Consider the following 121,896-nt stretch of genomic DNA (forward strand, 5'->3'; position numbering starts at 1 on the left):
CCTCTCTCATAATACTAGAACTCATGGACATTCAAAGAAGCTGAATGTTGGAAGATTCAGGACAGACAAAAGGAAGTACTTCTTTACTCAGCGCATAGTTAAACTATGGAATTTGCTCCCACAAGACGCAGTAATGGCCACCAGCTTGGATGGCTTTAAAAGAAGATTAGACAAATTCATGGAGGACAGGGCTATCAATGGCTACTAGCCATGATGGCTGTGCTCTGCCACCCTAGTCAGAGGCAGGATGCTTCTGAAAACCAGTTGCCAGAAGCCTCAGGAGGGGAGAGTGTTCTTGCACTCAGGTCCTGCTTGCGGGCTTCCCCCAGGCACCTGGTTGGCCACTGTGAGAACAGGATGCTGGACTAGATGGGCCACTGGCCTGATCCAGCAGGCGCTTCTTGTGTTCTTATGTTCTTATACATTCATACTCAGCAGCACCAGATAGTCAATCCCCACTCCCTGCAATGTGCTGCTGGGGTCCCTGGCATCTATGAATTCAACTCCACAGGGCCAGATAGTCAGTTCCTGTCCCCATCACCACCACCAATACCACTGCACTCCCTGACATCATGCACTCATGGATACTGAAGCATATGTGAAGAGTTCTTCCATGCAAGGAAGGAGCCTAATACATCAGTATGTGAGTAGAGCTCCTTCTGACATCATGTGCATGTGTGGATGTCAAGGGAGTGCTGTGGCACGAGTGGGGCTTGCCCATGCAACCCCTTGGCCCCCTCCACACCTTCTTTCAGCACATGGAGAGGGTCATGTGAACACCCTAAGAATACTCTGGGATTCTTTGGTGCTGTTTTGACTCTCTAGGCATATTTTTAGGTATTTACTTCCTTATATTTACTTCCTGCCTTTTCCAAGTATAGAGCGCATAGGAACATAGGAGTACATAGGAACATAGTCACCCTACACTCATATAGGAACAGATCACATTCAGACCTGCTAAGATTCAGCAAGGCAATGATCCCATGTGCCTTCAGACCATAATACCCTGAGCCCAAGATGGCCCAAGGACATCCTACAGTTTCCATTCAGTTTGGAGGACGCTGGATTGATTTTAATCACCTTGAAAAAATACCATCCCATGTGGTTCTTCATGCATTTCCTGAACAAGGCTGAATGTGTATCCTAACTGGTTGCTATAGCAATTGAAACAAATGGGTTTGCACCTAAACAAAGCCTTTAGAGTAGCATGATTTACAGTGCTGGTCATGCAAGCTATGTGTCTTTTCACAAGATACTTCAGGTGTCAAATATGTTTCCCATGGCTGTTTCTTTTACATAGCAAAGGAGGCCTAAATCCCATATCTTTTCTATAAATTCCACTTTTAGAGACAAATATAATGTAGAATTCAACCCTTGTATTCAATTTTTTAAAAGTCTTTTTTTAGAAGATGAAACTTAGGTCATGAAGAAATGCTTGATTTCCCCCCCTCCCATCAGGTGAACCTGCCTTCTACAGATGACGAATATATAGGCCATCATTTCACCTTTGATTTAGTTTTGCCCTTCTGTCTGCCTTCCTGAATTGCTGAATGCACTACTTGATTAATAATGCTAGTTAGTTAAATATACAGTTAATCTGTACTAGAGGAAAAGATACCCCATTCTGCATATTTGTGCCAATCTTACCTCTGTGTGGACATTGCCATGCTCACAGACATGAGATTATCCTAGTGGTCAAAGTGAACTACAAGGGGTTCAGTGTGGAGCCCACAATTGTGCCATGGGCTTGTCGGATTTGGGTGCACTGAAGAAGACCACCCAAGACATGTCCCAAGGATTTTCCAGTGGTGGACAACGTGATGGCTTATTGGCAAATCACAAAATGGAAGACACTATTCTTGTCCTCCATTTAGGCCTGGAACACCAGGGATCAGGTGCATAGCTTCTGAGTGTCAAAACAAAATTTGTTTTTCCATCCTTCTTGGGGTTGGCTTCCTACTGTATTTATCATTCAGCAGTGGGCATGTTGCTCTGTTTCCTCTACTAATGTTTACAGCACACCTGTCTTAATCCTGCCAGCAGTTGTCAGCTGCCTTTTATATGAAGTTCTCATTGGACAGATATCCATTCATGGGGAGAAGGCGAGCTCTGCAATGCCTGCATGTCAGCAAACTCCTGCAAACCATCTATCTCAATCCATCATGCTTTGCAGGGGTAAGCTATGGCTGCTGCCAGCTCAACATCCCATTAACTTTTCTACCCTTTATTTCACACAGGCCCATGTGTAATCTTAATCCCTCTTTTCTTGGCAAGTGATTATCTCTCCACATTGCTGGTGGCCTGATGCCTGTTAAGCCCAAGAAGAGTTTGGAAGAAGTACAAGCGATAAAGGGTTTAGCTAATGGATTCAAGTACCCCCCATGTGGGCCAGAGAATAGAGCGTTCTACTTAGGGGGCTATACACACACACAGACATTAATTTTATATTGACTGCTTGAGAGCTGTGTAATTCCTTCCCATACCATTTAGGCTTGAAACAAGTGGGAGGAGCCCATGCGAGAACTCTTCTGCATGCCAGCATCACCCTGCCTACCCATAAACTGAAGCTTGGTCTACACTTTATTCATTTATTTCAGCTTGTATCCAATGCAGCATTAAGCAAGCAGTTCTGTCAGGATCTATGTTTGCACCATGGAGCCTTCCGGCTTCCCCCTTCCCATGCACTCCCTAAATCTTACCCCAACCTCTAGAGCAAATTTGGGGAGGGTGCAGGGTGGACATGGGGGGGAGGAGAGCGGGTAGCATAAATCCTTGCACTAACAGAACGAGTGCATGGCATACCGCCCTTCATGAATGGATAACTTCCTATGGAGCATCTTGAAGTGATTTCACATTACAGTACGAACATATATAAAACAATTGCATATATAAAAACAGTTCAGACCATGACATATATGAAGACAGATTTCAAAGCTAATACGGATACCAACTGGGAAGAAAAAAATCTCCACATAGAAGTCTGGTAGAAAGAGGAAAGTGTTCAACAGTAGAGATGGCACCTATCTGATATGTAACAGGGTGAAGTTCCAAAGGGTAGGTGCTGCCACACTAAAGGCCCGATTCTGACACTATGCAGAACAAACCTCCTGATAAGGTGATATCTGTAGGATGTTTTGTCATGCAGAGCACATTGATCAATTGGGGCTATAAGTGATGTACTAATGGATTGCCTTCAAGTCGATCCCAACTTATGGCGACCCTATGAATATGGTTTTCATGATAAGCAGTATTCAGAGGTGGTTTACCATTGCCTTCCTCTGAGGCTGGGAGGCAGTGACTGGCCCAAGGTCACCTGGTGTGCTTCATGGCTGTGTGGGGATTCGAACCCTGGTCTCCTAGGTTGTAGTCCAACACTCTAACCACTACATCACACTGGTCTTTTAGGTCTTTTAGATATTTTAGGCATCCCGGTTCCAAGCTGCATCGGGCTTTGTACACCAGTACTAGCACCTTGAACTTAGCCCGGTAGCTAATTGGCATCCAATGCAATTCTTGCAACAGTGGCATAATATTGGCAATTAGGGTTGTGGTCCACTTTCCAGTCCTGATCCAGTTGCATTCCAACAAACTGGAATGCAGTCCCTTCTCGTCTTTCTTTGTTTCTGCTAAATTCTGTTTTCATTCCGTTCGATTTAAGGGCATTTAAAGAAATTAAAAGGGAAGTCTAGAGAGTCTCACCCTCTTTAATCTCTATATTAACTCTTTAAATGATGTACTTCTATCCCTCTTCTCCTGTAACCAGTTGGATGGCATTACATTCAATGGAGTTTACCCCATGTGTGTGCATGTCTTAATGCCCTCCTCTCTTCTTCGGTGTCAATGAGGAGAATGAAAAAGAAGTAGAGGAGGTTCAGCTGCCCATGCCCCTTCTTCACACTTCCCCACTACCCCCAAATTCCCCTGCTTCACTCTTCAATGGCTTCTTCCCATTACCATGGTGATGGACTGGCAGAAGCATGATTTTGCCCATATGCCAGGAGGGAAAAGGCTTACAAGAGGCTGGGAGAGAAGTCCTTTAGCCCCATCTCATAGCAATTACATTGGACACAGCAGCAGCGCTGCTGCCCTCCCCTAGCTCCAGAGATAAAGTAGGAAAGGAGAGTTAGAGCAATATCTCACTGACGCTTTCCAAGTTCACTACAGCGAAAAATCCCATGTCTGGAAAAGCCACGGAAACTCAAACCCTTCAAGATTGGACCACAAAGAGAGTGGACATGTTCAGTTCAAAGTCCAATTTTGGCAAAATTCTCGCCCATCCGTAATGGCAATATCCTGCTGCAGTGAGCAGTCAAGCTGCTACTGTGTGGTAACTCAAGGAGCGAGGGTTCCACTTTTACTGACAGGCATCATCAGGAAGCTCTAGAAGAAGGACCATGTAGCTCAGCAGCCCTGCTGTGCACCTGAACAGTGCATACTCAGCTCTCAGCTGTCTCCCAGTGACCCTGCAAGTAAACTCACAGGCCAAATTAGACCCATGGGCTGGAGGTTCCCACCCCTGCAGTAAAGCCATGGGGATCCTCTCCCTCTTGGTTCCTGCTCAGCAGCAGCATATCCCACAAACAATATATTCTAAGGTTGTGAACACCCAACTCAGATCTAGTGACATTTCCTTGCACGGCGTTTCAGTTAATTAAAAACTGTCCCTTCCATTTGACCACACCTTTCATTTTATTGTTACTGTTGTAGTAAGGAGAAAATAAAAGAAAGAACAACCATATTAACATGAATGTCCCCCAGTTCGTTCCTCCTTTATTTATCTCTATCAGCCACGAGTGATACATGCCCTGGTCTCCTCTCGATTAGACTACTGTAATGCGCTCTACGTGGGGTTACCCTTGAAGACGGTCCGGAAACTGCAGCTGGTACAGAATGCGGCGGCACGCTTAATAAAGCAGAGCCGTCGCCGGGACCATGTCACCCCAGTGTTGATGGAGCTACACTGGTTGCCAGTTGTATACCGGGCCCAATTCAAGGTGTTGGTATTAACCTTTAAAACCCTATACGGTTTCGGCCCAGCTTTTCTGAAGGAACGCCTCCAGTATCACCAAATATGCCGCCAAACAAGATCAGCCTCACAAGACCTTCTCTCGGTCCCACCGGTAAAAACAGCCAGGCTGGTGCGGACCAGAGAGAGGGCTTTTTCGATCGTGGCCCCCACCCTCTGGAACTTGCTTCCTTTTGACCTTCGACATGCCTCCTCTCTGATGGCTTTTCGCCGAGCCTTAAAGACCTGGCTATTCAGGCAGGCCTATGGGATTTCTGGGGTGGGTTAGGTTATTATACTGTATTATGAAGGATGGTTTAGATGAATTGATGTTAATATTATGATTGTGGTATGTATATGTTTTATATTGTATTTTATATTGTGTACGTCGCCCAGAGTGTCCGTTAAGTCAGACAGATGGGCGACTAACAAATAAAATTTTATTATTATTATTATTATTACTACTTGGTCCTTCACTCCCAGGTGACCTGTTGAGTGAGCAACGTTTGCAGGGAGGTTAGATGACATTAGCTATTTATTGAGCATTCATTCTACTTTGTGGGGAGGTTAGACAATGTTCCATCAAGCAACGGTCATCCCACACTTTCCAGTACACTTTTCTGATTGCAAAAAGTCCGGGGGGGGGACACGCTTGTTGCACAAGAGCTCCAAATGCACTTGAATCGCTCAACTTGAATTTGCTGGTATGTGACTGAATCCCACATGAAAATGGCAACAGTCTAGAAGCGCCCTCCACGCCAAGAAGTAGGCTTGCTTGGTGAATTTCGTCTTTGTGGATGAACTAACCCGATCTATACCTCCCGGACTAATGTGCAGATGAGAATGTAGCTGTCCTTTAGATTTCGCCCTTCTCCAACATTTGCATTGCAGGCCTCAGCTCAAAAAAGTACATGCATTTACAAATGTGTTATTTTGAGAGAAAATAAATTGAGAAATGTGTGTTGTATCAGAATATACATTTGGTGCATGTTTTCAAATTGCAGATGAATGTGGAAGCAGGACACAATGGATGAATGCATGCAAAATTGACATAGACCATAAACAGAATGATCCATCCATCCCTACCAAGAAGAGTAAGAACAACAGAGACATTCCACGGCAATGTATCTAAACCTCTTCCTGCTGTTTGTGCTGATATTTTCATCTATATAAATAAACAACCAACAGCTTTCAAATCCCAAGCTTCACATGCTCACCGACCTGGAGATCCTCTATCCTTGGTGGAGCCTTGGGACCATATGCACACCTCCCACAAGCCACCTGGTCCGTTGTGAGATGTGGGTGGTGTGTATACAGATTTCATCTGCGCAAGCTTTTCCCGGTAATGTGGGGAGAAAAAGATGGCACAGATTGGATCTACATGTACATGCATTGCCTGCATCTTGTGTTGTATGATGGGGGACGATGTACACACAACCCCCGTGTTACTTTCTTAAAAAGAGGAAGTAACTTAAGAACAAATACTTTATTAAACTAAAGACCAGGTGGAGAAAAAAAATATATGAACTTTCAGAAAGGGATGGAGGAGAAATTTGATTCACTTTGCATTTAAAGCTGAATCTACCAAAGTTGCCCTTTCCGAAATAATATGAGATCCGAAACACATCCATCATTCAAAATTTGCACTTATCTGAATTTTACGATGCAGTTCTCCAACCAAAAAATGTTTACTAAAGTGCATATATTAGGGGAAAGGGGGCATAAAACTGAATATATTAGTGAAAATAACATACAAAATGCATTATATTTAGAAATTGCTTGCAAACATGTGTATGGTAGTCAAAAGTGCATACAAAAAGAATTTATTAGGGACTTCCGGGAAGGGTGACTTAGCCTGTGCCTGCTTTTGAGACGGGCTCCTGCCTCAAAAGAAGCTTATTCAGATATATCAGTCAGTTTTTTCTCTTTTTTTTGACTGATTAAACTTCTCCCGGGTAGGGAGAAACGAAGAGATTAACCTCAAAGCCTATTTTTGTTGGGACGACCAGATCTCATTAATTTATGGGACGAGGTCCAGCCGACGAAGGTGGGACGGATTTTTAACAGCAAGCTCTATCTGTTAAAGCGAACGTTCATCTTATCTTCTAAGAGAGAACGCACTAACAGGCAAGCACCCTTCTTTCTATATTTTTCTTTTACTTGACTTAAATTGTTGCTGTTTAAAAGAGATTTGCCAGATTGATCGGTTTTTGACATCTCACTGGGGAGCCGTAACTTCTCTCTGCTACGCACTAATTAATAGCTTATCTCTGTTTTTGTTGCAAAAAGCTGTCCTGGATTTGCATTCTAAAGATACACACAGAAGAGGGATTTCTATTCCAGATTTTTATTTTGAAAAATATTATACTGTTTTGAGACTACTCTCTTTTTGGTCTATTTTATTTTGACGAATCTGTTTCTTGACGATTGCCATTAATTGTTTCGATCCTGGGAACTGCATTTTGTTTACTTAACTATTGGAGAGATAAGGCTGTCTGCTCTGTTTATACTGTGATGTCACCAAGTTTGGAGTATTAACCCAATTGTTGCTGAAATAAGAAGTGGTTTTCCTATATTTTTCTTTTAAAATGGCAATTAAGAAAGTGGCTGAGAATCTGGAAATAACTATGTTTCAGAAAATAATGGATGAGATTGAGATAACGAAAATTGAATTGAGTAAAATGAAACAGGAGATTAAAGATATAAGGGTCCCTGTGAGAGAGGTGACCCTGGAAGGGGTCCCTGTGAGAGAGGAGACCCCGGAGATTGGAACAGGGGTCCCTGTGAGAGAGGAGACCCTGGAGACTGGAATAGGGGTCCCTGTGAGAGAGGAGATCCCGGAGATTGGAACAAACGTGGAACAGGAACAAGATTTGGAGTCTATGGACTTTAGAAATAAAATCTATTGTTTGGAACTCAATGTTATCTCTGAAGAAATTAATGAAGATTCTAGAGATAAAGCTATCAATGGCATGGATTATCTTCTGGACTGGAATGATGTGATGGAGCCCAATATAGAGAAAATCTATGGAATTAACTGCAGCCATGTGACAATGGAAAAACTTTTAAGAGATGACCCAGTGTATTTTGAAAAAAAGAACAGAGATATGATTTTACAGCAGTATTTCAGCAACCTATTCAGAATGGATGGCAAGAAAATATTTGGGATAGAGGTAATTCCCATCAGACTCTTACTATATGACTATGGCTTTGACAGCAAGATTATTATGGAATACTGATAATGGAAGATTGGATATTGAAATTACTGGACTTAACAAGACTACTGAAGATGGAAGATGGAAAATGGAACTAATAGAGATAATAGAACAATGGCTACTGAAATTACTGAACCTAACAGATTCTGATGTGATGGATTAATTGAAATGTTTATTTTGACTATGGTTATGACAATAAGATTATCATAATTAGTAATGAGATGGATTAATTGATATGCTTATCTGGAAAAAAAAAATTGATAGATATATTTCTTAAAGAATTGAAACCTCTCTTTGACTTTTTGTGGAAAGAATAAAGTAATGTTTATGAGATTTGATGATTAAGTAAGATAACTACTGGAGGAAAGTGATTTTATAATATGATTTAAGAGACAGGATTGCTATATATTATAGACTTATAACTGATTTGATCTTTGACAAATGGGAAGTCAATATTTTACTCTTTATTTTTTATTTTTGTTTTTTTTTCTTTTTTTCTTTTTGTTTAACTATTTTTGATTTTGTTTTTTGTCTTTGAATGTTTTATGATTTTGTCTTGTATGTTTTATGAAAATCTAAAAAAAAAAAAAAAAAAAAAAAAAGAATTTATTAGAAGAAATCCACGCTAAAATGCTGAAAACTTTTCATGAGGATTTTTTTTAAAAAAATGCAAATCACTGCAGAAATGTGGAGACTGATTTTAAGATGGAAAAAAATGAGAATCTGAGAGAACTGAAATTGACAGATACTTCAATCCCAATTCCCTTCTTTCAGACTTGGGTCTTAATGGACCTTGCTTTGTACCATCTAGAGATTGACTATTACCCTCCTGTTTGTCCCAAAAGAGGTTGAGGATTTGCATGCATTCCGACTGGATACTGGTACAGCCTGGAGAAGGGGGATTCTCTTTGGTGGGAATAGTGCATAATTGATTTTCCATCTGAAATTCTTGCGGACTTCCAGACTGTTGCTATTTTCCAGTGAGATTCAATCACATAGCAGCAAATTCAGGCTGCACAATTATAGCTGACTGGGAAGTTTGGGGCAATACTTCCCCCAAGATCAGACTTTTTGCAATAAGAAAAGTGATGGGAAAATGGATTGGAAATTATGGGATAATAATTTGATGCAACATTATTTAATCTCCCCAAAAAAACACATCAAAATGAATGCAGTGTCCTCTAATCTCCCTGCAAACAAGTCTGGATGCACGCTTAATGAACAGGTTATCTGGAAGTGCTCTGGGACTTGTGATCCCATTCCCCAGTGGGAAAAGACACTCCTACCAGAGTCTGGACGTGTTCACAGAAGCCACTGCTACCTCTCCCTTCTCCTGCACCATGACTTGCCTTGGGTTTAAGGCTTCGGGGGGGGGCAGCTTGCAGGATCAAAGCAACCACCACCCTGCTCACGGCAGAGTGTGCTAGCCTGGCAGTGCTCAGTCTTAACCCGCTTGCAAGCCAATAAGTATGAAAGGGGAATGTGTTGGTCACTGAGAAGAGTCTTTAACATGCTTCCTTGTCCTTTTCTGGTGATTATTTGTTTGTTTGTTTGATTGATTGATTTCTATCCCGCCCTTCCTCCCAGCAGGAGCCCAGGGCGACAAACAAAAACACTAAAAACACTTTAAAGCACCATTAAAATACATTAAAACAAAACAACGTTAAAAACATTTTTTTAAAAAAGGCTTTGAAGATACTTTTTTAAAAAAAAGGTTAAAAAACATTGTTTTAAAAAAAAAGGTTTAAAAGCATATTAAAGAGCCATTCCAACACAGAAGCAGACTGATTGGAACCGATCAGCGTGAAAGGAGGTGAGTCAGCCACTGAGAAGACTCTTTTCAGTAGCTAACACTCCCCCCTTTCATGCTGATTGGCACCTAGGGACGTCTGCTGTTGTGGGAGAAGGCTACAAGTCAGTAGCCAAAAAGGGTGTGTGTGGCCGTGACTATCATGAAGGGACCCTGCACTTCTAATTTTGCTACTACACTACTGTCTTTCCCTCACTAAAACCTGGTGTTGTTGTTTTTTCAAGAATCAGCAGCAGTGGTGGCTGATGCCCATTGGGACTGGGAGGGTAAAAGGCACAAAGACCAACTGTAGGAGGAGCCAGCACCAAAGAGAGGCGGAGCCAGATAATTCCACTTTTGGCCCCATCCTCCTCCCTCTCTCTTTTACAAGGGCAACACTGAGACTAAGATGGAGGGAAATGACATGCCATTGTAAGCAAAAAGGCAGGCAGGTGCAGGCTGGTAACTAAGGTTGGTGGGGCAGTGCCCTTTGTGCTCTAATGGACGAGCCTCCACTGGTCAGCAGCCCTAGTTGCTCCATCTTGGCTACCTTGTGCAGGGACTAACTCTATGGTGCACCTTCCCTGTCCTCAAATCAAAGTATAAACAGTGACTTTGCTGATGTATTTGTTTTTGCTAGTGTAACCCCTATGAATTATTGGTTTGTCCTAGTGGGGGGGAGAACCTTACGAAAGGGGCCTGACATGTGAGTTTTAGATCAGAAAGAGCAAATGCTGGAGAGGAAAGGAGCTGTGAATACCATGGAGCAAGAATTAGACCCTGGTCACCTTGAATTAGGTAATGGGATTTTAATTTATGTGTGTAGGAAGGAATGGAAGAGTAAATTCCTTTTAGTGACTTTATTATTTGTATCCATCTTGTATTTTATTTAGGGCTTCGAGGTTTTTGTTTATGGGAACCCCTGATCTTTCTGTCTTGGATTTTTTGCAAGCACTCCTACACTGGTGCCTTCCTGGATATATGGAACTGGAATTATTATATTCTGAAGATATATGCCATATTCAGTTGGGTTATGTTGTATTTTTGTTGCTAGTTTTGCTACCTGATTTAAACTTCCAATTTTTTACAAAACTGTAATTGTGTTTGCATTATTCATCTATAAAGTAGCCTCACAGAACCCAAGAGATTGGCATACTAGCATACTACTGTTAATCTTTAGGGGGCACTTCAGTAATCTTCCCTATTTATTGGCCAGCCCTAACATTAGGCAAAGTGAGGCAACCATCTCAGGCAGCAGATGCAGGGAGCAGCAGTGGCAGCCCCTGGCCTGTTCCTTCTAACCCAACCACCACCACTCCTCTGTTGGGGGACAGGGCTGTGCTGCTACATGGCCTTTCCTGGGCCCACTAAAGCAGCCTGCTGCAGTGGATGGTGCTATCTCGTTCCCAGTGTTGAAATAAAGATTCAACTGTCACTCTGTATTAGGGAGGGGTGAGAATTTCGCTAAAATCAAACTTGGCACTGGTCTTCCTGATAGTCCACAGGTTCGCTATATTTGCCACTGACCCTGAATGTTGCACGTTTCTTTTTTAAAAAACCATGCATTGAATATTGCTTTGCTGATGTGAAACTGACATGTCTGTATCTTTGCTTTGCAGCCTATGTCTTTGCTTTGCTCAGCTTGCAGTTTGCTTTGCAGCTTGTGTGTTTGCTTAAACTGACAAGCCTGTGCCTTGGCTTTCCTAAGGTGAAACTGACCAGCCAATGTGTTTGCTTTGGGAACCATAAACTGACATGCCTGTGCCTTTGCTTAGCTAAGGCGAAACTGACGAGCTTGTGTGTTTGGTTTGCATTAAAGAGATCTCTTGCTTTCTCCCAGGGCTGAGGGTCTAATACTATTCGGGAAGAGGAGGAAAAGGAGGGGGGGTTGGTTGGGCATAAGGAAAGCTGCTTTCCATTCCTTTTGAAAATGAAAACATTGTTAACAATATCGTTATTTGTGGGGAGAGGGGAAACAGAATGATAAAAGCAAAGGATAGCGGGAAAATAACTTACCTGAAATAGAACTGCCTGCCCATTTGATCATGCACCAACAGGCAGATCCTATCCTTACTCTGTATATGACATGGAAGGGGCACCATCTTGTCCTTCATCTAAGACAGCAAATTGTCTTGGCTGTCTTGGCCATGAGCTATCTTGTAGACTGGGGGTAAGGCATGTTAGGCCTTGTGGTCAAATGAGGTCCTCCAGGCCTCCATGCTTCACCCTTGCAACTCTCCCTAGCCCAAAACCCCTCCCAGCCACACCATCTCTCCCCAGGCCATACCCTTCACAAGCCTTGCTTCACACTCAATTTATTGAGTGTTTTTGCCTGGCTGGATTGTGTCCTTGGACCCTGAGAATGCTCTCGCTTACCTGGATGGAGGAGAGAGAGAGAGCGCACTGTATGTAGAAACTGGCCTACTGTGCAAAGGTGAAATTTACATTAATTGCTCCACCCACTTTTATCTCTGGCCCTGCCCACCATTGGCATATGGCCCCTGGAAGGTTTTCCAGAACGGAATGGGGCAGTTGGGCTGAAAAAGGTTCCCTACCCCACTTGTAGACCTTGCCTGACATGATGATGCAAAATTGGCTCCAAGTAGACTTTCCAAGTGCATTTTAGTCCTGCTGCCTTCTGGAGCAAAATGTCTGTGATAGAATCTAAATGCCCTCCTATACAGAGCATCCTCAGATTCATAATGTGCAATCCGGTCTCGTTTTCTCATAGAGGTGCAGTCTTTTGTACCCTCTGCAAGCCACGCTTGCTTCTGATTTTGTTCTGCAATACGAACGCTTCTTTCCTGAAAAACAACAACAGAGAATTGACAAAAATTAACATCAACTTCCGGCAAGCAGTTCTGTGCTACACAGTCTCCCTCCCACTTCTCCTTGAAGTATTTATTTATTCCAAGAAGAGGGATGGTAAAAACTGGCCCCTAGAATACACAATTGAACTAACTGCAAAAGTGGAGGGAGGGAGAACTTAAAGCTCTTTTATTTTTTAAAAAAAGAAGGATTAAAGACTTTCCTAAATCGTACATTTCCCATTGGCTAGCTGTATTGATAAATTAGCTCGATGCATTTTCAAGTCAAAAGCAAGCCTCTCCAAAGCCACTTCTTCAGAAGCTCGCAATCTGAAAGCTATTGATTTATTTATCCAGATAAATGCCATACAGGGTTATCAAAACAGGCACAGAGAGAAGATTAGGCAAACATAATAAACAATAGTAACAAAGATTCTCCTCCCCCCAATGGAAATGGAGGACTTTTTAATGAATTGAAATGCCAGCTCCAACAATGGTTGTTTATGTGCATCTTCTATGCCCTGCTTTTCTTGAAGCAGTTCTAAGCAACTGTACATACTGTTGCATGCCACCCCAATCTCTGAGCGGTGAGAGATCTCCAGGAATCCCTGCGCTTGCCTAGGGTTTGGTTTCCTTGGAAAGAAGGTTAGCAGAGTCTAGGATGTCTTTATGAAATATGGTTTATTTACACATACGGTCACAGCCAGAGCATAAGATGGAGGGGTTCAAAGCATCAGAAGTCCAATAGATCTTGCTTTTCCATCAGGCTTATAGGAGGCATCCTGAAGCCATTGTGCAGGGAGCAGGCTTCTCTGTGTGTGTCCAGTTCCCAGCTTTCCTCAGACTAGCTAAAAACACAAGCCTTTCTTGGCCCCAGGAGGGGGGGGGGCTCTCTTGAAGAGTTTCAATAACAATAGGATCTCCCTGGCCCATTCGCCAGTTAATGGGCACTTGACAGACTCATTAGCTCACCTGGCCACTCTAGTAGATTAACAAAGGAGACTCATCTGACCAGTGGAAGAGGTTTCTCAGCTGCAGAGCCCATCTCCAAGTGTAAGGTTCCAAATCAGAGGCTAGAAGGGGTCTCATAGAAATCATCTATCTTAACCCCAAACCCATAATGATACAAAACACTTTAGTGATTCAGTTACAACACAGAGGAGAGAAAAAGAGGCAATGGTCATCCAGTTTCAAAGAGGTAGGCCCGAAAGGGAGGGAACATGGAGGAAAGGCACAAAACTAAACCAAAAGCATTGCAGTGTTTCATATTCCCCACCTTTTTTGAGAGAAAGGAAGTTCCGGGGGCATTTTGCACAGTCAGACCACATCCACACCATACATTTAAACACTTTAAACAGTCATGGCTTCCCCCAAAGAATCCTGGGAACTGTAGTCAGTTAAGGGTGCCGGGAGTTATTAGGAGACCCCTATTCCCCTCACAGAGCTGCTGTTCCCAGAGGGATTAACAGTCAATCCCTCTTCCCAAGAAACTCTGGGAATTAGCTGATCAGGATTTCAAAGTGTCACATAGAGCAGTGGTGATAGCTGAGCTCTCAGTGGTCAGTAAGTAACCACAACTAATCACCAGGTAATCAGGCTGAAACACAGGATTATCCTTTTATGTTAAGCACATTAAGGACATTGGACTGGTTTTGTTTTCTAAACAGTTTATTAGAGAGTTGTTCGTTTTAAAACTTTTGTTGTCATGATCAGTATGGCAGTAGATTTTATTAAGCTTTCCCAAGTGGGAACCCTTAGCCAAGCTTCATGTAGTTAAATGATTGGCTTGCAATTTTTTATACAATTTAGAAGTATTTATGGTGCTAGGGAACATTTCCATCCCACCCGACCATGTCTATAAATAACAGCAATCTGCCATAATTAGAAAGCATGAACAAGCTAAACCCTTCATTAATTCTTTACTGCATCCCTCTAAAAGCTGTTGAGATGGTTATTAATATTCTTCTATACTCCATTCATCAGTAGATGATGCCAACACCCAACAGCACAGCCTTAGTTACATAAAAACAGAGAGATCTGTGGGTGTCTCTGTGCTGTAACAATGTGCACATGAGAATCCCCAATGTGTGAATAACCCACTAGGAACCCGAACCCCCCCCCCCAAGAGCATAGCAGGACGTTTTGCTGGAATTAAACCCTGCACATTGCTTTTCTGTATGTATTCCCAACCTTACCATACCCAAGAAAGCACACAAAAATTAAAATAAAGATTGGTTTATTGAAAGAGGAAACAGGAAAAATATAGCATTTACTTAGAATAATAGTGTCTATTATAGGGATGGTGTAGAATATTTACAAAATCAGATCTGGTATTGAATTCTGGGATAATCCATAAATTCATCTCATTGTCGAACAGGCTCCTGCTCTTTGCCTGCATTCATGGCTGTTGGTAACACTGTGATTTCTTTAGAAAGATCCACAGTGAGAATTACATAATTATTTCGCTATTATTTTTGTTATCTGCTGCTACTGTATACATCATATAAAAATAGAGCAGCATAAGGAATAATGGAGAAAATTACATAATTTTTCAGAAAAAATAATTTTAAAACGGAGAACTGGGAATTGTGATAACTAGCAGAACACAATTTATAGTGAGTAGGAACTGGCAGCCCATTTGACGAATTGAAAAACGGAATGGAATCAGATAGCAAACCCCATCCCTAGCGCCAAACACAATCATTTATTCCTTAGAACTAAGAAAGCATAGAGAAAGACCTTAACCTTAATACACACCCAGATTTCAAGTGCGCAGAAAGTAACAAGCAGACATACCTTTAATGGAGAGAATTAGGGCACAAGGCCAGTCTAAGAATCATATGCTTGATGAGAGCCATGCTGTCCTAGACATTGCCAAATGGCCAAGCATAGCATCCTTACCCTCTCTTTGCCCAGTGTCCCAAGCTGCATGTTTAGATAATCTTAGAGTGTGATGTAATGCCAAGACATTCATTAGAACAGTGTGTGTGTGCTGCTTGATTGTGCAAAATCTTTATTTATTTATTATTTAATTTGTATCCCACCCTTCCTCCTAGCAGGAGCCCAGGGCGGCAACAAAGTGCTAAAAATACTGTAAAACATCACAAAAACAGATCTTAAAATACAATGAAACAAAACAGCATTAAAAACATTTTTTAAAAAAACAACTTTTAAAAAGGGTTAAAAACATTATTAAAAGCATATTAACTTTAAATGTATTTTGGAATTACATTGAGGAACATGTAAACTGAGAGAGGGAGTGCTGACATGACAAAAGGAGAACAAAGAATGTTTTTGAAATTTAGGGTTTGGATCTTGTTCTGCCAGTTATATTCTACTAACAAAATTGTTGTCTCCTGTTAAATATTTAGTGTAAATTCCTGTTTGGGGGTGATGGATTTCTTATCCCTTAGAGGTCAAACAATGTCATAAACCTTGTCCAGATGGCACAATTTTTCATCATCATCATCATTAGATTTATTAGTCACTTGATACCCAAAGGTCCCCAAGCGACTTACACAATGTTAAAAGAAAAACAGATAACAATATCACCCTCCAGCACCTCTGGCGATGTTGAACTTTAGGAATTTGGTTTATTACCTCATGAGTCAGGAATTATTTTCTGACTCCTGCAAGCCACAAACAACTTCACAGTTCACAGAAAGGGCTGTTTCCCAGGGTCCATTTTTATTCAAGCACCCATGTCAAGATCCATTGCCATGAACCAAGCTATGAGAACCCCAAAAATATAGGTACCCTCGTAACAATGCATGCTAGTATGTGTGTACACAGACACAATGTACTTTCACCCTTTCCCTCTCACTAGTGCTTACAAAGTGGTTTTATTTCAATAGGGTGGCAGTGGCAGTGTAAAAAAGGCACAGAGAACCGTTTACCACTTGACCTGAGGGCCACATCCCCTTTTAGGCCATTTTTCAGGGGCCATGGGTCAGTGGTGGGCAGAACCAGAGGCAAAAGGGGACAGAGGAATAGATGTGACTCTAACCTTTACAAATGTCATTATGCAAATCTGTGATGCGGCTGCATTTGGAATACTGTGTGCAATTCTGGCTGCCTCACATCAGAAAGGATATGGTAGAGTTGGAAAAGGTTCAGAATAGGATAACCAGAAAGGACAGGGGGATGGAGCAACACCCCTATGATGAAAGGTTCCAATATTTGGGGGGGGTTGTTTAGAGAAAAGGCGAGTCAGAGGCAACACGATAAAAGTGTATAAAATTATGCATGGCATGGAAAAAGTGGGTAGAGAAAAGTTTTTCTCCCTCTCTCATAACACGAGCTCTTCTGCATCTCCAGTGAAGTTGAATGTTAGAAGATTCAGGAAAGGCCAAAAAAAGTTCTTCTTCACACAGCAGATAGTTAAACTATGGGATTCGCTCCCACAAAAGGCAGTGATGGCCACCAACTCAGATGGCTTTAAAAGAGGATTAGACAGATTCATGGAGGCTATCAATGGCTACCAACCACAATGGCTATGTTCTACCTCCACTGTCAGAGGCAGTATGCTTCTGAGGACCATTTGCTGGAAACTACATGAGGGAAACATAGGAAACTGCCTTGAAATGAGTCAGACTCAATGGTCCATCTAGCTCAGCATTGTCTACACTGACTGGCAGCAGCTGTCCAGGGTTTCCGACAGGAAGTCACTCCCAGCCCTACCTGGAGATGCCGGGGATTGAACCTGGGACCTTCTGCATGCAAAGCAGGTGCTCTGCCATGGAGCTACGGCCCTTCCCCTAGAGAGGGTGCTGTTGCACTCAGACCTTGCTTAGAAGAAAGCACACATATCTTCTAAGTGGTGGTATCAATAAATATATTTAAAATCTCTAGTGGGGTGGGAAACCTCCTGTCCAAGGATCAAAATGCAGCTCTCGATGTGCCCCTAGCTGGTCCTTGGGACTCTACCTAGCCACACCCCTTCCACAGCCACACCCCTTCCTGGCCTTGCTTTGCTTTTGCCTGGCTGGGATGCATCTTCCAGCTCTGATAAAGCTCAGAGCTTTTTGCTTGCCTGTATGGAGGACAGAGAGGGGTGGGAGCATATGTGTAGCAACTAGCCTACTGTGGAAGAGCTGCTCTGCCCATTTTTGCCTCTGGCCCCCAGCACCACTAGCATGCAGCCCACAGATCATAGAATCATAGAATAATAGAGTTGGAAGGGGCCTATAAGGCCATCGAGTCCAACCCCCTGCTCAATGCATGAATCCAGATCAAAGCATTCCCGACAGATGGCTGCCCAGCTGCCTCTTGAATGCCTCCAGTATCAGCGAGCCCACTACCTCTCTAGGTAATTGGTTCCAGATGTTTGTCGAGAAGGCAATGTGGCCCTTGGGCTGAAAAAGATTCCCCACCCATTCTCACATAGACTGTGTGGTTGTTTGTCTTTGTGAGCATCAGTCAATCTGCGCAGGAGCTGAGCTCAAATCAAAGTTAGAGGCAGTGGAGGCAGCGGCTCCTTGTCAGTGGGGGAGTGGAATCCACTCTGAGTTTTAGTCCAAACTTTCAAGGAGCTGTCCACTGAAACCCAGAGCGGATTGCACTGCCCTACTGACATGGAGTCACCAGCTGCCATTGGTTAGAGGCATTTAAAGCTAATTGTTTTCAAGATTCATTAAGAGATATGGCATACCCTACAAAAGTGTTTTGATCACACTCACTATATCCCTGCAATGTGCTATTGTTGTCATGTTTGTCCTTCTTTAGCACATCCATATATACAGCACTTTTACAGGGTAATGTAAGTGAAGACAGGATCCTGCCCCAGCATTTGCTTCCTGAGCTGCCTTCCCAGCTCTCTTTTTATTAGCTGGCCCTGTCATGTGTCCCTGCCAATTGGAGGAGGCCACACAATTTGGGAGTATCTTGGGAAGCTTTCCTGCTCAATGATTGACCTGGTTGGAGGATGCCAGACTCCATTAGCATGACTTACTGCCTCCAATTTTTCTCCATTTGGAGACAGACCACACCACTTAGGCCCTGCAAATATGTCTTAAATGGGAGATAAAACACATATCTGCCGTTATTGCAGAGGGATAAATTGGACCCACAGTGACTAAGGCAGAGTCAAGCTTTCACCATCAGGGCAATTACTGAGTTCCCACACTAACATTTTTGCCTCTTCAAGCACATTTCCAGCCAACATGCACTGAACAGGCCTGTCATGTAGTTTTTTGCTATTTTAATCTGTGGGGAATCCAGATAATTGGAGAACCATTGCCTTTTCTCCCTCCCTCCAAATGCTATTAAAATATCACTCGTGACTCAATGGGATGAACATGCTCTTTTGCCAAAGAGATAAATAACACAAACTTCAAACCTTTTGCTATGTTTATTCCTCCTAAGGGAGCGCTAGGCAGGGCCATAAAAACCCCGTTAAGAGAGACTCGTCTGTTCTGCCCAGGAGCGGCTTGTTGGGTAACTCCGAATCCTGCTTTTACTTTGTCCCCACTGCTGGGTGCCAGTACACTCAGGGCTGGCTCCAGATATGCCAGGGCCCTTGGGCACCAGCTTGCCCTGGGCCCCGGTGCATGCACTCATACACACGCACGTGCATGCATGCACACACGCCTGTCACTCGCAGGGAGGAACCTTCTTTCGCCCACCCATTCACTAGCTCTGTCTCTCCTGTCTTTCACGGCTGTGTGGGCTGCTACATGCATGCATCACTGCCATCAATCAAGATGGCGCTGGAGGCTTCAGCCCCTGAGGGAAACCTTGGCCACCATCTTGGTTAATGGCTATCCTGCACACGCAGCCTCAAAAGATAGGAGAGACAGGTGGGCAAAAGAAGCTCCCTTTCTGCGATCCGTGGCAGCTACTCTGCCACAGATTGTGGAAAAGGAGCCCCACTCCTCCCCCATCCTATTGAGAGGCCCCTCAGGGGCCTCTGTGGCTCCAGGGGCCCTCGGACAGAGCCCAACCTGGCCGCCCTTTAGGACCAGCCCTGAGTACACTTATTAAAAGCCCTGACATGGCTTCAACAAGTCTAGGAATGATGGCAATGCTTTCAAAAGGTCTTTCAAAGAAATACACACAAGCTTGCCCTCAGGAGGGTTTCATCGATGGCTACTAGCCACAATGGCACTATTCTACCTCCACTGGCTACTAGCCACTAAGGCTATGTTCTACCTCCACTGTCAGAGGCAGTATACTCCTGAATACCAGCTTCTAGCAATCATAAGTGGGTAGAGTGTTTTTGCAAGCAGATCTTGCTTGCGGGCTTCCCACTGGGACATCTGGTTGGGCGCTGTGAGAACAGGATGCTCAGCTAAATGGGCCTTTGGTCAGATCCAGCAGGGCTCATCTTATATTCTTAATCCTAGAATCTTTCTTTAGGGGAAACGCTCCAGCAGGCAGCACGTGTTGTAAAGACAGAGCGCTGTGGATCATGCAAAGAGTGTTTCCCTCTCAAAAAATAATCATCCATACATCTAGGACAGATTGGCCATGTGTCCTGCTTTATAGAAGACAGTTGTTTTTTTAAAAGGTTGTGAGAATAGTATATTTGAAGGACTTGGATCAAAGAGGCAGAACCCTAAGAAGGAAGAACAGGAGTCACCTTGACGTTGCCTATCACCAGTTAGCAACTAGACTGCAGGCGCATAGCTTACCGGGTCATAGTCTTTCCAATCTGGATCCAAAAATCTGGTTTCCTCTTAAACATTTCCACAGTGAAGCCAACTAGTTCCACCAAGCTCTAAGTGTTAGTTGGAAGTCAAGCACCAAGGCCTGTGACAGGTAACCTGAACCAAGGCGGGGGGGGGAGGCAATAGACAAAAGACAACCTATTCTTCCATTGCTGACTCTTTCCTTAATAACTACTTGTTGGTATGTAGATTGTTTTTCTCAGGCTTCACTTCCTTCTTCCTACTTCTTAGATACAGTTAGTGTTGTTAATGTGAACCTCATGACTTTATAATGGCCACATATATGTCTGGCTTCATTTCCCAGGAGTAATAACCTTTAAAAAAAATATTCCTTCAACCACCAGTCTTATCAGACTATTCATTTCAGCACTCCACTTCTATATATACCAAACTCCAACATTAGTAATATCTGAAAAACAGGTTGGGAGGTCTTTGGTCCTCCCAGTTGTTTGGAGAGAAGAAAATGGCATTTATTTATTTATTTATTTATTTATTTTATTTGTATCCCGCCCTTCCTCCCAGCAGGAGCCCAGGGTGGCAAACAAAGCACTAAAACACTTTAAAACATCATAAAAACAGAACTTAAAATACATTAAAACAAAACAGCATTAAAGACATTAAAAAAAAAAAACCTTAAAAAGGGTTAAAAACATTATTAAAAAACATATTAAACAATTCTGACACAGATGCAGACTGGGATAGGTCTCAACTTAAAAGGCTTGTTGAAAGAGGAAAGTCTTCAAAAGGTGCCGAAAAGATAGCAGAGATTTAAAATCACATCCACCACCAGGCTCCCCATTCTCTCCTGTGATTATGATTGTGCTCCAGCAAAAGTGTCCTTGAAAACCCAAGGGCAATCATCATCATCATCATCCATGAATGGAGCATGGAGAAGCATCTGTGGAGACGTTTTGATCCCTTGGGACTAAAAGAGGAGTTTCTAACCAATGTTTAACTGGGGAAAGACTCTTTTCCAATTCCCCAGCTGTTATCCTGCGTGGGGAAATTTCATAGGCGCCCTGCTGTAATTTGTAAAGCAAATAAATTCTCTCTCTCTCTCTCTCTCTCTCTCTCTCTCTCTGCATTAACGATGAGGCTAGAAACAACATCCAGCCTGCATCATGATTCAATTCACACCTCAGCACTCCCTGTAGCGCTACAAAAACTCTCATAGCATTTTGGCAACAGCAACAATCCATCTCTCCAATCCTATCCCGCTTTGCATACAAGTCACACTAGAGTCCAAAGGTGTGCAAATGCCTTGACAGACCATTGAGGAATTGACTGCTTCGTCCAATATTCATCAATAAAAACTGTCAGGTTTTAGCAGGGGTGGCCCTGGAGTATGTGGGCTACAGCTCAGATCTGCCCTGCCCTGTCCTGGTCTGCTTCTATTGGCAGGGCCGGCACCAGGCATGACTGGGCCCTTGGGCACCAGCCTGCCCCAGGCCTATGGCACCCACCTACATGTACCACCTACCTCTCCTGCTGAGGTAAATGCCGGCTGCACTGCGCACACATGCGTGCCATCAACCAAGATGGCAGCGGAGGCATCAGCCCCTTAGGGAAGCCTCAGTCACCATTTTGGGTGATGGTAGGCATGCGCGCGCAGCGTGGGCAACATTCACCACAATGGGAAAGGCAGGTGGGGCGAGCACGCGGGCATTGCAGACCTGCACAGTTGTAGGGGGGTGCCTGGGAGCTCCCTCTCTGCAATTCTATGATTCTAACTCAAGTTCCCCTATCCTGTGTGCTAACCCAAATTCCATGGCCACTGTTTCTTTTCCCTCTAAATTCCACTGCTGCATTCTATGCTCCAATGGGATTTAAGCATCCTCAGTGCAAGACTTGCCAACAAGATTACAGAAGAACACCATCAGGACCCTGCTGGATTTAGACCTATCTAGTCCAGCATCCTGTTCTAACAGTGGCCACTGGGAAGCCCACAAGCAGGGCCTGAGTGCAAAAGCACTCTCTGCACTTATGATTCCCAACATCTCACGAAGGCCAGTTTTTATTTATTTATTTATTTATTAAATTTATTAGTCGCCCATCTGGCTGGTTGTCCAGCCACTCTGGGCGACGTACAAGATAAAAAACAATACATTAAAACGTTAAAATTTAAAACCATAACAGTAAAAACCTAACCCACCCCAAAAGCCTGCCTGAAGAGCCAGGTCTTCAAGGCCTGGCGGAAGCTCATCATAGAAGGGGCATGGCGGAGATCATTTGGGAGAGAGTTCCACAGGGTGGGGGCCACTATTGAAAAAGCCCTCTCTCTAGTCCTCACCAGTCTAGCTGTTTTAACCGGTGGGATCGAGAGAAGGTCTTCTGAGGCTGATCTTGTTGAGCGGCATCCCTGACGATGCTGGAGGCGCTCCTTCAGATAGACTGGGCTAAAACCATATAGGGTTTTAAAGGTCAAAACTAACACCTTGAATTGGGCCCGGTAAACAACCGGTAGCCAGTGCAACTCCTTCAGCACTGGAGTGATGTGATCTTGCCGGCGGCTGCCTTTAATCAGACGAGCCGCCGCATTCTGTACCAGTTGCAGCTTCCGGACCGTTTTCAAGGGTAACCCCACGTAGAGCGCATTACAGTAGTCTAGGCGAGAGGTGACCAGGGCATGTACCACCGGTGGGAGCAGATGGTTGGGAAGGTAGGGGCATAGCCTCCGTATCAGATGGAGTTGATGCAGCGTCGCCCGGCTCACAGCCGAGACTTGAGCCTCCATGGACAGCTGGGAGTCAAGAATGACCCCCAGGCTGCGGACCTGGTCTTTCAGGGGCAATCGTACCCCATTGAGCACCAGGTCCACATCCCCCAGCCTTCCCTTGTCTCCCACAAACAGTACCTCGGTTTTGTCAGGGTTCAGCTTCAGCTTATTCCTTCCCATCCAGCCACTCACCGATTCCAGGCACTTGGACAGGGTTTCTACAGCCAACCTCGGTGAAGATTTAAATGAGAGATAGAGCTGCGTGTCATCCGCATACTGATGACACTGCAGCCCAAATCTCCTGATGATTGCCCCCAGCGGCTTTATATAGATGTTGAACAGCATCGGGGAGAGGATGGAACCCTGTGGCACCCCACAAGTGAGAGGCCAAGGATCCGAGACCTCATCCTCCAATGCCACTCTTTGGTACCTACCAGAGAGGAAGGAATGGAACCACTGCAATACAGTGCCCCCCATGCCTAACCTCTTCAGGAGGTCCAGTTCTCAAGGTTGCCAAGACGTATCTATAAATAGAGCTTTGCCAAGCAAAATGACTGGGTTAGGCTAAGGGGGGGGGCATGGCTCAGTGATGAAGCAGACACTTTGTGTCCAGAAGGTTCTGATTCCGTCCGTACTGGGGATGGACAAGAAATTCAATTCAATTTGCATTTCAAGATGAATCTATCAAATTCTCACTTTCTGAAACAATATGATAACTGAAACACAGTTGCCCTTCGTAATTCACACTAATCCAAGTTTTGCAATAATAGTTTGCTAACCAACCAATGTTTGCGAAAATGCATTTGTTAAGGAAAAGTGTGCATTAAAATGACAATTGTATGACAAGAAATTGCTTGCAACATGTGTACATTAGTCAAAACTGTCTACATATATGTGTTTATTAGGAGAAACTTGCACCAAAATGCTGGAGAATTTTCATGAGGATTTTTTAAAACACACACACACACAAATTGCTGCAGAAATGTGGAGGATTGAATTTAAGACTGGAAAAATAAGAACGTGCGAGAGCCGAAACTGACAGATCTTTCCATCTGCACTTAAAAACATCTCAGGTAGAAGGACTGGGTAGAGCCTGCTGCCTGAGACCCTGGAATTTTGCCATCCAGTAATAGATCGGGCAATCATAACATAGACCATCTAAAGTAGACAATATTGGGCTTGATGGGCCAATGGCCTGACAAGCTAGCCAAAAAGGAACAGCCAAATTCAAGATGGGTGAGAAATGGTTCTGGTCAATTTAGTACAGCCCCTTGCCAAGTTTCCTGTCTGAGCATTGCTAGATGCCAAGCACCATGGCATGTAGAACGTATTTCTAAAGGACAAACTACACGTTACAAAATAAGAGTACTTTTAAAAGAGCATTGTTGTTGTTTGTTTTGAAGAATAAGCAGCTGCAGTGCCTTAATCTGGCATATGGATGAGAGCCTTCTGGCCTCCAAAATTGCCTCCTCCCATTGCTTTTTTCTTCCCTTCAAAACAAAAGTGGCCACCTTGAGCACACTTTTTAAAAAGTGTGTATGTCATAATGTCTCGTTAGGTTGTCTAGAACAAGCATGGGGGTTGGCATGGAATGTGAAACACCCATGAGGTTCAAATGCCTGCTTTGTCCATGCAGCTCACTGGGTCTCCTTGGGGTAGCCAACTTTTCTCCACCGAGTGCAGCTTTCCCCATCCTGGTGCCCTCCAGATGTTGGCAGGGGCTGATGGGAGTTGTAGCTCAAAACATTTGGAGAACACCAGGTTGGGAAAGACTAGTCTCATGTACCACACAAGGCTTCTAACTTACCCTATTCCCACAGGAAAAGACATTCGAAATTCATTACAATGTATTGTTTTAAAAAGGAAGCCTTGGGATGAAAAGTTAAGGAAGATGTGTGTGTGTTGAAGGGGAGAGGGATCTGATCCAATGTGACGTTTCTCATAAGAGAGAAATGGGGGGGGGTTTCCATGGGGAGGATTTCCTCCACAGTTTTCCTTATGAAATATTTATGGAGGAACCACACTTTACAAAGGCCAAAAGGCAGCTCTGTGTCAAGATGCCCCCTTTGGAACAGAGGAACTGGTTGCCCAATGCGGAATACGTCCATTCATAATAGATCAGCATCGTCTACTCTGAATGGCAGTGGCTCTCCAAGGTTACAGACAGGGTTTTTTCCCCAGACTCTCCTGGGTTATGCTAGAGATTCAGCCTGGGACTTTCTGCATGCAAAACAGGTGCTCTACCCCTGAGCTATGGCCCTTCATTTCTGTAGTATTTAGTTCCCTATCTTCTAAAATATTTACCCTGAAATAATGACAATGTATTTCCATCACCCCTGAGCCTTGTTGCTGACAAGGAAATGCCCACTGTAATCAGGACACAGAGTGAGCTGAACTAGATACAATGGAAGGGCACATGGGAAATTCAACATAGGGGTGCTGTTTTTGGTGGTATCCCTGTGTCTTCCTTATAATGTTTTGTTTCACCCTGTGATGTAAAAAATATCCTGATCAATCATGGGGGTGCATCCTCTTGCCATTTCCTATTTTCCAGTCTACAAAGCAACAACCCACAAAGGACCCCTACCCTAAGAAAATCTGTAGCAAAGTGTTGACCAGCTCTGTTGTGCTTGTGTGTCATTTTGGCCTTTGCATTTCACACCGTGAAGCTTCCCCTTTTCCCCTCATTTCCATGCAGCTGTGCTTAGTATCTCTTTAAGGTACGTAGATTTGCATTTTGTTCAGTGACAGGTCTCTGATGTCATAGGAACATAGGAAACTGCTGTTGGCCATCTAGATCAGAATTGTCTACACTGACTGGCAGTGGTTGTCCAGGGTTTCAGACCAAGGTGTTTCCCAGCCCTACCTGGAGATGCCAGGGATTGAACCCAAGACCTTTGGCATTCAAGGCAGATGATCTACCACTGAGCTACAACCCTTTGCCTATAAATGATGCTTCAGTCTGTTCCGCCATGGTTTCCCAAGTCTTTGGAGCAACCTCGGGGATTTCCCGCTTAGAAATACTGACTTCCCCTGGACCTGAGTCAAGACTTCGTTTTCAGTGAGATGGCATTGCATCCTGCCAGAAATTCCAAGTACTCTTTTCCTTGCATGACTTTGGTGTGCTCTAAGGCAGTGTTCTTCAACCTTGGATCCCCAGATGTTTTTATTATTTATTTATTAAATTCATATATTGCCCATCCTCCTAAAAGGAGCCCAGGTCAGCAGACAACAAATGATAAGACAGAAAATAAAATACCCTTTTAAAACATCTTTAAAACAAAACATCTTAGAAACAAAACATCAGCAAAATAAAACATCTTTTTTAAAAAAAAAAATCTTAAAAACAATTCCAATACAGATGCAGACTGGGACAAAGGTGTCTACCCAAAAGGGGAAGAGGAAGGTCTTGAGTAGGTGCCAAAAAGACAACAGAGGCGAAAAGACAACAGCGATGTTGTTGGACTACAACTCTCATTATCCCAGCTTAATCAATGGTCAATGATTATGGAGGTTGTAATCCAACAGGATCTGGGATCCTAGGCTGAAGAACATACCTCTAAGGGAAAATAAGTCCTTTATGAATTATAATGGGTACTTAAGGGTTAATGCCTTTCAATTCTTTTTCTTTATAAATTTGGAATTGAAACACATTGCCAAGGAAAGATGTGGATTCTCTAGAAATATTTATTTTTAAGACGCATTTGTGTTTTCTTTATAGGACTTTTTACCTCAGTGCTAAGGCTGGCTTTATCTAGTGAAGCTATGCTACATGACACTAATAATTAAGACTGGGCAAATTCCCTTCCCAGTTTCCTAAAAATATTCTCCCCCTATAAAAACGGGGAGTAGTTTTTGGATGCTTCCTTGGAGGGGGAGACATTTCTCTAAGAATTTTGGGAGGAGGTTGATGCTCACTGCACTGGGTCTCACCAGAAAGTGTAACAGGCAAGACAGCCTCAACACCACTTCCTGCTGGCCACACTTCCCAGAATGCCCTGTGAGCAATGTGATGTGGCATGATGTGGGGTTGCTCCTAATGCATTCCAGGAAATTTGGCCTGTGGGGAGCTTTGCACTCAGTGGCAGCTGGTGGCTCATATCAGTGGGGCAGTGGAATCTGCTCTGGATTTTAGTCTGAACTTTCAAGAAAGCTGTCCAAGATGACCCATGAATGGTTCATTTATGATGGAAACTCCTTCTTCTCTTCAAGCAGAATCTAAGGAGGAATTGTGCAATAAACAAGGCAAGTGCAAAATCCACCACAGGAATTCTATTTTGTGGCTCTGTTTACCAATCTCAGGCAGTGGATATCCATGGAATGTTTGTTTGCCGATCTGAATATCACTTGATTCCAATCTGAATATCACTTGATTCTGGTTGCAGGTCAATTCATTCAATTATAAACTCATGTAATTATAGACTTCTTGTTGGGGGGCGGAAGTGCATGCATGTTTTGTTTGCAGTCGTAGAGCATCATGGATTTGGTAGTGTTAATGCTGTATAATCAGCCATTTTCATACATTCATGTTTTGGTCACAGGAATGAAAATGTTTTGATACCAAATGGTTGAAACATCATGAATTATGGATGTTTTTATTGTGTGTATGCATTTGTGAAACTTTCACATGCCAGATAAAGATAGCTTGGCATAACAAAGAATATCCAGAGAATGTAGTCTTCTACAACAACAGGAAAATACTGTGAAAATGCACAGAGTTTAGCATGTAAAGGTTGCATCTTTCACAAGGCTATATAATAGATGTCCATGTAGGCATGACTTAGGGTTAGGGTTAGGAGTTGGAGTTTAGAATGGAATCCAGACATTTTAGATCAAGGCTGAATTCAGACAGCAGTTTTCCTGATTTCTTACCTGAAAGTTTCCGTATTTTATTTGATCTTTCATTTAACATAAAACCCACTCCTGGAAATCCAGTGGACTTTTAGTGCTCATTTCCATGTTAATTGCTTCCACCCAAAAAACCTGTTTGCAATCCCCTTAATCCAGAAAATTGTGGGGGTAAAGTGACGAGGTAAAGTGTTGAAGTAAATGGCAAAATTTGGGGCTGTATACTGACATATACTCCTTTCCTGTTGGTTTCATTGGGGATCATGGGGGAACAGAAGAGTGCATGTGCAGAAAAGTGGAGGAGTAGCAACTTGTGCAATTGCAACTTGTTGTGTTACACCTCGCCTACTGGTGTGAATGAAATTTGGCGCAACATGGCAGTCTATTAGTCAAACAGCCACAGTTCCATAATGCAACAGGTACTGCAATGTGGAAGGAATGTTAGAAATCAGGACAAACGCACTACCATTACAATCAGCAAAACTAACACAATTAACCCCATGTCTGAATGCAGCCCAAGTCTCATTTTGGAGGCAAGTCTAGAAAAGGCACAGAGCTCTGCTTTTACAATACATAAAGTTATAATACATCCATTTATATGGTGCCTAGACTGATATGGCAAAAATATTTAACCATGTTTAAGGAGCAATCCTATGCTCCCTGGAAGACTGGCTGAGAAGCCATAGGATGCTGTGGGCAAAGAGGAAGGTCCATAGATGGAAAGGTCTGCAGGTGGGTAGCCTCTCTGTACACCGAGAAACTCCATCAATGGTACTTTACCACTGACAGTGCTCTGAGGGTGGTATGGCCAGAAATAGGGCACTCTAGGAGGGCCTGGAGGAGCACCTATTACCCATCCCTGCCCTGAAGAAAAACAAATGAATTATGGCATAGCCTTTCATAGGCTAGAGTCCTTTATCAGGTGCATGAGGTGTTATCCCCAGTTGACAGCTGTATGTGTGTACAGAGAAAGGGGGAAATGAACAGTGGAGGGACATGGAAATGAAATGCAAAAGCCTGTGATCATTACATCAAAGCTCAAATGTATGCAAATTAAGCACAGGGACCATTCACTCCAGCAGTAACTGACAATAGTACAAAGGTTTTAGCATTGAACTTCATGATGTAATTTAACAGCATCATGCTAGAATCTCTCTTTGAGGTTGTTGCTGCTGCTGTTGTTCATGAATGGCCACTTTAAGGTCAACAACAAAGCATTCTGGGTGGTTGCACTGTTCTCCCACTAGTCACACTGAATGTTCAGATGTCAGATTTGTGTACATGTAGTTATTATTTTGTGCAGAGACCGGCCTGTTTGCGCTGTCTAAAGTGCAGAAGGGCATTGCTGGTGGCTGACAGCATAAACAGGGCTGTATCCAATTGGCCCTCAGCATGATGCACCCAATGGCCCCCCTCTTGGTGCCAACCTTGGCCTCTGCCTGGTACTCCTGCCATGTACACCTCCTGTACTGCCAGTCACTCACCTTGTCCTTGGCCAGACTGACCTGGCCGGGTGGTGGAAACTGCTGCATGCAGTCAGGCATTGTGTTCTGGGGAGTCAATGTGGAGGGAAGCACCAGCTGAGCCCCCATTCAAAAGCACTGCCACTGCATGGTGGGTGAGTGAGGTGAATGGCTGGTGGCAACAGGCCACAACAGTGCCTCACTGTGCTGCAGCTCAATAGTGGCAGGGCATCTGGCATTTCATGACGGTCCTGATGTTTTGGCAAGGTCAGGCCAGTCAAGGCAAGGTCAGCCCTGGGGACTTTAGCAGGCCAACCATGCTGACCCCTGATGCTGGCTTGAGCGTTGGAGAAGGAGTAGATGAGGTAACACTTGGTGCTAATGTTTACATTTAAGTTATTAAGTCATTAGGGCAACTGGGACACTACCCCATCAATCTCATTCTGCCATTGGTTAGCCCCCACCTGCCTACCTTCTTCCTTACAACTAGTCCAGGGTGTAGAACTGCCTGTCAGTGTCTACCTCCCAGAGCCTGGAAGTCATTCATTACAAGTAACGAATTACTTGTAATTCATTACTTTTTTGAGGAACGAGTGGGTAATTCCTTTACATTTTGAATGTAATAGAACTAGGAGTAATTTTATTACTTTTGTGGAGTAATTATAATGTTTCCAGCCTTACTTTTGGGCATTACTTGGGGGGGGGGAAGCAGGGGAAGTCTTCTGCTCCTCGGATTTGTGGGTGAAAATCATGTGCCTCAAACTGGGCTTGTGTGCAGCGTCACTCTTCCCTCATGCTTTGTGGGTGGGTAGGAGGCGATGAGAGAAGAGGTGGAGAGTGAGACAGGGTGGAGTGGAGAAAACAACTGTTTAAAAAATGGATGATGGTGGAGAAGAATGGAGTAGAGCGGAAAAGGAGCCGGAGGGCAAGAACATGGATAAAGGAGGAGAAGGAGGCAGCAGAAGAATGGAGATAAAGAACTGTGGAGGTGAAATATGACAACATGTGTGTGTGTGTGTGTGCATGTGTGAATACTGTGTTTGCACTTGGCACACAAAGTGGCCTCCACCACCCTCTCTGGCTTTGTTGTTGTTATGTGCCTCCAAGTCAGCTACTGTGCTGCATTTGCAGTATTTTAACTTTTTTGCATCTCAGGGGAAAATGTTTGCTTGAGTGAGTGTCCCTTAGTTGGTGGCAGGGCAGGGTCTGGGAGGTGGTTAAGTGAGAGAGATTATGCTTGCTGGCTGAGTGGTGGGGGGTTGCACTTGGTCTGATGTATAAAGATCTGAGCAGTGGCCTCTACCTCCCTCCCCACCTTCCTTACCAGCAGGGTTGCCAGGTCTCCGTTTTTTGGCCGGAGTTTTAGGGAAAAAGGGGCCGTCTCCGGCCTCCGGCAATACTTTGCTTAAACTGGATGATCTCCGGCTTTTCATTGGCCGCCTTCCCGCCCTTTGTCATTGAGGCAGGGAGAGCTGGTGCCCCCGGGGCCGGGCTCTGTCTTCCCAGGCAGCAGCCTGTCTTGGACAGGGGCGGGCGGGAGCGGCAACGAGGGGCTGGCCCTGGGCGCGCAAGGCGGGCGCTGCTTAAAAGGCCAGTCGGGCAAGCGCGGCGCTGTCATTCTCCCTCCTGCTGTGGGTGCCGCTGGGCGGGAGTGGCCGCGATGGAGCTCAGCAGTGGTGGCGGCGGTGGCGGCGGCCGCGTCTCTGGCTGGGGAGCGCATCGCGGCCGCTGCCGCCCAGCGGCGCCCACAGCACGAGGGGTGAAGCGGCCGGGCATCCTCGGGGCTAAGAAGGAGCTGGCCCCGTCCGGCGTCCACTGCTGCTGTGGGTAGCAGGCTGGAGAGAGAGAGAGAAAGAGAGAGAGGCTGGAGAAAGAGAGAGAGGCTGGAGAAAGAGAGAGATGCTGGAGAGAGAGAAAGAGAGAGATGCTGGAGAAAGAGAGAGATGCTGGAGAGAGAGAAAGAAAGAGAGGCTGGAGAAAGAGAGAGATGCTGGAGAAAGAGAGAGAGAGAAAGAGAGAGAGAGAGAGAGATGCTGGAGAGAGAGAGAGAGAGAGAGAGATGCTGGAGAAAGAGAGAGATGCTGGAGAAAGAGAGAGATGCTGGAGAAAGAGAGAGATGCTGAGAGAGAGAGAGAGAGATGCTGGAGAGAGAGATGCTGGAGAGAGAGAAAGAGAGAGAGGCTGGAGAGCGAAAGAGAGAGTTTGGCCCTAATCCTCAGTTTCTTACTATTTCCTCTGGATAATTGCACTGCTGGAAACGGACAGAATCATCATGTAATTGTCTTTTCTTGACAGGATGTGGGAGTGAGATTGAAATGACAACAAATAGGAATGTGTGCCATTGTTCCATTTTTCTGCACATTTCCCATCTCCCCAAAGCAGCCTTCCCCAACCTGGTGCCTTCCAGATATCTTTGGGCATACAGCTGCCACCAGCTAACATCTGGAGGGCACCAAGCTGGGGAAGTCTGCCCTAAATTGTCAGCTGCTTCAGGTCTATCAGATCTAAGCATATGGTCACCCTGTTGTGGGAAAGTTCCCATTAAACTGACTCGTGTTGTCTCATTAAGTCTCTAATGTGGCAATTTAAGTGAACAGACCTGATCTTGTTCTGGGTTTTGGACTTCCAGCAGGGGCTTAGACTAGAAGGACTAAAAGGCCCCTTCTAGCTCTGTGATTCTATGCTACATGTAAGTGTGTGTGTGTGTGTGTGTGTGTGTGTGTGTGTTACACACAAACGCACAGGCACACACACAAGCATACTTTTTTTCTTTGATCAATTTTGCTTAGAAAAAAAGTGTCTTGTTCTTATCAGTTGACTTCCTTTTTTATTCTTTGTATGTACTTAAACAAGCTGGTCTGTTTTAAAAGAAAAGCTTGGTGGTGTTTGTGAGAGCCCACGAAAGAGCAATTTCAGGTAACTGCCACAGCCAAATGGTTAAGAATTGGCCTTATGACATAATGTGTACTGGCTGGTCTCTACAGAATTCCAAACACCATTTCAGACTTAAGGCTGCCATCTATTATCCCAAAGGCAAGCAAAGTAGCATCCTCCAGATATTTGTACTAAAACTCCCAGGAGTCCTATCCTGCTTGGCCAGCAATCACAATAAAGTCCAAAAACTTGACTGCATCTGTTTAATTATATGCATGGAAATGGAAATGGACTGCCTTCAAGTCAATTCCGACTTATGGCTACCCTATGAATAGGGATTTCATGGTAAGCGGTATTCAGAGGCGGTTTACCATCTAAGGCTAGTACTCCCCACCTGGCTCAGGCCTGCTCAGCTTGCCACAGCTGCACAAGCCAGTCCCTTCCTTGTCCGCAACTGCCAGCTGGGGGAAACGGCTCCTTGCGACTATGCACCTTGCCCACAGGTGGCAGGGCACATAATCCCTGAGCCACTCACTGTGGGGGTGATCTTTAACTGGCCCTTGACATCCAGGAGACACGAGCGGGGATTTAAACTCATAGACTCTGGACTCCCAGCCAGGCTCTCCTCCCCACTGTGCTATACCATCTGTTGCATGAGCATACAGTTAACATACAACTGACTTCATAGCACCATGCAGATAACAACTGGCTCATTCTGCATTAGCATAGCTGCTGCAAGCACTCTTAGTTCATTTTTACAAGATAGTTCAACATGCTATCTTGTTCATTAAAAAAATGCATTCATTCCTGACTTTACCTCTTACCACTTCTCCAGGCTGTAAAAAATAAAATAAAACACCTTCCACTTTCCTTTTTTGTATCTTTAATTCAGTTGTTGTTGTTAATGTGCCTTCAAGTCTATTTCAACTTATGGTGACCCTATGAATCAGTGACCCCAATAGCATCTGTCATAAACCACCCTGTTCAGATCTTGCAAGTTCAGGTCTGTGGCTTCCTTTATGGAATCAATCCATCTCTTGTTTGGTCTTCCTCTTTTTCTACTCCCTTCTGTTTTCCCCAATATTATTGTCTTTTCTAATGAATCATGTCTTCTCATTATGTGTCCAAAGTATATGTGTCCAAAGTCAGAGGAAGGCAATGGTAAACCACCTCTGAATACCTCTTACCATGAAAACCCTATTCATAGGGTCACCAAAAGTTGGGATCGACTTGAAGGCATTCCATTTCCATTTTCCATCCATACTCCCTAAGATGGTGAGAAGGAATGACCTTGTCACTTCAGCTGGACCTCTTTTAGGTAAGATTTCTATTTTAATTTCCAATCAGAAATTTTTTTTTGAATGGTATGCTGCACGCAAGCGTGGTTGATACAATGTATCATGCTTCATGACGTCACTAGGGCCCGCCCCATGATGTCACTAGGGCCCGCCCCGTGATGTCACTAGGGCCCACCCCATGACGTCACTAGGGCCCGCCCCATGACATCACTAGGGCCCGCCCCCATTTTCTCAGGTTTTTGGATGGTTCTGACCTGGCAACCCTACTTACCAGTGGAGAGACCACCATTGCTATCATGGATAAAAAGAATTATTCCACTACCTCTGTATGTGTGTGTTTATTTTTAATGTTGTTTTAGGCTACTTAGATGTGCAGCAGCCAAGGCCAGCACCTCTTAGATTTTTTAAAAAAAAGTAACTGAAATGTGATTGTAATGATTACTTTTGAGAAAAAGTAATCAGTTACTTTCAGAGCAATTGTAATTGTAACGGTAGTTACTACTTTTGGGGCCATGTAATTGTAACTGTAATTTATTACTTTTTAAAAGTAATCTTCCAAGCTCTTCTACCTCCTTAGTCTCAGTGTTGTCCTTGTAGAACCTGACAGGGAGGAGGATCAGGAGGAAACTTGCCTGTCATTGGCTCTGGATCCACCTACTGTTGGCCTCCGTGCCTTCTGCCCTACAAGTCCCAAGGGTCAACAGCCACCATTGATTCGGTCCTGTAACAGTGTTGCCTATGTAGATTTGGGGGCAGAGTTGGCAGCTGGGTTTGTTGCAGAGTCTGGTCCCTGCGTCCATGTCTCCATTGAGTGGGCTGTTGTTCCTTTAGACTAGGCAGCTGTCTATAAGAAAGGACAGACCTACAACCCAAAGCCTGTAGAGGGAGCCATAATTGTCCAGAATGGATTTTACCCATGCAGGTTCAGTGAAAAGTTAGGCTTTAGAAACTACAGAAGCGGGACTCATTTATTTTGCTTTCCACTTTTCAAACTTCCAGGCTTTGGATTAAAAAATAGCTGCTTCTTTGCCCATAGAAAGAAAAATGAAATATAGATCCACAGCTAGGAAATACATTTGACCCGAAACATAAACCTGCTGTGAGCACAGGAGCAAAGAGGCTTGCACAAAAGCACTCTGATCATTTAAAAGCTCCAGAAAGTAACATTTGCCAATAGCTGGAATATGTCAATAGCAAACCTCTTCTGATAGCACAGTACAAATAATCTCAAGAACATGTAGCCAGGAAACGGGGGATAGGGGAATAAAAGAGAAGGGCAAGAGTGTTGGTTTGTGTTTTTCATTCCCTTGTACCTCTGGTGCTCACAAAGCGCCTTACATGAAAATGTAAACATCTGGCAGAGACATCTAAATGGAGAAGCAATGAAATGCTAGCAGGGATGGCCTGTTGGGCTAGAGCTCCCATTGTGGAGCTGAATGAGGAAATTGCATCTATTTAGCAAAATGCTCAGTCTTGATTTCACTGGCGTCATTATGAAATGATAGCATTCAGGGCCATTGTTTAGAAAAGTGCTTTTTCGCCCCTGACATGACAATATTATGTTTTCACTAGTTTCTAAAATCAATCCTATTGTTCAGTGTTAACCTGGAACAGAATAAAAAAATGTCTGTCCTCCCACACTGGCTGTGCAAAGAATAGTTGTCGAAAGGAACCATAGCAAGCCTCATAAAAGTGTAAGTAGAACCTGCTGGATCACGCCATTGACCTATCTAATTGTATCCTGATCTCACAGCGGCAAACCGTTTGCGTCTGAGAAGCCTGAAAGCAGGACCAACAGCAGCACTCTTCCTACCTGAGATTCCCAGCAACTGGTATTCAGATAATTTTATACACCTCTATCATGTCTCCTCTTACTTGCCTTTTCTCTAAACTAAAAAGCTCCAAATGTTGTAAATCTTCATCATAGGGGAGTTGCTACGTAAGCGACTCTTCAACTGCAGACTTAGGTTACAGATATTCTAAGGCACAAACTCACAAATGCAAATCAAGAAAGAAACATACAGCCATTTGGGTACTGCAGCTATTTTGCAAGGTAGAACAAACTGCCCGGGAACTTTCCAGAGAATCCACATGAGATTATGTGCTGATGCCAGCACATTATAGAGTAACGGGATGGCAGCCCATCACAATTGCTACGTTGGAGCAATGGTATCATGAGTTCTTCTAACCCAGTGATGAAGGGAAAGGATTATGTTTCATAAGACAGTGTGCCAACTGAGGCTGTTTCACAGAATGAGGAAGAAAATGCTTGGTCTACTGACCAATTGCAAGTCAGCATTTTGGATAGGGAACCAACAAGTCAGCACTTTGAATAAGGAACTAGTTTCTGGATTGGACCACCACAGACTGCAGGGGTGTGTGACTCCCATGGCTGAATTCTCCTCCACACAACAAAATTCTCTATCTATAGAAAATGAGATGTCAGAGAGAAGGGTTCTAGTCTCATCTTATCTTGACAGTTTTCTACCTAGAGGGCTTTTTAATGGAGAAGCATTCCATTATTTGACTAACACCACCCCGACTGCGGTCTATAATGGTGCAGCCCAGGAACAGGTTTGTCTCCTCCTCATCAGCCTTTTTATGAGACCTAGGTCTATAAATAAGCCATGGGAAGCTAGTCAGCACTTTGGTGATCCTTAAAGCCGCCAGCTTAGGGAAAAGGCATTTGAGGCACCTGGTTGGCCACTGTGAGAACAGGATGCTGGACTAGATGGGCCACTGGCCTGATCCAGCAGGCTCTTCTTATGTTCTTATGAGGGAGTCTTTGCAAGGCAAAGGAAAGATAAACTGAGATGAAATCCTGACTGTGCTATTTTCAAGGGTGCTCTACAGTCATTTGAGGATAGAGCTGCTTGTGAAGTGTGAAATTCAGCTTCAGTGTATGGTTCAGCATGGTGCAAGGAGGAGGAAGCAAGAGTTGAACGGAGGGATATCTTTGCAGTAAGAAGCCACACACCACGTTAATCTCGGTGGAGGTGGAGATCACTCTGAGGGTTGCTGCTGGAATAATGCAACCTGTCATGTTAATTGAAACCAATGGGCAGTACTAGGCAGAGAAAATACAAGTTAGTGAGCCATTGGTGTAAAATGCCTATTCATGGGACTAAAGAAACACATAACACTGGCTATGTACGCTCCATACCATGATGGTTAAGCACAGTCAGAGGCAACATGCTTCTGAATACCAGTTGCTGGAAACTGCAACAGGGGAGAGTGCTCTTGTGCTCAGGTCCTGCTTGCGAGTTTCCCACGGGCAACTGGTTGGTGACTGTGAGAACTGGATGCTGGACTAGATGGGCCATTGACCTGATCCAGCAGGCTCCTCTTATGTTCTTATAACTTGAAACCACATTCAAGCACCTTCCCCTCACCAAAAGCATTCTGGGAACTGTAGTTTATTCCTCACAGAGCTACAATTTCCAGCAACCTTAAACTACAATTCCCATGATTATTTGGGGGGGTGCTTTGAATGTGCTTTAAAGATATGGTGTGTATGCAACTGCTGTATATCAAGCTTTCCTTCAGTGCCAGAGCTTCGAAGCCTGACGGAAGGTGCTGTTTCTCAACTTTAAAATCCTTGCTGTCAAGTTAATGTCATCCTCAACCATCAGCAGTGGTGGAGGAGTCCCAGTGGGTAGTGTGGTGGCGATCAGAGCTGGCCCAAGATGTTTCTGCTGCCTGAGACAAAGTATAAGGTGCCCTCCCATTCCATGTACAGAAGACAGCTGGACTGACTGTTGAATCTTACTTCAACACTGGTGACAGGATTGTGTCCTGTCCTGTACCTGAGGCAGAAGGTTAGCTTGGGAGGGGGTGGAGGGAGAGCCAGGCTATGTAGCATATACAAGTCTGCCCTCCAAGAAAGGGGGAAAGACCAGGGAACTTATGATGGACAGCCAGGAGGCTGCAGCTTCTGCACAAACACATCCAGCATCGCTGCCTAAGGTGGTTGCCTCAATTTGCCTAGTGCTAGGGCCGGCCTGGTAGCAATACTCTAGTCCTCTGGTGCAGCAAGGACTTTCATCTGAGTGGTGGGAGACTTCATCTGAGTGATGGGTGCCAGCCCATACCTTGCATTTGGTCCATAGTTCTTCTGATTGTTAAGTGAAAATGAATGCAGGATTTGCATCAGGCCAAATGCGGCCCGTTATGGGAACACATGAAGTTACCTAGTTTAGTGCATTTATTTTTCCATCTAGGTCAGCACTGTCTGCTCCGACTATCCAGTTTCTCAGGCAGAGAAGACTTCCCCAACATCTGTTCCCTGATCCTTTTTGTAAACTAGAGATGCCAGTGATTCAACCTGGGACCTGCTATGTGCAAAGCATGTGATTTACCACTGAGTTATGTTCCCTCCATCAGCCATGGACGGTGGGTTGTAAGGGATTCAGTCAAGGTCCTCTTTTTGCTGCGTAGCTGGGACTGCAAAAATGGGGAGGGGAGTCAGGTATCCATCAGGCCACACTATATGCCTGGAGAGCTGTGCTGGGCTCAGTGCTTCACAGCCTCTGTTGGCCTAATTTGCATGACGACATTTCCCCCTAAACAAATGGATGGCAAGAGACTGATCTTGCACCTGAAAGGACAATCATAATTTAAAAAAAGCCTTCTTGCAAGTTTCAAAACAAGCTTAGTTCTGGTGACGTGGGGGTTGTCATTTCCAGCATCGTATTCAGCAGCTTGAGAAGCTGTACTTGTGCCTTGATCCTGACGGGTTCGTGTCACTCGGCAATTGTCGGGTGGCAGCTGGCCTACATGACGTTTTAGGCACAGTGCGTGAGCTGTTCGGATCGCTTGTCTTGCAGCTCTGGAGTGCTCACTGCAGCGTAACCAGCACAAATGCAGAGGAAGATGCAGTGTCTTGAATGCCCAGGAATGTCAAGGCAGGGGCTGGGGGCTGAAGGACTTATTCTACAGCCCTCCAAGCAAACCCACTCTCCAGCATAAGCTGTTCAATCCTTAAACTTATAATAAAGTCCAAGTGAACCTGAAGCTCATCAAAACTCAGTGAGGTATAGAGTAGCTATCTGACGGGAAAGTGCTATCTTAAGATCAGCAGCGAGAAAATTCATTTTATTTTGCATTTCCTGTTACCCTAAGGCGAGGGGGTGTCACTGTGGCATCCAGGGATGCCATGGTGCCCTTGAGGTCTTTTCCTGGTGCCCACAAAGCCTCTGAGCCCCACCCCATCCTTGGCTATGAGGTCATGAGAGTGCCTGTCTTTTTCTCCCTTGAAAAGTACAGAGACTGCTGAAGGAGGTAGTTGGGAAAAGGACAGTCTTTCCCATTTCCTCTTGCAGCTCTATGTGCTTTTCAGGATGCATATTAATTCTACTGGATCTGACTTTTCCAGAACCCTTGGAAAGGTAAAGTGAATGTGTGTGCACATGTGTGCACACACACACACACACACACACACTTGCTTGCTTGCTTTCAGTCAGGGGGGCTAATTTAGAGGAGGGGGAGAAAAGTGACCAGAGAGGGTGGTCCCGTTGGCACTAGCTGAAAAACCAAATGTGCCAATAGGCCTAAAATGGTGAGCAACCTCTGCCATAAGAGATGGATTGTTCCAGAGTAGCTATAGAGCAGACATATTATTAGGGGTAGCCCCGAAGGCCTGAGTCCAAGCACAAGTTTTCCTGCCCTTTCTCCCCTTTTAATGTTTTTTTAAAATACTTTGCTTTGCAAAGTGCAGGGTCAATCAGGCCCCAGCCACCCATCATCTTAATCTGTCCATAGGCACTTGATACATTTATGAAGATTTGTGTTGTGAGCCTATGCCCTGAGTAGGGTTGCCAGGTTCCTGGCCTGAGACTGATCCTGTATCTTTAGGAGAAGAGAAAGTCAGCCAAGTGCAGGTGTTCTTGCAACACCGTGATGAGAAAAACCACCAGGTGGAATTCTCCCTTCCCTCTGCACAACTTTTAAAGATACAGAAGACCTCTTGGTTGCCAGGCCCAGCCTCCAGGAGGTCTTCTGTAGGGAGGCAGAATTCCACCTTGTGGTTTTTCTCATTACAGTGTTGCAAGAACACCTGCACTTGGCTGACTTTCTCTTCTCCTAAAGATACGGGATCAGTCTCAGACCAGCAACCCTAGCCCTGAGTCCTTTACATACCTAGCATCTTCTTTGCTTTACAGGGCCAGTTTCCATTGGATGAGAGAGTCCTGGAGACTTGGGGTACTTACTGTTTTTTTAAAAGTGCGTGCACACATTTTCAATATGGTTAACACATTGTCCATGGTTATGCTGGAAAGTGCAGGAGGGGAGGGTCCTCTTGCACTCAAGTCCTCCTTAGAGGCTTCCCAATGGCATCTGGATGGCCACTGTGAGACCAGGATGTTGGACTAGATGGGTTTTTAGCATAATCCAGCAAGACCCTTCTTATGTTCTTAACTCTTATGTTCATAGACTAATTCATGGAGGAGAAGGCTATCAATGGCTACTAGCCATGATGGCTGTGCTCTGCCTCCATATTTGGAAGCAGTAGTCTTCTGATTGTGACTTGCTTTAGCTGAATTTAATATTGCATTTTTACATTTTTGTGTAAGCCACGCTGGGACCTTATGGTGAAGGGTAAATAAGAAATAGTTAAGACTGACACTAATATTGGTGGGCTTGTGGATTTCATGCAGGGCTTCATACCTTTGGTCCTCCCCTCATACCCTCATCAACTGAAGCCTGAGTTAGGGTTGTAGGACAGGGCTACCCCACTCAAAAAAGGGTTTAATTCATCTTCCACTAAATAAAATATACTTGAAAAGCATATTATGACTTAGGGGTCTCAAGCAAGTGCTACTCAGCTATTAGAACAAGAATTCAAAAAGAAATAGCAGCAATATTTTTATTGGGCCATCATCAGCTAGTGTAGATGTACACAAGCAATCAAAGCTACATCAGAGCTGGCCATGAAGCAGAATAACTACATCACCTTCATACCCCAATGTTCCAGCCATCACTCGAAGCTCAAGGTAACAGTGGCCTCTCCTACTGATTTGTATCTATTTCAGTGTGCATCAGTCACCACCAGTATAGAAGAAGCTGCCTGGGGTATATGAGTGGAGCAGGACTTATGCCCAGCCAAGAGAAACTGGATCTTTTACTCGCTGTAGTTGTCACTATCTTTCTTTAGAAAGGCATCCTGCCAAATACCGTAGAATCCACGGTTGTTCAGACCATGTTCAATATTCTGTGGCCACATCCACATGATGCATTTAAAGCAGTATTGCATAACTTTAAACAGACATGGCTTCCCCCAAAGCATCCTGGGAACTGTAGTTTGTTAAGGTGTTGAGAGTTGTTAGGAGACCCCTATTCTCTTCACAGAGCTACAGTTCCCAGATTTGCCTGGGAAGAGGGCTTGATTGTTAAATCAGCATGGGCAGTGTTCAGGTATGATGGAAGTTGCAGTTCAGCAACATCTATAAGCCATCGTGTTGGCTACCTCTGCTCCAGAGGCTTAGGAGCTCTTGAAAAGTAGGGGGTGGGTCATACATAGCTACAATACGAGAGAGGGGAAGATTATCTTATCCCTTCTGTTCCCAGTCAATCACTGGGCTCTGCAGGTGAGGACCTCCTGCAGATACCAGCTTATCAGGAGGTCCGTTCCGCACAACATAGGGTGCAGATCTTTTGTGTGGAGGCACTGACCCTTTGGACTTCCCTCCCCTTAAATATTGGACAGGCACCATCTCTGTTATCTTTTGGTGCCTATTGAAGACCTTCCTCTTTCAACAAGCATTTTTTTTAATGCTTGCAAATTTAGCTTGCAAACATATCTGCAGCTTTAATTTTTTTAAAAAAAATAATATAGAAAGCTTACTGGAACATGCAAGGAAGGGGCAAGACTGATGGTTGAACCAACCAGACTTTTCCCAGCCAGGCCACACCCCTTTCCCAGCCACACCTTCACTAGCCCTGCTTCACATCCTCCTTGAGTGCCTGGCCGGAATGCACCCTTGAACTCTGGTAATGCCTCTTGCTTCTCCAGCTGGAGGAGAAAGGTGTCTGTGTGTGTAGAAACTAGCCTACTCGACAAAAGTAAACTTTGCATACATTGCCTTGTCCACTTTTGTGTCTGGCCCTGCTCATCACTGAGATGTGGCCCTCAGAAAGTTGCCTAGAAGGGAATGTGGCCCTTAGGCTGAAAACGATCACCCATTCCCCTGAATTACATCATGTTGGGGAAGAGCAGACAACAGACCCAGGGGTGGAAAAGGCGGGAGGCGTTACGCGTGACTTATCACTCACTATATCAGGGGAGTTCAAGGTATACACCTGTTTTGCAGCTATGAAACCTATATATTTATTGGCTTAACTTTTCAGCCTGAAATATGGTAAGTCGGGCATGGCTTTTCCATCCCCAGGTCTGCTTCCACCCTTCCCCATCATAAATCTGTTTTTCTTGGTTTTGCAATGGTTAGGTGTAATTTTAAATGAACTAGAGCCGGCCCTGTCATTAGGCAGAATGTGGCAGCTGCCTCAAGTGGCAGGTGTTAAGGGGAGTGCCTGCAAGGTTCCAGAGTAGCCCTGCATCTCCTAAGCTAGCCTGTCACTCTCAAGTGTGATGGAGGATGCTCTCCTGAAACCTGTGTTGGAGGAAGAGTAAGCTTCTGTATGTGACTGTCACTGTTTGGTGGGAGAAATTCAAGCACATGCCAGAAAATTAGGCTTGCACAATTAAGTAGACTAAAGTGCTCTGTTGCCTTATCTCAACAAATCCACTTTCTGTGGCCAGGAAAGTGATGGGAACATGCACTGAGCAGTGGGGGTCAATGAATGATTAACGGAAAGACACCCCACAACCTTTCATGATAAATGCTCATCGGTGTACAAATGTCAGAATGAATGCTCAACAAAGACCAGACATAGTCTAGCCTCCACTTAGGAGTGGGGGATAACTTTGACCCAGTTCACATTATTTATTTATTTATTTATTTATTGCTTGCATTTATATGCCACTTTTCCATACAAATATGCTCAAAGTGGCTTACAAAAATGCAAATGACGACATCAATAGCAATCAATTCAAAAACATAACAGTCATTTCAAATCATTTCAAAACATAACAATCCAAACCAATTTAAAGCAGAATCTATCAAATCTTCACTTTCTGAAATAATATGAGAACTGAAACACCGCCAGCCTTCTGAACTGACACTTATTTGAATTTTACAACACAGGTCTCCAACCAAACAATGTTTGCAAAAATGGATCTATTAGGGGAAAGTGTGCTATAAATTAATATATTAATGAAAAAATATACAAAAATGCATTATCTTGGAGAAAATAGCTTGTAAAAATGTACATTAGTCAAATCTCCATACAAAAATGTGTTTATTAGGAGACATTTACACTAAATGCTGAAGAATTTTCATGAGGATTTTTAAAAAATGCAAATTGCTGCAGAATTGTGGAGAACCAAATTTAAAATTGGAAAAATGGGAAGCTGAGAGAGCCAAAACTGACAGACCCTACTGTCCCTACCTCCGCATAAGCTTTATCATGCAAGTAAATCCAGATGAATGCTCAATGAACAGATCATCTGAAGGAGCCCCCTGGCAGCCCTTATAGAACTAGCATACTGGACAAATATCCCTCTTGCCCAACATGTGAGTCAGGCCACGAAAAGCAAAGACATTCAGAAAGCCACAGACACGGATCCTGTCACCTACTTTCTTGACTTTTCATCTTCTCTTCTTTCTCCTTCTTCCCATTTCTCCTACTTGAAAATCCAAATTGAATAGGGGGGGAAGAAATCTTGGGGAACTCACCAACCAGCAATTTACTAAACGGTGAAGTGCTCATTGAGCAAAATGTAACCAAACAACAATCACAATTAGATGATAAAAGAAGCAGGCTTGAGGCAACATGCAATGTTTTCTCATTTCTGCCACTCTGTCTCCATTTTTTAAAAAAAATTCATCTTTTGTAGCATCCACAATAAACAGGTGCAGCAATAGCACATTTATATCTCAGTGTATCCACCATGGGTGGTGGCTGTTTTCCATTCATAAACTTCACGTCAGAGTCATAATTGCCAAAATGCTCATCCCCAGGTCTCCCTAAAGCTGATCTGAGGGTTGGTTTAGAAAATCAAGTCATTCCAGACAAATCAAGTCCCCGTTGTCAATCAGCTCTGCCCATGCTTTGCCAAAGCTTGTTGTTTTTTGTGACTGAGAGGCAACCTTAAAAAGGCAGTTTGCATATGAAGTAGAATGAAATTTTTAATTGAAGCAGAATGAGGTGGCAGAGTCCTGAGAGGACAGAACAGACTGTACCAGTTTAGACTGCAGACCACATTCTATTTTATCATCATCATCATCATTAAATTAAAAACTCCCTGCAAGTAGAAAATTAGAACAGAAGAATCTTTCTCCCTCATGAACTATTTTTCTACATATATGGATGGGTTGTTTCCCTCCTATTTATTTTATTTTGTTTATTTAAATACTTATAAACTGCACTTTTATAACAATACAACAAGCTGGTGTATATCATACAAAATCACAGTAAAAGCAATAAAAGTGTCAGTTTAAAAAATGGGGATAGTTGCAAGAAGTTATCCCCCACTTGCAATTTAAAGTGGTATGGTCCATTCTATCACCTCAGGACTCTACCACATCATTCTGCTGCATGAGTTTCTGCTTCTCAGGCAGAACATAGCATATTTTATAAAAAGATGATGGGGGGACCATCTATTTCTCCCTTATATGGCCCTCTTGTTTGTTCTCTTTCTCCATGTATTTATTTATTTATTCATTATCAATTAGATTTATATCCCACCCTTCCTCCCAGTAGGAGCGCAGGGCAGAAGTATTGTTTCTTGATGAGAAAAGACATTTATATAATGTTACCCAGAAAAACACCATCAAGGTAATTGGGTTCAACAGCCTGTATCTTCAGGGATTCCACCTTATGAAGATGCACGCAACACCTTAAGTGACATCCTGATGAAGTATTTTATAAGGGACAAGAAGCAAGTAACTTCTGCAATATTTGCTCTGTGGTGTTGATTATTAGTGATACCACTGGGGGATTCCTTCTGTCAAAGCTGATGCCAGCTTCAAAGAACAGATTTTCCTCAGGACCTGCAAGGAAGGAAAGGGTTACATGTCCCCCTCTGCTCCTGCCGCAAACCCTATAATTGTTATTGACTATTCCAGCTGATGCTGTTTGCATTTTTTAAAACTGGCACGTTAAATTCAAAGACACATTTAAAATATGTACAGCAATATATATCACTGTATAAAAATACATATGCATTAATATAACATTATGCTGAAGGAATATAGTACAGCGTGGAGTTTGACTCAGCATACATACTATCTAGATTTTTTCCATAGAATTTTGCATAGAATTAGTTGTTGTTTTTTAAAAAACAACTGCTAATGTACAAGTAGCTCAGACATAAACAAGCACTCAATACAAGAGGCAATCCAATAAGAGCAAAACCAAATTCCATGTATAAATTGGTTTAAAACGGATACCTCCTCCGTCCCTAGGCCCTTGACACATGAATATAAAGATATACATACATGAGGTCCCTTCACACCAATGCCTAACACCCTATAGCTACCAGTGGCCATGGCCCATCAGCACACTGGCATTGGGGGCAAGTGGGGGCCACCCTACTCACCCTCATACATTCAATGTGAACACCCCTAATATAATCCTCTTTGAGCTTTGATGGAAAGGTCAAATACAACAAACAGGGATAGACAGACAGAAAGATGACCAAGGATATTCAAAAAAGCTTATGAAAAGCCATTTGTGGATTGTAAAAACTCTTGAGATCAGATCCTAACGTTGTCTTATCCTTTGAATTTGTTGGAGACATTTGACTTCTGTGGATGAAGGACAACAGAAAAGTGGCCCATTTTTACATCTGGCCCTGACCTTTTAGAGCACCCTGAGCATCTGAGATGATAAATATAGCATTGAACATGTCACGTTCTATATCAATACAAACTTGTTTCTGACAAGGTACAAAGAACTTTGTTTATAAAAACACTGTTTGCTGTGAGGAGACAGGAAGAAGTGTCAATTATTTATTTATTTATTTTATTATTTGATTTATATTCCGCCCTTCCTCCCAGCAGGAGCCCAATTATTACTGGCTGTTTTGAGGGAAACAGATTCCAGTTGAGTGTAAGCTAGGTATGGGGGAGAAATTCAATTCAGTTTTCATTTAAAGGCAAATCTATCTAATTTGCACTTTCCAAAACAATACACAAACCGAAATGCCGACAAACTGAAATGCTGACAACCTTCTAAATTCACACTTTTCTAAATTTTGCAATGCAGTTCTCTAGCCAAGTAATGTATACAAACATGCATATACTAACGCAAAGTGTGCATAAAAGGCATATATTGTGAAAATAACAAACGCATTATATTGGGGGAAATATGTTTTGCAAAAATGTGCCTATAAGGCAGAATTTCATATAAAAATGTGTACATTTGGGGAAATACCCACTAAAATGTTGATGAATTTTCATGAGGTCTTTAAAAAAAACCCTGTAAACCAACATGGAAATGTGGAGGACCAATCTTAAGACTGGGAAAATGAGAAATGGAAAAAAACCCAGAATTGACCAATTCACCTGTCCCTAATGCTAGAAAGCCAAACAAAGTGGCCTCTGTCATGTGCTGCAGGTGCAAAATTCATTGTGGCCAAACAATAATGGTGCAAAGAATATGAGCGTACTGTTGGAAGAAAAGGATTGCCAGATCAAGGCAGATAGAAGACTATTGCTGGCTGGGAAGTGGATGCTAGCCTTTTCTGCTGCACCTGTCTAATTCAATATGTAGTTCTTCCAAGTTACACAGGGAGTGGATTGGACTATGAAAGACCAACCCAAATTGTGTTTGCATTTTGACAAATTGTAGGGCAGTACAATATCTCATTATAGCTGCCCAATTTCCCTGCTTTTTAAAATTTGATAGAAATATCTGTTGGCTATAGGTACGTTCTTAAACTGCAAGGGTTTTTCGCCTGTAGTGAATTTATTTCTAAGAGCAGAGCTAGATGTTAAAGAAGACAGGAGTCTGCTGCTAACAATGGCATCCCTACATCAATTTCTACTGCACAATGCACAGGTGTACCCGTTTACTTAGCCGAAGGGGCCATATTCCCTCATGGGCATAAGAACATAAGAACATAAGAAGAGCCTGCTGGATCAGGCCAGTGGCCCATCTAGTCCAGCATCCTATTCTCACAGTGGCCAACCAGGTGCCTGGGGGAAGCCCGCAAGCAGGACCCGAGTGCAAGAACACTCTCCCCTCCTGAGGCTTCCGGCAACTGGTTTTCAGAAGCATGCTGCCTCTGACTAGGGTGGCAGAGCACAGCCATCATGACTAGTAGCCATTGATAGCCCTGTCCTCCATGAATTTGTCTAATCTTCTTTTAAAGCCATCCAAGCTGGGGGCCATTACTGCATCTTGTGGGAGCAAATTCCATAGTTTAACTATGCGCTGAGTAAAGAAGTACTTCCTTTTGTCTGTCCTGAATCTTCCAACATTCAGCTTCTTTGAATGTCCACGAGTTCTAGCATTATGAGAGAGGGAGAAGAAATTTTCTCTATCCACTTTCTCAATGCCATGCATAATTTTATACACTTCTATCATGTCTCCTCTGACCCGGCTTTTTTCTCTAAACTAAAAAGCCCCAAATGCTGCAGCCTTTCCTCGTAAGGGAGTCGCTCCATCCCCTTGATCATTCTGGTTGCCCTCTTCTGAACCTTTTCCAACTCTAGAATATCCTTTTTGAGATGAGGCGACCAGAACTGTACACAGTATTCCAAATGCGGCCACACCATAGATTTATACAACGGCATTATGATATCGGCTGTTTTATTTTCAATACCTTTCCTAATTATTGCTAGCATGGAATTTGCCTTTTTCACAGCTGCCGCACACTGGGTCAACATTTTCATCGTGCTGTCCACTACAACCCCGAGGTCTCTCTTCTGGTCGGTCACCGCCAGTTCAGACCCCATGAGCGTATATGTGAAATTAAGATTTTTTGCTCCAATATGCATAATTTTACACTTGTTTATATTGAATTGCATTTGCCATTTTTCCGCCCATTCACTCAGTTTGGAGAGGTCTTTTTGGAGCTCTTCGCAATCCCTTTTTGTTTTAACAACCCTGAACAATTTAGTGTCGTCAGCAAACTTGGCCACTTCACTGCTCACTCCTAATTCTAGGTCATTAATGAACAAGTTGAAAAGTACAGGTCCCAATACCGATCCTTGAGGGACTCCACTTTCTACAGCCCTCCATTGGGAGAACTGTCTGTTTATTCCTACTCTCTGCTTTCTGCTTCTTAACCAATTCCTTATCCACAAGAGGACCTCTCCTCTTATTCCATGACTGCTAAGCTTCCTCAGAAGCCTTTGGTGAGGTACCTTGTCAAACGCTTTTTGAAAGTCTAAGTACACTATGTCCACTGGATCACCTTTATCTATATGCTTGTTGACACTCTCAAAGAATTCTAATAGGTTACTGAGACAGGACTTTCCCTTGCAGAAGCCATGCTGGCTCTGCTTCAGCAAGGCTTGTTCTTCTATGTGCTTAGTTAATCTAGCTTTAATAATACTTTCTACCAGTTTTCCAGGGACAGAAGTTAAGCTAACTGGCCTGTAATTTCCGGGATCCCCTCTGGATCCCTTTTTGAATATTGGCGTTACATTTGCCACTTTCCAGTCCTCAGGCACGGAGGAGGACCCAAGGGACAAGTTACATATTTTAGTTAGCAGATCAGCAATTTCACATTTGAGTTCTTTAAGAACTCTCGGGTGGATGCCATCCGGGCCCGGTGATTTGTCAGTTTTTATATTGTCCATTAAGCTTAGAACTTCCTCTCTCGTTACCACTATTTGTCTCAGTTCCTCAGAATCCCTTCCTGCAAATGTTAGTTCAGGTTCAGGGATCTGCCCTATATCTTCCACTGTGAAGACAGATGCAAAGAATTCATTTAGCTTCTCTGCAATCTCCTTATCGTTCTTTAGTACACCTTTGACTGCCTTATCATCCAAGGGTCCAATCGTCTCTCTAGATGGTCTCCTGCTTTGAATGTATTTATAGAATTTTTTGTTGTTGGTTTTTATGTTCTTAGCAATGTGCTCCTCAAATTCTTTTTTAGCATCCCTTATTGTCTTCTTGCATTTCTTTTGCCACAGTTTGTGTTCTTTTTTATTTTCTTCATTCAGACAAGACTTCCATTTTCTGAAGGAAGACTTTTTGCCTCTAAGAGCTTCCTTGACTTAGTTTGTTAACCACGCTGGCATCTTCTTGGCCCTGGTGGTACCTTTTCTGATCTGCGGTATGCACTCCAGTTGAGCTTCTAATATAGTGTTTTTAAACAACTTCCAAGCATTTTCGAGTGATGTAACCCTCTGGACTTTGTTTTTCAGCTTTCTTTTTACCAATCCCCTCATTTTTGTGAAGTTTCCTCTTTTGAAGTCTAATGTGACCGTGTTGGATTTTCTTGGCAATTGGCCAGTTACATGTATGTTTAATTTAATAGCACTGTGGTCACTGCTCCCAATCGGTTCAACAACACTTACATCTCGCACCAGGTCCCGGTCCCCACTGAGGATTAAGTCCAGGGTTGCCGTCCCTCTGGTCGGTTCCATGACCAACTGGTCTAGGGAATAGTCATTTAGAATATCTAGAAACTTTGCTTCTTTGTCATGACTGGAACACATATGCAGCCAGTCTATGTCCGGGTAGTTGAAGTCACCCATTACTACCACATTTCCTAGTTTGGATGCTTCCTCAATTTCATATCTCATCTAAAGGTCTCCCTGAGCATTTTGATCAGGGGGACGATAGATCGTTCCCAGTATTAAGTCCCTCCAGGGGCATGGTATCACCACCCACAATGATTCTGTGGAGGAGTCTGCCTCTTTTGGGGTTTCGAGCTTGCTGGATTCAATGCCTTCTTTCACGTATAGAGCGACTCCGCCACCAATACGTCCTTCCCTGTCCTTCCGATATAGTTTATATCCAGGGATAACCATATCCCACTGGTTTTCTCCATTCCACCAGGTCTCCGTTATGCTCACTATATCAATGCTCTCCTCTAAGACCAAGCACTCCAGTTCTCCCATCTTGGTTCGGAGGCTCCTAGCATTAGCGTACAGGCACTTGTAAGCAGTGTCTCTCTTCAAGTGTCTTTGGCACTTGTGGTTAGGCCTGTGGTAATTTTGCTCTTCTGAATTTATATCCTGTGCTCCTCCCAAGGACTGCACACCAGTGGTGGGTGTGGCCAGAGGCAAAAAATGTATGGAGCAACAGATATGACTCTTGCCATTGTACCATCAGCTACATTTAAGCCATGCACAATTCAGAGGTTTCTACTCACACATATCTCTCCATCCAAGCAAGCAAGAGGGATTGTTACAGTGCATGGTGCATTCCAGCCAAGCAAAAACACTCAGGGAGGAGGCAGAATAAAGCCACTGAGGACTGTTGCCTGGGAAGAGTCCTGAGGGCCATATATAGAGGCCTAGGGGGGCGCATTTGGCTCCCAGGCCTGATGTTGTCCATCCCTGCCATAATGCCCAGTGAAATCCATTGTGTGTCATGACATGATGTCATCATGCTGTACATTTCCTTGCCTCCATCAAAAGCAGCCAATTGATTGCATGTAGAGATTGTAAATTTTATTGTGTTCTATTTTATCCTCCGTTGTTCGCCGCTCTGAGTTTCTGGTTAAAATAGAGCGGGCTAGAAATATTTTAAATAAATAAATAAAAATAAAATGGCATAGGAGCTGGAAGCTTACAGAACAATGATTTGACACAGTGGAGGGTGGTCCATTAGGGCTCCTGGAGTATTGTCCCACCAACCGTAGTCTGCTCTTAGCCAACCCGCACTTGCACACCTGCTTACTCATAACCAGTCCAGGGAATGGCACTGGTTGTCAGCTTCCTCCTGCTTGGTCTCAGTGTTGCCCTTGTAGCAGGGAGGAGAATGGGGAACAAACTAGAATGAGTTGGCTCTGCCTGTCATTGGGTTGTAGCCAACTACTGACCATGATATCATTCTGGAGTGTGTCGGGGAGGTTGAGGGCACCATGCTTCAGTGGTTCTGTGCATACCTCCAGAGCCACTTCCAAAAACTACTTATGGGAAGCTACTGTTCAGCACCATGAGAATTATCCTGTTGTGTTCTGCAGAGTTCCATCTTGTCCCCTATGCTTCATCTATATGAAGTCACCGGCAGTGGTCATCAAGAGATTTGGAGTGAGGTATCATCAATATGCAGATGACACCCAGCTCTAACTCTCTGTTCCATCTGAATCAGAAGAGGCGGCTGAGGAGTTGAAACAGCGCTTGGAGGTAGTGGTGAGCTGAGTGTGGGCCACTAAACTGAGGCTGAATCCTGAAAAGACAGGTGCTATGTGCCCAGAATTTTTGTTCCCATGAGTTGGGGAGACTAGACTGTTCTAGATGAGGTTGCACTCCCCTGGAAGGAGCAGGTACACACCCTGGGGTACTCCTGGATCCAACATTTTCACTGGAGGCTCAGGTGACCTCTGTGGCTAGCAGTGCCTTTATCCAGCTTCGTCTGGTTCACCAGCTTCAGCCCCTTTTAGGCAGAGATGATTAGGCCACAATATCCCATCACTGGTAACTTCCAGATTGGATTATCCCAATGAGCTCTACCCTTGAAGACGACTCAGACACTTCAACTAGTCCAAAATGCAGCAACCAGATTACTAGCTGGGGTTTCCTTAAAACACATATAAAACCCTGTTTTAAAACAGCTGCATTGGTTGCCAGTTCATTTCCAGGCCCAATTCAAGGTGTTCACATTCGTGTTTAAAGCCCTACATGACTTAGGCACCAAATATCTGACAGTCTGCCTCCTTCCCTGCAGACCTTCTTGGGTGTTGAGATCAGCAGAGGGGGCCCTTTTGGTAGTTCTACCATCCTCAGAAGCTCAGGGGGGTGGCCCATGAGAGGGCATTCTGTGTGGCAGCCCTTAAGCTCTGGAACTCCCCACAGACGGGCATCTGGCAACTTCACTGCACAGTTTTCAGTGAATGCTGAAGACACACCTCTTTACCCTGGCCTTTGACACCCTAATTTGTGATATGGTTTTAGGTTGTTTTTAACTGCTTTGAATGATGTGTTTTAACTGTTGTGACCTGCCCTGGGACCTTTGGGAGAAGGGCTGGCAATAAATCTAAATAATAATAATAATAGGCCCTTTGAAATTAAAGACCCTAGAACTTGGCTGGATGCAGCCCATAGGCACTTATTTCACCGATTGTCTGGCTCTTTGCCTTCCGCCCCACCAGTCCCAATGGGCACCAGCCACTACTGACATGACATGATATGCTGATAACTAGACATTGCGAGCCAAGGTAGAAAACTAGACATAGGGGTGCTGTTATATGGAGCCAGAACTGTGTTTCCCATAAAGTCCAGGGCTGCCCTTAGCTGCCCTATCTCAACACTGTAGGAAGCAATGTCAACAAAGCATCCTAGATAAGCAACAAGACAAAATACCAATTAAAGATGAAAATACCAGATTCTAAGGGCCTGCTCTCACATTATAGTTGGCCACTTACATTGACATGAGAGTGCTTTCCAAAAAAAGTGGAAAGTAGTTTACAGTAACAAAAATGCAAGTCAGCTCCCGCAATATTATTTTAATGTAATTCAGGGATAGGGAGCCTGTGGCCCTCCAGATGCCATTGGACTACAATTCCTATAATCTCTGAACTTTGGCCATGCTGTGTGAGACTGATGAGATCTGGGCCCAACCACCTCTGTAGGGCCACAGGTTTCCCATCCATGATGAAGCTTAACAAAAAAAAAATAGGAAAAAAGCAGCAGAAAACTATATTGTCAACCAAAAGCCTGGTGGAAGAGATGAGCTTCCCAGCCTTTTTAAAAAAATAAAAATAAAACAGAGAGGTTGCTTTCTTCACCTCGTCAGGAAGGAGGTTTCATAGAATCATAGAGCTGGAAGGACCATGGAGGACATTAGCCCAAATTTCTGAAAGCAAGAGGCAACTATAGCATCCCTGACAGACGTCCAGCCTCTGCATAAATGTCTCCACAGTAATGATGAGCCCATCACCTCCCAAGGCAGTTTGTTCTGCTGTCAAACAGCTCTTACTACTAGGAAGTTTCTCCTAGCATTTAGCCCAAATCGCTGTCCTGGGGCCTGCCCCATCGTCTGCATGGCAGCCCTTCAGACTTTTCAAGACTGCAATCACAGATGATGTGACCGTTATCATATGGGGCAATTGCTGTAAAGGCCCTGTTTTTAACAACATCATCGACGGAATCTTTTAAAACACTTTTGCTTTTAGCACAGCACATTACAATTGCTAAACAACAGGCAGAGAAGTCATTAAGGCTGCTTTCAGACAGGGGGTTTATTGTGTTAGCTTTACTGATTATAATGGTAGTACTTCTGTTCTGATTTCTAACATTCCTTTCACACTGCAGCACCTGTTGCATCATGGAACTCTGGCTTTTTGACCAATACACTGCCATGTTGCGCAAAATTTTATTCACCCCAGTGGGCGTGGTGTGACACAGCAGTGAACATCATTGGACATGTTGGTATTCCCCCACCCTTTCCACACATGCACACTTCTGTTCCCCCATGAAAACAGCAGGAGAGAACTGTTTGCCAGTATATTGCCCCAAATTTCATCACTTTATTCCTGTGATTTTCTGGGTTAATGGGGTTGCAAACGGTTTTTTTCTGAAAGCAATTAACACAGAAATGAGTGCTAACCTTCCACTATACAGTATTCTGCTAGATTTCCAAAAGTGGCTTTTACATCGTGTGAAAGATCATATAAAATGCAGAAATTATCAGGTAAAGAAACATCAGGGAAATGGAATAAACTGCGATTCACCAAGACGTAAGAACATAAGACCATAAAAGAGCTTGCTGGATCAGGCCTATGGCCCATTTAGTCCAGCATCCTGTTCTCACAGTGGCCAACCAGATGCCTCTGGGAAGCCCCCAAGCAGGACCTGAGTGCAAAGAGCACTCTCCCCTCCTGCAGTTTCCAGCAACTGAAATTTGGTGAAAATTCAGAAACCTGTACAATTTTGCAAAAAAAGAGAAAATCATTGCATTTAGGCAAGGTATAATTTAAGCTTTATTAGACTTTATCTGGCTCTATGCTTTTTTTATAGGTGTTTAATGCACTGAACAGCTGCTGATAGCATTCATTTAAAGCAAAGGGGTTGTTTTTCTGCCAACCAGGGCGTGAAATGCCAAGCAAAGAGAGCTGCCATTATTATAAATCAGCAAAATGCCGCTTATTGTAACAGTTGTCTCAGTTTCTAGTTTCTCCAGTCTTAAATTCAGTTCTCCACATTTCTTCCTCAACTTGCCATTTTTTAAAATCCTCATGAAAATTGTCCTGTATTTTAGTGTCAATTTCTCCTAATAAACAGATTTTTGTATGCAATTTTGACCAATGCACCCCTTTTTGCAAACCATTTCTCCCAATATAATGCATTTTTGTATGCTATTTTCATATGCATTTTCATGTACACTAGATAGAGATGTCCAAATTGACAGCACAAAACCACGGCTGCTTTTACACTGCACTTTATTCTGTTATTCTGAAGATTTCTTACCTGGTAATTTGCGCATTATATTTGATCTTTCACACGACACAGAAGCTAGCTCCAGAATTCTAGTGGAATGTAGTGGAAGTTTAACGCTAATTTCTGTGATAAATGATACCAAAAATAATCCATTAGCAATGCTGGGAACCCGGAAGATCGCAGGAGATTTTCGCTAGCTGCAGCCGTTCACGTGACAGGCATCCCAGCATGCAGTGCATTCCTGCCCTTTAGTTGCGCGGGCTTTTTTTTTTTTTTTTTTGCCTGATGAATGTTGTACCGGTATTCCGGCATTGGCGCAGATAGAAGCAGCATTTCCCACACACGCACCACTCTTGATACAACTAAAACAATTTAAAAAGTCAGAACCTAAAAGGCGAGGACTTGCACAGCAATGGGATGAAATCTTAGACCTCCTACACAGTGGGGAACAGTGCTCATGGGTGAGGGATGAAAACAAGCCGTGTGAAAGACAGTTGCACGAAATGCCGGTATATCGGCTGGAAAAAAAATGCTGTTCCTTAACACAACAGGTACTGCAGTGTGAAAGGGATTTTAGAAATCGGGACAGAAGCGCTACCTTTTTAATCCGTTAAACTAACGCAATCAGCCCCATGTGTGAAAGCAGCCCATATCTAGGGGAACTACGTCTAGGTAAGTATTTTATACATTTCCTAGAACACAGTTTACAAACTAGGAGCTTTGTTCCCTGAAATCTTTTCTGCAGTTATTGCCTGCCTTATCCTTCTTCGGTTGTACTCAGATGTGAAAAAGTGGAGTCCTTTGACAAGCAAATCTAATCTTTTCCATCTAACCTTGGAAGGAGAACACAGTCTCCCTAGAAAGAATGTGGAGTGACTGTCAGACACTAATGCACTAGTGAACTATCTAATAATCTTGAGATCTCTTTCTCCGAGCATACGCTGGAAAGGCATTGATCTCACAGCCATGAAAACAGGAAACCTCTGCAGCTAGAATTTGAGAGGTTAAAGGGGGCTTTAATTGGGGTTTTTTTTCTGTTTAAATTTGTTCAGCAAGATTGTGGGTCTTATGGCTTCATGTCCAGTACCTTGAGTATGTATGTTTATATAGAAAGCATGTTCATTCATTCATTGGCGATCACTCGTGGCCGAGTAAGATTGTCTTCCAAGGTAAGGTCTTTAACGGTGGGTCCGTAAGTGACTGTAGAGGCCAATTCTGGATCCACGCAGCCTCCCACAGTGAGGACATAGGTTTCCAGATGGAAGATGGTCACGATGAGGATTTCCTTGACGTGCCTTCTGCTTAGCTTGTTTGTCCCTTTCGCCCTGTACTCGTGCTTCTTCAAAGTCCATAGCACCTTTGATAATCGCCGACCTCCAATTGGGACGCTCATGGGCCACAGCTTCCCAGTTCTCGATGTTTATGTTACATTTCTTTAGAAAGTATGTGTGTATATGTGATACACACATAGTCCCAGCCATAAGGAAAAACTATACCTCCATGGAAGAGGGCAAGCTTTGAATGAAGAAGGTCCCAGGTGCATTTTTGGTTCCCTCTGTTGCCAGTAGCTGTGTGTGTGTGGTGGAGCAGACCCACAGAGCCAGCCTCCTGACACTGGCATCCCTGCTGCTTCCCTTGGCTGAGCTGAGGCAGGGCAACAGCCAGGTCAGGGGCATGTGACTGCCCCAGCCGGACCACCACCATCAATCGAGTGCTGCTGCTGGTACGTCCACAAAGTCCAGACCTCACAGTCACCCTGCCCTCTAGTCCTCTCCAGGTAAGCAGCAGTGATGTCAGTGTCAGGAAGCAATTCCACTCCACCACATGCACAGCTACCATGCCTCTCTGCATGAGGTAGCAGCACCCCAAAGCTGCTTTTATATTTGATTCATACCCTGCACTGTTTTTCTAAAACCCTTGCATCTAGCACCATCCATAAATGGGAATTTTGGAAATATTAGGAAAATATAGAAAAGAATTTCTGGAGGCAAGCAAATAGAAAAATATACGTTCAAGTTATCCCCCAAATTTTAACTTCATTCTCCTGATTTCTTTGTTTGCAGAAAATCCAACGTTATGTGAGAAGTAGAGGGGGGGTGCATTGCTCGTCTGCCACATGAATTTAAGTGATGGTTCAGTGAGAATATTAACCAGGCTATGAAGTTATGCCAATCATTTCAGGCTATTTCTAAATCTTTCAGGCCAAGACTATGTGAGCAACAATATCCAACACAGGCTTCCTTAAAGACTACAGAGAATGCAAATAACAGTTAGCTGGTCTTATGACTGATATCTCAGATAAAATTGTGGCATACCGATATGAAGTCTATTATAAATCTCCCAGGGGTACGTCAATGGAACTGAATCTATCTTAAATCCAGGCATCTTTCCATAATTGATTTGTGGATCATATAGCTGATGCATAAGCACTGTAAAGTCTAGCAGGAGCAGGAGCACATTTCGGTTTCTGCCATGGATCTGGGTTAAAAGGACATCTCATCAACTAGAGCATTTTCAATACGTCAAGGGCTCTGGGACTTATCCATTACAGGCCAGACAACTTGAACCGATGGGAAGAAAGAAATTTCAGGTGTTTGCAGATCTGTTGCAGTTTGTTGAAAATACATGTTAGGATTATTCTTGTTCTGTACACATTGAATGTCAGTGGAGAAATTGCCAGATACATTTTCCTTGAAGTATATACACGTTGCAAGTTTATGACATCACAACTGGGAGGCAACTACCTGTAGATGCGAAATATTATTTATGTATTTATTATTTGATTTATATCCTGCCCTTCCTCCCAGCAGGAGCCCAGGGCAGCAAACAAAAGCACTAAAAACACACTTTAAAACATCATAAAAACCAACTGTACATAAGAACATAAGAATAGCCTGCTGGATCAGGCCAGTGGCCCATCTAGTCCAGCATCCTGTTCTCACAGTGGCCAACCAGGTGCATGGGGGAAGCCCGCAAACAGGACCTGAGTGCAAGAACACTCTCCCCTTCTGAGGCTTCCGGCAACTGGTTTTCGGAACCATGCTGCCTCTGACTAGGGTCAGAGCACAGCCATCATGGCTAGTAGCCATTGATAGCCCTGTCCTCCATGAATTTGTCTAATCTTCTTTTAAAGCCATCCAAGCTGGTGGCCATTACTGTGTCTTGTGGGAGCAAATTCCATAGTTTAACTATGCGCTGAGTAAAGAAGTATTTCCTTTTGTCTGTCCTGAATCTTCCAACATTCAGCTTCTTTGAATGTCCACGAGTTCTAGTATTATGAGAGAGGGAGAAAAACTTTTCTCTATCCACTTTCTCAATGCCATGCATAATTTTATACACTTCTATCATGTCTCCTCTGACCCGCCTTTTCTCTAAACTAAAAAGCCCCAAATGCTGCAACCTTTCCTCATAAGGGAGTCGCTCCATCCCCTTGATCATTCTGGTTGCCCTCTTCTGAACCTTTTCCAACTCTATAATATCCTTTTTGAGATGAGGCGACCAGAACTGTACACAGTATTCCAAATGCGGCCACACCATAGATTTATACAACGGCATTATGATATCGGCTGTTTTATTTTCAATACCTTTCCTAATTATCGCTAGCATGGAATTTGCCTTTTTCACAGCTGCCGCACACTGGGTCGACATTTTAATTGTGCTGTCCACTACAACCCCGAGGTCTCTCTCCTGCTTCTTAACCAGTTCCTTATCCACAAGAGGACCTCTCCTCTTATTCAATGACTGCTAAGCTTCCTCAGAAGTCTTTGGTGAGGTACCTTGTCAAACGCTTTTTGAAAGTCTAAGTACACTATGTCCACTGGATCACCTTTATCTATATGCTTGTTGACACTCTCAAAGAATTCTAATAGGTTACTGAGACAGGACTTTCCCTTGCAGAAGCCATGCTGGCTCTACTTCAGCAAGGCTTGTTCTTCTATGTGCTTAGATAATCTAGCTTTAATGATACTTTCTACCAGTTTTCCAGGGACAGAAGTTAAGCTAACTGGCCTGTAATTTCCGGGATCCCCCCGGATCCCTTTTTGAAGATTGGCATTACATTTGCCACTTTCCAGTCCTCAGGCATGGAGGAGGACCTGAGGGAAAAGTTACATATTTTAGTTAGCAGATCAGCAATTTCACATTTGAGTTCTTTGAGAACTCTCGAGTGGATGCCATCTGGGCTCAGTGCTTTGTCAGTTTTTATATTGTCGATTAAGCCTAGAACTTCCTCTCTCGTTACCACTATTTGTCTCAGTTCCCCAGAATCCTTTCCTGCAAATGTTAGTTCAGGTTCAGGGATCTGCCCTATATCTTCCACTGTGAAGACAGATGCAAAAAATTCATTTAGTTTCTCTGCAATTTCCTTATTGTTCTTTAGTACACCTTTGATTCCCTTGTCATCCAAGGGTCCAATCGCCTCCCTAGATGGTCTCCTGCTTTGAATGTATTTATAGAATTTTTTGTTGTTGGTTTTTATGTTTTTAGCAATGTGCTCCTCAAATTCTTTTTTAGCATCCCTTATTGTCTTCTTGCATTTCTTTTGCCAGAGTTTGTGTTCCTTTTTATTTTCTTCATTCGGACAGGACTTCCATTTTCTGAAGGAAGACTTTTTGCCTCTAAGAGCTTCCTTGACTTAATTTGTTAACCACGCTGGCATCTTCTTGGCCCTGGCGGTACCTTTTCTGATCTGCGGTGTGCACTCCAGTTGAGCTTCTAATATAGTGTTTTTAAACAACTTCCAAGCATTTTCATCATTTCTTTGGTCTTTATCCCAGGGGGGAGGTTTATTCCGAACTTGACCTTCCTTAGCTCCTGTCAGGTTTCCCCCCTCAGTCAGTTTAAAAGCTGCTCTGCCACCTTTTTAATTTTAAGTGACAGCAGTCTGGTTCCATTCTGGTTCAAGTGGAGCCCGTCCCTTTTGTACAGGCCTGGCTTGTCCCAAAATGTTCCCCAGTGCCTAACGAATCCAAACCCCTCCTCCTGACACCATCGTTTCATCCACGCATTGAGACTACAAAGCTGTGCCTGTCTGGCTGGTCCTGCACGTGGAACCGGTAGCATTTCAGAGAAAGCCACCTTGGAGGTCCTGGCTTTCAGCATCCTACCTAGCAACCTAAATTTTGCTTCCAGGACCTCACGGCTGCATTTCCCCATGTCGTTGGTGCCAACGTGCACCACGACCACTGACTCCTCCCCAGCACTGTCTACCAAACTATCTAAATGACAGGCGATATCCGCAACCTTCGCACCAGGCAGGCAAATCACCTTGCGGTCTACACGCCCATCACACACCCCACTGTCTATATTCCTAATGATCGAATTGCCCACTACAAGGATCCCTCCACCCCCCGGAGATATATCCTCGGCACGAGAGGATAGCTGCTCATCCCCCAAGAAATGGGTCCCTTCTAAGGGATCGTTTCCCTCTTCCTCAGCTGGGTGCTCTCCTTCCCCAAGACCATCGTTCTCCATGATAGCAGGAGAGCTATCATCCTTGGAGTGGGACACAGCTATAGTGTCCCTGAAGGCCTCATCCACACACCTCTCTGCCTCTCTCAGCTTTTCCAGGTCTGCCACCTTGGCCTCAAGAAAATGAAGTCGTTCCCGGAGAGCCAGGAGCTCATTGCACCGAGAGCACACCCACAACTTCTGTCCAACAGGCAGATAGTCATACATGCTGCAGGCAGTGCAAAACACTGGAAAGCCCCCACACCCCTGCTGGCTTCTTACCTACATAGTTTTGTTTAAGGTTTATTACGTTAATGGGTTGGCGGTTAATACATTAAAACAAAACATGTTTAAAACTTTTTTTAAAAAAAGCTTTCAAAACATCTTTTTTTAGAAAAGAAAAGGTTAAAAACATTTTTTAAAAAAGAAGGTTTAAAAACATATTAAAAGGCAATTCCTACAAGATGCAGACTGGGATAAGGTCTCAACTTAAAAGGCTTGTTGAAAGAGGAAGGTTTTCAATAGGCGCTGAAAAGATAACAGAGATGGCGCCAGTCTAATATTTAAATATGTAATTGCTGGTTTTGCCTAATGTTCTCCCCACCCACCCCTAGTGTCCTGCTGCAGCTCTGTCTCCTGTGGATTGCTTGTTTCCTCCCTCCAACAAAATACAGAGACAGGCTAGAGAGTTAATGATGTTAACTCAGAGTGACTGATAAGAAAGAAGTGCTATCCAATCTAGTGGAGGCTGCTTCATTTGCCCGCCAAGCTCACTTTGTCCTTGGGACCCCTTCTGAGCATACCTGGCAAAGTCTATTTCCCAGGGTGGCTTTTTTTTTTTTGTCTGTCTGTCTGTTTGCTTGTTTGTTTGGCCAGTCAGTTGCAGAGAGTTTTTTCTTTCTCTGAGATAGACAAATCTGTAATTTCAGTTTCTCTCAGTTTCTCATTTTTTCAATCTTAAATTTCGTTCTTCATATTTCCATATCCCTTTGTGATTAAAAAAAAGTCCTCCTGAAAATTCATCAGCATTTGAGTGCAAAATTCTCCTAATATACACATATTTATATTTTGTCTACTATACAGATTTTTGCAAAGCAATTTTCCCCTAATAATAATGCATTTTTGTATGTTATTTTCACTAATATGTTCATGTTATGCACAGTTTCCCCTAATATATGCATTTTTGTAAACAGTGCTGAAGAACTGCATCGCAAATTTTGGAGAAGTGCAAATTTCAAAGGATTTCAAAGGATGGCTGTGTTTCCGTTCTCGTATTGTTTATAGTGCAAATTTGATAGGTCCACTTTTCAATGTGAACTAAATCAAATTTCTCCCACATCCCTAGTCTGGCCTCAGTTGGCTCTCACCTGCCTACCTTCTTACATACCACCAGTCCAGGGGTTAGCACTGCCTATCACTTTCTTCCTCCTTAGCCTATTATTGCCCTTGTGAAAGCACCTTGAATGTTTGGGCTAATACCTGGAGTGGATTCCACCACCCCTCTGACATGGAGCCACTAGCCGCCACTAAGTTGAAGTCCAACAACATCTGGAGGTACACAGGTTCTCCATCCCTGACACAGATCGATTCCTCTAGGCCCAGAGAACCATTGACAGAGATAGACCCACAAGCTTGTCCTTTGCCAGCAGAAGAGGGTAGAAAACAAGGTGTGCAATCCTTCACAGCTGCCACCCTTTGGTTGAGGAACCCTGAGAACATAGCAGTGGACAAAACATCGCCATCACTGCTTTAAGCTACTTTTAAAGCTGTCCATCTTCTGCCTTTTAAAGGCCAATAAAAAGATGATTCACTGACAAGGAGAGTTTATGCCATACTGTTCCAGTTAAGGGCTTTTCACTTAGAATGTGACCCTTCAGCTTAAAGAACAGCTGAAGACAAGGTCACATACACCTGACCTTTGGGGGTGGCTGCGGTGATGTCATTAGTGCTGACATTTTACACAAGATTAGGCATGTAATTGTGTGTTAAATGGCGAAGGTTGCTGCAGCTCACCATTCGTAATGAAGCAGGGCACATTAATGATGTTGCAGATGGACAGCTCCAAGGCACTGGCTCTGTGAGACATAATGAAGCCCTTGTCTTTCATAAGGGACTCCCTGAACACCCTACAAAGACATCTTGCTGCAACATCCCATTGCTCTCAGGAGGAGCACAATGAAGTCTCTGATAACTACTGAATACCGTTTCAGGGAGACAACTTGAAGTAGGGTGGGGCTCTAGGAGTCAAGGGAAGTGTTTTCCCTTATGGAAACCCTCTAGTAGTCCCTAATCGTCATCGACTCATCCATTAGGGGAATCTTTTTTCAGCCCAAGGGCCACATTGCCTTCTGGGCAACCTTCCGAGGGCCACATGCCAGTAGTGGGTGGGGCTAGAGGCAAAGGCAGGCAGAGAAGCAAGTGCAAATTTTATCTTTCTACAATAGGCTACTTTCTACACATGCTCACACACCCCTCTCTCCTCCACCTAGAGAGGTAAGAGGCATTATTACAGGTCAAGGACAGATTCCAGCCAGTCAAAAACACTTTGGGTGTGAAGCAAGCAAATGAGAGTTCTGAGGGCCAGATAAAGAGACCTGGAGGGCCACATGTGGTCCCCAGATCTGGCAAGATATAAGCCATGTTGGCACTATCACTTTCCACAGATTGCATAGGGGAGCCACTGGCCCATGGAATTTTCTGCCTGTATTCTCATGTGGTGCAGTTCTGGGAAGGAGTGTACTGCGTGATTTTCCTACACACAAACTTTTCCAATGAAAATTGTATAGGGGCACAGCTCTATTCCCTATAATACCATGTCTCTGCTGTGGTGGACCCTGATGCTTCAAAGGGAAAGGGAAAAACATTTTGACATAGCATCACCGAAAGCATCCTCTTTAGGATACAGGAGGTGACGTTTTGCTAAGCTTTTGTTCCATAATAGCTGTGTAGCCGCCCTGGGCTCCTGCTGGGAGGAAGGGTGGAATATAAATCAATCAATCAATCAATCAATTAAATATCCTTCTCTAATGGGCACTGGTGGCTGGGAGATGCTTGTTTAAATGAGCATTGGTGGCTGGTGATGCTAGCTACTGAGCATACCCCATTTGTTTCAATGGGAGCTGGACAGAAACAATTTGTTAGTGTTGATATGCATCCAGAGTAGCAATGGAGCAGAAGCGTTGTCAGGTGGCATTTTGACCTGGCATTTTGACTTCCCTGGGAACTGAAACACAGGCCTTTTTCAAAACACACCCATCTTCAAATGATGTGATACACTTCTCCAACCAAATAATGTGTACAAAAAAGAATATATTAGGGTTAAATATAAAAAATGCATATATTAGAGAAAAATAGCATTAAAATATCATGGTATTTATTTATTTATTTATTTAATTATACCTGTATACCGCCCCATAGCCGAAGCTCTCTGGGTGGTTTACAGTAACTAAAAACATTAAAACAAATACAGCTTTGGAGGTTGTATATAGAAATTGTTGGTTTGTCGATGGTTGTCCTGCCTGAACTCGAAGGACTCAGACTCAGACACGGCTGTGTTTTTTTCTTTTATTGTAGTACGTTTCAACTCAGTGCTCTTCATCAGTCTATCTATAGTTTACTCAGAACTCAGCATCTCTCTAGGTCTAACTAGGCACTACTTTGCTGCACTAAGACATTGGCTCAGCAACTACTCCTCTCCCCCTCACTCGGCTTAAGTAAGGCTGGACAGGCACCCTACTTGCGTGTGCTAACTGTCACTGTTGGGAGCGCACGTGCAGGTGAAGACTCTGCTTCAACTGTGTCTGTTGAATCTCCCGCCGCATTCGCCTCCTGGCGTGAGGCGAAAGAGAAGTCTGCATCACCATCCCGTCTTCCCACTCAGAGGGAGGAGGGCTGCCCGCAGGCAATGCAGGCACAGGGAGAGGGGAAGCATCAGGCTAGGAAACAACCTTCTGGTCAGGTTGGCTCTCCACAGGGAAATCTGGAGCTGCTGAGGTTGAACTGTCAAAGTCCAGACAGTTCTGAGTCCAAATCCCCACTCGGCCCTTCACTGGCTCGACCATTCCATTCTAACTCCTCCTCCTCCTCCACTTCATTCTCATCAGTCCACCCCCCTCCAGCAGGGCTCATGACAATGGTAGGGCTCACAGACACCTAAGCTTCAGAGGGGGTGGATTTTTACTTGGCAGACATAAAGGGGGAGGTTGTACTAAGCATTGTTGAGGGGGAGATGAAAGGAAGCACAAAGCAGAGAGTTGTGAGAATGTGGAGAGAGACAGTTATGAAAAAGAAGGGGAGTAACAGTAGAATGTAGGTGGCAATTAATTGAAGTCAAGCTCGCGCAGAGGGGGAATGGTCCTTCTGTTTCTAAGATTGTGGTGACTCCTCATACAAAACATAAGAAGGGTGTAGGTGGATCAGACTAAAATGCAACCAGACCAGCTTTTGGACTTTCCCAGGAGCAAAAAACTATAAGGGAAAAGATATACACATTTATGCACGTAGAACAAAGGGTGGAGAACCTGAGACCAGATGATGTTGGACTCCAGCTCCCATCATCCCTCATCATTGGTGATGCTGGCTGGGGCTGATGGGAGTTGGAGCCCAACTGCATCTGGAGGGCCACAGGTTCCCTATCCCTGACCTTAAGGAGCTTTACTGATAAGGCTGGCCCTTACAGTTCAATGAGTGGTCCATCACACAGGAGAGCTACACACATCTGGAGGGCCACAGATTCCCCATCCCTGACGTAGAGTTTTAATCTTCAGCTTTAATAAGAGTATAGCATTGGTGTCAGTTTATTAGGGGGGAGGGGCACACTACAAGACAGGCAGTGTAAATTAGGAGGGTTGCCTCTGCAAAGCACCAATGCTTGTAACAAGTAACCTGAACCAGTGGGAGGCAATAGGCAGAAAGGCAACCTATTCTTCCCTCTCTGATTCCCACTTTAGTAACTTCTTGTTTGTGTTTCCTCTGGCAACTCCTTTGTCTTCCTCTCTTTGTCAGTCAGAGATGCAAGCCTACAATGGCCACATGTATGTTCATAGTCAGAGCGGCTTTATTTCCCAGTAGTAATAAACCTTAAGTTTCTTTTATTTTTTTCAACCAACAGTCCTACCCAATTGCTTGTTTCTGCACTCCACTGCAATACAGTATATACCAAACTCCTGGACCTCTGGAAACCGACAGACTGTTATGACCGTGTTGTGTTGCTGATAGTGTGTTTTGTTGTAATGTTTACTGCTTTCATATGTATTTACTGTTGTAACCTGCCCTGGAGTCTTACAAGGAAGGGCAGGATGCACAGGTTAAAAATAAATTAATAAAATAAAATAAATGAACAGCTGGCAGAGATGTCATAGTGCAGGGTTGTGGAACCTATGGCCCTTCAACTGTTGACTCCAACTCCCACTGACCCCAGCCAGCATGGCCAATAGATGAGGATGATGGGAGTTGTAGTCCAGCAACACCTTAGGTTCCTCACATTGGTCATAATGGAAAGAAGAGCCTTAGGAGCCTCACCAGGGTCAATGCTAAAAAGAAAGAAAGAAAAAATGTGTCACCAAAAAGGAGGACAAAAGAGGACACAAATTTGCATAAAAGGTACATAATTTATGAAATTTTGAAATAATTACTGTAATTTAAACAGAATACAATGCATATCACCATAGTGGAGAAGACTGCGACCACGTGATCTGTGTGCCTGCTCACTCTCCTGTGTAGATGCAAACTGTTGATGGGCAGCTTCAAGGTCCCTCCTGCTCTTTCTTCTTAGGCTTCTTTATCTTTAAACCAAACTTGGACCAGGCAGCCCTTTGAACAGAGGATGCTTTTGAACAGAGAAACTGTGGCCCTCAGGACATTGCTGGATAGGGTTGCCAGGTTCAATCCCTGAGACTGATCCTGTATCTTTAGGAGAAGAGAAAGTCAGCCAAGTGCAGGTGTTCTTGTAACACTGTAATAGGAAAAAGCACAAGGTGGAATTCTCCCTTCCCCCTGCACAACTTTTAAAGATACAGAAGGCCTCCTTGAGGCCGGGCCTGGCAACCGAGAGGTCTTTTGTATCTTTAAAAGTTGTGCAGGGGGAAGGGAGAATCCCACCTTGTGGTTTTTCCTATTACAGGGTTGCAAGAACACCTGCACTTGGCTGACTTTCTTTTCTCCTAAAGATACAGGAGCAGTCTCAGGGATTGAACCTGGCAACCCTTTTGCTGGACTCTCATCAGCCCCGGCCAGTATGGCAAATAATCATGGATGATGGGATGAGCTGTTGTCAAACAACACCTGGAGGGCAGAGCTTGGAAAAGTTACTTTTTTGAACTACAACTCCCATCAGCCCAATCTAGTGGCCATGTTGGCTGGGGCTGATGGGAGTTGTAGTTCAAAAAAGTAACTTTTCCAAGCTCTGCGGAGGGCCACGGGTTCCCCAATCCTGAAATAGAGGATTATCCCCTGTAGGGTAAAGAGGGTAAGAGTGTCCTTAGCGTAAGAACAGGAGAACTACTATGACACAAGAGTTTCTTTATTTTCATCTCTGAAATGTTGGAGTCTGCAGAGATGTGGTTAGGAAGCAACAGAGCACAGGAAGCAAACCGCCTTTAACATTTACGTTGCAGACCTCTGATACAAATTCCCCCTTGGGTAGTCATGAAGCGCCTGGTCAAGTTGCTGTGACCCCTCCTCTGCCAACCCACTGCCAATCAGAAGACCATCATCCAAGGAGATGGACTTTAACCTCAGTCTAAACATAACCACAGCTTTGGTAACAGATCATTACCTTTGGAATACACAGTGTATCCTGCATAATTGTTGTAAATCTTGTGGTTGCTTAGAGCAAATGCACAAACAGAGGCTCCCACCAGGAAGCAACAGGGACAGGCAGCTAGAGAAGTGAAATGTTCAGTTGTATTTAACCGTGACAGGGCCTTACTGTACAAAAATAAAAAGCCCACACTTGAGAAGGCAGCAGAATGAGGTTTTGTTAAGTGTGATAGATGCTGGGGGGAAAACAATCAAGAAGAAAAAGAAGGAAATATCATTATTTAATGTCAATTGAACCTGCTGGATGGAAGGAAAAAGAAAGGTCATCGCTGTTGTTTTGCATCTCACCTGGAATAATCTAAAAGCCTGTCGCCAGGGAGGAGGGCCTACAAAGTGTTTGATGAGTCAATCAGGATTTGGCACTTGCGTTTGAGAGATGTAATGTGGCCCAGCAGGGCTCTAGCACCTGGTGATGATGGCTGTTTGCTTCCTCCTAGGTCCTACCGTCATCCCTCCAGGACCTCCACGGTAAGGAGAGACAGCGGAGACCAATCCTCTAAGATGTTCATTTGGACCAGTGGCCGGAGCTCCACGTCATACAGACATGATGAGAGAAGGTACGTGGCGTCTGCACACTGCTATGAAACATGTGCTTGGCTTTTTTTAGGCCCACTTGCCTCTGAACATGGGTGGAAAGAAAATTATACTGCTTTTTCCCCCCTGTGAAAGTTTCCCCCTATGATTGTGAAAGTTTCATCCTAACGCACCTACTGGCTAGTGCTTGTGACATCACCAGCCAGCAAGCTACACCTTCCCTTCCACTCATGCCTACACCATTTTGAAAAGTTTTTTAAAAGGTCTTTTTAAAAAAAAAACATTTCTGCTTTTTCCATTAAAAAAAAATGTATTTCCACAAACAAATCAACACACAGGCAGAACCTTCCTGCCATATCACTACTGAGGAGAGCATTTTTAAAGAAATCAAACAGATATCTGCTGCAGAGCTTGGCAAAGTTGCTTTTTTGAACTACAACTCCCATCAGCCCAATCCAGTGGCCATGCTGGCTTGGGCTGATGGGAGTTGTAGTTCAAAAAAAGTAACTTTGCCAAGCTCTGAAATTCTGCTGGATATCAGCAAACTTACCCACTGCCATTCAGAATTGCCCCATCAGTTCAGAAATGTTTTCTCCTGGTGGTGGTGAGTTATCTCATTTTGCTTTTATTGGCAAGGGGTTGTTCTACGCTATGATCCCTGATTCTCCAGTACTGTACATCTGTGGCACTATCTGCCGGTAGTACACAATCTGAATGGTGCTGGCATAATTATTTATCAGAGAACTAACTCAAGTTCGGCCTCATCAGAATAACTCAAAGAGACATGGACCCTGCATGAGTGGGTTGCCATGCCAGAAAAGGTCTAAGCTGGCCTGATCCATCCCAGGCAATGTTTTGGGAGGCACCCACTCCTCTGTTTATTATTCCTTTATTTATAATTGTTTTCTGGTACGGTTCCAAAAGAAGCAGTCAGCAAGATGCCAGTGGTAATCATAGACCTCTTTCCAGGGACCCTGTAATGTCCCTCCCCAAGTCTTCTGAGCAGCAAACTTGGAGTGGGAAGAGTGTCTCTAACTTTGTGCAGGAGATAAGAAGCTTCAGGCCTGGGGGTCAAATCCAAATCTCCAGGCCCTTCTATATGTCTTCAGGGCTCTCCCCAGACCACAACGCCTCCCAAGCCACACCCCTCACCATCCCTGCTTTGTATGTTCCTTGAGTGTTTTTTGCCTGGCTGTAATTTCTCCTTGAACTCTGATGGTGATGTTTTCTGGCCTGGATGGAGGGTCGGTCGAGAGGGGTGGGTAGGTGAGTGTGTGTAGAAACTGGCCTATTGATCAAAGCTAAAAGTTGCATGCATTGCTCCACCCACTTTGATGGAGGGGGCATGTGCCCCCCTCAACATTTGGCCAGAAGGGAATGTGACACTGGGGCTGAAAAAGATTCCCTACTCCTACTTTACACACACTCCTCTCTCCCGGGTACTCTGGCACACCAGGAGGACTTGGCAGACAGGTAGAGTCCCTCTTTCATTTCTTACCAGGCTTTGGAGACTCTCTAACACAGTGAGAATCTTTTTCAATGAAGTATGAGACTGAACCCTCTCGTCCCACACAGGGCTGGCACCAGGCCTGCCTTGTCATGCTCCCCAACACCTGAGGCAGGCAGTGCAGGCTTAAATATGGATACCTCCACCGCCATCTTGGGTGATGGCAGGCATGCGCACATAGACACGGCCACACGGGAGGTAGGGGGCGGGCCTATTTAAGCCCGTGCCACCTGTGGGGGGGTGTTGCCTGAGAGGGTGGAGCTTCCGCTGGTGTGGATCACTGGTGCTGGGCCTGGTCCCACAAGTCCTCTGCATGCGTCAGAAGGCTCAGGGCTGTGTTCTTCTGTGCCATTTCAGTAAAAATTCATACCTCTAGCCAGTGTTTCAGCGCCTTCCAATCTGAATTTATGTTCTTGGTTCAGTGATTAAATTGTATGTCTCTGTCCATTTGTGTCCACTGGGTGTACAAAAACTAGGATTGGGTAGCCATTTGGACACACAACTATTACTTAAGAAATGCCTTGAACCCCAGGCTGGGCTTGGTTGGTTGGTCATACAAGAGTGCAACAGAAAGTTGAAAAATGGATTTTGCCTATATTGCATCCTATCTGATGGCCCAGGCAGTTTATAAACTGCAGGCATGTATGGCAATTATCTCAGCTTGCTGCACCCCCCAAAAAATGGAAATGGACTGCCTTCAAGTCGATCATGGTAAATGGTATTCAGAGGTGGTTTACCATTGGCTTCCTCCGAGGCTGAGAGGCAGTGACTGGCCCAAGGTCACCCAGTGAACTTCATGTCTGTGTGGGGATTCAAACCCTGGTCTCCCAGGTTGTAGTCCATCACCTTAACCAATACACCACTGATCATGCTAAAAAGGAAACAGACAAAGCAGGCCGCCTTAGGGGACAAACTCCACAAACAAGGAGCCACCACTGAAAGGGCCCTGCTCCTCCTAATTATTAGCCTATCTTCAGATGGCAGTTGCCCTCAGAACAAGATCTCATCAGATATCACACAAATATATTCCTACTGGAGAAAGCAATACCTCATATGTTTTCTGAGCTTTAGACAGTTTATGTATTTCCTCCCCCACCCTAATCCAAAATCTATTCTGGAAGTATAACTGGAAGATTACTGTAGTTTTTGCATTAGAAAACTTCCTTGGGACCCAGACTTGGCATTCGTCCTTCTGTTCATTCATGCTTTCCTCTCCAATGGAATCAAATAGCTCAATTTACTTTTGTTGTCATTCTTTTTTTTTACGTGCACAGATACCACACACACACAAAAAAAACCACTGCAAGAATGACATGATATAATGCACTAGAAAAAGTCCACTACAATTTTAAATGCTACATTTTAAGGCAAAATTCAATCATGCCTTCATTTTGGGTGACAGATAATGTAAGCTAAGTGAGCCTCAGCAGCCATAGAAGTAATAAGGGTGGAAGGGAGGGTAGGATATAAATTAAATAATTAAATAATAATACTACAATAATCTTGCTTAATTATATTCAATCATTGATTTTATAGGATCACAGCTGGATAAAGTACCAAGCAACATTTGGCATGGCTTGGCTTTCATAAGAATAAATTCGGAGTCATTAGAACATAAAACAACCCTGCTGGATCAGGCCAAATGCCCATCTAGTACCACATCCTGTTCTCAGACCAGAGCTCGAAAAAGTTACTTTTGTTGAACCACAACTCCCATCAGCCCAATCCAGTGGCAATGCTGGCTGGGGCTGATGGGAGTTGTAGTTTTAAAAAGTAACTTTTCCAAGCTATGTCTCAGACCAACCAACCAGATGCCTAAGGGAAGCCTGCAAGTAGAACCTGAGTGCAACAGCACTCCCCCCACTTGCAATTCCCAGAAACTCGTGTTCGGAAGCAAACGGTAGAATATAGCCATCTAGTAGAACTAGTAGCCACTGATAGATTTCTCCTCCATGAATTTGTACAATCCTCTTTTTTAAAGCTTTCCAAGTTGGTGGCCATCACTACGTCTTGTGAAAGTGAATTCCATAGTTTAATTATGTGCTGTGTGAAGTTTTGTCTCGCCTGAATCTTCCAACATTCAGCTTCATTGGATGTCCCCGAGTTCTACTGTTATGAGAGAGGGAGAAAAGCTTCTCTCATTCCACTTTCTCCTCACCATGGTGTAATTTTATACACCTCTGTTATGTCCCTTCTTACTCACCTTTTCCAATAGAACAGAAGAATTTCATTCTACACATGCACCAATGTCCCTGAAGCTCCCTCTTCCTATTGCAGCCCACTCACGCATTAGCAACTGGGAAGTCACGTAATCCTTCAGAGAAGACTCTGGTGCAGAATGTGGGGTGCTGGCAGGAAGAGATGTGTTTGTGCAAGTGTGGCCATAGGATGTGTTGGATCCCAGCCATGGCATCCTTCACACAACCCAAAATTAATTAATGGAATTCACTACTGCAAGATGTCGCGATGGCCACTAAGTTAGGTGCCTCTAAAAGAGACTAGACAAAATTCATAAGAGAGTAAGTGTGTCCATGGCTATTAATCATGATGTCTGTGTTGAACCTCTGTACTGGCTGCAATGGAGCAAAAGCAAAGGAGGGTTACTACCTTTACATCACACTTTTGGACTTCTCAGAAGCTTCTGATTGGTCACTGTGGGGAGTAGGAAGCTGGAATTGATGGACCATTTGCCTGATCCATCAGGGCTCCTCTTACATTCTTATGAAATGGAAGGGCAGAAGAATTCAGGTGGCCTTTGTGGGCCTAGAGAGAGGTCAACAAGCATTTGATTTAGACTGTTAAGCTCAGATAAGATTCTCCTTGCATCGCTAGGCAATCCAGTAATTCCCAAATTGCATGTCACAAGAGAACTGTCACCGCGTTGTGAGAAACTAATTTAATAAAGGTTTCTATGATCATCAACTTTCCATCTTCAGAGAAGGCCATCTCTCAGCATCTCTCCGGGATTCGTTCTTTGCTCTGGCCTTGCCACCTTCCAGTCAGTCTCTTCCAAACTAGCTGCTGTCTTTTTCATTTCATTTTATGTTGTGGTGGCTTGCCAGAATTCCCCTTGAATAGGAAAAGGATGGCAGCTACCAGCTGATGGGAGCTTCAAAAGGAGTTCCTGTGAGTTCTCCCCAACACTGCATGACCCCACCCCTGAATACAGCAGAAATGGGGGGAATCATTATGGCCCAGCCCTACATCCATTCTTTATGATGCACAGCAGGGGGAAGTAGCACCCACTAGTTCCTCTAATCACACCAGGACTATAACCACTGGTTACATAAGAACTCAGTATTAGCTCAGTGTTCCAAAGAGGTCCTCCCGAATGCTCTCTCTCTCTCTCTCTCTCTCTCTCTCTCATTGAACCAATTGTTTATCAAAATGCATAGCTTTCCCAATCCTGGTACTTCCCATGGTAAGTATCAATATATTTCAAGCAGCCAGTGGAGGCCAGTCCATTGGGACAAATGGGGCATTGTCCCACCAGACTCAGTCTGCTTGCAGACAGTCCCCACCTGCCTGCATTCTTACTTACAACCAGCTCAGGGGTGCCACTGGCTGTCAGCTATGTCTTCCTTCAGTTTCAGTGTCGCCTTTCTAGAATTCAGCGAGCAGGTGGATGATGGAGGCAAAACAGGATGAGTTGGCTCTGCCTGTCATTGGCTCTGGCTCCATCTACTGTTGGACTCCCTTCTTTCTGCCCTGCCAACCCCAGAAAGCTGTTACAGCCTAACAACCTCTAGACCCCAGTCCTGTACTTGCTTACTGTACCTCCAGCTGCCAAGGCTTGGAGAATGCCCTAAGGAAGGGAGCTCCATAGTGTGGATGGGGTTGACATCCACCAAAACTGTTTCTCTACAATTCCTGACATGGAACACTGATAATAAGAGGATACTGACATTAGAGCTTCAGCAGGAGACAAACCATTATTTTTAAAAACAGTTATGATTGATGAAGTGACTCAAATTTCGAGGCACTGCACCAAAAATGAACCCTAAAGATTCAGCCTGCGTACACGCTATGCATTTAAAGCACATTTAAAGCACATTGCTGTAACAGCCCTTTTAAAACCCCAGATGAAGGAAACCAGGCCCATTCCCCCAGTTCACCCCTACCCTCACTGCAGCTGTTCCACCGCACTTGCCTTTTGTAACACTTTTGAAATTACTGACAGCCCATGAGGTGACTGCCCTAAAATAGAAACATTAATGTAAATGGTTGAGTGTGTGTCCCAATATGTCTTTGTGTGCATGACCAGTTCTATATGGGTTCCAGTACTATTTGTAGCTTATTGCTCCTCCAGGATTCAGGTGATCCAGACAATGGTGTACAGCAAAAAGAGAAGTTTTATTTTTATACCAAAAAACATTTCTCAGACAAGCATGTATAGCTAGCACAAGTGCCTGACGGTTAAAATGTTACAAATCTTTACCTTTCTCTGAGATCTGTTACTCAATGTTTCTATATTAGCCTGCTCTCAACCAGCAGTAGGGATGTGCTACAAGTCCACCCAATTTGGATTTGGTACCGAATTTTCCATTAATTCGCTTATTCTCAATAGCTGAGGATCAGATTTTAATGTAGTGAATGTCCGCTGCTATTTTCAAAAATGGACTTTAAAAAAAATCTACCTCTAAAAGAACTTGTCAAGGATTATCAATACCTCGGCACAGTCATTAACCAAAATGGAGACAATAGCCAAGAAATCAGAAGAAGGCTGGGACTGGGGGGCGGCAGCTATGAGAGAACTAGAAAAGGTCCTCAAATGCAAAGATCTATCACTGAACACCAAAGTCAGGATCATTCAGACCATGGTATTCCTGATCTCTATGTATGGATGTGAAAGTTGGACAGTGAAAAAAGCGGATAAGAGAAAAATTAATTCAATTGAAATGTGGTGGTGGTGGAGAGCTTTGCGCATACCATGGACTGTAAAAAAAGACAAATAATTGGGTGTTAGATCAAATTAAACCAGAACTGTCACTAGAAGCTAAAATGATGAAACTGAGGTTATCATACTTTGGACACATCATGAGAAGACCTGATTCACTGGAAAAGACCATAGTGCTGGGAAAAACAGAAGGGAGTAAAAAAAGAGGAAAGCCATACAAGAGATGGATTGATTCCATAAAGGAAGCCACAGACCTGAACTTACAAGATCTGAACAGGGTGGTTCATGACAGATGCTGTTGGAGGTTGCTGATTCATAGGGTCGCCATAAGTCGTGATCGACTTGAAGGCACATAACATCAATATTTCCTTTTAAAATATCAATATTTCCTTCAAAAACCAATATTTGTAAAGGAAATGTTGATATTTCCTTTTAAAATATTGATATTAATATCAATATTTTTTCTGAGAAAAAAACAGATCAGTAAAAGCAGTGGCTAGTGGATACAGAACAAACTTGAATCGATGCCAGCCTGTTAGGTCAACGGAATGCTTTCGAACCAGCCAACGGATCCCATTCCTAACCAGCACCAACTATTTGTCTCTCTCTCTCTGTCTCTCCCTCTCTCCTCTAAAACCCCCAACTGAACTGACTCAACTGATAAAAACATCTTCTTACCCTCTCCCACTTCTCAGCATTCCAATTACAAGATTGGCTAATGATGGGACAGGGCGAAACCTAATCCTGCCTGTCACAATTACTTCCCACCAATGAATCCTGGGAACTGTCATTTGTTAAGGGTTCTGGGAATTGTATCTCTGTGAGAGGTAAACTACAGTTCCTGGGATTCTTGGGTAGAAGCCATAGGCTTTAAATGTGCTTTAAATGTATTGTGTGTTCACAGCCTAAGACAACACACATTAAGGAGGCAGGGAAAGCAATGTAAACAAAGGGGGAAGGTGGATCAATCAGGATGAGCCAGGGTGAAAATAGATGTATTTTAAGAAGTAGTTGAATATGAAAACAGAGGAAGAGAGTCAGGTGGAAGGGCCTCCAGTGACAGGGACCTGTGATGGAAAAGGGACACCAGAATGGAACACAGAGATAACAATCTTAGAGTTAACTAGAACATTGGTACTTGGAAAGCAGGGGTAACCAGCATGATGCCTGCAGATGTTGTTGGACTCCAACTCCCATCAGCCCTAGTCAGCATGGCCAGGAATCAGGTATGATGAGAACTGGAATCCAACAATATCTGGAGAGCCAGAGGTTCTATGGCCCTGCTGAAAAGTGAGCAAACCTTGGATACAGCTCACAGTGACTGATGATGAAGATGGGAACTTGACCACAAGTCCCACTTTGGACAACATCCTAAGCCAAAGCTTTGCCTTGTGCAGCACAGCAGTAAAAAGGACCAGGGAGGAGCAATGTGGCTGTGAGCTCTTCTGTGGGCGCCTGCATGTTTTCAGTATCAGTATGCCATAGTCTGACTTACCATGTTGTGCAAACAAGGCCACAGAGAGCGGCAAAAGCATGGAGACATCTAGAAGTAAGTCCAAGCGAAGATAAGAAGAACAGTGGGGAAGCCAGTGAAGAGAATGGTACACAGGAGAAAGATGGCAGAAACAATGGACATAAAATATTAGGCCAGTAGCAGGCAGAGTGGAGAGACTTAAGAATAGCTGTCGGAAGACAAAAAAAAGAATTTGACAATAATCAATAGAGGACATAATTAAAGACTGAAATAATTTTATGTAATTTACTTATGTATATGAGTATTTTTATATCATATTCTCAGGATGGTTTACAGTAACTATAGTGAAAATGGACTTTGCACTTAACATGCATCTTTTGTTTCCACAAATGTGAGCTGCTGGGAGGGACTGATAATTTTCAGGATCAGAACAGGTGGGGAAAGGGGAATTATCTCCCTCCTCGCCTGCTATATTCCTGAAAATTATCAACCCCTCCAGTTGAGGTGTTAAATATAAACTGTTCCATGTGAACTATCCAGAGAACTTTATTTGGCGGTATATAAATACTGTAAATAAAATAAAATTAAAAGAAATGCAAAGAGGAATTTGACATGTCTCATGTGGCTCTTAGCTTAAGAGATAGACACGTGTCTAATGCAAAAGCACCCGAAACTGGGGAAATGAAGAAGAAAGATCGGATGAAAAACACCAATTGACAAGGCCACACAAGGAGAAGGAAGTTGAGAGGAAACAGGGATAAGGTTGAGATGCAATGAAACAGACCATCAGCCAAGATGAGAAGAAGAGCTTGGAAAAGTTACTTTTTTGAACTACAGCTCCCATCAGCCCCAACCAGCACCATGCTGGCTGGGGCTGATGGGAGTTGTAGTTCAAAAAAGTAACTTTTCCAAGCTCTGAAGAACCCACTAAGAAATAGCTGTAGCTCAGTGGCAAAGCATTTGCTTCTCATGCAGAAGGTCTCAGGTCCAATCTCTGACATCTCCAGCTAGAACTGAGAATGTCCCTGTCTGAAATTCTGGAGAATCCCTGCCAGTCAGTGTAGATAATGCTGAGCTGGATAGACCAATGGTCTTACTCAGTAGAAGGCATCTTCCTATGTTCCCAAATAAAGACAGAGACGAAGAGTTAGATGTTAGGAAGGAAACCATCATAGAAAAAAGTAAAAAAAGAGAGAGAAATTGAGTGAGGTTTCACTTCCCATGGTATGCACACATTTCTTTTGTTCCGCTGTTGCCTCTGGGCAAGCAGCTTGTCCAGGTGTTCGAAATAATATAAAAACCTGCAAAACCTCTGTACCAAAAATTAGGATAAATGTGTACACCTCCAATAAGGATTCCTCTTTGAAAGCCCCTTCAGCTCTCTGGGAAAACTATTGACAGGATCCAGATGTAGAGAGTACCATAGGACATAGAGACAGAGACATAGCCTTTTACAGACAACTGGGTCCAGGTGGTTTAGAACTTTAAAGGTGAAATTAGCACCTGAGAGATTATGGATTTCCTGGTCTCCTTGGCTTAGGGTCCAGTCAGTGTAGGCCAACCTTCACAATTTGGTGTTTGATGTGGGATACGAATCCGTACCACCTCATGGGGAACAGGCTTTGCTCCCATACCCATTCCCAGACACAATTAGGATAACCCAGAAACTGATGGTGGCATTCAAATAAGGGAATGGATGAGAGGAGGAAGAGGAGCAACCATGTTGATTGAAGTGGGGGGTGACCATTTCTTTATTTCTCTTACCATTCTTGTAGACCATGAATCCCCTAATAGTTTCACTAATGATCAAACTTGAAGAAGAAGTGGAGGACAGTGGGTTATCATGGCCCCATCTCCCTGAAATCTCATAGTCAAGATCCAAAGCTCCCTCTGTGCCTGCTTCTTGCTCTTCTGCTGACTGGGAGACCAAATTTTAATTTTCAGTCAGGGAGGCAAGCTTGGTCGAGGAGCTGCCAGTTGTTACCCTTATATAGACCCTCAGCACACTGGCTTTGTTTTTAAGATACTTTGTAACCAATAAAAAGGTTTTGCTGTAGAGAGTGGTTGGCTTTCCAGGGCCAAACTAGGCACGATGGCTCTCTTTACGTGTGTGTTTAGCTCTCCCCGACCTTGCTGTGGCAGCTGGTAGCTCCATGTCAGTGGGGCAGTGGAATCCGCTCCATGTTTTAGTCTGAACTTTCAAGGTGCTTTGCACCTTGGACAGCTCCTTGAAAGTTCAGACTAAACCCCAGAGTTGATTCCACTGCCCCACTGACATGGAGCCACCGTCCGCCACTCCCGCCTTGTCAGTGGTTGCTTTCTTCTACCTAGTTCTTCTCCTTCTCTTTATCTTTTCCTTTGTGTGTTTCATAGCTTATAGTCCCTTGCAGAAAGACGCTTGCAACCCTTTTCAATTAGCAATCTTGTTTCTCAGCCATCCCTTCGAATCACGTTTGACATTGTTGACTGATTGCGCTGTGCCTGTTTTATGTCTACAGAATGACACAAGTTGTGCCACGCGATGCGCTAATGTTCCAGAACAGTATGACAATTGCTGACTTTCCTGCCTCCTCTCATTTGGTAATGACGCAAAATTTCCGACAGCAAGCTATCATGGTTAACTGCATTTTGATAAATAGTCCTATCGCCATGCAACGCTTGCCTATTCTTTAACATCACTTCTCCAAAGGAAATGAAGCTTGCCTTATGCAGTCCAGTGTACATTGCACAAAACAAAATTCTTAGGTTGATAGCCAATGAAGTCACCCTCAGAGTGTTGTTGTTATGTGCCTCTAAGTCGACTGCGACTTTTGGCGACCCTATGAATCAGTGACCTCCAAGAGCATGTGTCATGAACCACCCTGTTCAGATCTTGTAAGTTCAGGTTTGTGGCTTCCTTTATGGAGTCAATCCATCTCTTGTTTGGCCTTCCTCTTTTTCTACTCCCTTCTGTTTCTCCCAGCATTATTAGATGCACTGAAATCAATGGACTTGACTCACTGACTTCAGCTGATCTACTCCAATATGAGGAATGTTGGATATCAACCTAAGGTGATGATCTTGAGCAGTCTCCAATGGAGTCATTTCATCAGCGCAAGGATTTACGTTTGCACAATGGAACTTTTCGCCCTCTCTCCCCTCCGCATGCCTCACACCCTCCCCAAATCTGCTCCAGAGGTTTTGGGGAAAACTCAGAACAGATTCAGGAGGGGTGCAGGGGAAGAAGCATGAGGAAAGTTCTGGTGCACAAACATAAATCCTTGCACTAACAGAATGAGTTACTTAGCGCTACATTGGATACAAGTTATTTTGCAACACAACAATTTGGTTTAGATAACAGAAGGGAAAACCCAATGGAAAATTGTTAGCATAAAAACAGAAATCAAATCATAAATATGTTGGTCACAGTCCAGAATCCTAAATCAAACCAAGACTGCAATTCAGTATGAAATTACTTGGAAATAAATCAAAGGGAGCAAATTGAGACTTACTTCCAATTAAAAATACATAGCCCTGGGCTGTGGTGTTACAGTCCTGTGCACATTTACCCATTGAACTTGTCAGAGCTTCCTTTTGAATAAACACAACTCAGGCTATATAATGCAGATGTTATAGCAGACCTTTTGCTTTATGGTTTTCAGACAAAGCACATACACACTGCTCATGGGAAGCCACTTTAAAAAGTTAGGGAAATTTCAAAAATTGTTTTCTGACATGACACACAGAAAAGCAAACTATTCAAAAGTCCACTGGCCAGGCATGCCCACCAAGTACAACTAAAGAAGCGATTCAGGTTTATCTATGGCAGCCTTCCCAACCAGTGTGCCTCCAGATGTTGTTGGACCACAACTCCCATCAGCCTCAGCCTGCATTGCCAATGGCTGAGGCTGATGGGAGCTGTGGTCCAACAACATCTGGAGGCACACTGGTTGGGAAAGGCTTATCTATCGGGATCACAGTGTCATATAACAAAAAAGGAATGCCAATATTACAAATAAATCACAGCAACTGCATGACACTTGTTAATGAGAATGGTGTGATTCATATATGCTTAAAGGACCAATGATTCATATATTCACATTATTATTAACAATTTGTTCAGCTTATCGATCAGTGTTATACTGGCTCCATCAGGAAAACCTATGCTCTGCGTATCAGATCATGAGTACTAGGGTAAAAAAGCATTGTTCCAGATTTTGACAGACTCCACCCTTGCCCTGGCTTGGCAGATTGTCCTCTTAACATGTAAAGTTCTAACATGACTCATCAATGTTTCATTCAAGTTCTGCCCCTGACCTGCCAGAAGGCTCCAGGCTCCACCCCCAGTGCACCAAATTTTTATTTATTTATTTACAGCCTTTTTATACCGCCCATCAACAAGGCCCTTAGGGTGGCTTGCAAAAGCTATGAATCAATAAAATATCTAATCATAGGGTTACTGAGTGTCCCAAGTCTCATTCTGCTTTTATATTCTGGTATTGAAGCTTTGATTGCTTGTTTTTAAGAAATCCACTTTCTTTTCGTTCAATGATCGTAACACAGGGACAAGTCACTGTTACCTAAACATATATTTGTTTTCTTGAGTTCTAGATTTTTTTATGCACCTCTGAATATATGGATCGTTGGCCTTTATGTATAGCTTTATTCTACCCATGTAGATAACAAAAGTCACAAGCAGTTTTACATAGCTTTATCTGCAATATGGGTGCTCCTTTGATCTGCAATATGGATAGGAAAATAGGAAGCTGGCTTATACTGAGTCAGTTCTTTGCTCCATAAAGCTAAGTATTATCTATCCTGACTGGCAGCAGCTCTCCAGGATTTCAGGCAGGGGATATTCCCAGCCATACCTGGAGATACCAGGGACTGAACTTGGGACCTTCAGCATGCAAGGCAGATGCACAAAGCCACAAACGGGAAATTGTTACTTTACATCACCTACTCTCATTTTAAGCTAGTGATTTTAACTATAATAGGAACAACAAAAATATGCCCAAGCCCTTGAGCATCCCTGAAGTTGCCCTCTAGATTGCAATTATCAGGCTTCAAGTCATAAGCCCAGTCCATGCAATTTCCATCCTTCTCAAAATGTTACTTAACGTGAGGTAGGTGCTCCTCAAAGAGGCCCATACAAATCTCCTGTTTGTCCCCCTCCTTTTTTGTGGGGGGAAGAATCATCTCTATCTCAGGCCTTTCTTTATGAAGAAATGCAGCCCCTACGTCACATGTAACATTATGGCAGCCTTTGCTAACCAGCTGTCCTCCAGATGTTTAGGACTACAACTCCTATCAATCCCAGCCAGCCCAGGAGATGTGGGAGAAAAGGGGTGCATTGCTCTCCCACCACAAGGATAGGTGACCTGTGAATTGGGCCAATGAAATATAGGAGAGGCCAGATTTATTCCACTGATATTTCTTAATGAATCTCAACTCACATATGTTGGGGACTTGACTTCAAATTCAAAATATATTTCAAACCTATTAAACACTCCCAAATATTTGAGAATCTCTTATTTTGAGAATGGTGTTTGTTTTGCTTCCTTGTAAAATAAGAAGGAAAAGAAAGATGAGAAAGATTTCTATGTGGCCAACGCATTTTGAGCATAGAGATACCAACAGAGGACAGTCCTCAATTTGATTTTGCAGATAAAGGACCCTAGGAAGGAACAGCAAAGGTTTTGAACTTCCCCATCAACAGTTAGCACCTGGACAGCAGGCATGCAGGGCTTCCCATTTTGGTGAGATGTGTTACATTTCTATTCAAATTACAGTAATTATTTGAATATTTGCACATATATTAACATATGCAAATTTTATGCAAATGTGCGCTCTCTCAGTAACGCATTTCCCTTCTTCGACAATGCATAAGTGGTCTTCCTGCTTGGGCAAAAAACACTGCGTCAGAGGAAGCACTCTTCCTATGAGGGCCAAAATGGGACTTTGCAGAAGCACTGGGCTCCCCCCTCCATAAAATATAGTTCAGCACCCTCGTTTCATGATACCACTATATTTATTCTACCACCATCCTGCTCCACATTATTGGCTGCCAGCTAAATGTGGAGGTCACGAGGTAAGTTGAACTACGCATTATGGAGGGGAAGATGAAACAGAGCTGCCATTTTTCGTGGCATCCCCTTATTTCTGATCAGTGCCATCTGATTCTTGCACAGAGTGGTGCCTCCTCAGCCCCAGGTTCAGTCTTTGGCATCTCCACATTTAAAAGGATCCTCTAGCAAATGACGAGAAAGACCCTCTTCCTGCAAGCCTGGAGAGCAGCTACCAGTCAGAATAGACAATATGGAGCTAAATGGACAAATATCCTCCTGAGCTAAATTGCGGCTTTTCCTCCTTTCCTCTTCCATGGATTTCCTTGACCTTTGGAGCACTTTATTATATTCTTGTCATTTTATTCTTATAATTTATGTCCTATCCTCTTATTTCAATATGCAATCAGCGCAGTTCATAAGGGCTGAACATCAAATAAAATGAATAATCAAGCAAAGCCCAGCAGCAAAACAGAGATTATTTTAAAGCAGCAATCATTTTTAAAAAGCATTAATAGTCAATACTGAATATCTCACTGAAATAAAATTGTTTTCAAAGTTCATCTAAAAGTGGGCAGCCATGAGGCCAGGCAGCCATTCTGTCTTGGGAGACCATTTCCCAATCTGGGTGCCATCACTGAAAAGTCTCTCTTCCTTTTTGGTGGGACACAGAGAAGAGCTTCAGATCTAGAGTGAAGGCTCCTAAGCACATAAGAAGAACCTGCTGGATCAAGTCAATGGCCCCTCCAGTCCAGCATCCAGTTCTCACCGTGGACAACCAGTTACCCATGGGAAGTCTGCAAGCAGGTCCTGACTGCAAGAGCACTCTCCCCTCCTGCAGTTCCCAGCAACGGGTATTCGGAAGCGTACTGCCTCTAACTATGGATGCAGAGCGTAGCCATCACGGTTATGCTAGGATGGTGGCTATGAGAGCATAGCCATCATAGCCATCATCCTAGCAGGTTCATATGGAGACAGGGGGTTCCTAAGATGCTCTGATCCCCAACCACTGGGAGTTGTAGTTCAAAAAAGAAACTTTTCCAAGCTCTAAACCAGCACTTGAATTGAGTCCAGAAATCTAATGGCAACCAGTGAAGTAATGGCAACTAAACCAGTGTAATATGAGCCAATCTGTTGGCACTAGAGAAAACCCTAGTAGCTATATTTTGGACCATTTGAATTTTACATACTGTCTTCAAGGGTAGCCCTATATAAAGAACATTTTAGTAATGCAGCCAGGAAACTACTACAACATGAATAACGGGCCAGTTTTGAGGACTGCTACTTCAATCACAGCACACATTTTACTGGATACTTCCAAAGATTCCTTTAGTGTGAATGATTTAGGCATTGTAACCAAAGGTCCCTTTCAGCTTCTGCAAAACTGCTCCTCTAAAATGTTCCAGGCACAAAGCCCTTTGAGAAAAAACGCAACAATGGAAATCTGTTGTGTATTTTGGATGCCGGTGGGTTTTTTCCCTGCCAGGTCCAAGTAAATTGTTTTGAGAACTTCAGCTATGGAAACCTTAAAGCCCAGCTCTCCTGTGAGACGGGCCCTGGAGGTGGACCTGTCAGTCCTTTTAGAGGGTTTGTTGATTAAGTGTGAACTCCACATAAGAATGTATTGTTTTCAACCTCAGAAATATTTACCAAAAAATCAGGGATCATGATCTACTGGACAAAAGGAAAACAGTCACCGCTCTCAAAGCAGGAGAGGACCGGGCCATACTCCTTGGAGTGACGATGATGGTGTGTTCCATTATGATGTACTTCCTCCTGGGAATCACGCTGCTGAGGTCATACATGCAAAGGTAAATTCTTTCCCTCGCCACCCAATAAAACTATTCTAAATACACTTGAAAACAAATGTAAAGGGAGGGGAACGCACTGGGCCTTTGGTCCTAGAAAAATAGGAGTATACAAGAAATGCTTGTTTGTCTTCTTATTCAATTTGGTTTCATTATTAAGAGCTCCATTCATTTCATTATTTATTTGGTAAATTCAGATTTGTTTCACTCACATTCATTTTCAAAAAATGTTTCTTTGCCCTTTTTCTGGTGACAACAGGGGGCGCCTCCTGGCAGCCAAATTTTTATTTTTCTAGATACAACAGTCTGGAGGCAGGAGGGAATTAGCAGCTGCCACATAACAAGGATGTCTTGTGTGTCTTCCGCCCCCCCAAAAAAATCCTGGTGGCTGCCACGTTTTTCCTAGAATGCCCTGGAAACATGCAGCATCCAAGACATTTTGGGGAAATAAAATGGCAGCTGCCAAAATCAGATACTGCTTCAGAAAAATGTAAGTCCCCGTCCTGAATGTTAGTGATTTACACACACAAATACTTTATTGGGGGAAGACTGGAATTATTATTATTATTATTATTATTTCAGTTTCTTACCCACCCTTCAACACAAGGTCCCAGGATAGATCCATAGAAGTGAGAGTAAGCTATTAAGCTCTGCCTGAATTATAACACAACTGAGTATTTCTTAAAACTGGGGTAACCAATGTAGTGACCTCCAAATGTTGCTGGGCCCCAACTCCCATCAGCCCCAACCAGGCTGACCAATGGCCAGGGTTGCAGTCCAACTTCCTGTCAATGGCACTATGTTGGCTACCCTCTGCCTTAAAACCAAGGAGCAAGAAATGTTTACACAGGAACAAGGCTGAGTGGTGTACAAGGGAATAAGGGGTGTTCTAAGAGGTGACACGGGTTTAAGAAGCTGTATAAGCAAAGTGTGGTGTGTGAGGGCGTATTTAGGTCCCAGGTTGGGAGGAGAAAGCAATTCCATCCCCTCCCCCCAAAAAGTGGTTTCTATATCTTTGACATATTTTGAGTATGACAGTTCAGAGTGTGACAAAGAGACAAAATGTTGGTAAGTGGCAGAGAAAGCTGGGAGGGATTTTGTTGGCACAAATTGTACCTGAGTCTGGCTCCAGCCCATATTCTAGACCTCTGACAACAACATTGGCATGTGGTGAATCTGGAGTGAATGAACATATGAAACACAGTCATAGAAGCTTTTTGAGTTTTGTTGGTGGTGAAGCAGCCACTCCAGCACTGCATGCGTCATCTCCATAACAGTCCTTCAGAGTGCTTAAGCCAGGTCAAGGGATTGTTCTGTAAGGTAACATTATATTGTTGGTTGATTGATTACATTTATATATGTCTTCCTGCCAAGGCACCCAAGGCAGTTTAGAATTTAAAAATATTAAAACAAAAAAAATATGTAAAATGTAACGGGGCAAGGGAAAGAGACAGTCTGACTGATACAGGCCCCGATGTTGTCTTTGCCAGCCTCCTGTGCTCTCTCCTTCTCTTCCACGGGGCAGATTGTGTCCACTGACCATCTATGAGCTTTTAATATTTGCTGTGTTATAGCGTTGGAAGGGTTGCTACTGGATATTGAAACCTACCAAGCAAACAATGCATTTTATTTATTGATACTGTTGTGCAACTAATCTAGAAGAAAAATGGCTGCCATTCTGGGTCCACTACTCTTGCCGTGTTACAATGCGGTCCCCCTCTGCTACGCTAAGCATCACTTTAGTTCCTACCTAGACCAGGCCTGGATGATTTAGGACCCATCTGCTTCTTCACAATATACAGATAGTTTAAAATAAAAAAAGTGGCACAGGACACTCCTCACAATAATGGAGAAGCGGGCAGGGCTTGCTACAGAAATAGTAAGTTCCTAGCGGGGGTGGTGGTTTAGTGTTCAGAGTCTAGCCTCATATATTTGATCTCCTTCATTTGTCACTGTTTAGCCTTGGAATAATCAGTACAGCAGAGAAATGAAAAGGGTTTGCAGCCTTTCCCTCACAGTATGGGGCTTTGACTTATTCTTATCAGCTAATCTATGGCCCACTGAAGTCCATAAAAGTACTGCGCATCTGTCACTACAAAGCACAGCCCTGGCCTAATTCAGAAGGGAGCAGCAGTCATAATCAGCGGCCTAGAGAAACCATAAGCTTTCAAATGGGGGAGGATGGAAGTTTAATTTGTAAAAGGGATCAAGCTATTTTACAGCACTTTGAGGGGCTATTTTTCCTTCTGGTGTAGGGCTAATACCTTCCTCCTCACAAGTGGGAATCCTGCTGATCTCTGTAATAATTTTGCTAGAAGTGAGACACTCGCAATATCCCAGCAATAATTTTGCTAGGCGTGAGATCTCTCATGATTCTTGCAGCTCCTTCTGCTTAATTTTCCCAACATTTCTGGGGCTTTCTTTCTCAGTGAAAGGGCCTGTGGCAGATTCATTCTCTGTGCTCTGGAGCAGTCTTCACACTGAGGCTGGAGGGGTGGAAGGCAGAGAGACCAATAGTAGGTGGAGCCATAGCCAAGGACAGGCAGAGCCAACTAATTTCACCCCCACACTCCTCCCTGTTGGGTTCTATAGTGGGCACACTAAGGAGGATGAAACTGACAGCCAGGGGCACCCTGGACTGGATGTAAGTAAGAAGGCAGACAGGTGGGTGCTGTTTGAGGGCAGAGTGAGGTTGGTGGGGCAGTGCCCCATTTGCCTTAACAGACAAGCCTCCACTGGAGGCTGAGTAGAACAAGGATGAAGTCAAAATCAGATTTGGGGAAGCAGCATCCTTTCCTGAGCTGACCATCCCATACTGAGTCAATCTAGGCGCATGCCCTCCTTTAGGAATGAATGACAAATTCAACCACATGGGGCTATGGTGGCCGCTTACGCATTGCCAAAAAAGAGGAGCAAAGAGGACCGAGTTTTGTGTAAAAATTTGTACATGCTGGTTTTACATATGTAGATGCACATTTTAAAATAATGGCTATAATGTAACTAGACATACAGTCCAGCTCACCATAGTGAGGAAGACTGTGACCAGGTGACCTACGTACCTCCTCTGTCTGCTTTCCGGGTTCTAACTGTTGATGGGCAATGTTAAAGGCTCTGCTGCTTTCCCTTCTTCAGGAGTAGGCCTCTTATGTCCAGTTGCTGGGAATTGCAAGCGGAGAGACTGCTCTTGCACTCAGGTCCTGCTTGTGGGCTTCCCATAGGCATTTGGTCAGCCATGGTGAGAAGAGGATGCTGGACCAGATGGGCCACTGGCCTGACTGAGCAGACCTCTTCTTATGCTCTTGAGTTCTTAGGATTCTTTATCTTTAAAATGGGCTTGGACCAGAGAGCTCTTAAAACAGAGGACTCTTTCAAATAGAGGACTGCCCTCTGATAACTCTTCAAATACAGACCTGTCCTAAAACACATGGCCATCCTATTGATATACCATGAATTTCTTTCACCCCTTTTTAAAGCTCCCTCCCCCCCAAAATATTGCAACATTCTACCTCACTGGAACGTTGTCAGGCCCAATTACTTTGCAGATTGTATGATGCTTTGATATTCACGGATGTGGTATGGAGCATCACATGGGTTAACAACATCACCTGTGATTGCAAAGGAGTAATTTGACCTTAACTGTAATTGGCAGGGATGTGTAATTAAGGCTGCCTGAGAAATGAGCGGTTTTAATAATAATAATAATAATAATAATAATAATAATTTAATTTGTGGGTTGCCTATCTGGCCAATGGCCACTTTTGAAATGTAAATACCACTGGCTTCCTAGTCAGGTTTCTCTCCAAAGGTTTAACTCTTTCTGAGGCAAGGGATAATGCATCCAATGGCTCCTATGGATCATTGCAGAAATAATTAAGGAAATATTGCTCAAATTATGAGACAGAAAGGATGGAGGGGGGAAATCCCACTCCTTGACCTTCAGCCCTGGGCATCGTTGTTAGTAGCCTAGGCCTGCAATTCTGACTTCATAAACATGAGCAGAAGAATACTTGAATCAGCATTAGAAGGAATGCTTTTAAAAAGCCAAACTGCCCTGAGAAAAGTGAGGTAGAAATTAGGTCGATAGATAGGTGGATAGATAGGTACTTGGTCTACACCATACATTTAAAGCACATCCAACGCACATTTAAAGCACATGAGTTTCCTCAAAGAATTCTGAGAACTGTGGTTTGGTTTTCCCCTCACAGAGCTACAAATTCCAAGCATCCTTAACAAACTACAGCTCCCATGATTCCTTGGGGGAAGTCATGTGCTTTAAATGTGCATTGGATGTGCTTTAAATGTATGGTGTGGACCTGCCCTATTAATTCATGGATACTTTGGGAGTCAGGGCCGACCCTATCATTAGGCAGAGTGAGGTGTCTGCCTCAGGTGGCAGATGCTGGAGGGCAGCAGTAGCAGCAGCACCACTGTTATTCTCCTGAGCACCCCCCACCCAGATGTTCCCCTCTGTTGGAGGACAGAACTATGTGTGCCACACAGAGTGCCTTGCTGCCCTGAGGTTAGGGAGGGTATAGAATATTTGCAAAATCAAATTTGGTATCAAATTCTGGGATAATAGTCTTATCATCGAACAGGCTCCCATTCTGTGTGCCTTCACGCCTATTAGTGACACCATAATTTTTTTTTAATCTGCAGTGAGAATTACATAATTGTTTATGTAATTATTTTTGTCATCTGCTGCTGCTGTATACATTATATCAAATATACAGCAGCATAAGGAATAACAGAAAGTTATGTAATTTTTCAGGAAAAAATTATGACAAAAAAGGGAGAACGGAATTGCGATAGCTAGCAGAACACAATGTATAGCGAATAGGAACTGGCAGCCCATTTGACGAATTGAAAAATGGAACGGAATCAGATAGCGAACTCCATCCCTACCTGAAGTGCAGTGGAGGTCACTGTCCCATTGCCAGTATTGAAGTAAGATACAATTACCGGTCCAGCTGGCTTCCATACATGGAATTGAGGTTCTTCAACACAAGCAGCAAAATGCCTTGGGCCATCCCCGTTAGGAATGCACAGCAGTTGTGGAGCACAGAGGATCCAGGTCCGAAGCCTCTGAGGGCTTTAAAGATTAGAACCAGCATTTCGAATTGGGCCCAGAAACAGACCAAGAACCTGCGTGGCTGGTACCCAAACTGTTTTAGCAGTGGTTTTAATGCCTGCTTCTTCCTGATCCTGTTGAAAGGTGCACTCAGGTGTGGGGGAAGGCATGCCTTGCTTCAGGATCATGAAGGGTTTTGCACTGAACCCACAGCTAAAACTGAGAATTTCCATCCATTTTAGCAGGGCTTTCAGTGCAAACCCCTCCATGATCCTGGAGCATGGTGCGCTCTCACAGCTCATCAGCTGTTGGGGGGAGAACGCACTTTGCTCTAGCAAAGGAACAGTCAGGAGCACACTTGTTCGTTTGAAGCCACACGGGTGCTGCTTCACACCTGCCATACATGGTTCTCCTCCCAAACATACATTTTATCTTCACAACACCCCTGTGAGGTACATTAGACTAAGAGACAGTCCAGGGTCACCCAGCGAGCTTCATAGGTGAGTGGGGATTTGAACTCTGGTCTCCCAGGTCCTAGTCTAGCACTCTAACCACTTTGATACACTAGATCTATGATGTCATGTGTGGAGCAGGGGGGTAAGATTTGCCAGGAACATCCTGGCATGCCAAATGGGGACCCCTGCCAGGCCTAAGTTGGCCCCAGGCTGAAGATTCCCCACCTCTCGTGTAGACAGTACTGAGCTAGTTGGGCCAAAAGACTGACTCAGTATAAGCAGTAGTGTAGTGGCAAATCCAGAAGTGCAGTCATGACAGACATGCCATGCCCCCTCAAGGCCACGCCCCACATTCGCTTGCTCTCTGGCATCTTCTCCACGCTCTCCAGTCCTTCCTGCATGTACCCTTCTACCACAGCGACATATGTCAATAGGAGCCAATCAGCATGCAAGGGAAGTATGTTAGCTATTGAGAAGAGTCATCTCAGTGGCTCACTCACCTCCTTTTACTCTGATTGACTTTGATCAGTTGGAAAGGACAAGGAAGCATGTTAGAAGGTTCTTCTGCGTGGCTAACACACTCCCCTTTCATGCTGATTGGCTGGTAGGATCCTGGAGACAAAAGGACCCTACTGGGACCCTGCTCCCAAAAAGGTAAGGGGTCTAAGACCCCCTGAGACCCCAGACGACTACACCCCTGAGTATAAGGCAGCTTCTTACGTTACATTGATTTTGGACCTCTCTGCTAAAAATTCCAGCCTTTTTAGTCCTTTTCTCGGGGTGCTTTTTAAAAAATTCTCTTTCTCTCTTTCATCACCAGTGTTTGGACAGAAGAGACACAGTGCACGCTCCTCAATGCCTCCATCACAGAAACCTTTAACTGCTCATTCAGCTGCGGTCCAGACTGCTGGAAAATCTCTCAGTACCCCTGCTTGCAGGTGTATGTCAATGTATCATCTTCGGGGCAGAAGTGCTTACTTTACCACACAGAGGAGACAATAAAAATTAATTCTGAGGTAAGAAAAAATCCAATTGCAAATCCACTGTCAGTGCAAATGGACTATTTGTTGTGGTGGGAGGGCAGCGTTGGACGGTGCTCTGAACCTCCGGAGAGGGCTCTTCAGATCTGATACCCTGTCACGTAGAATTACCTTTTCTTATGCACATTGGTTTGATTTTCTGAAGGGAGGCTTCTAGCCCTCATGCGTCTGAAAATGCATTGGAAGATGCAGAAAATGGTTGGAAAGGGACTTTAGTGGCCACAAGGATTGGATATCTATCTCTTGCATAGTAAGCTGCTCCTTCCCTATGACCTCCACTAGCACCCCTGTGATTCCTGAATCATTCCTTACCTTCTGGTACCACAACACATTTCCTTGCTAAAATAAATAAATAAAACCTCAGATTCTGAAATGCTCCAGTAACAGATTCAAGAAAAAACAGGCAATTTGTGTAATTTTCCTAAAAGCCTGCACATTTACGTGTATCTCTTTTGTTGAATCTTGAGTTTTCTTTGGGCAAAGCTTAGATTTTCTTGATGCAGACTTTAATTTCCATTGTTTTGGTTTTACCTGCCTCAGAGAATATAAACGTGGTTCACCCATTTTTCCATCTTGTTGGAAGTGGAAAAGGTGGACTTTTTGCAGAGATTGTCTCCTTGTGATGAGAAGGCACTGAAGACTTGTGGCATCTTTACAATAACTCTTTATTTACAAATGTACAAGCAAGTGCGTGTAAGAAGCAAGGAGACTCCTACAACAGGCAGCGCTACTGCTAATACTGCAACAGATTCGAGGATCAACAGAAATCCTGAATCTTCTCTTGCCCTTAAGTCTGCTTTCCAAATCGCTAACTCCATTAAAATCCTAGTTCACGGATTCTCTCTAGGATTATTCGTGTATAAACTGTATGTATGGGAGGAATGGGACTGTGCCCACATATCCAGTTCCCAACCCCCAAATGTCCTCCTTATGCTTGTAAGCTCTTCTTTGCTGTGTTCCACTCAAGGCACAGATGAAGGGCTTGTGGACATTGGGGGGTGGGTAGAGAAATTGCCTGCTGCAATTTTTTATTTATTCTTAGGTCTATACTGTCTTGCCCTGGAGATTCAAGCCAGGCAACCCAATCCAAAAATATACATATAAAATATCCAGTTTGCAATTTAAATATATATATATATAGCGAAAATCAGAAACCAAATCCTGTAACTACTTATCTCCACTTTGTTGAACATTCCTATTGCAAAGCCAAAGAAAATCCAGCAGGGCTGAACTAATTCAAATATGTTTAGGAAGCTGCTTTATATTGAGTCAGATCACTGGTCCACTTAGCTCAGCATTATCTGTGGGCTTCCAAATGTTGCTGGATTACAATGAGCATCATCCCCGGCCTTTGGCTATGCTGGCTTAGGCTGGAGTCCAACAACATCTGGAGTGCCACAGGTTCCCCATCCAGTGGTGGCTGGTGGCTCCATGTCAGTGGGGCAGTGGAATCCGCTCCGGGTTTTAGTCTGAGCTTTCGGCACCTTGGACAGCTCCTTGAAAGCTTGGGCTAAAAACTGGAGCTGATTCCATGGACAGGGACCAACAGCTGCCACTGCCCCCATCTCTGGTCTGTTCTGACTGACAGCAGCTCTCCAGGTTTCCAACTGGAGTCTTTCACAGTCATATCAGGAGTGAGCCTAGGACCTCTGACATACAGAGCATGAGCTCTACCACCAAGCTACAGCCCTGTTGCATTTCATACTGAAAATATGAAATGAAATGGAAATGGACTGCCTTCAAGTCGATCCCGACTTATGGCTACCCTATGCATAGGGTTTTCATGGTAAGCGGTGTTCAGAGGGGGTTTACCATTGCCTCCCTCTGAGGCTAGTCCTCCCCAGCTGGCTAGGGCCTGCTCAGCTTACCACAAATGCACAAGCCAGCCCCTTCCTTGTCCGCAACTGCCAGCTGGGGGGCAACTGGGCTCCTTGGGACTATCAGCTTGCCCACGGCTGCACAGGTGGCAGGGCACGCAACTCCTGAGCCACTCACTGTGGGGGTGGTCTTTAGCTGGCCCTTGACACCCAGGAGACACGAGCGGGGATTTGAACTCACAGACTCTGGACTTCCAGCCAGGCTCTCCTCCCCACTGTGGTATACCAGCTGAAAATATAACAAATGATAAAGTGCAGTGAGAGTCAGTGAGAGAGAGAGAGAGAGAGAGAGAATAATGCTGTCTGCTGGACTGCAAGTGCATCTGTGCCAATGCAACATTACTGTGCGCATCACGGCTATATTCTATAATGTGCAGCTCTTTCTCCAGATGGCTGTTTGTCTATCTTTGTGTAAAGGGGCACAGGAGGTCCCTCGACTCTGCATGGATGATGTTCAGGCAAATGTATCTATTCATTATCTATACTCAGTCTCTCAGAGATACAGCAGTCCTTTTTACATAGGAATTTAATTGCCCGAGATAGGGTGAAATCAGATATTAGAGCCCAGTGATTGCCGGCAGATGTGTAATTGCAAGCGGCAGCATAACAACCGTGTGTGCGTTAACTGCCTCTTTTGAGATGTTCCGCTGGCACAGCAGGAGGTCTACCCCTCTGCCAGCACAGATGAAGGCATTGTGAGGCAAAGGGCCTTTCTAAGCAATTGTCTTGACCCATTTTGCAATAGCTATTCAGCCATCCTAGCAGCTTCAACATCTAGAGCCAGTGAAGCTAACTGGGTAATGTTGGGCCAGTCACTGCCTCTCAGCCTACTTCACAGGATTGTTGTGAGGATAAAATGAGTGAGTGGGGGGAGAACTAAGAATGCTTGGACTCCCCAGACGAAGGATGGGATAACAAATGTAATAAATAAATGACCAAATGTAATAAATAAACATTTGCAGCACATTTTCCCCAGTGCTCAATATTTTGGCATTGGATAAAATGTGACTATTCCCCATGGAGGGAATTCATAGGAGGGAACGCACCCTGGGGCCCATGTTCTGCCAGGAAAGAGCCAAGTATGAGACAGTTCTCTCCAGCGGCAGTTCAACCCACAAGGAGCTGGAGGGTGAAGCCCTGTACTTGGGCAGAGTAGTAAGATGGCAGAGGCTTAAAGGTGTGGATGGTGTGTAGCTCAAGACGCAGCAAATTGGGGACTAGGAACGGACAAATCTGTCCATGTTGGTTTCCCTCGGTCTCACATTTTTCCAGTCTTAAGTTCAGATCTCCCCATTTCCACATCAGTTTGCAGTATTATTTTTTCAGTCCACATGTAACTTGGCACACATTCTTCCAACAAGCCTTTGAAGTTCTTGGTGCAAAATAGATTTTAGGAAGTGTAAGGGCTACTTTTAAAGCATCAGTATTTTACACACACACATCTGGGAGCAATTTTTAGTAGAAAAGCAGCCACTCATGGAACTGTTAAACAACAATTATGTCATCCCTTCTCTGAAACGTATGGCCTCCCAATACAAGGCTACTTTAGGGCTTTTTAATGTTACTCATGGCTGCAATGCAATGTCTGCTTTGGCCCTTAGCTACTATGGTACATTAGCTCTTGAAATCTCAAACAGTTTTAGCCTGTTTCTATTCACACTTAAATCCTCCCAGTTGCTGCTTCCTCTCGATCTAGTGCAGGTAAAGTTAATGCTTACTTGACTCAAGGCTGTTTTACAGGTTATGATTGCCTTTCTAGGGTTTCTTCTGGTTTTTTTCTTCACTCTGACATACCATTGTGCAAACTGAATCCCCAATCAGTTTTATGAATGCAGTGTTCCCTTGATGGTAATTCTTGACTTTATGACTTAGAATGGAGTTAAAGTAGTCTGCCCGAATATTCCAGCAAATCTGGGCAGAGCTGTTCCATACCTATCTCACAGGTGAGACAAGCTCCATATACCCAGAAAGTAGCAGCAACCAGTGTAGAACCATATTGTCATCGACTGCAAATGCTTCTGGGCTCGGCTAGTCAGTCTCCAGGTGTGGAGCCTAGATTGGCCTTGGACAGCTCCCGCTCACCAGCCCCGCTCTGCTGCATGCTCCTTAGGAACATAGAAAGGTGCCTTATACTGATTCAGACTCTTGTCTATAGAGCTTAGTACTGCCTACACTGACTTGAAGCGGCTCTCCATGTTTCAGGCAGGAGTCTCTCCCAGCCTTATCTGGAGATGCCGGGAATTGGACCTGGGACCTTCTGCATGCAAGGCAGATGCTCTCCCACTCAGCTATAATAATAATGATAATAAAATTTTATTTGTTAGTCGCCTATCTGTCCAAATTAACGGACACTCTAGGCGACTTACAGCAGCATGATAAAATACAATACACAATTCAAACACATTCATCAATTAAACTAACATCAAAAACATCAATTAATACAACAGAAACTAATCCACCTCGAAGTTCCTGTAGGCCTGCCTGAATAGCCAGGTCTTTAAAGCTCGGCGAAAACTCATCAGGGAGGAGGCATGTCGGAGATCGTAGGGGAGAGAATTCCAGAGGGTGGGGGCCACAACCGAGAACGCCCTCTCCCTGGTCCGCACCAGCCGAGCTGTTTTGACCAGTGGGACCGAGAGGAGGTCCTGCGTGGCTGATCTTGTAAGGCAGCCTAATTGGTGATACTGGAGGCAGTCCTTCAGATAAACCGGGCCGAAACCGTATAGGGTTTTAAAGGTCAGTACCAACACCTTGAATTGGGCCTGGTAAACCACTGGTAGCCAGTGAAGATCTATCAACACCGGGGTGATATGTTCCTGGCGACGGCTACGCTTAATCAAGCGTGCTGCCGCATTCTGTACCAGCTGGAGTTTCCGGACCGTTTTCAAGGGTAACCCCACATAGAGCGCATTACAATAGTCTAAGCGAGAGGAGACCAGGGCATGTATCACTCGTGGGAGCAGTTGCAAAGGAAGGTAGGGTCGCAGCCTCTGTATCAGATGTAATTGATACCAAGCTGCCCGGCTCACTGCCGAGACCTGAGCCTCCATGGACAGCTGGGAGTCAAAAATGACCCCTAGGCTGCGGACCTGGTCCTTCAGGGGTAATCTCACCCTGTTAAACACCAAGTCGATGTCTCCCAACCTTCTCTTATCACCCACGAGTAACACCTCGGTCTTGTCGGGGTTTAGGTTCAGCCTGTTCTCGCCCATCCATCCACTGACGGACTCCAGGCACTTGGACATGGTCTTCACAGCCAACTCTGGTGAGGACTTAAATGACAGATAGAGCTGGGTGTCATCCGCATATTGGTGACACTGCAGCCCAAAACTCCTGATGATGGCTCCCAGCGGCTTCACATAGATGTTAAATAGCATGGGGGAGAGGATAGAACCCTGTGGCACTCCGCAATTAAGAGGCCAAGGGTCTGAAACCTCATCCCCCAATGCTACCCGTTGGTACCTGCCTGAGAGATAGGAATGGAACCACTGTAAAACAGTGCCCCCTATTCCCAATCCCTCTAGGCGATTTAACAAGATACCGTGGTCAACGGTATCAAAAGCCGCTGAGAGATCCAGGAGGACGAGGAAGGTATATTCTCCCCTATCCAACGCCCTCCTCATATCATCTACCAGGGCGACCAATGCTGTTTCAGTTCCATGTCCAGTCCTGAAGCCCGATTGGAATGGATCTAAATAATCTGCTTCATCCAAGTGTGTCTGTAGTTGTTTAGCCACCACTCGCTCTATCACCTTGCCCAAGAATGGTAAGTTAGAGACTGGGCGAAAGTTATTCAACTCTTGGGGATCCAAGGAGGGCTTTTTCAAGATGGGCTTTATCACTGCCTCCTTGAGGGCTGATGGCATTGCACCCTCTTCCAAGGATGCATTTACCACAGCCTTGATCCCTTCGCCCAGTCTCTCCTTGCAGCTCACAATGAGCCATGAGGGGCAAGGATCGAGCAGACAAGTGGTTGGCTTCACAGTAGAGAACACCTTGTCCACTTCCTCAGCGAGAAGAGGCTGAAACCGATCCCACCAGACCGGAATGCAACTGGCCGACTCTGGTCCACTTCTTGTACCCACGGCATGCGGAATCGTGCACTTCAGGCGCTCGATTTTATCAGCAAAGTGCTTAGCAAATATGTCACAGGAGGCTTTAGAATGTTCCATGGGTTCCTGCGCAACTGGACCGACCAGGCTTTGGACAACTTGGAACAACCTCCTGGGACAACACTCTGCTGACGCAATAGAGGCAGCAAAGAAATCCCTCTTCGCTGCCTTTGTTGCCACCTGGTAGGCCGCTATTGCTACTCTAACCAGTGTCCGATCGTCTTCAGTGCGAGATTTCCGCCACCGGCGCTCTAGTCGTCTCACCTCCTGTCTCAGACCCCGCAACCGAGGTGTGTACCAGGGTGCTGTCTGAGTTCTATTCAGGGGGAGAGGACGTTTCGGAGCCACGCGGTCTACCGCCCTGGTGATCTCCCTATTCCACTCCACCACCAGGGTTTCAACCGAGTGTCCTTCCGTCAGCTCCAAATCTCCCAGCGCATTCAGGAATCCCTTAGATTCCATCAGGCGTCTGGGGCGGACCATCTTAATGGGTCCTCGACCCCTGCGGAGGGTGCGTGGCATTGAGAGGTCTATATTTACCAGATAGTGATCTGACCATGACACGGGGTTAGAAGAAACAGCCCCCATTTTCAGAGCACTCCCTTCCCCTCCCGAGACAAACACAAGGTCAAGAGCATGACCGGCTACATGGGTGGGTCCTGTATTACTACGGTGCAGTTCCCAAGAAGTCATGGTTTCAATGAAATCCCGAGGGGCTCCCATGAGAGCGGTCTCAGCATGCACGTTGAAGTCCCCCAAAACTAATAGGTTGGGGGAAAGCAATCTCACAGCCGAGACCACCTCGAGCTACAACCCTTCTCCTAGCCTTCACTAATCGTGATCTTGGTATAATCATGAGTCTCAGATTGCATCCTTTTAATTGCTAAACCAATAATGGTAAAATAGAACATGAGTACCAAACAGTTATTCTAGCTCCCTACTAACTTACACGGCACTTTCAGGTCTCAGAATGGACATGAGAGATAAAGTAGCAATGATGTGCATTATGTTCATTCATTGCTTTATTTAAAGCATAATTGCTGATTCCCACTCTTTACCTTCCTCCAGAAACCTTTTGTTATCAAATGAAAATGGCCAGAATGGTGATGTTTATTTAGACGCACCGCCAAACAATGGACAAACTCCATCCATCATCAGATTTCTATGAATTATGCATAAAGTTGAGCTGAAAGTTCTTTTACAAGAACTTTCAGCTGAATTTTGGGGACTGAGGGAGTGGATGAGGGTGAAAGGTTTCCAGAAGGCAGGCCCTCTTCTCTGGGTTAGCTAACACCACTGTGTATTTCAAGGTTCTGGTAGTGGCGACACTCTGAGGACTCCTAATGGTTGCCATTTTTTTTCTCCCAAGATTCGCCCTAAGCCATATCTGGGAAACATGTGGCCCTCCAACTCCCATCAGCCACAGTCAGCATAGCCAATGACCAGGGATGATGGGAGCTGTAGTCCAGCAATGCAGGTTCTCCACTGCTGCCATAAGGTGAAGGCTCTCACTCTGATCATCACACAGCATCATTCTGAAACCAATCAGAACAAGAGAGATGCTTCCTGACCTCATTTTATGCAGAAACCTAGGAGAAATAAATGGTTTCCACTATGCTCTGAGAGGTCATCACACCAGCAGTGAGGCCCCAGTACTCATGGCTATCCTGGTGGTTTGTTTGGGATCCACTGCAATGCTGCTCCTTTCCATGCTGCCATGGAATGTAAGAGGCCCTGAGCCACATGGGACTATCCCATGCTGTGCCTCCTCTTAGCACCAACAATAACCCATTTCCTCAAGAGTTAACACTGATGATGAGATGAGTTGAAGCAGGGCCAGTGGGTTCACTAGGGCTACTGGGACACAGCCCTCCCAAGGAGAATGTCAAGCTTTTTTTAAATCCTCACCACCACCAAAAAAAACCTCAAAGCCACACACTCTTTCCTGTCCCACAGACATTTTCTACTTCTGTGGACCTACAAAGACTTGTGGGGCCATTCCTGTCATTCTCCTGATTTCTGGCCAATCAGGTCTGCACCACTCAGCCAATCCTAATTTTCTGTATTAGGGCTGAACATTCCGGTTCCTCCTCCTTCCTGTTGTTATGAGGCCAATTCCAGCCTCAGCATCTGGCTAGTAGGACTCTCTTGAAGTGCCATCTGAGCATGCTCAGAGTTGTTTCCTTGGCCACATCCACGCAGCTTTAACTAGGCTCCAGGACTGTGTTTGTCCTCCCTGATCAGCCTTCCCTGTCTGTCTTGAACATTCCAGCATTCAACTCCATTAGATGTCCACAAGTTCTAGCATTATGAGAGAGGGAGAGAAGCATTTCTTTGTCCAGGGTCAGGGACTTAGAATGTGTCCCCTCGGGTACCAATTGTCACTTTCCTCCCACCTTAAAGCCATATTAGAGCCGGTGATGTTAGTGACACTGCTGGGGAGACAGTGAGTGATTCACATTCCAGAAGGTCAACACAAAACCTGTGCATCCTTTTTGGCTCATTGATCACACTGTCCTCGTGCACCCACACACTGAAGCCTCCAGCTGACTTTTGCCTCTTGCCATCACAGATAAAAGAGAATGCACTTTGCTTTTCAGCAGCAAATGGGCTGTAAGAAGGGTTCTGTGTGTCCTTTTCTTCCATCCTTATGTATATTTCTCTGAGTATGAAGACCCACACTCAGATTCTTGTCAAGACTATAATTCTAGCTGTTGCAACGACCACATTTTGCTCTACTGTTGATTGATAAGGGCTCAGCGAGATGAAAAAATATTGAATTTGTTTTCCTTGCCAATAATCAAGCCAGCTTGTTGGAATATTTACTGCGCAAGTCACAAGTGACTCTGAAGCAGGAAGTGTGAGTCATGCTTCCTGTTTCCACACTTCTTTTGTAATATCTGAAATAGAAGCTTGTAAATCTTCCCTAGGGGAAGAGACATGTGCCTCCGTTCACATCATCCCAAGAGTTTTGCTGAAGCTAAGCAGATGTGGATCTGGTAAAAAATGTGGACCAAGCAGCAGCCTCCCAGCACTAACCAGCCCCTGCTTTTCAGTGTTTTGCAGTATGCACAATTGCAGTGCACCTTCCCACACTGCATTGGCCTGGTTAGCACAACACAGTAAACCAAATTATGGCTTACTGGAACCATGCCAACATGCAGGCTCCTCCGCAAACCACACATTCATGCTGTCCTGGTAAGCCGTAGTTTGGCTTAATGTATCATGCAAACAAGGCCTTTGCGGACCTTATAACATCTCCCCTCCCTGCTAACATCCTGCCATACAGCAGCAACGGCATCTAAAGCCTGGGCAAAGGACATTTTCCATCATTCCTCCCCCCCTTTAGAAATCTCTTACCCAGAGCTTGGAAGATTACTTTTAAAAAGTAATAAATTACAGTTACAGTTACATGCCCCCCCAAAAGTAGTAATTACCATTACAGTTACAATTGCTCTGAAAGTAACTGATTACTTTACTTTTACTCAAAAGTAATTGCTACAATTACATTTTAGCTACTTTTTTAAAAATTGCCTACAAGGTAGCCTTGGCTGCTGCACATCTAAGTAGCCTAAAAACAACATTAAAAATAAGCACACACGCATGCGCGCACGCGCACACACACACACACACACACACACACACACACACAGAGGATAGTAGAATATTTTTTTATCCAGAAGATTAACAGAATGGCATAACAGAAACTCACATCCCCTCACCCCATCCCCAGCAATGATGATACCCCAACACATATTTTTTGTATATATATATTGCCTCCAGCTCTTTTCTCCTTCCACTCATGTCAATTTTCAAACAATTGTTTTCTCCACTCCGTCTCACTTTCCACCTCCTCCCTCGTCACCTCCTAAGCACCCATAGAACATGAAGGAATAACACCGCTGCACAGAAGCCCAATTTGAAGCACATGATTTTTATTCACAAATCAGAGGAGCAGAAGATTTCCCCTGCTCCCCCCCCCCAAGTAATGCACAAAAGTAATGCTGGAAACATTACAATTACTCCTCAAAAGTAATGAAGTTACTGCTCGTTCTATTATCAGCAAAATGTAATGAAGTTACCCACTTGTTACTCAAAAAAGTAATAAATTACAATTCGTTACTTGTAACTAGTTACTTCCAAGCTCTGCTCTTACCTATCCTTCACCACAAAGTCCCAGGGTGGGCTACAGTCGTAGAATCATACAATATTAAAATCCCATACAATAAATTTTAAAGAAACCAAAAGCTGTACATCAGATAATAGAGGCAGCCTCTGGAAAAAAAAAACATGTATTAGAGATTAGACATTGGTTGGATAGGCACGTGTTTGGCATCACTTTTGCAAACACCTGTGAACATTTTGTTCAGCCAGAAATGCATACTATCTTTCTTTTCTCTTTTGTCTTCTCCCTCCCACAACAGTGTTCCTATATACCCAAGTGTGGCAAGAACTTTGAAGAGTCTCTGTCCCTTGTGAATGTCGTCATGGAAAACTTCAAGAAGTACCAGCACTTCTCCTGTTTTTATGACCCTGAAGGCGTTCAAAAGAATGTGTTGCTAACAAAACTTTACAGTTCCAACGTGCTGTTCCACTCCCTCTTTTGGCCAACGTGCATGATGATAGGAGGGCTTGCTATCGTTGCCATGGTCAAGTTGACCCAGTACCTGTCCCTTCTCTGTGAGAGGATCCAAAGGATCAACAGATAGAAGCAGCAACTCGCTTCCGGGATTGACTGACAGCTGAAATACTGTTTTTTTTCATTCTTCACCAAAGAACCTTAAGTTTGTAATGTGTACACCTGTTCTTAGTTCCTTATATTTTTATGAAGTAGAGCAATAATGAAAAAAGGCTGTTCTATATGCAAACGTGATGCTATTATTATGCAGATGATGAGAGAAGGAATCACCGTTTGCGTTGGCCGTCTACATGATCTTGATTTATGCTGCAACTTTAGTACTTCTTTCTCTTTTTTTTTTCTTTTGTTCCTCCTTTTTTTCTACAGCCAAAATAGGGCTCAGTGTGACCCATTTGCCAAGCCTTGTCGTCAATGAATGCATCAACATCTCAGTGCAAATCCATTCTGGAGGGATGTATTACATTGCTATGTGTGTTCACATGAACCATTTAAGTTCCACTTAAGCCGGGGGGGGGGGAGATAGAAGGGGTGAGGAATGGAAGGAAATTTGGAGATAAATAAGTGCATTGATTTGCCTGGCTGAAGTGGAACTAAGATGGAGGCCTTGATCCAGAGATCTCTTGCAGGTGTGGGATCCCCGGCTGCCTCCTCCACCAAGGTCAAAGGGCAAACACACGTGCAAGACATGAGGGTGGACATTGCTGCACATCCAGGCCCCGATCCAGAGAACATTAATCAAACTTAAGGCCCATTGAAATCTATAGGACCTTTTAGCCATGGTTGACTTTATTGGGATGTAAGCGCAACTTACTTTTTTTTTTATCGCAGGGTGGGAGGTTCTCAAAATTCTGGATCAAGGCAATAGTCTTTATGTTGGCCTCATGCTCAGGGTTAAGCTTTCCCTTCGGATGTTTTAGACATTTGTTTGCAATATCTTTGACGCATGGATCATTATCTACCAAAGCTACAGCCAAAAACAAAACAAAAGCAAACAAAACACAAATCCCAACACTCGATGAAATCTGTCCACTTCTTTTCATTTTCTACTCCGACCTGAGCCCTGTTGGCGGAGATGGGACCAGAAAACACTTTCTGTATTTTCCTGTGTGTTTATCTTGCATTTGCTACCATATCACTGTAAAGAAGAACTAAAACAAAATACAACCCACAGTCAGCTATTTTTTCATTTTTTACTTCCAACTATTTTAGATTTTTTTACTGGATATTTAAAAAAAAAAGAATATTAGACAAGACAAAAAACATATATTATAACTAGTGGTGTATTGTAATACGAATATGTTATATTTTATTATTTCTTTTATTAACTGGAAAGTGAAAAGTGCCCTTCTTGTATTTTGTTAATGTCCAAACCTGGATATCTTCGTCACTAAGAAGAGCAATGTCGGGGTGGGGAGAGTCTCAGAGGCCATTAAGGGTAGCATTTCAACTCTGATAAACTTAGGACACACCTGCAGCATAAAATGTGAAACACTCTTCTTCCACTTTAACAGTTGTGGAGAATCCTGGGAACTGTAGTTTGTCAAGGGTGCTGAGGAGTATAGCTCTGTGACTTCAGCACCCTTAACTAACAACAGTTCCTGGAATTCTTTGGGGGAGTTAAAGTGGTACAAGTGTGCTTTAATTGTATGGTGTGGATATGACCTTTCTTGATACTTAGCTTGCAAAATCCTTCCATTTGTGAGTAAAGAGAATGGGTAGAATATAATAATGTCATTCCTATAGAGGGTTTGTTTGTAATCAGTGTAGAAAAACCTTTTTTCCCAAGAGCATACTGGGGAAAACAATTAAATCCCATGAGTCTGTACATAGACTGAAATGCAGTAAACCAGAAGAACCAGGAACATGCATATACATCTTGGTCACTTCCAGACGAGATTATACAACAATGGCTGTTTATTGAGCATTTATTCCGATTTGTTTGCACAAAGGTTAAACAATGTTGTGTCAAGCACTTGTTGTCCCACACTTTCCAGTGCATTTTGCGGTCACTTGCCTTATCGCAACAAGCTGCAGTCTTTTAGGGAAGTGGGCTTCTTGCACAAGACCTCCAAATCAACTTTCATTGCATAACCTGGATTTGCCAGTATGCAACTGAGTCCAGTTCAAAAAAAGTGACAGTCTGGAAGCATGTTCTGTGTGTATGTGTGCATGTGTGCTATGAGGCCTGCATTGCCACAAGAGAACACTAGGTGACTCCCTAGAGAGACACATTGCTGGAAGTGGTTGGTGGTGGGTTTTGTTTTTCTGAGCCCCACTTTGGTGCAGGCACTTGTTGCTGCTGAGGAACAGCAGAGGGCAAAGAAAAGATGGAAAACTTGATGGTACAGAGAGGCAGAGAAGAGCCACACAACAGGCAAAAGATCCAAACAACCATAAGAAGGAAAGAGGGGTAGGTAGAGTGGTCCTGAGTAAAATGTGAATAGATGGTATCCCATCAGATACCAGGGAGGAGGCAGGAGTGCTGGAAAGCGCTGGAAGTGAAAGGGAAGAAAAGGGAATATTGTTGAAGCCCAATATGCCATAGATCTGGAGAGACATAGTTTGCAAACCATTATTCCACCCATTCTCTGCAGAATTACAAATAGTATTTGCAGCTTTCTTGAATTATAACTACAAAGACAATCTTGCCAGTTTCAGATACTGAAATGCCCAAAATGCAGAATGTGGGATATTCACTGATCACCCTCTAGGATTGTCACAGAAAGTTTTTTTAAGGAATTATTTGTAGGTGTATTGAAAGCAAAGGTTACCTTTTTCTTTCTTTGCCAAAAGGAGAAAGCACTTTTGATCTGTTCAGCTCACCCGCTATCCAAGTACGTCTCCCTCCCCCCCCCCATAATGTAACGTTGAAAAAAACTTGATGGTGTTACAAGATTCCATGAACTGTGCAAGTGTCGTCTGAGCTGTACAATTGAAGTCTACGACAGTGAAATTAATCTTTGATCTTGTAATCCATAATGCAGCTTTTTTTCTCAGGCAAATAAATTCCTGGGGCGTGTAATCAGGACTTCAAAACTGTGTGATTTGGTACAAAGATTATTCAATTAAACCTTTGAGATTTCAATATGCTTGGCAATCAGAAATGGCTTCCTTCCTTTCTTTTTTCAAAAACCCATTTGGTACAATCCATGTTCTCAGTAAATCCCAGTAAAATTTAGTCTATGATTAGTCTCTTTTTCTCTCATTCGTATCTCAGTAAATTCAACCCAAAACATTCTGTGTAATTGAGATTGCAATCCTATGTACTCTGTATGTAAGACTCATTGAACACGGTGGATTAACATGCATAGGAATGTACGGTTAGGGATTCCTTTCGTTGCTTTCCAACTTATGGTAGATATCCTGAATGTATACACCTGTATTTCCTGACCCATATTCCAGGGTGCCTTAAGAAATCCTTGTCCTTAAGCACTGCAAGAAGCTGCCTCCTAGCTCAGTATTGTCTGCACCAGCCTTCCCCAACCTGGAGCACTCCAGGTGGCCTACAAGTCCCATCAGCCCCAGCCAGCATGGCCAATGGTCAGGGATTATGGGGATTGTAGTTGAAAGGCAGTAGGTTGAGGAAGGCTGGTCTGCACTGATTGGCAGTGGCTCTCCAGGGTTTCATACAGGAGTCTTGCACTGGAAATGCCAGTGATTGAACCTGGGACCTTCTGCATGCAAAACAGGCTCTCTGCCACTGAGCTATGAGCCCTCCCAATATTCATGTGCTTCGAGAAAACTAAAATTAACTAAATAATGAACAGTCCCTTTGCGTATCTGGCTGTACCCCTACCAATCAACTACAACTAAGAGTGGAGGGCACGGTTGACTCTGTCAAAGCTCTGCATAGACCAGGCGTGGGGAGTCTTTGGCCTTCCAGACGTTGCTGAACTACAGTTCCTATCATCCCTGGTCATTCGCCATACTTTTTGGAGCTGATGGGCATTGTAGTTCAGCAACACTTGGAGGGACAAAGGTTTCCCACGCCTGGCATAAGGAATGAGAGGATTGGGCAGCCAATCGTTCCTGATACGGAGATGAAGCAGAAGGTTCCTGCCTTCGGGGAAAACTGCTTGTTGCATCTCACTATGAGTCACAGCCCTGAGCATGCCTCCTTCTAAGCAGGAGAAATTTGCTTCCACAAAATGCAGTGACAGCTACCAGCTTCCGTGGCTTTAAAAGGGGATAAGACCAGGGTTGAGGAATCTTTGGGCATCCAGATGTTGCTGAATTTCCCATCAGCCCCAGCAAGCATGGCCAAGAGCAAGGGATGATGGGAGCTATAGTTCAGCGACATCAGGGAAGCCAAAGGTGCCTACACCTCGATTAGCCAATTAACTCACGGAAGATAAATCTGCCAGTGTTTGTTAGTCAGGGTAACTGTATGGACCTTCTATGTTCAGAGGCAGTATGAGAAGCTTTGGAGTAGCCTTGGGAAAGATGGCTCTCCCAGTGGGTCCACCGCCTCCTTCCCACCATTGTTGCTTCCCCTGCTCATGGGCCCACTCCATGTGACTGCCAAGAGGGAGCAAGCAGGGGGAGCAGAAGATGCTCACTTACGTAGAGCTGCTTATGGAGCAGACAATGAAAGCAAGAAGGAAGAGCACACTGGACCTCCAGCTGGGGTGTGTGCCTCAGCAGGATGAGTGATGGCATCATACAGTCCTTCTACAGCAGGAAAGTGTTTTGGGGGAGCAGCAATTTAGAGAAGAGCAGTGGCAGGTGGAGGATGGGTAAAACACCCCTCCACCCTGCCTCTTCTCCAGATCACATTGCCCCCTCCTGAAGTTGCCTTTTTTAAAAAAGAAGGATCAGCCTAGGTTGTTAAATGTATTTGCATGTGACATTTAGTTCAGTCCTCTGATACCAGTTTTTTCCAAAAAAATAAGCGCCAGCCTCACAAGCTGTCATGGCCCCTTCGGAGGACTCATCAGACGAGGATGACTCGGGAGTAATAGCAGCAGACCCAGAAGGAGAAACGGAGGAAACTCCTGTGAACCCAGCTCCTTCTCCCGCTCAGCTGCAGAGCACCTCAGATACAGCTGAAGCCCTTCAGCCAGATGCAGACAGTGAACAGGATACTCCCCCCTCACCTGCAGAACGTAGACAACAGAAGGTCAGGCAGAAGAGGGGCAGGCCTGTCCACTTAAGGCCAAAACGCTGATGGCTCACACCTGCTGACAAACCGGCTCCTTAAAAGACAAACCTTGGCTTCAGCTTGTTGCTGACTACAATCTCAGGTGTGGTTTGTGTGTTTCCAGATTCCCTGAACCTTATCTCGGACTGACCCCTTAGCAATTGAACCCGGACCTCTACTGACCTCGCTTCTGGACTTCTGGCTTGGCACGTAAGCTTGGAAAGGGCCTTGCCCTTATCACGCTTCATCCTTGTTAGCCTGGCAGATTTACGACCAAGCTGCCAGCTAAGGACTTTCCCGCCCTGGTAAATAACCAAGAATTTCCAGCCCCGCCTGCACTGCTGTCTCAGTGCAGAGCTGACACAAGCCTTTCTTGGCAAGCAAGGTGCTGCCATCCATTTGGCTGTTTCATTTGCCCTTTCCTGGACCTTCTAGAACAGGGGCAGGGGACCTCAGGGGGTCACTCCAGGCCTCTTCATCTTGTCCTTGGATATGCCCCAGGCAACACCCCTCACTGGCCCTCCTTTGCACCCCAAGTGTTTTTGCCTGGCTGGAATGTGTCTTGAACTCTAATAGTGCCCCTTGCTTGTCTGGACACAGAGAGGGCTGTGTGTAGAAACTAGACTAATACCTTGGACAGCTCCTTGAAAGCTCAGTCTAAAACCTGGAGTGGATTCCACTGCCCCACTGACATGGAGCCTAAAGAGAGTTGCTCTTCAGGTCGCAACAGAGCCACCAGCCCCCACTGAACTAGCCTTCCGTGCAAATGCAAAATTCACATTACTTGCTCTGCCCAGTTTTGCCTCTAGCCCCACTCAATACTGGCATGTGGCCCTCGAAAGGTTGCCCAGAAAGGCATGTGGCCCTTGGGCTGAAAAATCTTCCCTACCCCAGGTCTAGAAAGATCTTGTGAATCACAATTAGGAGGCACGTTAAAGCAATCACACTGCCAGGTCTCCACCTAAGAGAAGCCAGAGTGTGGGAAATAAAGCCAAACATAGTGATATGAATCAACCTCCATTCACTTTCACTAACAGGAGTCAGCCCAGGGCCGGTTCTAAAGACCAGCCAGGTGGGGCACTGGCCCAAGGGCCCCTGGAGCTACAGAGGGCCCTCTGCTCTCCTTCTGCAATCCGCGGAAGCAGGACAGGAGCCGCGGATCGTGGGATAAGAGCTTCCGAACTGCCCGCCATCCCCCCACTTCACTTACCTTTTTCTCCGCTGTTTTTTGTGGTTTGCCATCAATCAAGATGGCGGCTGAGGTTTCCCTAAGGGGCTGAAGCCTCTGCCGCCATCTTGGTTGATGGCACGCATGCGTGCTACACGCGCGCATTGCTGCTATCAACCAAGATGGCAGCAGAGGCTTCAGCCCCTTAGGGAAACCTTGGCCACCATCTTGATGGCAAACCTGCACACACAGTGCGCGCAGCTGCAAAAAAAGCAGAAAGGTAGGTGAAGCGGGGGGGATGGGATGGGACGGGACGGCAGGCAGCTCAGAAGCTCCTGTCCTGAGATCCCTCCCACGGCTGTTTCCGCAGATCGTGGAAGGGGAGTGGAGGGGCCCAGGGCACACTAATGCCCAAGGGCCCCATCATGCCTGGAGCCAGCCTTGACAGTGGAAAGACACAGGAGCACTGTTTAGGGGTTATTTGTTCCATGGGACTATGCTGAGTAGCCCCACACTCCTCCCCTGATATTTGCTTGTACAGTGCACAATATCATTGATTGATTGATTGATTGATTACATTTATATACCGCCCCATAGCCGAAGCTCTCTGGGCGGTTTACAGCAATTAAGATGTTTTACATTGTTTTTAGATATTTTAAACATTCCTGCCTTACGATAGCCCCTCAGGGGCATCTGAGGAGCCAATTTAACAGAAGTATTAAAAGACTGGAGAAAGGATATTTTTTCCTGTGGCATTGTAAAGCCCTTAATTTGTAGTTAGAGCACCAACAGAAACATCCCAAAGGTATGGGAAGAAGGTATTTTACAGGCATGAAGACAGCATATAAATATTTTAAATTTAAAAAGAAGTTACATAGCTGTGGAGAAATGAAAGACCAAAAATCATACCAGTTCAAATGTGCATGCAACCCTTCCGGTATTAATTCACTGCACCTATAGAGATGTTAAGACTGCCATTGGTAGATGTTTGTGCCCTCTAAATATAGAAAAGCCATGATTCTTTGATAAAATATTAAAGTAATTTTATAAAGTATTTTTGTCCCTGTAGTTTGAAACTCCAGAATAAGACCTGTGCAGATAGAGTTGAATGCATAAAAGCTTCATCAGGAAGGGCAGGGGGGTTAACCTTACCTCTCTACAGATGCTAGTGCACACATATGAACATCGGGAAGCATCATGTGACATCAGGGGTGGGACTACTCGGCTCAGTCCCACTCCCATGTTGATGAACACATGAGCAAATAACACTCAAATAGGGCCAGAATGTTCCAGAAAAGTCTGTGTTGAAGCTTGGCTGCTAGATGTGGCCCATTCCCATATTTATTTCCTCTTCCTACTATCTCTGTTTATGAACAATAATGAAACACCCATCATATCTCTGTCATGGGTGACCAGCTTGGAGGACAGAAAAGTTAAGTGAACTGTTCAAGGTCATTGGTTCTGGTGGAGACAGGATCACAGAGCCGCTAACCTCTAATTGCTTTTTCTGGAATGGTGGGGAGCTTTGCTCAAGTAATCTTAGTTTGCCAAGAAGTGAAAAAAAGGGTCAGAAGAGGAGGGAATGGTGGCCAAGACAAAAAACAGCCCAACTGTTTTTCTGAGCAGAAGTGATGTCTGTTCCACAAGGTTGCGAAGCTTCATTAAAACTAAACAGAATTTTAAATGCTAAACCTCCGGTCAGGACTGGTGAGGCTGGTAATTCACTTTAAATAATTGTTTTACCTCACTCAATCCAATTATTTCCAGTTATTTCACTGTCCCACCATGCTCTGTGCTAATGTCAACAAAATGATTACCAGCTGCAATGGTGGCAAGATGTTGCACCCGTAGGAGTGCCGGTAGAAATGTTTATGGCTCGACATATTGAAAACAGCATTTGATGTGTAAACGTCCAGCATAATCAGCTCTCCTGTCACTAACAAACAAAATGCGGGAAATATGCAGCCGCTAAAATGTTATCCGAGGGACTTTAAAAGCTGTGTTTGTATCAGCCGCATAAATCCTTAAGCAAATGGACTGCTGTTTTTGTCAATCATTTCCTGGAGCGTCGTATCTGATGAGAGCTATTTGCCAGTTGTTGCTCTTTCTAAAAGGGTCTCAGAAATTTGAATGAGCCTTTCAGCGCCCAGCTTCCCTCAACCCATGTGCCGGAGCTTCTGAAACGGGGAGGGAGGAGTCTGAGACAGGCAGAGGAAGACCTCCATTGTTCTCAGGACCCAACATGAACACAGACCCCTGTTCTTCGTTGTATATCTAGTAAGGCAGCCTTCATCAACCTGGTGCTCTCTTGATGTTTTGGACTACAATTCCCATAAGCCCTAGCCGTCTGTCAATTTTGGTTTCTCTCCGTTTCTGTTTTTTCCAATCTAGACTAGCAAATTAATGATATTAACAGAGTGATTGACAGGAAAGAAGCACTGTCCGTTCTAGTGGAGGCTGCTCAGCAAGGGCGAATAGAGCATTGCCCCACCAAGTTCAGTCTGCTCAAGGGATGGGCACATTTGTCCATTTCAGGTTCTCTCAGGTTCTCAGTGTTTCATTTCTCTACATTTCCACATTCGTTTGTGAATTTTTTTTTAAAGCCCTACCAAAAAATTCATCAGCATTTTGATGCAAATTTCTCCAATATACACATTTTTGCAAAGCAATTTCACCTCTAATATAATCCATTTCTGTATGTGATTTTCACTAATGTATGCTTTTTATGCACACTAGCATATCGATTTTTGCACACATTACTTGTCTGGAGAACTGCATTGCAAAATTCAGAGACGTATGCATATTAAAAAAAACCTGTGTGTTTACTGAAACAAGCAGAAGCAATTAATATATTTCCACAGCAAGATAAATATCCGCATTAAACTACCACCTCATTCTATGGTGTGCCATAGTTTGGGGCTTAAGACAGCTGTACAGTAGGAGAGGGCTAAGATGAGTATTATTTACATGTCCATATTCAATACCCTATACAAGGAAGGAGGGATGGATGGAAGGAGCTAAAATCAGCCTTAGGGGTGCAATTTCACTGTTTTGACGAGTCTTTGTTTTATTCCACAGTGAAGCATGGGCTGTATGCATATCAAAAGATGACTTTGCTTCAGTTCTTGTATTGTTTCAGAAAGCACAGATTAAGGTGGGTTCACCTCTAAAATGTGAACTGAATCAGATTTAACCCCCGTCACTATATGTAGCCTTCGTTATAGGGTAGATAGTAAAATACCCATCCCAGATGTACCCCAATATGTAGTGGGAAGTGACAGTAAGTTTTCCTTCCTCCCCAACCTGGAAAACTGAATGCAAAGTTGAAATAGAACCTATATGCAATTGACATGGATGTCTGGAGATGCTGAAGGGTGAGAGAAGCTGGAAGACATGCTTTCACTTCACATGGGTATGGAACAGAACTGGGACAGGTATGGTTCTACCTGAACCCCAGTCAGTTTCTGGTGCCTTACAATCATAAACAAAAATAAAAGATAGATCTCTGCCCCAAGGGACTCCAATCTATATATTTCAATGGCGAAGGAGTAGGAAGGAGAGAGAAGAGCATCAAGCAGCAAAGAAAAGCAAAAGATGAGGCAAGGATAACAAAGGATAACTGCAAGCAAATTCACTTTCATGGATTTTTAGGCATAATTTCTATCGGGACAAGGAGTAATGTCTTAAGCCAAAGAATTCATGGAAAAGGCAAGTGTTGTGGTTCAGCTTCATCGGGAGGGCCAAAGGTTCCCCACAACTGATTTAGCACAACCAGTCTAGGGGATGGCACTGGCTGTCAGCCTCCTCCTCCTCTGTCTTTGTTTCTTTTTTGGAACTCAGCAGGGAGGAGGATGGCCAGAATTCGTTGGTTCCACTGGTCACTGGTTCTAGCTCCACCAGCCATTTGCTCTGGCTCCACCAACAGGGCTTTCCTGCCTTCTGCCCTACCACTCCCAATGGGCACCAACCTCCATTAGGTAGCAATGCAGCCAGGATAGTGGGAAGGAAAGAAAGAAGGACTTATTTGGGCTGTTGCACAGATTGTTTGTTTAAGGTATATACTGTATGCAGTATACCAGTTCTCAGTAGGACCTCATGAAGCACTATACATACAATTAGAAAAATAAGCGTGAATTACAGAAATTGGATCTGCAGTCTCTTAAATCTCCCCCTGTTCAGTGAAATGCAATGCAATGTACTCCATTCAATGTAATGGAGTGATCCATGTAATGCTGCCTTTTACTTTCCTCCTTCTGCTCAGGATGGGACCCTCCAGATATTGTTGGACTCCAGTTTCTATCATCCCTGGTTACTGTCCATGCTGGCTCGGGCTGATGGCACAATGCCGCTCCATTACATTGCACAGAGGAAGGTGGAATTTCATCTCTAGCTCAGATTTCATTTTAAGTTCACACAGAATTCAAAGGCTTGTAAAACTTATCCCTCCTTTGGGGCAGGCTTTAACAAGTCCCCAGCGTTCTTTTCTAAACGTCTTGGAAGGACTTTTCCAGCATCTCTATGGATCAACAATAAAAGGATAAACTAACATAAAGATATAAATAGACAAAATAACAAATACAGTTTTTAAAAAATTCTTAAAAGCAAAAAATGACCTGTCAACAGTGGGTGCCGACATCCATGACTCTTCGATTCATAAGAACATAAGAACATAAGAAGAGCCTGCTGGATCAGGCCAGTGGCCCATCTAGTCCAGCATCCTGTTCTCACAGCGGCCAACCAGGTGCCTGGGGGAAGCATGCAAGCAGGACCTGAGTGCAAGAACACTCTACCCTCCTGAGGCTTCCAGCAACTGGTTTTCAGAAGCATGCTGCCTCTGACTAGGGTGGCAGAGCACAGTCATCACAGCTAGTAGCCATTGATAGCCCTGATTCTGTTATTTCCAGTATGAATGATTAATTTCAAAGTTCACTTTTGGCATTTTAACTTTGTGGGAAAGATACACACCGTCTAAGGGGTGGGGTGGGGACAAAACACTAGCTAACAAGGTCCATATATGGCCTTCCTCCTCTCCAGCATGTGGAACAACCCCCTTGTTTTCAAGTGGGTTTGCTGATGTTGTGCATCACTGGCTGTGTGAGCTGAACTTCTCGAGGTTGTTTCGCTACCACATTTCAGTGGTGAGCATGACACTAAGTCTGCAGCTGCGATGAAGCTCAGAGGAAACACTAAAGTGCAAGTAGTTGTCCTCACAGCAACTCTGTTCTTTATTTTCATGGGGGGGGGGAACCAAACTTTTCACTGTGGTTTACAACAATCAAAATAGCAAGAGCATGATGAGAAAATTATTTAGTTATTTATTATTTGATTTATATCCCGCCTCCTCCCAGCAGGACCCAGGGCGGCAACCAAAAGCACTGAAAACATCATGAAAACAGACTTTAAAATACATTAAAACAAAACATCTTTTAAAACATTTTTTAAAATAAAAAAAACAAAGGAATGACAGGGTGGCAACCAATAGAACTGAACAGAGCATGGAAATGGTTAACATAAGAACATAGGAAAGAGCCCTGCTGGACCAGGACAGTGGCCCAACTAGTCCAGCATTCTGTTCCCACAGTGGCCAACCAGACAACTGTGAAAAGCCAACAAACAGGACCTAAGTGCCACAACACTCCCCCCACTGGTGATTTCCAGCAACGGTACACATTTCATTTCATTTCATTTATTGTATTTGTATGCCGCCCCATAGCCAAAGCTCTCTGGGCAGTTTCCAGCAACTAAAAACATCCAAAACAAACATACAAATTTAAAACATATCTTTTAAAAACAATTTAAAACACAATTTAAAACATAATTTAAAAAATTTAAAACAATTTAAAAAACACAGAAGCATGCTGCCTCCAACAGTGAAGGCAGAGCATAGCCATATGGCTAGTAGCCATTGGTAACCTTATCTGTCTAATCCACTGTTAAAGCCGTCCAGGCGGGTGGCCACCACTACTTCTAATGGGAGCAAAGTCCATAGTTTAACTATGTGTGTTGTGTGAAGAAGTAAATCCCCCACATGACGACTGGGGCGGAAACTAACATGAGGAAGGCTGTTTGGCTTCCCTGGAAAGGTAGTTCCACAGTAGTGCAGCTGTGGGAGAAAAAGTCCTGCTCTTGATGGCAAATAATCTAGCTTTCCCATGCAATGGAATCTGGGATAGGGTCTCGGCAGAACGTCTTAAGTGCTGGCTGATATGGGAAGAGGCATTGTTGTGCACACATCAGCAGCAGCACTGGGGGAATGGGCATGCATAAGGGTGCTAAGGATATCATTCCCATGATTAGAGCCTCAGGGCCTGCAAGACTAGTTCCTTTCACTGGATTGGGACAGCATAGACAATGCCAGTTTGTTGCCACTGACAGCACCAATCACCTCTCTGAGTTGGGTGAGGAGATCACTGCCCCTCCCTATTCCCTCCTCTCCCTACAAATAGATTAGCACTATAAAAACAGACAATGCTTCCCCTCCATTACATGAGCACGGGGGATGTACTAGAATTCCGCCCAATTCGGATTTGGTACTGAAATTTTCCATGAATTTTCTTATTCGTTATAGCTGCGGATTAGATTATTATATAGTGATTTTCTGCTGCGATTTTCAGAAATTGATTTTTAAAAAAAACCCTGCACCTAAAACATTAATATTTTAATTGATGTTTCCTTCAAGTTATTGATATTTCCTTTAAAAATATCAACATTTCCTTTAAAAATATTGATATCATTAATACTTTTTCTGAGGGGGGGGAAACATGGATTAGTGAAAGGAGCAGCTTGTGGACAAAGAACCAGCTAGAATTGATACCGGCCTGCAAGGTCAATGGAATGCTTTCAAATTGGCACTGGCCAACAGATCCGCTCCCTAATGAGCATGCATGTCAATGGAAGTCTGACAAAATTCCTGTGGTATATGTGGGAGCTCTCGCTGTGGAGAAGTTCTCGCATCAAATCAAAGAAAAAAATGATTCAATCTATTCAGGAACTGGATTTCCTTCAAAGATGGATGCCATTTCAGGCTTATCCAAAAGCAAAGAAGGCAACTGTTAGCAACCTCCTCCACCCCCAAAAAAGTTTCTGCCGGTATTTATTGAATTGCCACATTTGAAGTCTGCACTGAAGTTAATTCACATCCTTAGCCTACTTATCCTTGAATAAAACTCAGTGTTCTCTCCTTAGACCAGGAGCGGAGAACTGGATCCAGCCAGCAGGCAGGATCCTTATCTTTCATGCACCCAGTGAGCCACCTGTCAGTCACCTGATGTCAGCTGACCTGTTTTCAACTGGGTGTTTTGAAGTTAATTTGTGCAGGTGCAAGCACTCCATGTGTGGCACTTTGATGCCCCAACAATCAGCTGATCACCAAGCCTTCAAAGTGGCATGCAGGGCTCTGTGCACATGTTGACGTTCAGCTGTGAAGCTGGCTGGGGCACCAATCACTGCTCCTCCTGCTCTGCTGCTGGGGGGGGGGGAGGGCTCACTTCGCCAAGCCCTGCTGTTGTGCTGCAGCCAACTCAGAAGGGACAGGAAGGGGGGAGGCATGAGTTTCAGGCACCTCCGCAGCCAGAAGAAGCAGAGTTGGGGATTGTTGTGTCTGAGCAGGATCGTGAGGGAGGGGGGCAGCCTGCTCTCCAGCCAGTTCCCATGAGTAACGCCCTTTCCGAGGAGCCGAGCGCACCGCCCCCAGTTGATGCAGAGGACTTGTGGGGGGAAGCTTCAGAGTCAGTGCCAGCTCCTCCTTTACCAAGCAGTTCCCAGGAGGATTCCAGTGTGGCACCGCCCCCTGACCTCGAGCCCGTTGCTCGGGAGCAGGTGTCTTCTGATGAGCTGTTGGATGCGCGTCCCCTGTCTCCTCGTTCCCGTCGCCACGAGAAACGGACAGGGCAAAGACAGGAATTACGAAGGAGTCAGAGATTAGGTTCAAAAACTTTTCCTATATAAGCCTGCCGCTCCCAGTGGGGGGTCGTTGAGTCAACTTCCTTCACACGCTGCAGAGCATGTCTAGAGTATAGTTAGGGACTCTAGTGAGTTAGCGTAGGGTTTCCTATGAAGCGCAATGCCTTTGATGTATCCATTACTCTAATAAAACGAGATTTACTTGCACACACACTCCAGCCTCATTCTTTCGGCTCTGGACGGGACACCTGCTTAGTCTGTCTACATTGCCTACATCAAGAATGGGGAACCTCTGGCCCTTTAGATGTTGTTGGACTACAACTCCCATCATCCCTTGGGGAAGGGCCATAGCTCAATGGTAGAGCATCTGCTTTGCATGCAGAAGATCCCAGGTTCAATCCCTGTCTAAAATTCTGGAGAACCGTTGCCAGTCAGTGTGGACAATACTGAACTAGATGGACCAATGATGTGACTTGGTATAAGGCAGGCTCCTATGTTCCTTGATCATTAGCCATGCTGGCTAGAGCTGATGGGTGTTGGAATCCAGCAACATTTGGAGGGTCATGGGTTCCCGATCTCTGGTCTACATTGACTGGTGGTGAGGTTTCCAACAAGAGTCTTTCCCAGTTCTACCTGGAGATGCTGAGGATTGAACCTGGGATCTTCTGTAAGCAAAGCAGCCGCTCTGCCACTGAGCTACATCCCTTCCCATTGCAAACTCTCCTTTCCCAGGAGCAAAGGTGTGCGAGCCACCTTCCTTTGGGGTTTAATAAGCATCCCAAAGGGGTTGAGACAGCTGCTCTTTGCTTTGTGTGCCGCTAATGTGCTTGGAGATTTATCTGGGACTCTCCATAATCACCTGAGGTCCCTCACAGTATTCTTCACATTAAACCTAAGGCAGCAGCCTTTGGGTGCCACAGATGCTTTGATCACTGCGATAACAAGCCATTAATTAATCCACTTAATGTCCCAAGTAAGTGAAAAATACTCCAAAGTAAGCACAAAAAGAGAAGGGCCTGCTGGTTAAAATGCAAACAAAGCCAAAACATAAAGCTTTCCCCGTTGGTTTGCTAGCTTCTTAATGTCTTTCCAGCCTCTCTAAACGGCTCTTCAGGCAGGAACTGAGGATGTGAGCATCATTACCACTGCTCAGCTGAAAGGCTTCAAGTGCTTCACACCTCTTCTCTTCCTTTCCCATGAAGTAGAATCCTGTTACTCCCATCTTACAATTATAATTATTATTGTTATATTATTATCTTTATTTATACCCCACCATTATTCCAAAACTGGAACTCATGAGCAGGAAACAGAAACTAAGAGGCATTTTACATGTTCCGAGGAAGTCTCGCTGTTTTGCTGCGCACTTTGGCTGTTGGAAGCATCAGGGGATCTGCCTTTTATAAGCTCAGTGGCTTTGTGAGGAGAGACTACTGGAGACACTTAGGCTGCAATCTCATACACACTTACCTGGGAGTAACTCCCATTGAACCCAGTGGAACTTACTTCTGAGTAGACATGTATTGGATTGCAGGCTTAATGGCATTGTTGTGTTGGTCATTTGCGGACCACTATATAAGTTGAGCACACCTTAATGTGGTGAGGGGGTTAGAGAGCGTTGAAGAAGCTGAGAGCAAGAGGCTAGACTCCTAGAAGGGTCACCCAAGGCGGAATGGTCAAAGCTGAGACACCAGACTAAGATGCATTCAAACTCAGAGGAAGGCAATGGTAAACCACCTCTGAATATCTCTTACCATGAAAGCCCTATGAACAGAGTATCCAAAATGCAACACAACAGAGTGCTGGAAGATGAGACCTCCAGGTTAGAAGGCACTCACTGAGCTACTGGGGAAGAACAAAGGACAAGTATGCTGTGACTAATGATGCAGCTGGGTCAAAGCCGAATGGAAGCCCGGAGGCTGATGCGCACAGATGCGAAAGGAGTGTCCGGAGTTGTATGAGGCACACAATAGGAGCATGGAATGTGAGAAACATGAACCAGGGAAAGTTAGAAATTGTCAAGCAAGAAATGGAATGCATCAACATTACAATACTTGGCGTGAGTGACTTAAAATGGACCGGAATGGGACATTTTCAATCAAGCAACTACAAAATATTTTATGCAGGAAATGAGAAATTAAGAAGAAACAGGGTTGCTTTAATAGTGAGAAGTGATGTAACAAAAGCAATTAGGAGCTATAACGTAAGGTCTGAGCAAGTGATATCAATGAGACTAAATGGGAAACCTATTAACATAACCATCATCCTAGTCTATGCTCCAACGGCGAATGCAGAAGAAGAGGAACTGGAGAGATTTATACAGAAGTACAGGAAGAAATTGATCGCACACCAAAACAAGATATGCTGATAATCATGGGAGACTGGAATGCAAAAGCAGGGAACAGAGAAGAACTAGAAATTGTGGGGAAATGGGGCTTAGGAGATGAACATGAAGCAGGAGATTTATTGAATTCTGTGAAGTCAATAATTTGTGTCTTCCAAACACGTTTTTTGAGAAACCAAAAAGATGACTGTACATGTAGACATCACCAAATGGTCAATATAGGAATCAAATTGATTTTATAATTGGTAGCAGAAGATGGAGAAGTTCCATACTTTCTGCAAAAACAAGACCAGGAGCAGACTGTGGTATACATCATGAACTGATAATATCGAAAATCAGAGTAAAGCTAAAGAAGAACAAAGCAATCATAATGCCAATATACAATTTAAATAATATCCCAGAAGAATATAAAGATCAAATAAGGAACAGCCTTTAAACTTAGTTGACAGAGAACCAGAAGAACTATGGGATGAAGTCAGAGACATTATCAGGAAAGAATGCAAAAAGATAATACCTCTAGTTAAAAAGAGAGAAAGACCTGAATGGATGACTGAACAAACTGTTAAAAGGGTTAAAGAGAGAAGGAATGCAAAAGGAGACAGAAACAAAGTTACAACCCTAAATGCAACAATACAGCCACTAGTATGTAGGGACAAAGAGAACTATTACAATAGTTATTGTAAAGAAATAGAAGAGGACAACAAAAAGGGTAGAACAAGAGCCCTATTCCAAAAGATTAGAGAAATTAACGGGAAATTTAAAGCAAGAGTAGGGATGTTGAATAATCAACAGGGGAACACACTGACTGACCGAGATGAAATAAAAGGAAGATGGAAGCAATACACTGAAGAACTATATAAAAGAGATGCAAGGATGACAGATTCATTCATGGGGGAACCGTATAATGAAGAATCAGAAATTTTAGAATATGAGGTGAAAGCTGCTCTTAAAATACTTGGAAGAAACAAATCACAGATGGCATACCAATAGAGTTGCTACAAGCTACTGAGACTGAATCTGTCCAAATTTTGAGGGGAAAAATTGTCAACAAATATGGCAAACTAAACAATGGCTCACAAACTGGAAGCGTTCAATACACATACCAATTCCAAAGAAAGGGGATCCCAGGGAATGCAGTAATTATCCAACTATTGCCTTAATATCCCTTGAAAGTAAAGTAATGCTCAAGATTCTACAACAAAAGCTCTTACCATATATGGAGTGAGAAATGCCAGACATCCAAGCTGGCTTTAGAAAGGGTAGAGGCACCAGAGATCATATCACAAACATACACTGAATAATGGAACGGACCAAGGAATTTCAGAAGGAAAAGCCTTTGACTGTATAGATCATGAAAAACTATGGAATGCTTTAAAAGAAATGGGGGTGCTAGAGCATCTGATTGTCCTGATGTGCGATATATACTCTGGGCAAGAGGCTACTGTAAGGACAAAATATGGAGAAACCGATTGGTTCTCAGTCGGAAAGGGGATGAGACTAATCACCCTATTTATTTAATCTATATGCAGAACATATCATATGGAAAGTGGGATTGGACCAAGATGAACGAGGTGTGAAAATTGGAGGAAGAAATATCAATAATTTAAGATATGCAGATGATACCATACTACTAGCAGAAACCAGTAATAATTTGAAACGAATGCTGTTGAAAGTTAAAGAGGAAAGCACAAAAGCAGAACTACAGCTGAACGTCAAGACGACTAAAGTAATAACAACAGAAGAGTTGTGTAACTTTAAAGCTGACAACGAGGACATTGAACTTGTCAAGGATTATCAGTACCTTGAAACAGTCATTAACCAAAATGGAGACAATAGTCAAGAAATCAAAAGAAGGCTAGGACTGGGAAGGACAGCTATGAGAGAACTAGAAAACATAATCAAATGCAAAGGTGTATCACTGAATCCTAAAGTCAGGATCTTTCAGACCATGGTATTCCCGATCTCTATGTATGGATATGAAAGTTGGACAGTGAAAAAAGCGGATAAGAGAAAAATCAACTGATTTGAAATGTGGTGTTGGAGGAGAGCTTTGCAGATACCATGGACCGCGAAAAAGACAAATAATTAGGTGTTAGAACAAATTAAACCAGAACTATCATTAGAAGCTGAAATGATGAAACTGAGGTTGTCATACTTTGGACACATAATAAGAAGACATGATTCACTAGAAAAGACAATAATGCTGGGAAAAACAGAAGGGAATAGAAAAAGAGGAAGGCCAAACGAGGGATGGGTTGATTCCATAAAGGAAGCCACAGACCTGAACTTACAAGATCTGAACAGGGTGGTGTATAACAGATGCTCTTGGAGGTCACTGATTTATAGGGTCGCCATAAGCCGTAATCAACTTGAAAGCACATAACAACAACAAATATATGTTGAGCAGGAGGAGTCAAACACTCAGACAATGCTTGCTGTTACAAAGCATCAGAAACCCAAAAAGCAAACAGCACAACTTTGAAGCCTCCCTGCCAGGTGGCAGGTGCAAATTTCAGATGTGTTAATATTTTGATACTGTTTCTTTCCAACAATTACCCAACCAGGTAAGCTGAATCATGATGGGTGTGCTGTAACTAGCATCAAGAAATAACTTCTAGCTCATTGGTTACCATTGGTGTCAATGGTATGTAGTGCCCACTCTAAAATTTGAGACCATGGAGCCCCTTCACTTTAAAGAGGTGTGGTATGCAAACCGAAAATTCTTCTACACAGCCTCTGATTTTGAGTGCTCCAAGCAAAGTAAGAAGTGAGGGGAAGGGCCAGGTCAGTGCATGCAGAAGGTCGCAGATTTGGTCTCACAGCATCTCTAAGTATGCCTGAGAAAAGACCCCCACCTAAAACTGTGGTATGAGCAACCTTTTTTTCTGTCAAGTGCTACATTCCTTCAGAGATAATATTTCTGGAGCCTCCTGGCTCCCACCAGCAGATTCAGACTTGGAACTCTCAGCTCGATTACTGCCAAGGGCTTTAATTCACAGTTTAGCACAGGACTGGAAGACAGATCAGGTTACAGATCACACAGCATTCAGATTACAGCAAGGTACCACTAGGTATGGCTGCACAAGTGAAGACATCGCAACACCTGACACACACCCTGGGACCCATTAATAAAGGGACAGGGCAGGTACAACTGCTCACATGGGACATGTCTCCCGCCTTGGGACTGGACAACAAAGCAGGCACTCCTATGGGTATCCTGGCTAGCGCTGTTCATACCTGCGCAGCAACTTGAGCAACTTTGGGGGCAGGGGCAGAGGCAAGTAGGCCAGTTTATTTATTTATTAAATGTATATCATAGAATAGTAGAGTTGGAAGGGGCCTATAAGGCCATCGAGTCCAACCCCCTGTTCAATGCAGGAATCCAAATCAAAGCATTCCCGACAGATGGCTGTCCAGCTGCCTCTTGAATGCCTCCAGTGTCGGAAAGCCCACTACCTCTCTAGGTAATTGGTTCCATTGTCGTATGGCTCTAACAGTTAGGAAGTTTTTCCTGATGTCCAGTCGAAATCTGGCTTCCTGCAACTTGAGCCCATTATTCCGTGTCCTGCACTCTGGGACGATCGAGAAGAGATCCTGGCCCTCCTCTGTGTGACAACCTTTCATGTACTTGAAGAGTGCTATCATATCTCCCCTTAGTCTTCTCTTCTCCAGGCGAAACATGCCCAGTTCTTTCAGTCTCTCCTCATAGGGCTTCGTTTCCAGTCCCCTGATCATCCTTGTTGCCCTCCTCTGAACCTGTTCCAGTTTGTCTGCATCCTTCTTGAAGTGCGGAGACCAGAACTGGACGCTGTATTCAAGATGAGGCCTAACCAGTGCTGAATAGAGGGGAACTAATACTTCATGCAATTTGGAAACTATACTTCTGTTAATGCAGCCTAATACAGCATTTGCCTTTTTTGCAGCCACATCACACTGTTGGCTCATATTCAGCTTGTGGTCAACGACAATTCCAAGATCCTTCTCACATGTCATATTGCTGAGCCAAGTATCCCCCATCTTATAACTGTGCATTTGGTTTCTTTTTCCTAAGTGTAGAACTTTGCATTTATCCCTGTTGAATTTCATTCTGTTGTTTTCAGCCCAATGCTCCAGTCTATGAAGGTCCCTTTCAATTTTCTTTCTGTCTTCCATGGTATTAGCTGTGCCCACCATTTTGTATCATCTGCAAATTTGATAAGCATGCTCTGTACCTCCTCAGCCAACTCATTAACAAAAATGTTGAAGAGCACTGGGCCCAGGACCGAGCCTTCTGGTACCCCACTCATTACTTCCACCCAGTTTGACAAGGAACCATTGATAAGCACTCTTTGAGTACAATTCTGGAGCCAACTGTGGATCCACCTGATAGTTGTTCCATCCAGCCCACATTTAGCAAGCTTGCTAATCAGAATATCATGAGGCACTTTGTCAAAAGCTTTGCTGAAGTCAAGACATATTATGTCCACAGCATTCCCACAGTCTACAAGGGAGGTTACCAGGTCAAAAACTGAGATAAGATTGGTTTGGCAGGATTTGTTCTTCATAAATCCATGTTGGCTCCCAGTAATTACTGCATTGTTTTCAAAGTGCTTACAGATTGACTACTTTATAATCTGCTCCAGAGTTTTTCCAGGGATTGATGTTAGGCTGACTGGTCTGGTATATCCCGCCCTTCCTCCCAGAAGGAACCCAGGGCGGTAAACAAAAACACTGAGGGCTACCTATTAGCTACCGGGCTAAGCTCAAGGTTCTAGTTTTGGTGTATAAAGCCCTATACAGCTTGGGATCAGGATACCTGAAAGACCACCTTATCCCTTATATACCCAGTCAATCACTGCGCTCTGCAGGTGAGGGCCTCCTGCAGATCCAATCTTATCAGGAGATCTGTTCCGCCCAACATAGGAAACGGACCTTTAATATAGTGGCACCTACCCTTTAGAATTCCCTCCCCTTAAATATTAGACAGGCACCATCTCTGTTATTTTTGACGCCTACTGAAGACCTTCCTCTTTCAACAAGCCTTTTAAGTAGAGACCTTATTATCCCAGTCTTCGTCTGTACTGGAATTACTTTTTAAGATGTTTTTAAAGCTTTTAAAAAAATGTTTTAAAGATGTTTTGTTTTAATATGTTTTAAAGTAATTTGTTTTTAAGATGGAGTGTTTTTAGTGTTTTTGTTTGCCACCCTGGGCTCTGTCCGGGAGGAAGAGTGGGATATAAATTTAATTTAAACAATAATAAATAATAAATATTACTTGAAAAGGATACATTTTTAGACATACAGTTAGAGAGAGAGAGAGAGAGAGAGAGAGAGAGAG

General features: G+C 44.1%; 1 protein-coding gene across 3 annotated transcripts; it reads left to right on the top strand.

Annotated features, from left to right (window-relative positions):
- Nucleotides 1-67,017: 67,017 nt before the first annotated feature.
- On the top strand, nucleotides 67,018-100,843 carry KCNMB2 (potassium calcium-activated channel subfamily M regulatory beta subunit 2). Of its 3 annotated transcripts, XM_061634509.1 has the most exons (5): nucleotides 67,018-67,130; nucleotides 72,349-72,369; nucleotides 82,670-82,840; nucleotides 89,181-89,376; nucleotides 99,814-100,843. In XM_061634509.1, the coding sequence occupies exons 1-5, from the start codon at nucleotides 67,075-67,077 to the stop codon at nucleotides 100,096-100,098; spliced, it is 729 nt and encodes a 242-aa protein (XP_061490493.1). In that variant the 5' UTR covers nucleotides 67,018-67,074; the 3' UTR covers nucleotides 100,099-100,843. The 3 variants fall into 3 exon arrangements, with proteins under 3 accessions (XP_061490493.1, XP_061490494.1, XP_061490492.1); XM_061634510.1 differs by lacking the exon at nucleotides 72,349-72,369; XM_061634508.1 differs by lacking the exon at nucleotides 72,349-72,369 and having other exon boundaries at nucleotides 67,025-67,130; nucleotides 82,691-82,840.
- The last annotated feature ends 21,053 nt before the right edge of the window (nucleotides 100,844-121,896 follow it).

The sequence above is a fragment of the Rhineura floridana genome, chromosome 7 (assembly GCF_030035675.1).
Source record: "Rhineura floridana isolate rRhiFlo1 chromosome 7, rRhiFlo1.hap2, whole genome shotgun sequence".
Lineage (NCBI taxonomy): Eukaryota > Metazoa > Chordata > Lepidosauria > Squamata > Rhineuridae > Rhineura > Rhineura floridana.

What these genes read in the sequence shown, in the direction of transcription:
- KCNMB2 (XM_061634509.1), top strand. Translation starts at nt 67,075, where the DNA reads ATGTTCATTTGGACCAGTGGCCGGAGCTCCACGTCATACAGACATGAT. An exon ending in TACAGACATGATGAGAGAAG is followed by an intron (nt 67,131 to 72,348) that starts GTACGTGGCGTC and finishes AAGCTGTTACAG; the next exon opens with CCTAACAACCTCTAGACCCC. An exon ending in CTGAGGTCATACATGCAAAG is followed by an intron (nt 82,841 to 89,180) that starts GTAAATTCTTTC and finishes TTTCATCACCAG; the next exon opens with TGTTTGGACAGAAGAGACAC.